Consider the following 139,551-nt stretch of genomic DNA (forward strand, 5'->3'; position numbering starts at 1 on the left):
GACGAGGCAAGTTGTGCGGTGAGTCGGGGTCTGGCTCAGTTGGGACCCGTCTGAGCCGAGAGGTTTGGCCGGGGAGGGCACGGAGTGGTAGCGAGTCCTCCCGCACCCCACTGGCCATGGGTCCTCCAGCAGCCCGCTGGCCATGGGTCACCTTGCACCCCACTGGCCATGGGTCCTCTTGCACCCCACTGACTCCACTGGCCATGGAGTCACCTCGCACCCCACTGGCCATGGGTTCTGCCACAGCCAACTTGCAGTCAGCCGGAAGAAACAGTCACCGTGGCTGTGACTGGGGCTGCTCCTCACCCCGCAGCCTCTCTCCTCTGGCTGCAGAAGGAGCGGAGGGCGTTGGGCCTCTGCCCACAGGTCTGCCCGTGGCTGAGCACCCTGCGTGGGTGAGGCCAGCTCAGAGCTGAGTGACTGGGACCAGGGTAAATGGGCCGCTCCCCAAGGGGAGCGTGCACCTCCGTGTGCTCTGGAGCCCAACCTGCAGCCTGCGCCCTGCTAGGCTGACTGCTTGGAGGGACCACTGCTTTCCCCTCCGCCCCCCCGAGTTATTTATTAGGGGCATTTTTGCATTTAATTTAAAAATGGGTTTAACTTTGCCTCAAATATTATTTTTCAACCTAATAGAAATGTAGTGTGTCTGCATCTTCTAATTGCTTTGAAGAACCTAATAAGAAGCTCCTTAAAGTGATGGAGGTCTAAAAGCTGGAGGGTTTTGATAAATTTAACATTAGCTTAACATTTCCACAGGGATTTGAAAATACCAGGCTTGCAAGGATATTTGCTTGAGCTAAGTAACGCAATTTGTCTTTCTTCAAAGAGCTGTTGCTCTGCCCTGCTGACGTGGGGAGGGCTGCAGCGTGCCGCAGCGGTGCTGGGGAAGGGGGCAGGGTAGCCACCCCATGATGCCCGGCTCAATAGGGCAAAGCTTTGGGAAACCACAGGCCACGTCTGCCAGCCTGGCTCTGGTGCGCTGGCCCTCAGGGACACCCTGCCGGGATCCGCACAGCACTGGCAGCGCAAGGGGGCACATGAGAGGTGCCGGATCCATTGGCGTGTGTGTCCTGTGTGAACACGCTGGTTTTTTAAATTTCTCATTATTTTAGATTTTTTTTTTAAAATATTTTTTTTAAATAAAAGCTGTTTTTACTCTTGAGCTCTCACAGGCCTGCAAAAACATACATGTGCTGAAACAGAGGTGAGGCAGTTCCCAGGCTCCAGGGGCAGAGGGGAGAGCTTCGGCCTCTCCTGTTCCTGCTCCTCTGGCCCCACATCCCCACCGCGTCCCATCGCTGCTGCCCACCCGTGACCTCCTGCAGCAGGGGCGAGCACCAGCCACTCCTCCGTCAGGACTGAGACTCTCCCTGCACTTCACAAGTGCAATTCAGCACAACTCTCTGGCTCTGCAGAGTGAGGATCAGATTTTTTGTCTGCCCTTGGCTCCGATTCTGATCGCAAGCAACGTCAGCCCAGGCAGAGCTGGTGCCTGACGGCTGCAGGCAGCTGATAACAGGGCCTTGCTGCGGGGCCAGCTCGTTTGCTGCCTGGCTCATTAAAATATGATGTATCAACAATTTCCTGGTCATAATTTCATCCAAAGCATCCAGCTGAGGACCAAGCCACCATCCTCCCGGGGCAGAGTGGGCTGCCAGCTACCAAACCACAGCCGCTCTGGGCAGGTTGTTTCCTTCCAGCCTTCAGCCCGTCACCTGTGAGAAGTGATGGCTCCTCCAGAGGGTAGATCACTGCCCAGAATCTGGGAAACACCTGGCTGAATTCCCTTTCTGTGACCCTGAGGAAGGCACAGCCTCTCCAGCTGATGTGGTGAAGCACCCCTCTGCTTCCCAGTGAGGGGCATCTGAGAGGCATCAATGCCTTTCAGGTGTGTTTGGACCCTACAGTAGTGGGGCGCTAGGATTACCGATAGTAGGTATTTACTGGAGTAATTAATGTCATTTGATTTAAATGAAGCTGCTGGGTTGTAGCTACAACACCAGGGTTTAATGAGTTGTGAAATAAAGTTCTCAAAAAGCAGGAAAGTCAGGGTTTAGGGCCAGTCTTTTGAGAAACAGCTCTTACTGTGATTTGAAGCTCCTTGAAGTACTATCTGGATATGCTCCTAGTTTGCTCCCGAGCGCTATGGGCCACCCGTGACCAAGTGCAGGCTGCAGCTCTGGGGGGCTGGGGAAGGGGAAGCCCCGTCATGGGCAGACGGTGGGTTTCGCTTTGAATCGACGGGAAAAAAACTTTCCCTCGGTGTCCCCGGACCTTTCGTTCTGCTGGGCTGGCGGGGTGCTCCCAAGGGTGAGCAAGGACCAGCGACACAACCAGGGTCCAAAGGGTGGGCTCTAGCCCCCCACCCTGCGCCGGTGCGGCCGCGCACCTCCGCTGCGAGGGGGCCGGGGGGAGCGCGGGGGGCTCGGGCGGGCGGGGGGCCCGGCGGGGTGACCGCTTCCCCGGTGACCGCTCCCTCGGGACTTGGCGATGCTCTGCTTAGAGCGGCGCCGAGCGTTCGAGGGGTGGGCAACGTGCCTCTCCCGGGAGACTCCGGTGGGCTCCAGCCGCAGGGGGGGACGCCCCCCTCGCGCAGCGGGGGGGCTGCAGAGCGCGGCTGGAGCCCCCCGCCCGGCCCGCTGCCCCCGGAGCTGCCCGGGGGGGGGGGGGTGGGGGTTGAGCGGGCATTGCGTAAGGCTTTACATAACCGGGCACGGGGGGGGTGACCCCCCCGCACCTGCCCGGCCCCGGTCCGTCCCCCCCTCGGGTCCCCCCCGCCGGTGCCGGAGGAGGCGGGAGCGCGCAGGAGCCGCCCCGGAGCCGCCCCAGCCCCCGCCGGGGGACGGTGTCCGCGCTGCTGCTGCCGCCGCCGCCGGGACGGGCCGGTGCTGACGGGGTCCCCCCCTGCCCCCGCGGCATCGCTCCCCGCCACCGGCCCCGGCATGGCCTCGGGCAAGGCGGCGGGGGAGCGGCGCTGGGAGCTGGTGCGCTGGTGAGTGCGGGGCCGGGCTGGGGGGGGGGGCACGGGGGAGCTCCGGGGGCTGAGGGATCGGGGGTGCCCGGTCCTGGGCTGCGGGGGTGCCGGCAGGCTTGGGGAGGGGGGACCTAAGTTTGCGAGGGGGTCCCGGCTTTGGGGTGGGGGGTGCTCCTCGCCCGGGGGGAGTCCCGGCTGCTGAGCCCGGTGAAGAGGGGAGCCCCGACCGCGGCGGGGTTTGGGGGGGGGGGGACACACACGACACGACACAGAGCCCCGGCATCTCCGGGGCACTGCGAGGGGCGCAGCGGGGTCCCAGGCACAGGGGGTCTGGGGGGGGGTCCTAGCGGGGCGGCTCCTCCAGCGGGGGGAGGAGGACGATTCCCTGGGCAGGGAGAGGGCGGGCGGGGGCTGCAGCGGCTGCGAGGGGCCTCTCTGGCATTTGGGGTCCGGTAGAGGTAGAAGGGGCGATCCCAAAGCGAAACCCTGCTTCTGGGAAATGTCCCCGCCCGGGAGAAGCAAGGGGAGCAGCGGCGTCCGGGTCCCAGGCATGGCTGGGTCTCGTAGCTGCCGGGAGGCCGGGGACACCCCCGGGGTGCTTTGGGAGCCTCTTGGCTGGTGCCGCGGGGTGAAGGGGTGCTGAGGCTGCTTTGGGCTTTGGTGTGGGGAGACCCGCTTCTTCCTGCTGGGGATGGGGCGATGGCAGTGACCGGAGCAGCTGGGACAGGCTGACATTGGGAACAAGCTTTCTCTGTGTTTGGGTTTTGTAATTATTTTTAATTGTGTAGTTTGTGACGTCCAAAGCGTGTGACTTTTGAGCAGGGCGCTGTAGCGATGCCAGGCTGTGACTGGGTGACTCTGGTTGCAGCGTGGTGCTGCTGATGTAAGGGCTGGGAGAGGGCCCAGGGCTTGTCGCGGCACCCTGGGCAGGGAGCAGAGCTGGGCTGGGTGCTGGGGGTCCCAGGTGCGGGTGGGATCCCTGCAAGCCTGGGTGAACAACCAGTGTGGAAACTGGCTGAGGATTACTCCCAGCTTGTGAAGCTTTTCTTTTCCCTTTCTTTCTTTCCCTCCAACCTCCTCAGCAGCCTGGGCCACTTCTGTTCTTGCGCGCTTAGAGCCAAACTGTCACAACAGCTGCTTGGCTTGGCCGTTCTGCTGTCCCTGCTGCCTTGCCCCCCTGCTCCCTCCTACCCCAAAGTCATTCTGGCTTGCCTGCCACTACTTTGTGCAATGTTTTCATCTGCAAGAGCTGCAGGGGAGTGCTGGGACTGCACGATGCTCGGCTGCTTTTACCAAGAAAATTAGCAGGTCACTCTGTACTGGTGACACTCAAGGAGCCTTTTGGGTTTTCTTTTGCTGAGAGCAGGAGGTCCCGACAGCTGTCGCTGCCCCCTGGCTCTGGCAGGACCCTGCAGCTCTGGGTGAGATCGGGCAGGCGGCAGAGCCCAGCAGCAGCGACCTGCTCCAGCCATGGCCCTGCTCGTCAGGGCTGCGGGGACCCCACGGCGCTGTGGCACGTCCCCTTGGCCCCATCCAGGCAGCGTGGCCGGATCCCTGCGGTTCGTGGTGGGAATGTATCTCCCAGAGCATCCGCATGCAGAGAGGACTACGAGCTCACCCCAGCCCTGGCTGGGGTTTCACGGATGCTGCAGCTGTGTGTGCGTGTGTCTCCAACAAATACTACAGGGGCTTTAAATAATTAATTGCTTGCTGATGAAATTTCATGTTCAGAGGAGGGTGTGTGAAGTGCAGCTGGCTGTTGGGGTGAGGCAGGCAGCAGAATTGTGTTCTCGAAGACGGGAACAACTGCGGTTACCGACATTTTGTTCAGTAGCAGAGAACCTGTACCTCTAATCAAATTAATAATGACCGATTCATCACTTGAATATTACTTAATAAGCCTCAGCATCTGGCCTGACATCTGAAATAATATTAGAAAGGCATTAGCCTGGCCTTGGAGCTGGTGATAGCGCTGGGGACAGGGCTGGTGCCAGGCTGGTGGGGAGCGGCGGGGTGGGAGGTGTGGGGCCAGGCTGGGCCCCGGGGTGACGATGCTGAGCCAGGGGTGCTGAACCTCTGCCCCCAGGGTTTTACAGTGAAACGTCCCGCACTGCTTTGGAAATGTTTGCTCTTTGCTTTTCTGTGCGTGGGGGTTATGGGTGCTCATGGGTCTGGCCTGGGGGGGTCCTGCATCCTCTGCAAGGCCATGCTGGGTGATGGGGACGACTGCTCTGGTGGCAGCAGCGGTGGGGAGCAAGGGTGGCTGGGGACCACCGTCCCCTCCCCGGGGGACACCCTCAAAGGGGTGCCCTGTCCCTCCGTGGCCATGGGAGTGCCCGCTGATGGGGACAGCGCAGGGATGCGGACGGATGGGGCTGTAACGACGTTTTGCTGCTTCCACCGAGGAGCACGTTAGCGGTGGCGTTGGACTCGCAGCTCCGCGCAGCGCTGCTGAGCCAGCCGCTCTCCGTGTCCTGCAGCTCCCTCTCCGCAATCCTGCGCTAATAAATATTTCAGTCTTTCTTGCTGTTATTTTTAGGTACGTGCGAGAAGGCCGGTTTCGGATCGAGGAGAGGACGCTGACGGCTTTCCAGTGGCTGTACTCGCCCCACCAGCACCGCATCGTCAGCCGGGCGGACCTGGGCTCACCCAGCAGGTAAGGGGGGGCCATGGGCTGTGGGGAGCAGTGGCACGTCCCCTGCCAGTCCTGCCGGTGGCCCGCTCTGTCACGAGCCCTCGGGGTTTTGTTGTGGGTCTCCTGAGCCTCAGCCTGTCTCCGGAGCCCTGTGAATATCTGAGCGCCTTGGGTTTCGCTTTGGAGAAAGGGTTCAGAGGCAGGGGTGCAGCCAGGAGCTGCAAACGTCGCATAAGCACCCCTCTGGTTTCAAGCAGTGGAAAGGACAAATCACTGTCTGCGTCCCCAAACTTTTATTTTTAAAACCCCCATGCTTTAGGTCAAGCACACAGTCTTTTGAGGACCTGCTTTATGCAGGTAGCACACTTGAGATTTACTTAAAAAATAAATTGGGAGGCGGGGGCTGCGTGTCTCCCAGCCGTACGTGATCTTTGGAAAATATTTGTTCTGATAACCCAATTTCATTCCTTCCCTACACAGCTCGTTGAGAGCATGTCTTGAAGCCACGTCCTGGGCATGTGCCGTGGCTCTCCCTGCTGATGCATACGCGTCGCTGTCAGTTCAGATCCCAGTCTTTGGTGATAAAATGCCATTAACATAAAAGCCTTGCGGGCCTCAAGACACACGTAGCGCGGTGTCTGTTTTCCTGCTGGTTAAGAGCACTGGGACACCCCGAGTCCCCGCGTGGCTGAAAGCTTTTCCCTCTGTGTTTCAGCAGCAGTTTTGCTCTGAGAGCCCTTAAAGCCCTGAAGTGTTTCTCTCCCCAGAACCTCGTGTACCAGAAGAGCAGCAGGAGGGAGGGGGTGCCCGAAACACAGGACTTGCTGTGGGGAGCGGGGGCTCTCGGAAGCTGCCTGCAGGGTGAGGGGGCTCTGGGGGAACGATGCTGCGGAGCCCCCGGGCTGGGTGGGGAAGGCCCTGCCCTGCTCGCAGGGAGCAGGAGGGGAGGCGACATCCAGGCCTAGAAGAGATCTTGAGGAGCAGGAGGGAGGTGCCTCGCTCCCCTTGGCAGGAGCCGTAGTGTGTGCCTGTGCCACGGCCGGCCGCTTCCCGAGACGGCGATGCCTCTGCCTGCAGCCAAAGAGGCTTTCCAAAACCTGGAATTACCATGCTGGTTATTGATTTTTAACCAGTTTTTGCAAATTGTTATCAGAGGCTGCATCAATCTCCCTCCTGATGCGCATGTATCAGGTAGCACATGGAACCAAAACGTGTGTAACGTCATTTATAATTAACGTTAAGTACCATTGGGGTTAATTCCGCTGGATTCATTTGATTTCCCAGCGGGCTGGGAAGTTACCTGGAGAAGTCTGGTAGAGCCTGTGGGATGTCAGTGGCTGGTTATCAATGGTGACTGCATCCCTCTTAGGGGGATAAAAGTCTTTGCCCAGATTGCAGATGGGGCTGTGGCCCAGGGCAGCCCGAGTGTGCCCTCCAGCTCAGCAAGTCCCAGGTTTGCCTAGCTCTGGCCACCAGCAGGCAGGAGATCAGCCCACTCGGGCAGTGCCTCAGCCAGGGAGCAGAGCTCGGGGAGCAAAGCTGCTGCGGGCTGTGCCGTGCCGTTTGCTTCAGCAGCTGCCCTACGGGATGGCAGCGAGAGGGAAGCCCCCTCGGGGAAGTGTCACCGTCTTTAAGCCCCTTGTTTGTTGCTAGCAGCAGTGAGATGTCCTACAGCCCCCTGGCCTGGCGCTGGTGGGTGAGGGACAGGGCATGGCGAGCGGGCAGCCGTGCCCGCCTCCCAGCACCAACGTTTGTCTCGACTGCAGCACGTTGCTGCGGAGGTTTCAGCTAGGGGACATCTTGGTGCCTTGGGTGGCACGCTGACACCAGGACGCTCTGTGGCATTTCAGGCTGTCATGCTATTTACCTGTCACATTAATTGGATCACTCTGGTTTGATCTTGCTGCTTTTCGTAATGGTAGTGACACAGCTGAGCAACAGGATGGCTGATATGCTGGAAGCATTAATGTAAAAGCTGTATTTTAACATTTTTATTATTTATAGACATCAATATACTCATTGGTCCACTTAAGTAGCATTTTATAGAAGGACTAGAGCATGGGTCCTGCATCCTACGGCTCTTCACACAGCTGGGCTGGTTTTGCCCTGGTCCCACACACAGAGTGTCGTGTCTGGAGGCAGCAGGCGCGCTGCTGCCGGCGGAGCTGCTTTGGCTGGGATGGGCCTCTCCTCCGGCATGGGAAGGCTTTTGGCAGCTGGGCCCAGCTGCCTGCTGCTGGGGAACAGCACAGTGGCCGTGGCTGTTCGCAACAGGGAGCAAACCTGGGTGCGAGAGACCATGATGGTTTTAGTCGTGTGGCTGTTGGTCGCCCAGCAGGAGCACTGGCCCGGCCAAGCCATGTGTGCTGCCGGCAGGGACCAGGCAGCGTGGAGGCATCCAGCTGGGGAGCAGAGTGGGGCGCAGAGGGCTGCCCAGCTCGGCCCTGGGAGCCTTTGGTAGCTGAAATCACCTACAGCGATGTTGAGTGCTGTTAAACAGGCTTCAGGGCTGCCAAGAAAGGGAATTGCATTGGTTTCACTGGTTCTCTTTAGGAAGCAGTGGGAGCAAGGTGGTGCAGGTTGTGATGACCGGGCTGAGCTCCGTGCTGGAGGCTCATCCCTTGGGCTCAGCCGGGTGATGGCAGTGTGGGGCTGGGGTAGATGCCCTGAGGGCTAGAAAAGATGAGCCCGTTGTTGGGAATGGAAGTTTTGCCTTTCCTTTCCGTGGATCCAGATTTTGGCCCTGGAAGCTCTTCTTCTGTCTGGTCCGGTCCGTGTCCATCTGTAATTCAGCTGCAGCTGATGAAGGGGCTCACATGTAAGGCTAACGCCTGCTTTCAAAGCTGAATCCAAAGGGAGTTGCTCCATTTTCTAGTTGTTTTTTCACAAAGCAGCCCTTTCACTCTAAAAGCCCCAGGCAGGTTTAATGGTCAAGATCCCCCCCTTTCGCTGGTGGACGTTGCTCCAGCGATGCTACCCGAGTCCCCCTGCTGAACAACCCTTGCTCAGGAGCCCCTCATCCCTTCCCCCCCCCCCCCCCCCCCCCCCCCAAAAGGGAACCCAGTCCTGGCTGCCAGCTTGCTGACGTGCTTCACCTGGGCAGCTTGTCCCTCTGCCGCCGCAGGGGTGAAGGGCAGGGCTGCGGGGGCGGCTCTGCCCCGGCAGCCCCCGGCTCGGCCCCCCGGGGGTGCTGCGGGGCCGGGCGGGCTCCGCGCCGCTCCGCTCCGCACCGCACCGCCCCGCGCCGGGGCTGAGCGCGGCGGCGGGTGGCGCAGAGACGGGCGCGGAGAGCGAGGTAAGGGGCTGCGGGGTCGGAGCTGCAGCCGCGGGCTGCAGCGGCGTCTGAGCGGCGTGCGGGGGCTGGCGTGCGGATGCCCAGGGCAAGCCTTCAGCGGGAAGGGGTTTGAGCCCGTGTTTGTCCGTGTTTCTGCCCCGGATGGGCTTGTCGGAACGCAAATGTGAGGCAGAGCCGGGGGATCTATTGTTGAAGCGCTTTCCAGTCCCCAGCTTCTCTGTTTGCCTTTAAATACGCGGTGTCGACTTCAGGCACGTCGCTTTGTGTGTCGGGGGCTTGGGGACAGGGAATGTGGGGTCTGCGCGCCGGCGCGGGTGTTAAATAATGAAAATTCAGAGGAGGCAACTTCAGAAGGTCTTTTCGGTGCTCCGCTCCGATGTCTTTGGGGGGTTCGTGGCGTTGGTGCGCGCTCTGTGTGGGTTATGGTCACCCCCTTTGCTGAGGACCCCTAGGGTGTTTTTTTTTGCGTTTGACAGAAACAAGGCACAGAAAGAGATTGTTCTGGGTGCCCTGTTTGCTGGGGTGACCCTCCTCCCCCCTCTCTTTGAGCGAGATTGCAGCGTCTCTCTGCCGGAGAAGCAGCATCATGTCTGCTCCCAAGGCAGAGCGGAGCGGTTCTCTCCATCCCGCTCGTCCCTGCGGGCAGAGCTCCAGTGTCACCCGGGTGCGAGGCCCACCGAGCTGGTAAGGGCTGCACGAGCGTGTCGCCTGCGTCCCTGGCGTGTGCGGGACGTGAGATGAATCCTGCTGGGTACTGCCTTATTTCCCCATCTTCTGCACACTCCAGGCTCCGCTCTGTTATTTAAGACTGCTTGTTGTTTTAATAGCACACAGGACATATTATCTGTCCAAACAGCATGATTTATTGAGGGTTGGAAACACGCCAAGGAGTCTAAATTCAGATTCAACAAGAAGCATGATGCCAGCCAGCCGGCTCGCTCTGCACACACCAGGTTTAAGAGATATTTTGTTCTCCCTCTGCTGCTGACTCCTCCCAAAGGGCAGCTTGCGATAACCTTAGCAGCAAAACTGCCTTTTTTCTTTGCTTATGTTTGTTTTATCATCCTTCCTTCCTCTTCAACCCTAGGTGTATCCATATGGTAGTGGGGTCCTGGGGGCTGCTCGGAGAGTCCCTCTGCTGCTGCTGCCTGTCATGTACCTGAAGTCAGATGCTCTGGTTGTCGTTAGCGGCTGCTGTGGAAACAGGAACAGGACTTCAGCAGCAACAGTAGGAAGAGACATTTTTTCCAGGAGCTAAAAACAGCTCATTCTCCCCAGACCTCTTTCCAATTTTGTGGGGGTAGATGAATCCCTGCTTGGAGTTAACATCTGCCTCCAAGTTGGATGCCAAACTAGAGCGAGCTGTTTCTTGACTCTGATTTGAATCTCACCCAGCTCTTTCAAAAACCACCCAAAATGGTGGAAAATACAGGTGATACTGGCAAGACGTAGCAGGCTTTGAAAAGCTTGAGTCCAAATCCTGCGTGTCTTGTTTGCGGTGTTTAGATGGAACCATGTACAAGTTTGGCCTTGACCCTGAGCCCTGACTGCTGCCTGAATCTAATCCCGCGCCAGCGCATCTGGGCTTCAGGCGGCTGCTGCTCAGCCATACGCTGCTGGAGGGCTGGGGAGCCGGCCAGCGTGCGGGCTGCGAGGAGAAGCCCCCGTGAGAGGAGGGTGCGAGGGCACGCACTGGTTCACTGAGCCCAGCTCCCTGCTGCTGCAGGCGCTGTGATGACTTCATAAACGTGCTGAGCATCCGTTAGGGTTTTTTTCCTTTACTTCTGTTATTAGGAAACCGTTCCAGAGAGTGTTTGTATTAAAGATTAGAAACCTCCTCATTTCCAGCCACAGTGTGTTCAGGTCTATCTCATACCCGTGCTTTCCTCCCAACCCCACCAGCCCTGGTTTTTAGTTTAAGCAGTTCTTTTTCTGTCTCGCCACAGTCTCTTCATAGCCTGCAGTCACACCCCCCAGCCCGCCGTGTTTGTCGTGTGAATTGGGCCAAATGCTCTCTGGTTCCTCTGGTGCAGCTGCGTGCCAGCGCCAGCCTGGCCCTGGGGCCGGTGTGTGGCAGGCTTCTGCCCTGGGGCTGTGGGTGACTGGACACGTAGGTGAAAACCGGCAGGAACAGGGTTTTGTCAGTTTTTACCCCAACGCATCCTCCCTCGGGCAACCCCTGCAGTGCCTGGGGGAACAGGCGATGAGGTCCTGCCCCTCGGAGCAGTGGCAGCTGGGGACCACGGGACTGTGGCGTGGAATGCACAGCGGATGCTCGGGTAGCCATGGTGATGGTGCCCAGGACCTGGCACCGGCCGTGGCCAACTGCCTGCCGTCCCCATCGCCGGCCAGCAGCACGGCTGCCCCGGGTGCGGGAGGGGGCACGCTGGGGCAGCGGTGCCCTGCCTGGGGCCAGGCTGTCTCCAGAGCATCCCGAGTAAGGGACGCTGCCTGTGCGTCGCAGCACGCACGGAGGAACCTTCGTGCCAGACCCTCGGGGCAGGCACAGCATGTGTGGGGACGCGGGTACCTGCTGCTCATCTGAGGCATCCTCTCTTGGGCTTAACTGGCATGGGAAGGGGCATGGTTGGAAGAGGAGAGGAAAACAGACACACAGAAAATCCGTGTGCTTGAGCAGACTCTTCCTAAAGCAAGACCCTCTCATCCCCTTGCTAGCAAGACAGAGCTCTAAAACAGGTGAACCTGAGAGAACAAGCAACTCTGTACGCTAAATTCATAGCGGGCTGAGGAGAGTTTAATGAGCCTGGAAGTCTGTGTGATTGCTTTCTGTGCATGGCGCTGTGGTCAGACAAGGTCTGTGTCCTTCTGCAGTAAAGAGCTGGGCCGTGCGATGCTGGGAGAAACCAGTTGCTGATGTGTGTCAGGCTGGGTACCCAGAGAGCGGATGCGTGTCCAAAATATGAATACAAGGGACATTCTCAGTGCTGCAGGGTGCTCAGCAAACCATTACCGCCAGGAGGCCTGAAGGTAGCAGCCGGGGACCCAGAGCGTTGTGCCTGACTCCCCCGACGCTGTGTGCAGAGCGAGCTTCGGAGCGATGGGGAGTCACTTGCTCTGCATGGCAGGGGAGCAGGGTTGACTCCTGAACGTACAGCCTGGACCAGGCTTTCCTCACCTCCCCTCTGTCCCGCCTGGAAGCCAGGAGATCAATACTGCAAAGAAAAGACAAATTAGCATTGGTGGACTTCAGACCCAGAGACAGTTAAACACGTTGATTTTTGCTCATGTTTTTGGCCTGAACCTGCTTGGGCTTTGCAGAGTTTGGCCTCGTCTTCCTCCACAGTGGTCCCACGGAAGCGTTTGCCTTCCTGCCAGGCGGAGCTTGTCTCAGGGCCCTGCTCCCACCCGCTGCTGATGTTCACGAGGATGTGTGTGACGGGGGCTCAGAAACAGCCCTTTCTGCGGTCCCTGACTGGGCTGATCAGAGTTTGCCTGTTTCTGCTGGTGCTGCAGGCACTGCGTGGTTCAGAAATTACTTTAACATGAGCAGTGGTGCTACCCCGGTCCTGCTGCCCAGCGGTGTTTGGGTGCCTTGGTTTGCGTGGTGTGGGGACACCTCCAGCGCCGCACGGGGAGGAATTGCCCTTCTCTCCCGCGACAGCTGGTGGGTTTCTCCTGCTGGGACGGTGGCTTCCCCATCTCTAAGGGTGTTGGGCAGGAGCCCCCCTGCGCTGGGCTCAGTCGGTGGCTGCTACCAGCAGCCAGCGTGTTCCCCCAGCTCTCTTGGTGACCCTGGAGCGGATCTGGGCTCTCAGTGAGGGGAAAGGCTGCGGTGCTGGCCGTGCCGTTGCCAGTGCCTTTGGCTCATGCCAGCTTTTCCCTTTCAGGGCATGCAAAGAGCCAGCTGGGGAGCGTGAGCGAGCCGCTGGCAGGGGCAGAGAGGAGCTGGGGTGCTGTGGGCTGGCTGCATGCAGCCCCGTGGGGCTGAGTCATCCGACCTTTCCATCTGCCCAACATCCCCAGTGCAGTCCTGGGCAGCAGCTCAGGAGCTCGTTACAAACCTGAAAGCTGCAGCTGAGCCGGTGCCACTTTCCCAGGGTCCCCTCCCCTGTGCTGCGATCCCCAAGCTGCAGCCGGGTGCTCCCTGGGCCGTTGGGAATGCTCGTGGGGCAGTGCCCGGCCGCGGGTCTGGGCTGGGCACGCGTACCCCTCTGTCACTGCCGTCTGGGAAGCGACATGTCGCAGGGCGAGCGGTGGCTTCCTCCAAGATCTGTAAAACCTCAGTGCCCGGCACGGAGGCCCAGCCTGCCTGTCTCCCCCAGCACGTTCAGCGCGCTTTTTCTCCCTGTTTTCTGTCCGTCAGGTTAGGAGCGCCTGGAGCAGGACTGCCTTTCTTGAGGAGGCTGCTAATAATTTACATGCTGAACTTACTTTCTTTTTCTGGCCAGCTGAGCGTGTTGCTGGGAATTAGCTCTTAATTTCTGTAGGGATGTTTTTGCAATTCTTGCTGCATTCTGCAGGCTGATCCTCCCAGTTGAAGCTCAGATGTATCGAGCCCTCCCTAATGAGTTTAACAAGCAGGCTGTAGATAAGCAGGCTGTGCGGCTCAGCTCCCCGGGCTGCCGTCCGTCCCTAAAGAACAAAGCGGCAGATTGAGCTGTTGGAAGGAGACGGTCACAGAGTCCTGTGCGATGAGCAGCCCCGAGACTGATGGAGGTAGGGCACGGTCTGTGGAAGCTCTCCTCGGCTTTACTGTCCTTTGGCTGAAGCTCACCCTGTGGGCGACAGCAGCGTTCCCCCTCCCCGGTGCAGTGCCTGGGACTTCAGAAGCCCCAGGCAGGCAGTTAGTGCTGCAGACCTGTTGGTGATTGGGCAGTAACAGCCACCTTGGAGAGCAAGCTGGGTTTTGTGGGAAGCTGCTGTTTAAGGCATTGAGTTTCTAACTCCATTTCACTTCAGCAGCACCATAAAGGGGAGAAAATACTGTTAAAAATATTCCATGCACTGAGTCAGAATTAATTCAGACTCTGTTTTCCTTTGCTTTGTACGTCGAGGCTGATGATATGCGCAGCGTGTTCTTCCTGCCAGGACAAAATCTAATATTTCTGGGTGCCCACAACCTCCCTTAGAATCATAATAGAAAGATGAATACCCTCAGCGCGCCGCATGCAATATTAAAGCACTAATGATGCAATCAGTCTCTCTTAGCCCCAGTAACAAAGGAAAGAATTATGCTGCCCTTCCTGGGCATAATTCTGCTCTGCGGTGTGGGCTCCGACTGCCGAGGAGACGGCCGGGTACCCGCGCCAGCCCCCTCCTCTGCCCGTCCCTCGGCGGGGCCAGCGCCGTCTGTGCCCAGGGCTCGCGCGGGCAGAGGGCCAGCCCCGTGCTGCCGCCCGCGCCGGAGCCCCTCACGAGCGGTTCCCCTTCCTACGGCTGCCCAAATCGCCAGGCTGCCGCAGGGGCCCGGAGCAGCCCCCGGGGAGCGGAGCAGTGGGTACCGGTGCTGCTGGGGGCTGAACGGGCTGTGCCGGGGGGCTGGCGGCCTGGCTAACCCGTCCCGCAGCTGGCGTGTCGGCAGGAGGCCAGGTTGGCAGCTTCAGCCGTCTGGGAGGAAGGCGCCTGTGGACTCTGCTTTCTTCTGCGCCGTCGGTTCATGCCTTTGCCGGTGCTGTGTTGCCCGGACCCTTGAACGCCCCTGTTTCGGTGGTCTCGCTGGCGGCCGCAGGTGCGGTGTCAGGGGCGGTTTGAGCCCTGTGGTCCCCTGTCCCTGGTGGGAGAGCTGAGCCAGGGCCGCGCAGAGTCAGCCCGTGTTCCCCTTCGTAACCAGACTCGCAGCCCAGCAGTTCGTGCTCATCAAGCTCCGACGCCCTGCGGTGGGCAGCACGCCGCCGTCGGCGCAGCCTCCCGCTCCCTCCCTTTCTTGCTCTTTCGGTGTGCCGGGGTGCGATGGAGCCGGCCGGAACGCGGGCACCTCTCCTCTGCGCTGCTCTGGGGGCTCCAGGACCGGGGTTGCGTTCCAGAGAGCTGCGAGTGCCTCGTGCTCCAGGGGAGTTTGGTTTTATTCATTACCTGTTAGCAGTGTGGCTGCTGCCCCAGCTCTGTGGCAGCCCCTCCCCGGTGGCGCTGGCGGAGCTGGGGTTGCTCACCGGGGTAGGTCAGGGCGACGGGCTCCTGGCTCTGGCAGAGGTCCCTGGGAAGTGTTAATTTTGTCTGGTGCAGATGGTACCAAGGAGGCATCCTCCCCCAGGCCTTTGTTTCTTAATTTTGCCTGATCAGTTATGATTTGGCTGTGCCTGCTCTGAAGGGAGGAGGTTTGTCAGGTTTTTTTTCTTTCGTTTTTGAGGCCAACTGTGTGAAATACCTCGGGGGGAAGAGGGGAAGCGAGAAAATGTCACTGCAGACGAACTATTTCTGGATGTGCTCCTGTGAGGGTGAGGTGATGCTGGGCAGGTGCTGATGTGATACCCTGGAGCAGAGAGAGGCTGGTGGCTTCTGAGGGGTTGGAGTTGAATCCTTGGTGTATTTTTAACCTTTGCCTGGTGCAAATGTTGTTTGTCACCTGTATCTGTCGCAGCCAACATGGCCCTGGGGGATGGGGAGTGAGGAGAGCTCTGCCTCAGCCCCTGCCGGCCGTGGGCATCCCTGGGTGCTGGTCCCACTGGTGTGGGGCGAGGTGGGCTTCGTGGGGGGCTGCCTCGTGCCTCTCCTGGGCAGCGGGAAGTGGAGACAACGTCCCTATGGCCACATCGAGGTCCTGCCCTCCCCTGGCTCCGAAATCCCCAGGGAGGTAGGCGAGTCGCTCTGCGTGCCAGCGAGGCGTAAGGAAGACCTGCCAGAGTGATTTTGATGTAGTGACCTGCCGCTAAAGGGGCGTCTGGCCCTGCCTTGCTGCGCGTCCCCCCGTCACCCTCTCGGCTTCCATGCTGCCTCTGACAACAGCGAGTCCACGTAAGGGCTGAAGCGGCAGAACGAGGTGCGGTAATCGGTGCTTGTGGCGCTGCAAGGGTGAATGTTTAAATGAAGAGCTGGCTGTTTTCCTGGGACTCTCCAAGTTGTTTCTGGTGTGATGCCAGTTATAGATTGATGTTTCCCACGGCTGCTGTCGCTACCGGCCACCGCACCTCTGTGTGCAGGGCTGCACTGGAGCTGCAGCAGCTGGGTGTTGTTCTGATGCGCTGCAGAGCTCGGCCATGCGGGGAAGCTCCCTGCTTTTATTTTCAGGCATGTAAATCATGAGCGGCTCAGTAGAGCTGGGCAGAAATCAACTGGTATGAGTGTAAGAAAGACGTGACCTGGGGGAAGATGAAGTGAGAGGATAATGTCACACTGCTATTGATGCAGAGCTTTAACACGGAGCATGCAGGCCAGAAACAAATGTGCTCCAAGCAAATGTCTGCTCCAAATAATTCATGGTACCTGAATTATGGCTTTCAAGACTGCAGCATGTTTGGGATTTTTTTTTTCTTAATAATGTCCTTAAGAGCTCTAAAATGCAAAGGATTTCTATCATTTCATCCCTTTAAAGAGAGATGGCTGTGGGCAGAAAAGTAGGAGTTGAGATAGCTGGATTTCAATCCAAGCTCTTTCCCTGGAGTTGAGTGATTTCTCTCTCCCAACTCCCTGTCCCCCACCTTCTTTCACACATCAGACAGAATCCAAATGTTTCTTAATTTAAAGCTTTTGGGTGCTTGGATGAGAGTTTAACTCCTGCAAGTGCCAAGCACTGGGCTGAGAGCTGCCTCGAGTCCCCCAGGAGCCGCGGGAGCCAGGCACTGCCCGGTGCCGAGGCAAAGGGATGTCTTCTGCGTGTGCCAGGCGTGGTTTTAAATCGCTGGAGTAGGAGGTGAGTGTTCGAGTGGCCGAACCAGCAGGACCTTGGCAGTCGGAGGCTTTATGCTGGTCTTTAAACTGCTGAGACTTTGGGAAGTGGACTTTGGGAAGTGGACTTTGGGTTCCTGTATCTCTTGTGCACGGTGGATGATGGGTGATCACACAGCTCGTCCCCTCCTGGCTCCAACGCGAGGTGAGGCTCCGGCATCGTGCTGGCAGCACCCATGCCGGGTCCCACTGCGGCCCCAGGGCAGCGAAGCCCCCGCGAGTGCTGAGGGGTGCTCGGGGTTCCCACCCTTCCTCCAATGCTGACCCATGGAGGGTGAGTCCCTGCTGCAGCCCAGGCCTGAGCGGGTGCAGACAGGCTCTGGTGGCTGGTTTGGGGAGGTGGAGGGCGTGAGGCCGGGGTGGCTGGCCTGGGGGCGCGATGCCCAGCCCCTGGGCACCAAGTGCAGCCTCCAGCACTGAGCTCTGCTTCCTACAGCACTGGGCTCACCTCCCTACGGACTCTGCTGTGCCCTGCGATGCCCGAGGGCTGGTGCAGGGGATGATAGCCTGTTTTCTTGGGATTTCGTGATTGATGGGGCCTCGTACCCAGCTAGGGGTCAGCATTTCCACTTAAATGGGATTTCTGAAGCCTGGCTGTTAAAGGACCGTAGGGGTTTGGTGCTGGTCAGACTGCAGACCCACACTTTGGGGTTATGGAGCTGCTGGGTAACTGGAAGGGGAGAGAACCTGTGTGCTGCAGCTGCCCAGGGGCCGGGTGGGAGTTGCCTCGCCAGGCTCCGGGGCAGCCAGGGATCTGTTTGTCACAAGAGATAAGGTGATGGGATTTTTGCTTATTGGGGTTTAATGCTTTTAGTGACATGTCCCATGAAACACGCTGCAGGGCCAGCCAGAGGGTGCTCCGCCAGGGAGCCAGCCTGGCGCAGTGAGCCCAGCCCTGCCATTTCGGGGACACCCTGAGAGGCAGACCTCGGCGTTGCCACCAGTGACCTTCTGCGCCGGGCCCGGTTGGGTGGCCAGGCTGGCAGGCGGGGTGGGGGCAGCCCCATGGCACGATGCTTGTGGGTGACGCCATGCCCGTGGCTCGGCCCCGACGCCCACGGTGCCCGCGCCGTTCTGCCCACGGCTCCTGCCATTAGGAGAAATACGATATTTGCGGCGTAAGGTTGTGAAAAGCCCGAGGCCACAAAAGAGAAAAAAAAAAAAAAAAAAAGGAAATGACTTTTCTTCTGGTGTTTGTATGTGTGCGTGGGTGCGTGCGCTCCTGCGCTGGGCGCAGCTGACCGGGAGGCGCTGGGCTCCCCCCGCCCCGGCACAGCACCGCGCACGCTGGCAGGAAGCACCCGCTGTGGCTGGCACGTGGGTGCTGCCGGCCCCATCGCCGCGTCCCCTCCATGGCCGGAGCACCCTGGCAGCACCGAGCTGCCACCATGTTCCAGAGAAAGCGCAGCGTCTCCTTCGGCGGCTACGGCTGGTGGGTGCCTTTCCTTTCTACCCCCCCGCCCCCTTTGCTACCGGGAGCTTTTCTTCCCTCTGTGTCTCCAAAGGAGGAAGCACCACGGCGCTGTGGCACGGTGCCCTCGTGGCAGAGCCCTCTGCCCCACGCCGACGGGGGTGCCTGGGTGTCAGGAAGGACCTTCTTCCCCCTGTGCCTGCGGGGAAGCCCGGCACAGCTTCAGCAGGCGGGTGCCGCTGCGCCCCAGCAAAGCCCCTCGTGAGCCCCGCGGGTGTCACACAGTGAGGGGGCTCCCGTGGGCTCGTCACCTGCGAGAGCGTCCTGCAGCTCTCCCCTCACTCCGTCCTCTCCTCCTCCGCCCAGGCAGCGATGCTCACAGCTGCCTTCGGCACCTTGCGGCGCGCACGGCGAGGTCCTTGGCAGGTTCCCAGCACCTCCCCGAGTCATCCCTGTTCTGTCCGCCTTTGGCAGAGCACCACGGCTGCCGCCTGCACCCCGGGTTCAGCGGGGCTGTTTGCTTCTCGTGTCCCTTCCCTCAGAGATGTGTGGATCTGTAGGGAAATAGTTTAAGAAAATGGCACTGTTCTCCCTCCAGTTTCCCTCTCTCCAAGGTGTTTTATGCCCATTCCAAGTCTGTGCTGTTTGATTGTGATCGGGCCGTGGGAACTGATGGCCGAATCGGCAATTTTGTGATGATTTTGGCTGTTTGGCACCGGGGCAGAGGGTTGCTCTGCCTTCCCCTCCCCGTGCCGCGGTGGCTGTAGGGGCTGGGCAGCCAGGAGCCCCGGGGGCTCTGGGAGCAGTGCTCCTGCTGGTGGGCTTGGAGCGGCTTGAAACCTGCCGGGGAAATGCTGAGTAACGGAGGGGGTTGTGGGAGGGCACGAACTTGTCGAGGGTTTTGGCGAAGTCTCCTGGGAACAGAAGCGCACGCCTTGCTGAAGCCAAGCGCTTTGTCTCAGCGGGATTTTTTTATTTTCTTTACATAAAAATGGGAAGGAAGCACTGCGATAAACTTCTGTACGCATAAGTTTTGTGAAATGCGGGCTCGCTTTGCGGCGGAGAGAAATCGCAGCTCTTGGCCAGCTTTGCCCCGCAGCCGCCGTTGGGAGCGGTGCCGCTGGGGCCCCGACCGCACCGGGCACATCCCGGGAGCTGCTGCTGCTGGCAGGTTTCTGCTGTGACGGAGTGGAGCCGTTACCCGCCTTTGCAGGGGCATTTGGGGCTGACTGGGCTTTGCTCAGTTGTTTTTCTTCTGCACTTCAGCAGTTGCAGGGAAGAGATAACCACGAGCCGGAGAGTTGCGCAGGAAAATGTGGTTTGGTGCCTCTTCGGGGGCTGTGCCGCCGTCACAGTCCGGGCTGGGGGGAGGTGGGGTACAGGCTTTCCTTTAAATATCAGCATCGATGTCTGCACAGTGAGAAAGAAAGATCAGGGGCTGTGGGGGAGCTCTGTTCTCTGTGCTCCAGTGGGGAAGCTCCCAAGTGGGGCTGGTGAACAGCTCCCCAGGGCTCGCTGGGGAAGACGCCCCTCGCAGCCGTGCGTTGCCCAGAGAGCACCGTGCACAGCTCGGAAAACGCTTCCACGGGTGTTTACGGGAAAGGAAGGGACCGGCCGCAGCCCCGTACCTGCATCTGCATCTTCTCACGGCTGCCCGTGCCCGCGGCCGGCACACCCTTCCTGCGGGGAGCGTGTGGGGTGGCCGGGCACACCCAGCCGCCCCGGTCTGCCGCAGCAGTCGCTATTTCCAGCCCTCCGCTGGGGTGTCAATCGGGTTTTCTTGTTGGTTTTTTTGTTGTTGTTGTTCTGTCCAGCGGCTGCATCTGCTGCCAGCGAGGTCCCGGTAGCAGCGTGGTTGTCCTGGGGAGGCAGACGTGCTGCCACCGCTCTTGGACGTGGCAATGCACTCCATGGTGTGTGCAGCCCCGGGAGCTGCCACCCCAGCCCTGCCCACCTCCTGCCTGCACCCCCTTCCCAGCTCGATGGGGCCCCGGTGACCGATGCGGGTGCCAGCCGTGTCCCCGCTCCTCCTGGGCCGTCGCCACCCAGCTGCTGTTGGCTGCTGCTTTCCCCTGGGCGCCGCTTTGGGTGGCAGCAGGGGCAGACACCCCCTTTGCTGGGGTTGCCGGGGCTTGGGGAGCCCCAGGGCCGTGCTGGGGTGCAGAGGGAGGAGGTTGGACCAGGGTGTGGGGTGTTTCACTTCACCCCACCTCGGGAGGGGAAGCAGGGCAGGGCCTGACGAAGCAGCTCTTGTAACTTAGTCATATCGCAACTGCGGTTTCCCTACCAGAGGGTTTCTTTCTTGTGTGTTTCTTTTTAGTTCGATGCCCTTTTTTTTTTTTTTTTTTTTTTTTTTTTTTTTTTTCTCTCCAAGAGGCCAAATAACAGCAACTGATTTTTCTTCCTGCAGCTCTGGATGAAGCCGCCCAGTGCAGCTCCCTGGTCCAGCACGGTCCTGCGGGAGCTGCCCCAGCCGCCCGCTGTCCCCACGGCTCATTTGCATCTGCTGCCGTTTGGCAGGAGCTGTTTACACCAGCGCACTTTAATGTTCAACTTGATTTAATGATCGACAAGCTCTGTGGACAGGCTTGTTAAGTATTAAGTGACAGCGGTGGGTGCCCTGGGTTTATTTTTAGGAGCAGCAGCGTGCTGGCCCTCCGGGAGCTGATGTTTGGGGAAATGCCCGGAACGGAGCTCCCGTGGCCTTGGGGTTTTGTGAGCGCGACATCGGCCGCAGCGAGAGAGGGACCCAGGGACGGGCCATGGTGCGTGCAGGCTGGGTGGGCAGGAGGCATCGGTGTTCTCCGGGGGTGTGCGGAGAGGCCTCGCCCTCGCCCACAGGGAGCGGGGACGCCCCACGCGGGGGTCCTGCCGTGTCTGCCCCGGTGCCGGCTCAGCCTGCGGCACGGCGTGCCGGGGATCCGGCCCCGCTGCGTCACCCGTGGGTGCAGCCTCTTTGTGATAGGGAAGCTCAGCCTGGCAGCGGAGCGAGGTAAAGCTGCGAGTAGAGGGGAAACTGCATTTCTTCAGCCTTGCCGTGTCCTCTGTGGTCACAGGGCAATACAAGTGGGGCTCTGGGGGTTTTTTGGTTGTTTGGTTTTGGTTTTTGTTTGGGGTTTTTTTGAGAAGTGGAATTAATTCCATGTGGCAGATAAAAGAGCATTTGCAGTAACTGCCAAAAGACATAATTTTGCATTTTTGAGACATTACTGTGATTTGCATTAATTAATATTAATATGGCTTTAACCACAATGATTCTGTGGAGACAGGAAGTTATTAACGGTGCCAAATAAATAAGAGAAGCAACTGGGGCTCCTGGCCCCGTGTGCACTGGCCGGGGCTGGGAGTGATGGGGCTGCTCTGTGCTCCCCCCGCCAGGGGGTCTCGGTGCAGGTGCTCAGGGTGGCTGCGGGCAGGTGAGGCGGTAAGGGGAGGGGTGGGAGTGAGCCCGAGCTCACGCAGCAAGGCAGCACCCAGCCAGGTATGAAAGTCCTGCGCATTGCCGTGTCCTCGTTCCTTCCCCGTTGGACTGGGCTTCTCGTAAGGCTGCAGGGTCGAGTTTGCGGGGTTTGATGTGATCTTCACAGATCTGCGGGCTTTGAATGTGTGTTTTGTGGGAGATGTGAACCGGTGCTTTGGAGGGAGCCGGGGCGTGGGTGATGTTCTCCTGTGCTGCCTGGTTCGCCTCTGGCATTTTGGGTGAAGCAGCAACAGTCCTCCACTGGTCACCACCAGGAAGTAACTGGGGAGAATTTGTTTTACTTGCCACCAGGTTAAATTTTGGTTGATTTTATTTTCTGGTCGAGTCTTTCTGTGGTGATTGTCGTGTCAGCCAGACCGATGGCACCACCGATGGAGATGCTGGGGCCGGGTTTGCCAGCAGCCCCGGGTACCTGAGCCGGCAGGAGGGACAGCCCGTGCCCGCAGTAACGCGCTCCTCTGCTTTCTCCCCAGGATCGACAAGACGATGCTCGCCAGCCTGAAGATCAAGTGAGTACTCGCACTCTTCTCTCGCGTAAAGTGATTTCCCTGTGAGGGGGGCGGTGCTGAGAGATGGCTTTGTGCGTGGAGGATGCTTTCTTGCTAGCTGGGCTGCCATCCCGGTTCCAGCTCCAGGCAGTGTCAGACCAGCCAGATTTCCCCATTCCTGCAGATAGTTTTGTGTGTGTCCCACGGCCTGTTTTCCTGTGAACTCCAAGGTGATTCATGTACCCGGTGTTTATAATACAGGTGGTGACACAATCGCTGTGTGATCAGTGGTTAAGGCACGCACGGTGCAATTCACAGGGCACCAGCTCTGCCTTGGGAGGGATGGGGGTGGGAATTGGCAGGGTGGGCTGCCACTGAGCTTCTGGCTGTAAATTCAGTGAAGTCTGGGGGTTCTTTATTTTGTTTTTGACTCTTGCAGTCTGGAAAGGGGGTGGGTGTTGGTGGGATAGTGGGTGCCTCTGCTCGTTACCCAGCTCTGCTCCCGTGCTGCCGGGGGGGCTCTGGGTGTTGCTCTGGAAGGGGCAAAGATGCTTTTGGGGCCCAGGAGGGTCCGAGAGTCAGTGGTGGGTCCACCTCGTGTTTGCCACGGACTTGCTGAGAGCTGATGGCGTGGGCTCTGTGGATCCTGGCAAGGTGGCTGCTCCGTAATGGAGTGAGGTGTGCGGGACCACGGCCTCTGCTGGAAAACATCAGCTGTGGCGGGGAGCAAGCGAGAAAGGGCTGGGAATGGCAGTACTGACGCTCAGTGCTCGCTGTTCCCCTGGCACTTGTGGCTGTCTGGGACCTGCCTTCCCTTCCCGCCAGGCCTTGTCCTCCCAGGACCGATCCCTCCTGCCGTGGCACATCCCTGGGTTCTGGATAAGTTCCTCGAGTCGGGGGTTTTCTATCGCAAGCAGACGCGTGGCTCCGGCGCTATCAGCGTAACCGTGTGCTAATATAGAAATACCCCGGCCAAGCCTCCCCTGAGCTCAGGGTAACGTGTATGGTAACGGCTCATGCGGTTTCCCTCTATAATCATTACTTGTGCAAATTATTCATTAATGGAAAAGTATACGGCAAGCCTTGGGGGAACCCGCTGCCTGAATGAGCCTGCAAATGCCCATTGTAAATAGCACAACAGAAACGCTGCTGCTAAGCTCATTGCTCGGGTTTTTGCTGAAGTAATGAGAAGTTTAAATCAATGTTTACCGCTTTTGGGAGTGGAGGGAAATCTCAGTAGACTTTCCTTTTCCCGTGGAGCTGAGAAGGATTTAACCGCTCCTTGCGTGCTGCTGTACGCTGTGCCCTGATTTTTTTTCCCGGGCCTGTGCAGCAATTCTGCTGCAGAAATAGCGTTTAACCTCCTTTCCCCACCATGCTGGGCAATTAGTGCTGCGCTTGGAGCGCTGTGCCGGTGCCACAGGGCACGCTGCCGCGCTCCTGCTTGGGCTGGGTGAGGGTCGGGGTTTCTCTCCCCATCCCTCCTGCCCTGGCCGGAGGAGGGGGTTTGCTCAGGGCGTTCGATGAGCATCCACTGGACTTGTTTTATCCCCTCTATTTGCAGCTAATGCTTTCCACAGCCTCATAGCGCTTCTGGTTTGCGGACAGATTGCTTCATTAAACGGTTCTGTAATTGGGGCCCAGCCAGAGCCATATTAGATATTTGTAAAAGCTTTTATAATTAAAAACCCCCCAAACCTACAAAAAAACCCTTTTGGTTTTTCTTTTATTATTGCTGCAGCCTTCTGGCTAAGATAGCAGGCGTAGGCAATTCTCTTTCACTGTGTAACTAGTTAACAAAAAGACAAGCTGCTTTCTGCAAGCCAAGGAGCACTTCACGGAGCCTTGTGTGCGCTGCAAACATCAATATTGACTTGCAGAAACCTGGCAGGGGAGGAATAGCGCGTGGTGGGGGATGTGGCCCCGAGCTTTCGGCTTCAAAGGGGGTCCCAGCACGGCCGGGGGGCTGCAGGAGCCCCTGCCTGAGCCGGCCCCTCGTGCCTGGGGTGAGGGCTGTTTGCTGGGGCAGCATCGAGCCCCTCCATCCTGGTGGAGGGGAGCGGTGGGCTGCACGTCCCAGCGGGCTCCTGGGGATGGGAGCGAAGGCCGGGTCCTGTGCAACGTCGGTGTTTGGTGGGACGGAGCGCGGCAGCGGGAGGGCCGGAGGGGGACGTGGGGCTGCGGGATGCTCCCCTGCTGCTGCTCTCGTCATTCCTCATAATAAACTCGCACACGCAGGTGGCACTAGAGCATCAAAGCGGTTTTCTCTCTGTCTGACTCTCCTTTTTCTTTTTTAATATGGGTTTCATTAGTTCCTATGGTAACCATGAGTATGTCTGAGGGACTCTGGAGAGAATGAGTAGACATTGCGGAGTGGGAGTGTCGAGGAGAGGTGATGGATGGAGAGCCCTGGCATCGCGGTCAGGGGCTCGGCTGGCCCCGTTCGGTGACGGGCACCGCAGGGAGGTACCGGGGCTGCGCTCGGACAGGGAAGGCGCTGCAGAGGACCAAGCATCCCCGGGCAGCTGCTGCTGAACAGTCACATTTTCTGCTCGACCTCCGAAATGCCCAGGAAGCTCTGGTGAGTTTGGGTCTGGCTCTGCCGCTGGGCGCGGTGCCTGTGCCGGGGAAGAAGAGCCTGAAAACGTTGGCTCTTGTCTTCCCGGTCCTGCCGCTTCGGGTTTAAACGTGCAGATGGCTAGGGGCTGTCACTGGCTCTCAAAAACTGCTGTTCTGGGCCAGAAGGGAGCTGAGTTTCTGGTTGCTGTAGGGAGCCGTGGGCTGCTCTGGAGAGCTGGGGCACGCTCCCACCTCCTGTGGCTGGGGGCTGCTCTTGGGAAGCCTTGGAGAGCACCCAAAGGTAGTGTACAGGGGATGGAGAGTCTGGGAGAGGGCATGGAAATACTCTGCTCAGTGGTTGGGGGACTGCATGTCCTCAGGGGTGGCAGCAGGAGCTGGTGCTGCAGGGCTCAGGTGCTGGGAGAGGGGCTGCTGACTATTTGGCATAGACTAATTCCATCACGATCCTTGTTTTCCTGTTAAGTTTGTTTTTTATTCCTTACCTGCTTCACGGGAAAGCGCTGGGGGCAGCCGAGCCCCCCAGGCTGGCAAAAGGGGCGTCATGTCCAGAAGCAGCCCTCCAAACCTTGGCTTGGTGCTGGTGTTCCCTTGTGTCACGTCAAGTCCCTGCAGAAAGCCAGCAGCGTCTCCGGGATGACGGGGTGCTCTTGTGGAGCCCTTCGTGCTCCTTGGGGCACGGCTTCCTGCAGACCTTGTAGAACAAGGTGGAGCTGGAGGTCAGGTCGTGCTGCCGGGGAAGGCAAGAGCTGAGCCAGATGGCAGCTAGAGCTGGCTCCGAGCGGGGAGGTCACCCTGGAGGAAACCATCAGCCTGTCAAAGGATCTGTGCCCATCAAAGCTCAGCCCCAGCCAGGCGAGCTCCCCTGGTGAGCTTGTTTGCGTCTCGCAGCCGCTGCGCTAACCCCAGGCAGCACAGCCAGTGCGGGGGTCCTGAGGGGCCAGGCAGGGACCCCTGAGCCCCCTCTGCCTCGGGAAATCCTTGTACTGGGGATGCCAGAGGTGGGAAGGTGCGATGGGGAGGAACCCGTGGGGACCTTCCTCCTCCGTCCAGCCGGACTTCTCAGGAATGGGCTGGATGGGAGATGTCCCGCACGGGAGGCAGCCAGGCCTTTGCCCGCCGGTGGCTCCTTAGCCCTCTGTGCTCCAGTTGTTTTCTCTTTGGTGTCACCAGTGGGATGTACTGAGAAACCACGGAGTGGAGGAAAAAAAAAAAATCAATACAAATAGTCCCTCCTTCAGGCAAAGAGTCACCTCTTGCTTTAGCCTTATAAAGCAAAAATAGCGATGAAATAATCACGTCTCTGTGGAACAGAGAAGCCTTGTACACCAATTACTGAGAGTCAGTGTGTGTGCAGCTAAAATTCACGTGAAAGAGCATGTGATGCTCATCTGATGATGGGAACAGTGGTGGAAGATAAAGGTGGGAAAAGACGAGATGAAAGATTTACTTGACCTTCGTAAAATGAGCTGTGTCCAGGCTTTAGGCTCTTTAATATTTGATGGGCCAGTGCTGAGTTAATGGGAAGATGTGGGAATGATTTAGCTTCTCGGCAGTCGCTGCACTTGACTGTTGCAGTAATCTTGGAGGTTTGCGCTTAGGTCTTGTGAGGACAAGGTCTGGAGAGCAGACTAAGTAAATTCCTTTGACTTTATTACCACCTTTTAAAACGGGTAATTCCATGCAAATGTATCTTTTGCAATTATACATCAGCTGTAGTAGCACATGCCTTACACTGCGAAGAAAACTATCAAAACTACTGCAGAGCAGCCGCCTGCAGCGGACAGGGAGGCGGGCAGGCTTCTGATTTCATCCGACCCGTAACGGCTCGTCCCCGGGGCTGCCGGGTGAATCCTCCCGCAGTGACCCGCGCCCAGCCAGCGTGCCGGGGGAGGCAGGTCTCGGCTCTGGTGCAGAAATGCAAGAGGAGAACCGAGCGTACAGGGCCGGGGTGTGAAGGGTGCCCTGGGGCTCAGAGCAAATGTTAAAACTGGTTAAAATCAGTGTTGGGGCTGGAGGGGCAAAACGAGGTGCGGCCGGTCCCGGCTCCCAGCTGAGTGCTGGGCAGAGTCTCTAAGTGGGATGCGTGGATGAGCGTTAATTGGGCACCCAGCTGAGGCGAAGGTTGCTTAATGTGCATCACTCTTCTCACCCTGGAGTGTTGCCTCTCCCTTTCAGATGTTGTGTTGTCAGTCACATTAATTTTTATTGATGTGCATGTGGCTCATCTAATCACAGCAGATTCTTCTGAGCTTTTCCTAAGTCATCTTTCTCGGTCCCCTGACTCTATGATCTCACCCTGACTTTTTTGGTAAAGTTTTGCTGGAAACTTAAACCGCCCGTGATGGGTCACGAACCAGCTGTCCCCTCGCAGGTGTCGGGTGGGTTACCGTAGCGTTTCCCCTGTGTTCATGCGGCGGCGAGGAGGCAGAGTGCGCCCTGAAATGGCACAGTCCCTTCCGAATGATGAGGTAAACCTGGTTTACCCGGTTTAACGTTTCCCCAGCGAAGCCGCTGCTTTGCCTCCTTTCCCGCGAGATTCCTGTTGCCTCGTGGGTGTGCGAGGTGGTGGCACCGTGGAGGCACACGGCTGGACACGCATCCTGGGCACAATGAGTCCTGGTGTCAGTGGCAGGTCTGGATCCCGGGTCCCTGCTGGGACACAGCCCCTCGTGAGTGCCAGGGAGGCCGCAGGCAAGTGGCCAGGGACAGTGACAGGTCCCTGTTGCTGCTGCGGGTGCTGGCTGCTGCCGTCCCCGCTCGCCGTCTGCTGCCTCAGAGCCACCTCCCGCACGGGTGGGCCAGCCCTCGCCAGCGCGGGGGGATTCGAGGGCTGTGCGGATGAATGTCAGCACTACCCTCCTGCCGAGCCGAGGTGACAGCTCTGCCTGGCAGAGGACTGGCTGTGGGGGGGACATGGCGAACACCTGCCCCCCCGGGCTCCCGGTGCCAGCAGCCGGTGGGTGGCTGGGGCTGCCCTGGGCTTTGGCTGCGCTGGATCCAGATTCGAGTCCTTCAGCGATGTTTTGGTGTTGTTCCAAGCTCTGCTCTGACCGGGTTCGGGCGGGGCTCCAGACCCAGGCGGTACGACTCGATCCTTCTCTTCTGGGAGGGGGTGATGGGCGCCGGCGGCGGCATTTCCAGGTCCTCGTTTATTGGCAGCGCAGGTGAAAACGAGTGGGAGAGGCAGCAGGTCGCTGCGGTGCGGGACCAGCCCAGGGCCTCCCAGAGGCTCCTTCCCAACCCAGCTGCAGACCGCGGGTGCTCGGCCGGGGCTCCTGCGTGTCCCCCCAGTCCCCGCGGGTGCTTCCCCAGCTGAAGCCTCTTCCCAGGCAAGCCAGCAGTCGGCACACGAGCGCTTGGCTTTTGCTGCTGCCTGTTCCTGATGAGAGCGGATAAAATTGCGGGGAGCCCACGCGTTGGGCGTTGGGGTCCTGCTGCAGCGTGGCCATGCGGGGGTGGCTCTCCTCCCCTTCGAGGGGGTTTCTGTCTCTTAAGGGACCAGGCTGCCACGAGTCCTGTCATCCAGTTAACGCTGTGACTCTCTCCACAGCGGTCACCCCTCCGGGCCCTCGTGGTGCGCGATGAGCGGGGACTACAGGGGATGGGGCACTGCTCGGTGCTCTCGAGGGGACAGGGGATGGGGCACTGCTTGGTGCCTTCGAGGGGACAGGGGATGGGCTCTGGCTTTGCCCCTGCTCCTCCCCGGGGGTTCCTGCCCAGCGCTGTGCCCTGGGGACCCTCGCAGCAGTGAGCTGTGCTGCCGGTCCCCGCATCCCAGCACGAGCTGCCTGCGCATCCCCCAGGCTGGAGATCTTCAGCACGAGGAAGCAAAGGTGGGAGTCAGTAATTTAGGAGGAGGAATGTAAAACTAGCAAAACGGGGGTGAAAGTAGGGCAGCGCGTCTGGGGGCTCGAGTGAATCATCAGCCAGCTCTCACTGCTGACGCTTTATTTGCGTTTTATGCAAAGAAATGAGTCTGTCAGCTGCATTTTCATTGTGAGTTGAGGGTCTGGTGACCCATGGACGGGGTCAGCACTGTGCCATAGAATCATTAAGGCTGGAAAAGACCTCTAAGATCATCCAGTCCAACCGTCAACCCGCCACCACCCTGCCCGCTGATCCATGTCCTGTTGTGCCACATCTGTACATTTTTTGAACACCTCCAGGGATGGTGACTCCACCGTCTCCCTGGGCAGCCTGTTCCAATGTTTGACCACTCTTCCACTGAAGAAATTTTTCCTAATATCCAATATAAACCTCCCCTGGTGCAACTTGAGGCCATTTCCTCTCCTCCCAGTGCCAGGCAGCACTGCCTGGGGTGGGCAGGCGGGCACAGGGCCGCTCACCGAGCCCTGGCTGCAGCTTGGCTGCAGTGATGGCACCTCGGTCACCTCAGAGACGGGCTGAGCGGGTCCCGCTGCCTCAGGAAGGGCCCATCCCAGTCTCAGCCACTTCTGTGAAATCTGGGCTTTGCCCTCGCAGCGGCACTGTCTGCCAGGCTGAGATAGGGACGGCCCCATCCCGCATGGGTGCTGCACCAGGGCTCAGCCCTGCCCTGCCTGGGGACAGCCTGAGGGTGCAGAGACAGCCCAAAATACCCTTTGCTGCTGGTGAGCCCCTGCTGCTGGAGCTGTGTGCGTGTTGGGGCGGTGAGTAGGTGCTGGGGATGGGCAGTGCTGCCCTCCTGCCTGCGGGTTGGGGTGGCTGCAGTAGGCGACGCTGGGCGTGAGACCTGATGTCCTTAAAACAGAAATGGATTTTGGGGCTTCTTTTGTTTTAGTGGTGTTTTTTTGGTATGTCTCTCTTGTGACTGAAGATAAGCCCAAGCAGGGCGAGTGCCAGGGCAGGTGGTGTTTGCCCCTTGCCCTGCGGTGCGCTCGAGGCTGAAGGGAAAGGGGTTCTCCCCACGGAGGGCTGGCGTAGCACCAGGGCTTGGAGGTTGTGGCTGTGCTGGGGTGATTTGCCAGGCCAGGGGCAGTGGCTGGTGGAGCTCAAACAGCACGGCATGCCATGGACACCACGTTCAAGTGCAGAACCCACCCTAAAAGTCACATCTGTTTTCTAGAGGGGAAAAAACAACCTGGGAGATGGGAGCCTTAATGATATCGATATCGTATTTTCTTTACGGACAGAAATGGCTTTCGATGGGTACAAGAGCTGCTCTTTTTGCTGAGGCACAGTATAATTTTAAGAAGAAAAATTGAGAAGGGTCTGAGGAGCTCTGGTGAGGTCTGGTTGAGCAGAGGCACAGCTCACTGGAGGCCAGTGCCCCTCTCATCCTCGTTGCCCCAGCAGTGAGGATGGGGCAGGGTCCCAGGACCCACCGTGGGGCTGGGGGCACGGACCCTCCATGTTGCAAAGAGGGGAGCGTTTGGAGCCCCAGGGCTGCCTCCACTGCTTGGTACCCACCGCTCCAGCCAGCACGGGCAGCCGTGCAGCACTGGCCCTGGGCAGCCGCTGGCACACGGGAACTGGTGGGAGAACGATGAGCTGGAGGGTGCTGGACCGAGGGTCCTTCGTGAGGAACATCACACGGCTGGTCGCTGTGTGTTGTGTCGCAAAAGACCCTCGTACGGGCGGCGCTGCCGTGGTCAGGCGGTGACGAACAAGGACACGCCGGAGACGGTGGCCAGAGGGCAGGCAGCCGGCGAGCGGGGTGCAGCCCAGCCGGGGGTGCTCACCCTGGGACGTGAGCGGCGGCAGGGGCGCAGTCAGCCCTGCCTTGGCCAGCCCCAGGGCTGGCTGGGGATTTACAAAATCTAGCCAGCCCCAACGTCTCCCCGCTATCTCCGGCGAGCAGGCGTGAGCGCTTCCCTCTTCGTGGAAGGGCGGTTATCGCTCCAGCCGTCCGCAGGTTCACCCAGCCCCACGCAGCATCCCTGCAGCACGTTTCAAAGCCTGCCTGGGACAGAGGAAGCTTTCCCAGGAGGAGAAAGGTGCTGTCAGCTTTGAGGACTTGGGGTGTTTCAGCCATTTAATGTGGTGAGCCTTATCTCTGTGAATTTCAGGGAGGTGGGTACTGGCACAGCTCCGCTGATGCTCCCATCCTGGGAGACTTCCCGTGGTATTTGGCTAGGCGCTTTCCTTTCAGCGGCTTGCTGTGGATATTTGGGTTTATTTGGGGGGTGTATTTCTGCAGAAACCCCGGCTGTAGAGCAGAGGCGGTGGGCTGGGATCCGGCGATGCAAACGCCGCTTTCTGGTGACGGTGGTGGTGGCGCAGCGGCGCGTTCTGCTCCTGTGTGCTGCCCAGTCCTATACGTTAAAATGTTGTTGTTGCTGTCAAAACAGCCCTCACATACTTAAAGCTAGATTATCCACAATTACATCTGCCCAGAGGACTTAGCAACCCCACGTGGGTCTATTTTTAGCTCCGTTTCAGAACTAATAAACTGTGCTGGTTTGTGTGTCTTTCCTCCTGCCATATTTATAGCCTGTCAAAAGAGGAGCTGTTTGCAGACAATTGAAAGGCGGCCGCTCGGAAGAATAAAAGCAAATATTGTTGTGACAGGGGGAGGGGAGCCTTAGTGGCTGGAGGGAGAGAGACACCATCTGCCTGCGGGTGCGGCTCCCAAATATCCGGGTGTGCAGGAGGACGGGGTTGTCTGCAGGAGCCGCGGGGCTCCCCCAGGGCAGGGTCCCCGGCTGCTGGTGGGTGCTGGAGGTTCGAAGGGGCTTTTGCCCTGCTCGGCGTGCCCGCTGGCCTCCCCGTGGCCGCGTGTCCGCTTGCCACCGGCGCGGGTGCGATTTGGGGAGTCCCAGCTCTGCTGAGCCGAGAAGCCCAGAGCAGGGCGGGGAGCCCCGGGCTGGGAGCGCAGGCACCGTGCCAAAGCCTCTGGTTTGTTCCTGAGGATAATTTTGTTAATTGCTGTACCGCTCCTGCGGGCTGGTGCTTTTCCTTGTAGTCGGCAGGGTCCCGGCCAGCCCTGCGGTGCGGCAGGGATGGGCGGCCGCTGGCGCTGCGCCTGGTGCCCGGGAAGGTTTGGTGCCGGCCGGGCCTGTGGTCCCTGCCTGGAAACAGCCCTCTCCATCGCTGGTGTTTTATTTCCAGCGGGGCTTGGGATGCTGTCTTTGTGCTCGGTTAGCAAGCACCAGTGTCAGTGTTGGACCCCTATGATATCCGAGGACCTCACGTCTTCCAAAGCCTGTTGTAAAAACCTGGCTCATCTCGGACTCCCAGCCAGAAGAGATGTGTAGAGGCTTGACAGGTGCTTGAATAGGTCAGAGCTACATTATGAAGTCTCCGTGAAGACTCAAAGGTCACTCCTTTCAGGCACCGTTGTGTCTTGTTCCTCTCAAATGTTACTGGTGTCATACCAGGGACTGCGACAGCTCCTTCCTCTGACAAGCAATTTGGTGTTAATCCTCTCCAATTTGGAGCGCAGAGCTCAGCGTTCACATGGGGATGATAACCAGCCATTCCGGCTGCACTGGGGGCTTGGAAACCAGGCAGGGTTTCCATCAAGTCCTCAATGGAGCTCTAAAAACCAAGCACAACTGTGTTAGACGAGCGATTCGCTCTTTGCTCGCATGTTAGGCTTGAGGACAGGGAGGTGTGCTGACAGGCAGGAGAGTGAGAACATGATGTAAGCAGTACAGGATCAGACTGGGGGTCTCTGTCTGCTCCCCGAGAGTGCCAGTGCTCAGGGAAAGACTGAGAAACAGGACCCGTAAGTCGTGTCCTTTCATCTGAGATGCCAATCCCCTCGTGGGCTCTCTGCAGCCCAGGCTGGTGGGAGAGGAGGGTTGTCCTTTCGCCTGTGTTAGTGTCGCTGCTGCTGGACGTGGTCAGGGTGGCTGCTGGCTGCACGTTCAGGAGAAGCTGCCGTGCCCAGGGCACTCCCGTGCTGCTGCGGGCGCGTCTCCTCCCAGAGAGGACAGGCAACCGTCCAGAGACCCTGCAGCGGTACGGGCAGCGCGCATGGAGCTGGTATGGAGCAGGTACCCCTCTGCCCAGCCTCCCTCGCGTGCAGACGTGGGTACCAGCTGCCAGCGAGAGCTCCTGCCCACGGGCACGGTACCCTCTGTTTCCCAAAGCCCCGTCGCACCTGATCCTGGCCTCTCGTTCCCGATCACTGGTGGGGTTGCACAGCACAAGGTGATTTAGCGGGAAAGATGGCGGGTTCCCAGCTAACAACCTCAATCATTTCCTATCTTTTTGATCTGGAGCAGGAGGCAAGGAAAATTGTAGAGCAATAGAAACCCATTTCTGAATGTGATTGACTTCAGCACATTCCCTATTGTGCGGATGTGTCACTGAGATAATACCTGTGTTTCAGCTCCACAAATTATATGTCTTCTAGTGCTCTCACATCAAACAATGTGTCTGAGGGAGACAGGTAATCGAGACGGCGGATCTCCTGGGGGAGCCACCGAGGGCTGGGGAGCTGCTGGTCTGACTCTGCCCTCCGTGGCACTGGGACGCGTTCCCGCACGAACTGATGACCACCCCTCACAGATCACCACCGATGAGCGCGGTGAAGCAGGGTGCTGATCTCCCCCTGAAGTTTCTGGAGGTAGAAAGCGTTTCTCCCTATGTGGCACCTGTCTGCTGGTGCTGTTCCTGCGGGGCAGGGGAGCTCATCGGAGCGTGGATTCATGCAGAGGCAGTTGCGATCCCTCCCCGTCACCAAAACACCCCAGCGTCGAGGGAAATCAAGTCCCGGAGACAGCACAAGAATTTTCCAGGGCTCCTGCCGACAGGAGCGGCAGTGCCAGGCTGGTCGTCCTTGCAGGCTGCCATCTCTCCATCACGTCTTTAGATGAACTCACTCCTCCTGATGCTTTCCCTGGTCCAGGGGGTGGACACTGTGGTGGTGAGGGGTTCGGGAGAAGGAGCGACTGCGGTGCCGCTGCCCCATGGAGGGGGATTAGAGAGGCCCAGGCGTGCGCTCCGCTTGGCTGGGGCTCCTCTTTTACATAATGCGATTAGTGCTTCTCTGGAGCAACCCCTCCCGAGCCAGCGGAATATTCAGCATTGCCACGAGGAGCTGCGTTTGCAGCCACCAGCTCTTCTGTTCGCGCTGCCCGGGTGAGGACCCGCTCCCAGCCCACGCCAGCCCTAGCTGCAGCTCCTGCACTGGAGCCCTGCACAGCACCGGCGTGCCCGGCAGTGCCCGGGGCTGCCACAGCCCCTGGGGCCAAGTTAACCAAAACTCCTGCCTGGGCTTTAGGCTGTGCAGCGTGGGACCGGTGGCACAGTGCTGCGTCCGACGCCGTCCCTGGATGCGTTGGGATGTTTAGACCCAGACCGGCTCTCGTAGGGATGGGGCTGAAGTGGTGGCTTTCCGTGGCAGCTGGGCTCAGGGACAGGGATCAGCATTGCCTGTTGCTGCAGGAGGGGCAGCCCTGTGCCTCTCCTGGTGTTCCCCTGCCCATGGCTGCTAAGAGCCCACGCAGAGTGGAGGGCAGCTCTTCCCGAAACACTGGGCTCCAGTGAGCAGTCCCTGGGAGCCCGAGCCCACCCTGCACCCCCCCTCTCTGCCTGGGGTCTCCCCGCTGCTCCTGCGTCCCTCACAGCATCCTCAGGAAAGGGGCATCGCTTGGTTGAGGTTAAAGTCTGGGCCTAATCCTGAGCTTCCCGGCTGGGTGCCAATGGGAGGTGTTTGGAATAATGGCCTCGGGAATGGTCTGTGTTCTGCACAGGGGGCTGGGGAAGAACCAAGGGCTAAGGAGGGTGCTGGTGGTGCTGGAAGTGCTGGGCGTGTGGCTGATGTTAGTTTGCTGTGCATCCTGAATCTGGCTTTATTAGTGATGTTAATGATAAATGATGGCATTTAGTTCCCTGATTTGCTAGTAAAATTCAAAGGCTCTGCTCATGCTGCAAAGACTTATTTCCTCTCCTGATTTGATCTAATTTAATTGAATGCTGAAATCTTGGAGCTCATCTCTTCAGAAAGCCTGCGTTCGCAGGGAAAAATACCCCAAATTATCAACAATACAATTTCCATATAATTGTGCTGCTATCATAGGCATGACTACCTGGTACTGTGTTTAACCATCAGAAATGATACAGTCACTCAAGGGAGCAAACCAGGCAGGGCCCAATGCTGCGCCTCAGCTCTGGGGCTCCCTGCCTGCCCACGGCAGCAGCGTGACGCCTGCCTGACTTCTCTCTGCCCCCAATTCACCGCCCGCCCTTCGGCAGCAAGCTTTGCCCTGTTGGCACCACGACATGCCGAGGAGCCAGGGCCAGCGCCGCTCTTCTTGCTGGTGGTGAAGGGTGGGCTCAGCACCAAAACGCGACTCTTGTTCTGAAGTCCTGGGATGTGTGCGGTGGAAGAGTGCTTTCTGAGAGCTTCTTATCAAAGCTGTGCCTCTCTGGAGGCTGCTGAAGAAGGAGTGGTTCCAAAAATAAAACCATGAGAACCTATAGATAGACACACGGACGCACGTAGGTAGATACCTGTAGATACGTAGGCAGAGAGGTATCCGTGTGTCATCCTGCCTAAAGCAGATCCAGCTGTCTAAGCCCCCTGGACGACCGGAGATGTGGCTCCTCCGGCGGCGCCGCCAGCTGCGTGGGACTGCTGAGCCCCTGGAAAGCTGGAAGCTGCCCCTTGGGTGATGCTGCATCCTGAGCAGGGCTGATGATGTGGGAGGGGCCGGGGGGGGGGGCAATTCTCGTTAGGCTTTGCTGCCCTGGTCACCAGGAGGGGGGACTGGTGCATCCCTGCCCTCGGTGGGAGCCGGGGTGCTGAGAGCTAAGGCTTGGCTTGGCCGGTTGGCGTCTCCGGCCGGTGCGTGGTGTGTACCTTGTGGCGTGTGCCTCGTGGCGCCCGTCCCACGGTCCAGCCCTGCCCGCTCGCTGCGGGCAGCGGGGCTGCCGGAGGAAATGAGTGAGGGGATGATTTGCAGCTCGTCTAATTAAAAGGCTGCGATTTCGGAGGCTGGTCAGGGAAGATGAGAAGGACGTGGCGCTGAACAAGTGCGGCTGCTCGCCGCTGTCCGGGGACGAGTCCCCGGCCCTGGTGCGGGCGGGTGCTGGGGGAGGGGAGGCTGAGGGGTGGGTGTCCGTGGGCACGGGGGGGTGGCACGTCACTGTCTGTTGCTGGTGGAGTGGGCATGGGCAGGACCCTGCGCTCGGCGGTGCAAATCCCAGCAGCTCTCGCGGCTGAGCAAACAGCCATTCGTTTGACCTCCCGCCAGCCCTGCTAAGTAGGTAAATATTTGCTGCCTCCTTCTCTCAGCTGCTCGGCAGAAGGGGAAGGAAGGGGCATCGTGCCGATCGCGCGGCAGGCAGGTCCTGTGGCCCAGCCGTACCGTCACCGGTGTTCTGGTACGGGTCACCTTTCTGGGGTACAAATAGCCTGTCACGCTGTGACATCCCCTTTCAGTCTTTTGTGCTCAAGGTTTAATTGCAGTGTGATAATACAAATTCGTTTTTTATCGCTGTGCTAACACAGCGATATCTCCGTTTGTACTCTGCGTGCTATTGCGCTCTACAGCAGCGTCAAGGGCTGCTGGGAACACCGTGTGCAGCAGCGGCCAGATGGGTTCCATGGCAAAACCCCTCTGCCTTCCCGCCTGCTCCATGCTGGCCCTCGGACCCCATCCCATGTACGGCCACGCCTGGTCCCTAGCTTTCCACCGGTTCTTACCGTCTCAGTCTGAGCGCTCTGACAAACGACAGCCCATTTCAAGTGTGTTTTAAAGTCTGATTAACAGCACAGCGCAGCAGCAGTGACATGGCGTTTGGCATCGTCCGTGCGCTCTGCAGGGACTGACCATTTCCTCCTGATGCTCTGGAGGCTGATGACCCTGAGCAGGGCTGGTCAGGGCGTGCAGGGAGGAGGTGCTGCCAACACCCGCCTTAGCTGCAGGCCAGGCGTCTGCTCCGGTCACCCAGACAAGGCTGCGTAACTTGCCAGGACTGGAACCTGTTTGCAAGCAGCAGCAGCAAACAGCTGGTTGCGTGGGGTGGTGTATGTGATGAGGGACTTGTCTTGCCCTTCCCTGCAGATTACGGAGAGTGAACGGGGGATCCAGAAGCGCTGAGCCTCTCGGTTCCCAGAAAGGAGCAATTTGCACCCCCACAGCTTCATCGAGTGGGGTTTCCCGCCTCTCGCTGCAGCTTACACTGCTTCTTAGCTCTCCTCCACGGGGCACAGGGGTCTGTGTGTGAGCCTGGGTGCCTGCCAGCGTAGAAACGTACTGTGCGCAGCCGAGGAGCTGGCTCTGCAGCCGCTGCGGCCAGCCTGCCGCCGGCCAAGGTTTCGTGGGGCTCTGCTGACTGATTCCTGTGCAGTTCTGGGGTGGGCAGCGATGGGCAGGGGGTGCTGCCGGTGTTCACAGCACCGGTTTCCACACCAGCGGGATGAGACAGGGAGGCTGCTGAGCACAGCATGTGCTGCAGAGAGCACCACTGCTGTCTGGGCTCTGCCCAAGATGCTTGGCTCCGGTGCTGGTGTCACTGCCCAGTTTCATGCTGGGCACCACAGTGGGAAAGTTGTTCACGTTTTGCTCTGGAGGTGCTCATAAACTGGAGCAATAAGGGCTGCAGCGTGCCCTTAGGGACCCCTGTGTTGGCCAGAGCAGAGCCTGGGTAAAGCCTGAGCCCAGCCTGTGGCGTGGGGAACCCCGCTGTGACCGGGGCTGGGGGGTGCAGCGCCGTGCGCAGGGTCAGAGCTTGCCCCGGCTGTGGCCGTGGGAGCCGTGGGCACTCCGGTGTCCCAGGCACGAGCCGTGGCTCTGGAGATGACGTCCTGGGAGTGAAATGGGGGCACCTGGGGCTCAGTTCCTGCCATGTCTGCATGGACCGGGGGTGGTGGTGGCACGGGCAAGGGGGGGCTGGCAGAGGGGGTATCCCTGGCTGCTCACCCTGGGGTACCACGATGCTGCTGGGGGAAGCCGTGCCCCCTGCCATGTGGGGTCTGCGGCCGAGGAGGATTCACCCCAAGACCCTCTGGTCTCGCAGGTGCTGATGAAGGCAGGGGGCAGCCCGGCACTGGGATGTCTGTAGGGAAGTGTGGATGCTGTGGTCCTTTGAGGGCTTGGCCCAGGACTTGCCTCTTTTTTTTTTTTTTTTTTTTCCTTTTTTTTTGACACTGATGCCTGCTCTGAGGTGCTGGGAGGTGCTTTCGGTGCTGCTGGCCGTTCGTCTTACCCTGTTGCTCTGCAGACGCTGCAAAAGGACGTCCCGGGGTGCAGCCAAGGCCCTGACCCACCTCTAGGGGTATGGTGGCTTGTGCAGAGGGTGCAGCCAAAAGGGGGCTGGGTCTGGGGCCTGCTGAGCCCCGGAGTATTTTTAGGTCGTCTTTTGTGATTGCTTTACATACTGAAGTCTCTTCTCTCCGAGCCTCTCTAACCACAGAATGGGCGCCCACATGCACCCGTGCTGCTCTCTGCCCATCCAGGCTCCTGGCTGCTTCCCATCCCTTGTGGGCGCCGTACCCGCCAGACCCTGCTGCCGCTCTCGTGAGGGGCCAGCTCGTTTTTAATGGGTGGCAATACCTGCCGGAGCCTTGGCTTCCTTCTGCAGCGAGAGGTCATTCACCTGTAATGAATTTTTGTTCTTTCATTGTGGCTTTGATTGCTTTCCCTGCTTATTTCCTGGGAAGCTGATAATTGCTCTGGGGAGATGAAACGTCGTGGGCCACGCTCAGCCACAAGGCAGGCAGACGGTCGATGCTTGTGTGCAGTCGTGACGGGGATGAGCTCTGGATGGGGGACAAGCCCATTGTGTTGGCTCCTGGTTGAGCCAGGCAGTTAAATCTCTTTTTTCACGTGAATCCAGTAATTCCGCACAGGAGCTGCAGTACCAGGGTGCAGGGAGCTGCCAGGGTCTGAGCGCTGCGGCACGGTGGGGAAGCCTTCCCGGCTGTGCCGGGGCAGGAGCCAGGGGAACTGGGTCTGCCCCGCACCTTGGCACACATCGATCCCTCTTCCGATCACTCCAAATTGACGAGGTGCTGAGGTTGCTGGTGGCGTGTCACACTCGTCTCGCACCGTTTCAAGAGGGATGAAACTTGCTGTGTTCTGTCTCTGCATCGCCTGCATGGAGGAGCCAGCTTCATGCTTTCTTGGTATTTTCTCTGTGTCTTCCGAACTGAAGCCACAAAATAAATCTCTAATCAGATTACTTAGGACTGGATGTAACATAATCTAAAGCTCTATTTCTTGTGATACTTCTCCTAAAACGCCATGCACTCTTATCCTCTTCCTGCAGCACCGTCTGAAATGCTGTAATCGCTTTCTCCCTAGTTTGCAAGCTCCCAAATCCTTTTCTTCCTATGCCAGGGAAATCGGAATGTGACCGCTCCTTTGCAGAGAACCACTTGCTATTTTTGTCTCTCAGTTATGCTGCTTCGGCTCCTTTTGTTCCCCTCGGGCTCCTGGTCCCTGGCGCTGGGCGCAGCTGCCCCCGTCCCAGCTCTCCCACCTGGGCGGTGTGGGTGCCCGCACCCAGCTGCGTCCCGCTCGGGTGGGGGGAAGCACCCGCGGGGGTCTCCGGGCAAGCGCCTGGGGTGGTGGGGAGGGGTCCCGAGGGCGGTGGGAAGGGTCTCTGGGCAGAGCTCTCAGTGCCCTGTCAGCCACGGCGGCTCAGCCGCGGCGCTGCGGGATGGGCTGGCCGTGCCTCCAGCCCGGCCGTGGCAGATGCCTGGCATAGCTCGTGTATTTCTGGCTCTGCCCCTCGTGAGCGAGGGAACCAGAAATATCTCTCGCACAGGGAGGTGCAGAGGGCGTCGGGGACGTATCCTGCGCCGTCTGACGAGGCAGCGCCGCGGCTCTGGGTGAAGAAGCCCTGAGTCACCGGAGCCGGGCTCGGCTGCACCCGCTGCTCAGGTGTGAGCGACGAGGCCGTGGGGGCCTTCGCGCGTGGGAGTGCACCGGGAAGGTCGATGGGCTGCTCACCGGTGGGCGATTCAAGCTCGCTGCAGCATTGACACAAAAGCCAACGTGATTCCAGAAATATGTGGCTTCTCAACAATATTAAGTGTCACTTATTCATGGCAGATTCAGTAATATCAGGGATGAAGGCTTGATCTTGTCACACTCTGGTATTTTCAGATCCTTCTTTCTTAGCAGAGTGTCCAGAAGAAAATGCCAGGCTTTGCATAAATGAGCTGGCAGCCCAGGTGATTTATTAATCACAGTGTGTAATTGTCCTAACCTGCTGTGAGCTCTCTCCAGCCCCTCGGGACCCAGCTTCCTAGCTAGCTGCAAAACTGCTTTCTCTGAAGCAAAAATGTCAGGGCATTTTTATTTCTTCATAAAGCAGGGGCAGCTGCTTAACTCGGAGGTTATTTAGTCACTGCAGAGGTAGTACTGACTCTTTAAAGGAAGGATGGAGGTTGAGGAGCCCAGAAACGTTGGGGGCAGGGAGGGAGGGAGCTCATGGTCTTTGGCCCAGGCTCCATCGCAGAGGGGACTGTGGCTCCCTCCAGCCAAGCTTGGGAAACCTCAGTGGCTGGAGACCTGGCAGCCCCTCTGGGGACCTCTCCCAGGGCCCACCCAGCCTCCTCGGTTTTCATGATTTCCAGTCTAAGCCTCTCAGGCTGCAGCTTTCTGTCTTACGAGACGTCCTGTGGCCCATCTGCACAGACACCAGCTGGAGGGCTTTCAGGGGTGCTGGCCATGGGCGTCCCTCTCTCAGACCTCCAGGAGGGCGATGCTCTGGTGGCATCACGTCAGGAACCGGCGGTTGGCCCGAGTCACTCTGCCCCTGCGGAGCTGGGGGACAAGGCGCGGGGCTGGGGAGATGCACTGCAGGGGTGTTTCTGTAGCCGACAAGGACGCGGGCAGGGATCGGTTTGGTGGGCTCCTCGCTCGGAGAGAGTCGGGGCTGAACTGGGGCCACGCACCGCGGCTGATGCACTGCAGGAGTCAGGGAGACCTGGCTCTGCTCCCGGGCCAGGGGGCGGCAGTGACCTGTGGTGCCGTGCCCATGGCTGGCTGTGAGGTGCAGCCCGCTGTGCCCGCAGCTCGCCGTGCCCGCAGCCCGCCGTGCCCGCAGCCCGCCGTGCCTGCCCCGCTCCTGCTCCTCCCACCGGCGAGCAGAGAGGATCTCTGTGTGCACAGTGTGCTGTCCTTCTGCAACGGGGACCCGCCAGGGACGAGAGGGGTGAGCAGCAGGCGCCGGGGAAGGCGGGCAGGGGCAGTTCAGATGCACCGGCCCTGGTGCCTCCTCTGCTTCCCTTGGCATCCCTGGTGCCCCGCTCCCGTCTGTCCTGGAGCCTTTTGTCAGATGGTGGAACATAAGAAATACAGGGCAGCTTCTTCTGTCGCAGCCACAAGCGATGTCCTCGGGCGCAGGAGGTCCCTGGCTCCCCTTCACCCATGTGTCCGGTGGCTGAGTGTCCAGGCCTCCAAGGAAAACCCACACCCTCCTGGGAAGATGTGCTGTCACCAGTGGGAGATTCTTTGTGCTGGGGTAGGGAGAGCAAAGGGGCTCCAGCGTTTCCCTTGCAGCCCTCTCTCTGTGTGAGGGAGGAGGTAGGTCCGTGGCATGGCATGGCTGCAGCCCAGGTACCAAGCTCCCATCCTGAGCCTTTGCCACCCCACCAGCCCTCCTCCAGCCCCTCGCCTTTGATTATCTTGCCCTCATCCTGTAAATTACAGATCAGCTGCAATGGAGTCCAGAGGAAATTGGTGACAGTGCTCCTTTGCCGTATTTGGGTGGAGAAGAAAATATGGCTGAGTGTGCCTGCTTAAAGCAATTCTTTATTTCCAAATATGAGAGAATTTAACATCTTTAAAAATCAATACAAAGCCACTTCAGCATAAAACAAGAGGAGATTAATACTTAACTTGTCTGGAAAAGGGGAAGAGAGATGGTGGGAAATGTCTCCAGAGAGAGAGACTCAATGAAATTCGAAGCTGCCTATTTAATGCAAGAGGTAAAAGGTTTAAAATTAAACCCCCCTCCCCCTCCATTAACTGGAAGCTAATGAGGTGCTGGAGAATTGGTATAATTTGGCATGGAAATGGGTTCTAATTTCTTTCCTCTTTTTTTTTTTTTTTTTTTCTTCCCCTATGCCTGAGAAATTTGTCAGACTGATGATTTCTGCTTGAAAGGAAACAGCCAGGTATTTTCTGCAAGAACAAAGAGATTTGTTGGTCCAACAAAAACTTCATTAAAAGGCCTTGCAGAGCAAGTTAAGCGCTTTTCCTTGCCAGTGGGGATGAAGGTAGCACCCAGGCTTAACAGGATTCTTTCCTCTTACCCGCTCGCGTTCTCTCACCCACCACACACCGTTTGGCATCATCTGGTGTCGTACGGAGGAGGCAGAAACGCGTTTCGGGGTGTTTTGAGAGTGGGTTGGGCTTATCCTTGTGGGGAACTGGGGACCTCGACGCTTGTCTGCTGGAGTTACTGTGCTGGAGGGACCTTCTGCTGCTTCAGCCTTGCCAGGCACCCGTCGAGATCTGTTGAAATATGAAAATACTAATCTTGGGTTTAAGTTTAGATCTTGACTCTTTGCAGAGCTACACGCGTGCTGTGTAGGTCAGTACGGGTGGTGTGGTGACCGCTGAACTGCCGTCAGGTTCTTCTGGGGCGAATTAGTGTGGCGTGTTGACAAAAATAACATTGCACTTATTTTTATCTGGCTTACAGTAGAGTGCATAAAGAGACTACAGTGATGATGGCGTTTTTGTTGAATTTAAAGAATACGTCTGATTAGCGATTGTGCTGAAACATTTAGATAGGAAGGGCCAGGGCTGAGGCTGTGTCGCTCACCTCCAGCCTGGCAGGCAGGGGGGCGGCAGGCAGGGGGGCAGCAGCCAGAGCGGCTGCTCCGTGCCAGATGTGGTCTGTGGCCTTTGCGGGCTGTTCGCTCCCGAGCAAACACATTTATTACGGACTTTGCCAGGAGAGCCCCACGCGCTGTTAATGATTGACTGCCCTGGCCAGGGGGTTTCTAGGCAGCTCCTGCTCCACAGCCCGGCGAGGCTGCTGGGCCGCTGCACCCTGTGTGGTGGCCTCCCTGGTGGGCGAGGTGGGCTGTTCTCCCCATCTTTCCCCAGGAGCTGCTGTGGGGGAGGTCCCGCTTGGGTGAGATGCTGGTGGTGGGGGGGCGGTGGTCAGCCCTGCAGCCTGTGCATGCCCCCCAGCAGGCTGCCGGTTTGCAGCGGGGTCACCCCAAAAGCCCTGACCTGTTGCTGCTCCGGGGGTCCTGCACCCTGCTGCCAGCAGGAGGTTGTGCTCTCCCTGCTCCAGGGCCAGGCTGGGTAAAGCACACCCCAGGGAACGCTGTCACGGGCTTGACCAGACCGTGCAGCGGGATTAGTGTGAGTGCTCTGAGCCTGGCCGCAAAACCGGTGGGTTTGGGGCAGGTGCCGATGGGTCACTCCTGTGCAGGGCTGGAGTTCCGCTGCATGTTCTCGTGCATGCTTCCAGCACGGCTTGTTTTCATGCCTCTAACCAGGAACATGCTCAAAATGCTGTAGCTAGTCCTGTGTCTAATTCCCGTGAAAATTAAACTCGCAGAGGAGGAAGGTGAGATGGGGGGTGGTGGGGGGGAAGCAGAGAGACCAGGGTGTTTCATCACCATGGCAACAAAGACTTCGAGGGAAAGGTGCTGAGGCTGAGAAGTAGATCATTTACAGTTTACTTAATAAAAAAAAGAAAAGAAAAAGAAAAAAAGAATTTCCTGGAACAAGCAGCGTGCCAGCTCTCCCGGGTAAGAGGGAAGCTGGAGGGCTGGTGCTGCGCGTGGCTCGCGGGCCTGGCTCTGCGCAGCTCTGCAGCGGGGAGGGATGCTCATCCCCGGCACCGGCACGGCACGGCAGCCGCCTGGCTTGGCCCAGCGCAGAGCGTCCCGCATGGGGAGGGTTTGGTCGCGTCTGAAAAAGGCAGGAAAAAAGCGATTGCAAGGCAGGAGCAGATCCTTCCCTCCGTTCTGGTTTTAAAGGGGCTGTAATATAACTTCACCCCTTTCGAGAACCTGGTGTGCGGGTGACGGTGTGGGCTGTTCTCATGAAAAGCTCGGCATCAGGGTGACGGTGTCCCCATGGCATCAGAGTGATGGTGTCCCTTTGGCATCAGGGTGACGGTGTCCCCTCGGCATCAGGGTAGTGATGTCCCCTTGGCATTGGGGTGACAGCATCCCCTTGGCATTGGGGTGATGGCGTCCCCTTCGCACCAGGGTAATGGTGTTCCCCCGGCATCGGGGTGATGGTGTCCCCACAGCATCAGAGTCCCCATGGTGTCACGGTGACAGTGTCCCCTTGGCATCGGGGTGACGGTGGCCCCTCGGCATCGGGATAGTGATGTCCTCTCAGCATCGGGGTGATGGTGTCCCCACAGCATCAGAGTCCCCATGGCATCGCGGTGATGGTTTTCCCTCGGCATCGCGGTGACAGTGTCCCCTTGGCATCGGGGTAGTGATGTCCTCTAAGCATCGGGGTGGCCGTGTCTCCTCGGCATCGGGGTGGCGGTGTCCCCTGGACGCCCGGGGCGCTGCCCCCCCCCCCCCCCCCCCCCCCCCCCGCAGGACACGAGCTCCCGGTCGCTGCCCGCGCTCGGAGCCCGGCTCGCCCCGGCCCGACGGCCGCTCTGCGGGGGGGCGCCAGCCTTGCGGGGGCAGCGGGGGGAGAGGAGAGCGGTCGCCATTCCGCAGCCGCTCCCCGCGGGGCTGCCGGCCCGGCCCGGCCCTGCCCGCGCCCATCCCCGGCTCCGCGGAGAGCCGCGCGCCGGCGGGGAGCGCGCAGGGCGGCGCGGGCGCGGAGGCGGGCGCGGACGCGCCGCCGCCCCCGCAGGTGCCGCGGAGAGGGGCCGGGGCCGGGGCCGGGAGCGGAGCGGCGGCGGGAGCGGCGATGTCCCGGCCGGGCGGCAGGCTGCACTCCCGGCGGGCGGGGATCCGGGCGGCCGTGGTGCTCATCGGGCTGCTGCACCGCTCCCGCCGGCAGAGCAAGGAGAAGAGGTGAGGGGCGGGCTGGCGCCCGGGGGGCGCTCCCGTTGGGGGCCGGGGCGCGCCCGTTGGGGGCCGGGGCGCGCCCGGGGCGCTCTCGGTGCGGGCGGCTGAGCGGAGCCCTGGGTGCCGCTGGGCGGCAGAGGGGCTCCGGGGCTCCGGGCGAGGCGGCGGGAGCGTCGGGGCGTCCGCGGGGGCCGTGACGGGGATGGACGTGGTGCGGACCGGGAGCGCTGCCCCGGAGCCGGGCGGTGGGGACGGGGGTGACCGCGACCCGCTCGTTGTACGCGTACAGACAGACGTATGGGCGTGTGTGTATATATATATGTGTGTGTGTGTGTGCGGTGGGTGCAGGGGCTGCCCTCCATCCTTTGAACCCCGCCACCCGTTTCTCCCGCGGCAGCCCGACCGAAAGGGACGGACCGGGCTCCTTCAGGGACCGCCGCGTTCGCAGAACTGCTGTAACTCGGCTCGACAGCTTTGTCTCTTCCCTGGGAACAGCTGACAAATGGTTTCATCTTCCCTTGGCTAAGCCGCGGATCGTACTTTATGTTCAACTTTGTGTTTTGAGGAAATAGCCGGTTTGCAATATTGTGTTAGCTGGCATCTGCTCCCACGGCTCCGCTCCCCCCGCCCCCCCCCCCCCCCCCCCCCCCGCTCGTTAAGGGGAGTCGCTGTTTGCTTCAAAGATTTATCCTGCTCTGATTTGTGCTGCGCGTCCTCGGTCAGGGAGTTCTCTCTCCTCCAGGACTGTGCTGCTCTGGCAACTTCGTTGTTAAAAATAGTCAGAAATGGGCATCCCACCCTCGGCGGTGCGCATACCTCTGATTCCGGGTGGAAGAGACGTGGGCACCGCTGGAGTTTGAGTTTTTTTGCTGTTGTTGGTGGTGGGTTTTGGGTGTTTTTTTTGTTGTTCAATTTGTGATTTTGTACCAAACCCATATGAATGAAGAATTAATTATTTGGAATCTTTATGTAAAGTACCCACCCCACACCCTAATCTGTGAGCCTGAAAAATCAGAGTAAGACGCTTGGGGATGAAGCTTTAGCTCTTCACCCACCCACAGTTTTGGGTCGCAGGGTCCATACCCTGGTTTTCAGTCCTGCTGCTGTAGGTGCTTTGCCTTGGACGACAGGCGCCCTTGAGAGCAGGATTTTAGTGATGCTTGTGTGGCTTAACAGTGGCCTTCCCATATGGTTCATGTGTTGCTGTTGTTTCGGGATGTTTTCTTGTCCTTTGCTGGGGCTTTAGGTAGATCATCAAAGCTGAACTGTTGGCAAAAAACAACCCTCGGGTCCTGATGGTCCTGACTGAACAGCAGAGCTGGACGCTCACCTGAGCTGAGCCCTGCCACGGCTGTGACCCCTGTCCTCCCCCACCCCGGCTGGGGTGTGGGGGCTGCGTTGGGGTGCCCCGGCAGGCTCGGCCATTCCCGTCCCCACTGTCGCCCCTTGGGTTTTGTCTCAGTTAGCCCAGGCCAGTCCCTGCCATAGCTCTGCCTGTGGGCCATGGGCTCCAGCTACGGGCCAGCAAGTTTCGGAGGGGTAGGTGTCTTAGGGATGGCCAGGGCCCCCGTGCCCCCCCCCCCCCCCCCCCCCCCCCGGCGCTCTGTGGTCTGGACCCTCTTCTCCCACTTCCACGTGCTGTGTGTAGGGAGTGTCTGAGTGCTGGGGTGGTCTGCGCCGCTGGCGGGGGCCCCGGTGTTCCTCTGATAATGTCCCTGCTGAAACTTGCTGGCCACCCCGCGTTTGCCTCAAAGCGTGGCAGGGAGGGCAAAGAGTGCTTTACCGGTCACACCGGGCAGGGCTCTTCCCAAAGAGTCGTCTTTCCCCTAGGTACCAGATTTCTATGAATGAGCTCAGCATGATACTTGAGGGCTGAGAAAAAATCTGGCTCTGAACTCTCACAGAAATCTGGCCAGTGATGTGTGAGTCTGGGTTGGTTTTTTTTTTAATGTTTTTTTCCCCACCATCACGTTGAGCACAAACCCTCTCAGTGTAGTTCTTGCTGCAGGGTTTACTGAGGACAACGAGAGTCATACAGACAACTCAAGGGGAGAACAAGACCCTGAGGAGGTTTTTTGCTGTCTGCTGTGAACTGAGGAGCCTTCATGGGAGCGATTGCAAGAATTCAAGCAGCGCTTTACGGCGGTTGCTTCGTCTTATGCAAGCTGCCAGGGCCATCAAAGTGACATAATCTGCAGGAAAAGGAAGGGACTGCTAGCGGCATCGTCAAAAGGGACTCTGTTCCTCCACCTGCTCCTATTTTCTTTTTTTCCTCCTACATTCAGTCTTTGTTCTGCGTTTGCAATTGAATTTTGCTTTACATGAGCCATATGCAAGCCTGGCAGGATCGGTGGCAGCTGCAGAGTCCCTGGTGGCCAATGTCCCTTTCTTGTTAGCAACCCAGCAAAGCGCAGCACAACAGATCGACTTCACCAGGCTCCCCTCGCAGAGCCGGGGTGACGCTTACCTTGCTCCCTCGCCCTGCGTGCTCGAGCCGGAGGGGAGCAGCAGTAACGTGCAGCAGCAGCTGGGGCCGGGGGGGCTGCTGCTGCGGTGGGCTTGGGCTCCTCCTGGTCCTTGTCCCACTCCTAGGATTTGGAACTGGGTATTTTTATCTAAATCAGTTTTCCTGAATGTCCCGCGTGCAGGTGAGGTGGTGCTATGGTGGCCGTCCTGTCGGGGGGTAAAGCCTGCGAACAGGTGCCTCGGTGTGGGCACACCCCTCCATTCACTTACCAGTCTCAGCTACGGTACGGGCGACTGGGAACAAGGGAAGTGTCTTTACTCGCTGCTGTTAGTTTGCTGTTTGGTTCAGCAAGGGCTGCTCGTGGGTAGTCTGTCTCCTGGAGCCATTGAGTGTCACCTTTGAACTGCTGAAGTCAGTTTGAATCCCCGTTTGTTTCAGTGGGACGCTCACCAGAGCAGTACCCCGCATGTTTTGGGCCTCTGCCCTCCCGCTCCAGCTCCCGCTGTTGGCACGGATGCCCAGGCAGGGACAGCATCCTTTCGCTGGCGGTTCTGCTGGCGGTTGGAGACGCTGCTTTCTGGGAGCTGTTCTCTGCAATTTGCAAATTATTGAATCAGCTCGGAAGCGGCTGCCCAAGGCTCGCTGGCTCGTGTTTGTCAGGAATCGGATCAGACGAGCCTTCTGCTCTTAAAGAGTCTGTGAGCGCCTTGGCTGGTTTACCCAAATTCTGCAGGAAATCACCGCTTTCTCTGTGCTCCTGCAAGTGAGATCAGACCACAGAATTTGTAAATGGTAAAAATCTCTTTCCACCTTTTGCATATTGAGCTGTCCCTAGCCAGACCAAGTGGGGTGTTCTTGGCCAGTTGGAAAGAACCCAGTGTCTGTAGAGGGGCAGGCAAAGCACGAGCCAGCTCCTCGCCAGCTCCCGGCACGGGACGGGCAGCGCATGGTGCAGCAGTGGCCCACGCAGCCGGCACAGGCAGCGCTGCCCGCACGAGCGCGGGACGCTCCGAACTGTTCTCAACAACATTTATTCTCTCCGCAGAGGAGTAATTAAAGCTAAAGTCATTGGCAGTTAAATGTCACCTTGCTCTGAGCAGGGCTTTGGTTCCCGCTTGTGCAGGCTGTGCAGTCGGGGAGGCCGTGTGTGCACACAGATGCAGGCTGGGAATTTGCAAATATGTGATTTATTGCAAGAAACCTAGACGAGAAAATGCTGCGCTTTTTCTTTGCCGACTCTCGGGTTTCAATGCAAGAAGGTAACGCTTCGGGGTAGGGCCAGCCTGAGCCCAGGACGTAACGAGGTAAATCAGTTTATCAGGGAGGCTGTTCTGCAGCAGGGGCTCTGCCCGGCGCCTGTTGAAGCCCCGGAGCCCCGGCAGCTTCGCAGCGCTGGGTTCACGGGATGAAACCCGGGGCTGGGGCGGCTGCGGAGCCCCAGGGCTGGCTGAAGTCGGTGGGAGCCCTGCAGCAGCGCGTGTCCTCTGCGGACGTCCTCCCCAGGATGAGTGATGATGCAGCGAGATCTTGCCTGCCTGGAGTCCCCGGGATTGGATGGAGAGCGGTTCAAAGTCAGAGTAAGGTGCTTCGTTCAGGCGCTCACTGCAGGTTTCCAAGTGTAAAATCTCAGCGAGGTGCCCTTGTCTCTGTTGCAAAAAACCCTCAAACCTGGTTTTGTTTGGGTTTTTTTTGTGATTTGTGAGCAGGCAGCCGAGGGCTCCTGGCCGCCTCTACCCCTGGGGTATCAGCAGGCGCTCACTGGTGTCCCGGGAGTGGGGCTGGAGGCTCGGTCCCCGCCGTGAGCTGCAGCAGCCGTGGGGACCTGCCTGTGGGGAGCAGGGACGGAGAGGGACCTCTGCGGAGGGAGGGCGAGCAGCCAGGGCTCTGCTCTCACCACCCGCCTCGGGACAGGGGCTTCACCCGGGCGGTGTGAGGGCAAAAAGCAGTACAGCGCAGTCCCCTGTGAAAACTTAAGACACTGGGTATTGAATATTAAATAAACTAAAAAGGGAGCAGCTGGCAAGGTGATGCCCATCAAGGACAAAAAAATGATGAGTCCAAAAATAGAGGCTGTTAATTTACAGGATAATCTTTGCTGTCCTTCTCAAGGATACAGCATCTCGGCAGGCTGAACTTGTTGCTGCAAGAGTTTTGCACCTCCTCAGGTCAGGTTTCATCCACAGAATTAAGCGTAGGCATAAAGGTAACCGGCAATGCTCCGTGTTTAATTTACACAGCGTAACAAAAGGTAGAGCTAACCACTCAGTGTGAAACACTTTGCCGTGTCAGATAATATGTTGACATCTCCCCTTCCCACGTGTCATTTATATGAACGTACTGTGTCAATTTAGAGCCTGTCTGGTAAATCAGATGAACAAACCGAGAAGGTGGGATGCATTAAAAGCTTTTCATTAGGCTTTAGGCTGAGAAAGTGGGAGGGAAGTGTGTGCTCAGAGACAGGGGTTTGGCTGGGAAAGCTCTGGGGGTCCTGGCAGCCCTGGCTCTGTACTGAAAAGGACATTTTAGTCAGAATTTCAGATTGTCGGTGGGGTTTACCGAGTTCAGGATCTGAATTTGTAGGCACTTTTGGGATGTGATCAGGGATGCTCTGAAGGCAAGAGAAAGACTTCTCCTGCCCTACCTGTATTGGGAACTCACTAGTGCCCGTGCACTCAAAATGGGGGGGAAAATTCCCATTTGCTCCCCCTTTGGGAGGAGCAAGGGGAGCAGCCCTGGCCGCGGGGGCTGGTGGCAGCTGGGTCCCCCCGAGCACGGCCCCATGGCTGCAGCCCCGGGACGGGGACGGGGACGAGGCCTATGCCGGGGTGGCAGGGCTGGTCTCAGGGTCTCCGGTCGGAAACCCCGCGCTTCGGCCTGCACCGCTGCGTTAGGGTATTTCCTTCGTTAGATTTGCTAAGTGTGTGGGCTTCCGATTCTTTCTTTTCCTTCTCTTTTGATTTGCCTAGTGAGAAAAATGAAGAAATAAACCGACAAAAACGATGCCGTGTTGCCTGCCGGAGAGGCCGGCGTCTGGCCGTGCAGCTCCCGGGGACGCTCTTGCCTGTCCCCTGCGCTGGTGCCCGGCCGTGCCCGGGGTGGGCTCGGGGGTGTCGGGGCTGGGCTCAGCGCGTGGCTGCTGCTGGGCCCCGGGTGCTGCTGCCGGGGAGCGAGAGCAGCGCCGTAACCTTTGGTTACGTTATCGATGGTGGAGCCGCGCGTCTCCCGTGGTGCCAGGGAGAGGCGAGTGGTTTATCGGCGCTGCGCCGTGCCGAGCCCAGGCTTCAGCTCGTCACGCTGTTCCCGCTGCGCTTCCCCACCCCGTCCTCTCCCTCGCTCCCATTTCCCCCCTTGCGTCGTGCCCGCGGTCAGGCCGCTCAGGCGGGAGTTGTGCTTTCGTCTCGCCCTGCGCCGTCCTGGCGTGGGACTCGGTGGCAGCGCCGCCGGCGTTTCGGGAGGGCTCCGTGGGCACCCGCTGGCTCTGGCGGCGTCTTCAGGGGAGATCCCCGGGGGCTGCTTCTCCCTGCCGTGCACAGATAAAGACGTGCTAATCTTCCTCATGATTCATTTATCATCCCGTGAGGGTAATCTGTTTGGGAATTAGGCTGATGGCCCTTGACCCCGTAGCTGACGGCAGACTGAATCATCGGAGTCGGTGGTTGCAGTTTAACGTAACATATTTCCAGTGCACGGAGGCTAATTACAAGCGGTGGCTGGTGAATGGGTTTGTTTTGCTCTCCCCGGAATTGCAGGAGCAGTTCCACTAGTTTGGCCCCAAAGAAGCAATCAGCATGTGACAGAGGAACACGTTGTTAAGTTGTGTGAGTGATTTTATAATACTTAGAATATGATGCTATGGCAACCTGCTACAAATCCCAGATCAAATAAAATTATTTGTGTGCATCCCTGTAACTTTAATCTTTGCAAAGTCTGATAGATTTTATGCCTTTGAGGCCACTGTGCAGATTAGTGCAATCAGGCAAAGCTCAGGGTTCAAAGCAAGGAGAGCAAAGGATGAGTGGTTTGCTCCAGATCAGGCTGTGCTTTAGTGTCCTAGAAAGTCAAAGAGCAAACAGTGAAAATCTGTCCTCCTCGGCATTTTCTCAGCAGTGGAGTCATGGTGAGTTTGTGGAGAGGAGAAAGGGAAGGAGCTTGATAAACAATACGGGTGGGCAGGACATGAATTCTGCTATTGCCCATACACCATCCTGTATCGTTGTAATTCATGTCTTGCATCGAAACGCTGGAACATAATAAGAGCTTAAATGAAATGTAATAATGTCAGGCAGATTTGACCTGCTCTGATTTAAAAATAAAGAAAGAAAAAAAAGACTTATATTGATTTAATGTAACGTAAAATGTCAGTCCTTGGTCCAGATTCACGTCTGGACACAAACCGCTGGGTGTTTCCCCCCGTGGCTCCCACCGTGGTTGCGGTGCTGGCACTGCTTTGCCTTCGCCCCTCGCAGCTGCGGGGCAGCTTTCTGCTCCGCTCCTCCTGCTCCATCGCATTGCAGCCCAGATGCCAAAAAGTCCAAAAAGTCCGAAAAGTCCAACTTCCTCCTGCCTGCGGCTGCCCACGCCTCGGGAGGAGCCTGGCAGGACCCTCCGAGTCCAGAAGAAGAAAGTCCTGGTGTCGGGGCCCCGCTGCCAGGCTCTGAGATGTGTGATCACAATTAATTACAAGTACCAGGGGATTTGGTCTGCCCTGAATTTCCCCCGACATCCAGCCGACGCTCCCCTGGCCACAGCCGAAGTCCATTAATTCTTTTTCCTTGCTCGTTGACTAATGAGGACTATTGATCTGCGTCCTGTTTGTCCCTTCCTTCCCTTGGTCACAGGCGCTGCAGCTCCCTGCTTCTCCCGTCTCCGTGTGTGCAGTGCGTTAACAGCACGGGCTGGCAGCTGGCCGCCCCCCAGCCAAATCTGATCGTGCCGGCCACGGGGACATGGGCTCCAAGGCACCGCTGGCTCCGGCTGCTCTCCACTGCTCCGCCATGAAGTCGGTCCTGCAGCGATGGGGAGAGAAGCCAAATTCCCAGTCTGGGCCGTGGTGCTGCAAAGAGCAGGCTGGGATCCTGCAGCGTGGGGCTGCGGCCGGGCGGGAGGCTGCGGTGCCTTCCTGCAGCGTGCAGAGGGCTTGCTCCTCAACGCTTGGCTGCGTGTGTACGTACACGCGTGTATGTGTGTGCTTCGAGAGACGGAGTCCAGTTTCATCAGGAGGAGGAGAAGTCCATTAGCAAGAGCAGCTGTGCGTGCAGGCAGGAGGAGCAGGAGCCAGCCCTGGTCGGGCTCCGGTTCAGTCTCTCTCATTAGTAGGGACGCAGATGAACAGCCCTTCCTTTGCTCACAGAGGCGATGGTGGGGTTTTGCGCTCACTGTTGCACCAATGGTCTCATAGAAAACTTGCCTGCAGTGCCCGCTGCATCCCCGCTGCATCCCCGCTGCATCACCACTGCATCCCCGCTGCATCCCCGTGGTGCACGGCCCTGCCGAGGAGGGGCTGCAGGCACCCGAGCCTCCCCCCTGACCAGCATGTGGTTGTCACCTGCTGTCGTGAGAGCTGGGACTCGGTGGAGGAGAGAAGTGTGGGCGGTGGGGCAGGAGCCGGGGTGGTGGGGCTGGTGGCGAGGCAGGAGGTCGGGTGTGCACCCTCTGGCAGGAGCTGCGTGTTTTTGAGAGGGCCCCGGCGGGCATCGGTGCCTGGCTGCCGTGCACGCCACGCCGTGCCATCCCGGGGCGGGCTGCCATGGGAACCAAACCTCGTTACTGCGAGATAAACAGTTGGACATTTTGGCCCGGTTTCTGCAGGACTAACCTGGCAGGGACGGGAGGAAACGAAATTAAATCTCAGATTTTCTGACTCCCAGAGTAGCATCTGGCAGTGCTGCTGCAAGTGACGGCTTGGTTGTCTGCCTGGGAGGCCGTTGGTGTGGAAGGGACAGCGTGTTTGGATCAGATAATCAGTGGAGGGCTGAGGTCGTGCCTTTGCGAGGTTTAGGGGGCTTTTGTGGGTGGCTTTCGTGGCAGGGCCGTGGCATGGAGGCTGCTCCCCGCGACCCTGGGGTCTCGCATCCTCTCGGCACCTCTCACTGCCTCCAAATTCAGCGCCTGTGCCAGGTGCCCTGTGAGCAAAGGGGCCCTCGGCTGGGCCCTGCCGAACCCGCGCTGGGGCGTCCCTGGGTTTTATGCCAGTGCGACCGAGCCAGAAGGCTCCACTGCCATCCACGGCGCCCGGGCTGCCGGGAGGCGATCGGTGGTGGATCCTGCCCAGGCAGGGAGGGTGCCAGATGGAGGCAAACCGTGGGGATGGGTTGTCATAGAAACCCAGCCCTGCTGTCCCCGGCACCACCAGCACCGCACTGCACCCCAGCCCCACCACCAGGCTCTGGCTGGCTCCTGGGTGGGGATGGAGCTCGGTGGGGCCGCGAGGGGTCCTGGCCCACCCTGGGCACAAGGCTCTTCAGATTACTTTTGTCGTCTTTTTATGCTGTCTGTTTGTTTTTTTCTCAATTTTTAGAGATTTTAGATTCAAGATACTGTTTCACAGGCAGCCCGCCCGCGCGCCCGCGGCTTTGCCGGAGAAGATAAGCCCTTATCTCCCGCCTCGCGCTCTCGCCCGGGGCACGGGGGAAGCTGACATGCCTGCATTTGGTTTTTCAGGAAACAGGAGCTGCTGAACAGCACGGATGTGACCGTCCCGGAGCGGCCACTGTCCCCCCCGCTCACCGCCCCGCCGACCATGAAGGTGAGTGTGCGGGCGACGCTGCGCCGGCCGGGCGATGCTGCGCCGGGCTGTGGGCGCGTGGTCCAGCCGAGGTGCCGGTTTTGGAAACTGAAGCTGGTGAGGAGCAGCACTTCCAACGCAGCGGCTGTACGGATTTGGGCTGTTCCCGAGGGAGCAGCAGTAGGTGGTTTCTGGAGTTCAGCCTGCAGCGTGTTCAGACACCATCACGGCAGCGGGGCGTGCGTGCCGGCGGGCCCCATCCTGCGCTGCCGCTCACGTTACGCAATCGCGAGCGGCGATGCCAAGCAGGGTGCAGAATCCCAGCGCTGTTATCCTCCTAATAACCCTCCCTGGGCGCCGCGGCGGGCGGCTGCTTGCCAGCACGAGGCAGACGGTGCGTCCCCGGCCGGCAGGCACTGCTGGCAGCATCCGACCCACCGCTCGCTCCTGCTGGGGCTGCTTGGTCACTGCCTTCTGCGGTGGCGGAGGCAGCGTGGCATGGGACACAATGCTTCCCCTCTGCTCTGCCCGTGTCAGGCTGCCTCTGCGGGGCTCTGCCCCTCCTGTGGTTTTCCCAAAGCCAACAGGAGAAGGTCACGAGCAACCCAGTCAAGCCGGAAAGCTGGTCCTGCTTGAGCCAGGGTTGACTGGGCACCTCCACAGCTCCCAGCTCGCAGTTATCTCACTCAAACAGTCCCAAGCACGCAACCCTGTGCTGAGCAGGGCGATGCAGAGAGCTGGGGCGGTGACCTGGGGCAAAGCTTCGGAGCAAATTTGGCAGGAAAAGTCAGTTTGAGACCTGGAAGTGAATGGGAGAATAGGATAAAATGCAACAGGGGTTCACCAAAAGTAGCTTCTGTCAGAGCAGCCTGAGACGTTTCTGCGATACCGGGGTTTCCAGACAAAGGCAACTGTAGCTCTTCTCCCCGGGTTGCTGCAGAGCGCTCAATGTGCTGCCACCCGGGAAATTACTCATTAAGCTGGAGAAGGTGAGGTGGATATGAGGATTACGAGGTGGCTGAGAACCTGGTTAAATGGTTGCTAAGAGCAAGCGGGCTTCAAAATAGAGTATTGAGTTGGACGAGTTTATTAGTGGAGCTTCTGACGATTTGGCTTGTTTAGTGTTTTGTGTATGACCTGGGTGCAGGAAGCAGGCAGGAGCTGACAGAGTTCATGGGTGACACGAGCTGTGGCACCTCGTCGGGCTGCAGAAGAGGAGAGGGGAAGTTCTGAGGGGGTTGGAAGTGTGATGGGAGGAACAGGGATGAGCCTCCGGGGACAGCCTGCTGGCAGCGGGGGCATTGTCCTGGAAGCAACGTGGGAAATGGGGGGAGAGGGGTGATCCCGCCTGTGGGCTGCAGCGGGGGACGGGCTGGGTGCTGGGTGCAGGAGGTGGCGGTGTGCCAGCAGCAGAGCGCGCTTCCCGGTCCTTGTGCCAGCAGCGTTCCTGGCTGGCCTTGGGCTGGCGCCCGGGGAGGGGAAGCCAAAGCCCCCGCGCTGTTTACCAGCCTCGGAGGACAAGAAGTCTCCCAGGGTGGTGCTGGGTGATGAGCAGCCCTCCCGGGGGCTGGGAGGGATTTCCCTTCGGGGGTGTCGCTGCATCCTGCAGTGGGATGCTCGGTGCCCACCCTGCCCGTGCACCGTGGGGAAGCGGCCAGCATCCACGTTTGTCATGGACAAGCTCTGTGGCTCCTCCGTGGCCCTGGCCTGCCCGCCCGGCCCCTGCGGGCACTGGTCTCCAGGAGCAAGGCTGGAGGCTGCCTGTTTTACTGCTGGTTCTTCGTTTTTATAATCACGTCATTAAAGCAATTAAAAGGCGATTACTGACTCGTTCTGCTTTACGGCAGGATTAAAGGGCTCCAGAATCTTTTGCAGATGGCACAGGTTGTCCTTTAGGAAAGGCGAGGCAGAGCTGGGAGCCCGTGGCACGTGCTCCCTCCCTCCATCCCTCAGTCCCCCCGGCGCTGGTGATGGCAGAGCCTCTGCCATCGTGGCTCTCCGCGCTGGCATCCTGGCTGAGGAAAAGCCTGCGTCTTGCCAGGCGTGGGGAGCTCCAGAGGTGCCGAGCAGCAATGCAGAGTCACGGAGTCACAGAATGTTGATACACCCGTGCGGTCTTCAGGCTGGGGGCTGTGCGTGGGCCACTGGGTTTGTTTGTGCGTTTGCTTGTTTGGAGCTTCCCCGTGCCCCTGCTGCCGCTCCGGGCTCGGCTGCCGTTGGCCCCGGAAAGGCAGGGGCTGGTACGTGTCTGCTGACATTTAAGAGACGGAACTGGAGGTGCCTGGGAGAGGAGATGTCAGGGATTAAGGAGCCATCAGCTTGATGCAGGGAAACCCGGGGTGACTTCGTGGTTGGGAGGCAGAGACCTGGTCCTTCTGGAGACATCGACTCGGTCCCCTGACCATCGCGGTCAGCATGGGGGATGCTGGGCTATCGCTCAGCACCAGTGTAGCTGAGCCTGCAACGAGGTGCTGCACAGCATGAGTGCATCGAGTCGATATCCTTGGTGCTCATCCTGCTCTGCCCTGCTCTTGGTAGGCTTTAAGGGAAGGGACGGAAATGCCTTGGTGCTGGTGCCTACTCTGCAGCTCCTGGGTCAGCAGGTTGGGTTCTCCTGAGCTGACTCTGAGATGGTTTATGGTTGGGATTCGTTCAGCTCCTTTGGAAGGGCTGTGGGTTTTTTGTGCATCCAGATTTCCAGCTGGAGAAGTTGGATTTTCTGCCTCCCGCCCAGCGCCTGGTTTCCACTGCAGCTCTCACAGGTGTGTGCCCTCCCAAGGGGCATAGCACATCTCGTCAAGGGGCCATGCATCCCGCCAAGGGCCCATGCATCCCGTTGTGCATCCTGACGCGGGGCCGTGCGTCCTGCTGAGTGCCTGCCTGTCCCCTCCAAACCCTCAGCCGCTTCCTGCCCAACCTGTTTCGGGCACTTTGCCTCCCAGGGGAGCCACCCTCTGAAATAACAAAGCAGCAGTCCTGCCGTGCCTCTGGCTTGGAGAAACATTAACGAAGGGAGGTGTCAGGGCTGGCGGGGGATGGCCGGGCTGGCGCTCGGCCGCTCTCGCCGGGTGCTCATGAGGAAGGCAGGTTGCGGCAGCAGCCGTGGCTGTGTGGGTGATGCGGGGCAGGGGTGATGCCAGGAAGATGATGGATTTCTTACGGGGCCTGCTGGTGAGTGCTGTGTGACCCGTGGTGGGGAGGGGTGCCGGGCAGAGCTTTGCCCCGCTGTGCTCCATCCTTGATGGCTGCCACCGGGTGCAGCGTTTTCTTTCTGGGTGTCGTATTCTTTGGAAACCTTCAAAGTGGGCACTTACTGGCCGCGCTGCAGCTTCTGCTCCGAGCGCTCCTTGTCAGCAGGTACCCGCTCGCTAAACTCGCCCCTGGGGTGCTGGGCTGGTTGAACAGACACTCTGTGCTCCAGCCTGCTCGGCTTCGGACCCGGTGTCTTGCCTGGTGCTGATGGAGAGGAGTCATGTACTTTTCTGGGCTGAAGCACTGGGATGTGACTGTCCATCCCCTCACACGCTGCCAGCGTAGCATGCTCGGTGGTGCAGGGTGGGGACATGTGAGCAGGAAAGAAAGAGCAACTATACCATTTCAGGTTGAGGATTTTGCATTTCTGAGGTTGTTAGGACAAGCTGCTGGGCAGGTTTGTCCTGCCCAAGGTGGCAGGGAAATGACTGTCCGCTCTGCTGTTGCCTTTGGTTGCATTTAAGAAGCAGATGCAGGTTTAGTTTGGAGCAGACAGTCTCGGCGACCCAAGCGGGGCAAGTGTCACCTCTCCTGTGCTGGGCCAGACCTGCGGCAGGTGACATTGCTTCCTGCTGGGCATCATAAGGGTGTAATTGTCTTCACTAGAATTACCAAAATATTTGTGGTCCAGAAAAGTTGGCTTTAAGTATGCATAAATCCCCAAAGGGTACAGACTGCTGTCTGCTTCACTAAATACATGGATGCATTTTCTGCGGGAACTGGCTTGAGCAGGTGGGTCCGGTGCTGCTGTGCGGTTTGGTGCTCTGGTCCTGGCTGCTGGCAGAGTGGGACCTGGGAACTATTTGAATTGGCTCAAAGAGCATTTGTCCATCGCAGAGACCTGAAGATAAGCCAGAATCTAAACCAACCTCAAAATAAGGAAAAGCCTTTTAAAGTGCTTCCAGCTTAGGGCACAGAGCTCTTCTGAGCCCGGGGTTCGTTTTTCCTCCCGTAGGTGCAGTAGATAAAAACAGGGCATAGTCTAAAGCTAGAAACACAGCCAGGACAGCTGCCAAGCCAGGGCTGTCCCTGCCCGTGTTGGCAGCGTCTTTCCCCGATCCCAGCTGGTGTCGCTGAGGGCAGTCACTGGGCTGCTTGTGCTGTCAAACTAACCTTTGCTCACCACGTTTATTAAAAGAAAATCTCTCTGAGATTTTCCTTCGGTCTTCGATTTTCATGTCTTCATCTCCTCCTCTGTTTTCTTCTCTCTTTTTTGTCTTTTGAGAAATTCAGTCTATTCTGAGAGCTCACTAAAAATACCCCCCCCATCCCTTTCTCCTTGATACCATGACCACTTCTGCCCCGTCTCACATCCCTCTTCTGCAAGCCGCTTCTGATAGCTGTCAGTGTCGGAGCTGCTGATCCAGCTTTCTGCTCTCCCTCTGGGACTGGCAGCATCTGCCGTGGCCCCGGCCTCTCTTCGGCCGTACGAGCCATGAGCCCATCGGCTGCGGCTGGGGCACGGTGAGTGGCCGGGAGCAGATACGGGTTAGAGGAGAGGTGGGGGAGGCAGGATGGGGCTGCTGGGTCATGTCTCCAGCAAAGCCACTTACTAGTTTACTGGGAGTGCCCCAATATTTACAGCCATAATTTGGCTAGGTAGTTTATTTGCGTGCGCTTGAGAGCAGGAAAAGCCGGACGAGGGATCAGGACCGTCCAGCTGAGGTCCAGCGGTTGCTGTGCCGAAGGGGTGACCCCGGTGAGGCGGGAGGCTGGTGCGTGCTGCCAGAGCACCGATTTCCCGCAGCTGCGTGTGCTGGTGGGGCCGTGCCCGTGCCGGTCAGACGGGTCAAACCTGCATGTGCTGCATCCGAACATGACGGCAGGACTGAGTGGGAAAGGTGGCCGGTGCCTGCCGAGCCCCAGAGCAGCTCAGCGGCGCGCTGGCCGCCCCCAGGACCGGGGCCCTTTGGGCAGCGCAGGTGGCTCAGGGCAGGAACGGGGTTCCTTGAGGTCCCCCCTTGCCTGGGGGAAGGTGCAGCTGAGCAGGACGGACGTGGCTTTAGCACCTCTCCTGGGGAGGGGGCGACGGCTCTTCCCGGTCGGGGTTTGTGGTCCCTGCGCCCCCCGCGCTGAGTGTGTCCGGAGGCGCGGGACCCTCCTGCGCCGCAGCAGCGTGGGATGCTCACCGGGCTGCAGAGCCCCGCGGCACCGGCACGGCTGGGGAGGGAGGCAGCAGCCCCGAGCTGGGGAGCAGGATGAGCTCCCCGGCTGCAGGGTCGGGCTGCTCTCCAGAGGAGCCACGCAGGGTTTTTAATCAGAGCCTGGGGCTCGATAATCTCTTTAGTTCGTTTGGCAAGTAGGCCAACCCTGCGCGGGCAGCCCAGCCCCGCCGGCAGCAGCTTTGCCGGCGTTGCCACAGCCGGTGAAAGGCAGAGCCCAGGGCCTGCGCCTTGCCAGGTAAGGGGCGTGGGGAGGGCTGCTGGGGGTGTCTTACCTGCCAGACTATTTATTTGCTTTTTCGGATCGATGGGTCTGGACCTGATTCATTTCAAAAGGAAAGTTTTTTGGTGCTGGTTTGTGTGCCCAGACCCCTTCCTGCTGGGGGCCCTGCAGAGCAGCAGGAGCACCGAAGGGGCCAGGGCACGTGCACCCCATCCCTCCGCCCCACATCCTCAGCAAACCCCACGTCTGTGGCCCTGCCGGGCAGCACTTGGCAGCCATCTGCGTTTTCCCCCCGCCTGATCCCCGAGATCCAGTGCCCGCTGCAGAAGCAAGCAGCACATCAAGGAGCTGTGGAACGTGGCCACAGCAGGTGCTCTCCATCCCATCCCTCCTGCCAGGCTGTCCCATGCCCTGGCGGGCAGGATGGCACCCATGGCTCCGCTGTCCCTTCAACATCTCTAGCCCGTGTCACCGCTGCAGAGAGCTGGGAAACACAGACGTGAGAGACCTGAGAAAACACCCAGGGAACAAACGGAACGCAAAGAGCTTGTCCAGCCGATGGTGCCAACACTGCTGTGATTAGAAAAAGAAATGACGAAAGAGCCGTTATCAAACGGTGCACGAGCGGGCTGGGAAATGGTCGGGGCTGTGTTACTGGCGACAGCGAGCGGCAGCGGTGGAGCCCGGGCTCCGGGTCAAGCTGGACGGGAGCTGCCGTGGCTGGCAGCCGCCCGCTCGTGAGCGGGGAGCGGGATGAGCGCCGCAGCGTCACTCGTCCTGTCTTCTGGGGCTTTTTTGGGAACCAAATGCAGAGCAGGAGGAGTTAGGGAGGTGGGGAGCTGCTGCCGCTCACTGCTCCCTGTGCTGCGGCGGGGGCACTTGGTGTGGGACGGCCGCCGGCCCTGGGAGCCCGGGGTGGCTGCGGGGCTCCGTCCCTACCCGACGGCGAGGCTGGGTGGGATGTCTCAGGGGCACAGGCCGTCGGTTATGGATAGTCTCTTCTTCCCATTCCTGTTGAGGGCCAGAGCCAGAGTGCCCGGTACGAGGTGGGAGGTCCAGTCTCCCTGCCTTCATGTGGCCTGAGCTGGCTTGCCTCGTGTCTGCTTTAATTGAACAGGAGATTTCCTTCTTGTCTTTTTCAGTCTGCAGAATTCTTCGAAATGCTGGAAAAAATGCAGGTGAGCAGCAGCATGCATGCCAGTAACGCGGGACGTTCCCCACCCGGCAGAGGCTGCAAGGGCAGAGGTCCCGCAGCACCTCCTGCACGTAACGTGCTGGGAGGCCTTGTATGACCGTAATGTGGTTCGAATTGTTGCTGAACTCCCCAGCGCTGCCTGAGCCCCGCTGAAAGGGGGCACGGCAGGCGCTTCCCGGCTCAAACCATGCAGAAGGGAGCTGCACAGAAACACCCCAGTGCACGGGGGCATAGCAGTGGTGTCAGCAGCATCTTCCTCCGAGGTTGTTCCGCATCACCCCGAGCAGTTTTGCAAAAGGAGGTTTAGGGACACACGCTCTGAGACAGGGTCCCCATTGCTCCCTGGTAAAGTCAGGACGCCACTGCCTGGCACTGTCTTTGCAAGCGGCAGGCTCTGGTGCAGGGCATGGCTGAGTCAAGCGCTGTGCCTTGGGTCAGGGCAAGGCATTCTCTTGTCCCATACCAAAACACGTCAGGATCTGCCCAAGGGGGAGGGTCAGGGGACCAGGGTGTCCCCTGGCATGTGCCTTGTCCCTGTGGGAGGGGCACGGGCAGGTGGTGCTTGGCTCCGGTGTTGGGACGTGTGGTGCTCCCCCAGCGTGGTGCTCCCCCATCGTGGTGCTCCCCCATCGTGGTGCTCCCCAGTGCGATGCTCCCCATCGTGGTGCTCCCCCAGCCGTGGTGCTCCCCAGGGTGGCACGGGCAAGCACCGGCAGGGTTTGCCGTCCCCGTGCTCCTGCCTGGGACAGGCACTGTGAGACAGCCGGGGCTGTCACCCTGCCACATGAAGGGCTGCAGTCCCCGCTCCGCAGGGAGGCAGCGCAGGGATTTCCTTTAGGAGCCCATCCCGGAGAAATGAAGAGGAAGCTGGAGTGGGATACGGGGCGTTTTGTGTTTGTGCAATAGTCTCTGCCTCACATTTAGACACTGTCAGTGTGGTGTCGCCATATCCCGGGTCTTATCCTGCCCCATCCCTGTCACCCATTTTCACTGTGTTACGACAGGGTCTGTCCTGGCATGCTGACAGCTCTGCCTGGCTCGTCCCGGGCAGAAACCCCCTCCTTTCATGCTGCTCGTGTCAAGGTGATTTCTGTGTAGCGAAATACCCTTGTGGTTTCGTCTGTGTTGTTGAAAACATCTTAATTATTCAGTATATTGGTTTTGTTCCAAACAGGCACCAAAACTTGAAGAACAGAGAACTGGAAGCCAAAAACATAAGGTTGGTTGAATTTTGTCTCTTGCGTGGATCTTTTAAAATGCTTTCCCACCCTTATCTCAGGGATTTAATGTCTATAGTCAAAGACAGACACTCAAAGGACTAAAAAGGCTTTAAATGTCTAAAAACAAGGCATTGATTGAATTGCAAAGATGGGAGAGTGGTGCCTGTAAATCCCTAATCCAGCTTTATGTCCAAACCTGTGTATTTCAGCAGTGAGCTGTGTAAAATGGTCGGGTTGTGCCGCAGAGCTGAGAAGCTTACGCTGATAATGGGGACCCCTTTGGTAAAGGGCTTACCCTGCTGCCGTGCTTTCCTGCAGGCCCCGAGTGGGGAGGGGTCCCCGGGCAGCGCAGCGGCACCCCTCCCGGGCCTCGTGCCCACTGCTGCGCACAGCGGCCTCACCCGACAGGAGCATCGCTCTCCGTTACTGCCCGGTGCTCAGTGCAGGGTGCTGGGACAGGAGGGACCAGGGCAGCTGGGAGCGCTCCCGGGGTCAGATGTGCAAGGCTGTGGTCTGAAGGGATGGCTGGTGGGGAACAGATGGTCATACGTGGTGTTTTGATTCCTTTTTGCAGGAAGACTACATCCCGTACCCCAGTATCGATGAGGTGGGTGCCCTGAACACCATCAGGTGAAAGCCCTTCCAAAACTGCCAATAACGGGGGAGTTGATGGAGATCCTGTTTCCGAGAGGAGCTGCATGAAGTGTTTTCCCACTCCCCACCTTTGCAGCTGCTGCTTTTCCTCAGTAGCACGTGCTCTCTTCTAGGAGAGAGAGAGCGGGTTTCAGAGAGGGGCTGGATTTGCCCCCCGTGGTGCCGGGGCTGGGGCCGCTGTGGGAGGGGGAAGTTGGGGGGGCAGCACACGGGGCAGTGAGCCCCTGCACCCCCCATCCACACCCCGGTCCTGCCCGACCCTCATGGGCACATCTCTGCAGATCCTCGAGAAGGGCAGCCCGTACCCGCTGATCATCCTGCCCCAGTTCGGGGGCTACTGGATCGAAGACCCTGAAAACCTCGGCACGCCCACCTCGTCCGACAGCAGCATCTGCGAGGAGGAGGAGGAGAACCTCAGCCCCAGCACCTATGGCTACAAGCTGGAGTGCAAAGGAGAGGCCAGAGCCTACAGAAAGCATTTCCTGGGGAAGGTGGGTGCCCCCGCTGCGAGGGGCAATTGGTTGGGTGAAAATGACACACACCCCCCCTCCGCCAAGGAAGGCTCTGGGTGGGGATGCTGGCTCTGAGCCTGCCCCGTCTGCTCGGGGCTCGGTCAGGCTCGGGGGCACCCGGCGTGGCAGCCGCCTGCCTGCCCTCTTGCTCGCAGTCTTGTAATCCTCTTTCTCCCTCTGCACAAAGCCGAGAGCAGAGTGCTAAAGTCCACGGGCAGAGGGATTAAAGCCCTGGTCCCAGCGAGGAGGGGGTGTGAGTGTGTGTCCCCGAGGGGCAGGAGGGTGTCGGGGTGGCAGGCGAGCCCCCTGCTCCCGGCCGGGGCACAGGGCAGCATCCTTGCCATCAGTGAGCTGCCTCCCCCACTGCTAACGCGCTGTTTTCTGTTTTCAGGATCATTTGAATTTTTATTGCACAGCCAGCAGCCTCGGAAATCTGATCCTTTCTATTAAGTGTGAGGAGGCAGATGGCACTGAATATTTAAGGATTATACTCAGGTACGGGAAAAAAAGCTTTGTTTAACAAAATATTTTCTCTTTGGGAGTCTCTTGTTTTGTTTTTACAGTAAATGCCACAGCCGGGCTGGCAGCACGCTGGCTGTCACACAGGGAGGGGCACGGGGTGGGATGGGAAGCAGCGGCATCATCCTTTTACTGTTCCTGCTTTGGGACTGCCTGACCCCCGATAATGAACACAAGACTTTGATCCGTTGCTAAACCTGCTGAAACTGTGTGTAAACCTCTCCGTGACATGGGATAATACCAGTCACATCTATCGCCATCCCTCTGTAAGCTGACAAGACCCAGCGCGTCTGAACCGTTGTGTCGTTTCCCTCCAAACTATGAATATTTTAAGAGCTGCAGAGATGAAAAGAAAAATCGAGCCCTTGCTTACTAACCAGGCCCAACAAATTCTGCAGAACATTGTTTCCCGACAGCCGGCGGAGCATCACTGCGTGCACGCTGCAGAGCTGGCGAGTCGGGGGCTACAGCCGGCCTCTCTTTGCCTTAGACACTCCCTGATGCCTGCTCATCTCTTTTCGTTTGCTAGGTCCAAAGTGAAGACGTTGCATGAAAGGATCCCCCTGGCAGGGTTCAGCAAGCTCCCTAGTATCCCCCAGATTGCAAAGGTAGAGTAACAGGCTGGGCCAGGATACCTGCAGCAAAGCCTGTGCTGCTGCGCCTCTGCCTTGGGCGGCGCTGGGCGGCGCTGGGCGGTGTTGGGTGGTGTTGATGGTGTTGGGTGGCGTTGGATGGCGTTGAGCAGCAGTGCTTGGGCTCTTCGGTCCAGGGGCACTTGGCAGGTGGTGGTATGCACTGGCCCTGCTGTTGGTTTCCCGCTGATCCCGGGCAGGTCACTGGTTGATATCTGGGAGAAGAGGCGAGGAAACGGCAGCACCTTTGACCCATGGAGAGACCTGGGACTTTCCTTGCTGCATCTTCAGTGGGGTACCAGCCAGGCTGGGGGCACCCCAAAGAGAGGATGTGAAGAGGGGAGCTCCTGCAATTAGAGGCTGGATTCTGCTCCTTTATAAGATGTTCACAGTCTTGCCTTGGAGTTTCGACAGGACAGGGGTGTCTGCTTGGCATTCCCAGGGACCTGGCACTGACTGCTCTCTCCCCTTGCCCACAGGCCTTCTGCGACGATGCCTCCGGGCTGAAGTTTAACCCAGTTCTGTACCCTAAGGTGAGGTCACTTACCCCAAGTCGGTCGCATATTCGGCAGAGAAGGTCAGGTAGGGTTAATTTTCCCCTTTTCTCTAAGATCCAACGGCTACTTTGATCGAGAGCGTGGATATCTGTACTGCATCTTTCTAGCTCTCTACGTTTGTACCCGGCTGCAAAGGGGTGTGAGCAGTGTGGCGGTGGCAGGCTGTGCCAGCGACTGGGCAGCAGGTTAGCTCACGGCCATCTGCTGGCACGTGTGTGTCACCGTCTTGTTCTGTCAGCTGGCCAGCAAGGATTGGTGGCGCTTTGGTATTATTCTGCCCTTGGATCATGGGGAAGGAGGGAAAGGCGATGGCCTGTGGCGTGTAAAACGAACCTGGATCTTGGTTTGATGGCTTAGGGTTTGCTTGAAACCCGGCGTGATGGGTTGAGCCTGTGCTTGAGAAGCCCTGGAGGAAGAGAGCAGAGGTGGGTGGGTCACTGCAGGAGATGGAGTGTTTTATCTGGGTGGCAGTCCCCGCTGGTGATGTGCCCGGACTGACTCGTTGCCCACTCTGGGATCACTTCTCCTCGTGTGTGCCCTTGTGCTGCCACAGAGACCCGCTCCCGGGAAGTCCATCATTTTCGGGTACCTTCTATCTGGAAGACCTTTTCTGTGGCAGGCACAGCAGTAAGTTTTAAGGCAGTTTCACCGCCCTTTGATGTAGCCAGGGTCAAACCAATTTTGTTCATCCATTGTCATTGCTGGTGTTACACTCAAACCTTTACTGGGAAGTTTGAGAACAGCCAATGCCCAGTCAAGGAAGATGAACATCTCTGACTCGGTCCCTGCAGTGGGGCTGGGACTGTGGAGCTGGGGCGCTGCAGGAATTGCCGTTATTTGCACCCAAAGGGCCCCAAACTTCCCCCAGAAAACCTGTGAGAGATTGGGGCTCCCCACACCCCCCCGCCACGCCTGGGTGCTGGGACCCCAGCTCATGCCCTCCCGAAGCCCACGGGCATCCAGGCAGACTGTTGGTGGTGGAGGCTGCAGGGACACTGATAAACAAAACTGGGGCCACTGTTGAAAACTTTTGGCCTAATTATGTGGAAATCTGGCTTCTGCCCCTCTTCTGGTCCCCTGGGCGCTGCCCGGCCATTGCCGTACCCCGCTGCAGCTCCGGTGGGCTCTCCCCGCCTGCCTGCCATGAGGAGCCATACTGCAGCCGGCGGCGATGGCGAGCGTGCCGAGCGGAGCTGTGAGCCCGGCCGGCAGCGCTTGCTCTTCTGGACGTCGCGTTTTGAACTACCAAATGAAATGATTTGTATTTTGGTTTACTGCAGGCATCCCAGATGATAGTGTCTTACGATGAGCATGAGGTCAACAACACGTTCAAGTTCGGTGTGATCTATCAGAAGTTCAGGCAGGTGAGTAATCCTGGCGCTGTTCTCGTAGAGCACGTCCCCGCTTGCCAGGGGTCTGCGTTTCACAAGTGCAAATTCAGCCCCGTGGTTAATTCTGTCACATGCAACACGTGTTACTGGTGTCCTCACTAATAACGTGTTTCTTACTGCTGGGATGTTTCCGCAACTCATTAAAAAATGATGTGACTGAAAAAATTCAGTATGGAAATCAGCCCACAAGCTGCTGTAGGGAAAAGCGGATGTGAAAATGGATTTTAGCAGGCACGGTATTTTAATCAGCTATATGTTTAGACAGTGAAACAGTTACATTTGTCTTGGAGGACTGTGGGCTATGAAGACACGCGTTTGCTGAAAATGCTGTCATTAGCCGAGGGACTCCGGATGGGGAGCGCGGAGGCAGCTGAGTCTTGTAATTCACCAAAGATTATTCTGACAGGCGCTTTAATTATCTTTACATATTGGGTTTTATTTTGGATTGAGTAACTCACACAAGACCATCATTAAGGTCTCTTTGTTTTGGAATGCAGCACGCGAGGGATGATTAACGGTTGGGTTTTCCAATGGAGAATTTATTTGTGTTTTGGTGTTTCCTGAACGTTGCCTGCAGGTCCGTGCTGTTGGTCAGAAGTCGCCCTCAGCAACGTTACCTTCGGGTGCCTCCGTGGCTGAGCGGGCTGTGAGCGGCCCACGGCCGGTGCCGGTGGTGCCAGCTGGGGAGCGGAGGCAGGGAGCAGCCTGCGGCTGTGCGCAGCGCCCCGGGACGAGGGGCTGGTCCCGTCCCTGGGGACCCTGCGGATGGGGCAGGAGTTGGGCAGGAGTCGGGCAGGCAGAGAGGGATGGCCTGAGCAGAAACCACCATCAGAGCTGGGGCAGGACGGGTTCCTTTCTCTGTCGCTGTGGCACTTCTGTGCTGATAGCGCGGTTTGGTTCTAAGATGCTCAGAGCAGGGTGACCTGCAGAAGGGCATTTTGGAGGGACCTTTCATGTTAGCGGTGTCCTTAGTCACCCGTAGCGCGACAGACGAGCAGTGCCCGGAGGTCCCCGAGGGCACAGGGCGGCCGCTGGGGACGATGGCTTTGGTCACGCTCGGCTCAGGCAGCGCGGGGACCTCTGCGGCTCTGTCAGCCCGACGCCGCGGTGGCAGGGCCATGGCCAGACCCTCCCCCTTTCCCCGGGAGCCGGTGTCGGCGGGCGCTGTGCAGCCTGGGTGGGCTGGCTGCTGGAAACAGGCAGGGCTGGGGCTCTCAAAAGGTGCACCCTGCATTTTGTAGACCCAAGAGGAGGAGCTGTTCGGCAATAATGAAGAGAGCACTGCCTTCAAGAACTTCTTAAGTTTTCTGGGAGACACCATAACACTCCAGGACTTCAAAGGGTAAGTTAAATTAAAAGAATGATTTTACAAATACATTTAACGAGACCATGTCATATGTAAAAATATCTACCGTGCAAGAACAGAAGTCATCTCGCTCATGAGCGGGAGGTACAGAGCAGAAGCAAATATAGCTTTGGCTTGTTTTTCAAAGCTGGGGGAGTTTTCTGAAAAAAAAAAAAAAAAAAAAAAAAAAAAAAAGGAACTGCCAAGAGAGAAAAACTTCCTTTCCTGCAGTTTTGAGGTTGTGAGAAAATCAGGCTATATTGAGCCACAGATGAGGGGAACTTTGTATGGAAACGCGCCCCGCCCAGAGTCGCGGGCTCAGCGGCGGCGTGCCTGCAGGGTGATCGCTGCAGCGGCCACGGTGCGGGCAGAGACCCCCTGCTGCTGGGGAGGGCCGGGGGCTGGCAGGCACGGGAGCCCACCGTGGCCGTGCTCGGCACCACCGGTCCCACGGCTGGTGCCTGCAGCTGTGGTCAGCCCCAGCCGACCGGCGCTGCTCTGCCGCACACCCTGAACCTCAGACCGGCGACGGCGATGCCTGGTTACAATACGTGACGCACGGTTTGTTCTTTCCCGTTTGCTCGCTACTAGATAAAGATAAATGAGCTGGTTTGTTCTATCACCCTGTCCCCCGACAGCCGCCGGCAGCCTGCTAAGCTTTCAATTAATATTTCTTCGTTTCTCCCCGCCTTTCCCTTCATCTCCAGTTTTCGAGGAGGTCTGGATGTCAGCCACGGGCAGACGGGAGCAGAGTCTGTGTACACGGTGTTCAGGGAGAGGGAGATAATGTTTCACGTCTCTACGAAGCTGCCTTATACCGAAGGAGACACACAACAAGTAAGAGAGATGAGCTTCTTTGCACAGAAGTGTCTGAGCCGGGATGTGCCGGCGCTGCCGAGGCCCAGCGCCGCGGCACTCGGCTGTGGCACGGGCAGCGGCTCCGTGGGCTCCCCGGCGTGCAGCAGCCTGCGCGCCCGGAGCTGGCGTTTGCTCCCAGGGGAGCAGAACCGCCTGGCCTTACTGACCAGACGTTTTCCCGTTCCGCTTAGCTCCAGAGGAAGAGGCACATTGGCAATGACATCGTGGCGATTATCTTCCAAGAAGAGAACACGCCATTTGTCCCAGACATGATCGCCTCCAACTTCTTGCACGCCTACATCGTGGTGCAGGTGGAGAACGCCGAGGCAGATAACACGGCGTACAAGGTGAGGGGAGTCGCGACTTGCACGTGCCCATTTTTGCTTCGGCACCTCCGGCTGAGGACTGGGGGTGGCCGCGCCGCGCCTGCCCTGCCCGTGTGCTCAGTGGTGCAGCCAGCGTTACCCTGAACTGGCATGTGTGTGTGTGTTAAACATACATACATATATATACACACACACAGGGGTATATTTATGTGTGCACTGTTAGATAGTGTGTGTGTATGCGTACATACGTGTATAAAATATGTGCATGTATCATAGCGTGCTCATTTGCTAAAGGCTTTTGATGCTACTCAGTATTTGAATAAGCCTCAGAACAGCTCGTTCCTGTCTAACACATCGCTGAAGTGTAGGTAGCATAAACCCTGTTACCTCTCTGTTTTCTAGAAGAGATCCAGAGCCACAAGTGAAAACAATGCACAGGATGTAAACGTAAAAAGCTGTGCGTGGTTAACCCTCTCATGAAAGCGGGAGTGATGACTGATGGGGGCTGGAGGGGAGCGGTCTCGCTGGCAGGCGAGGGCTCTGGGATGCCCTCAGGCACTGGGGCATCTCTGCAGAGCTGGGCTGGGGAGACCATCGCCCGCCCCACGCTGGCTGCCCTCCAGGAGAGGGTTGTCTGCACCGGGGCTGCCCTGCTGCCCCCAGGGGAATAACGCTTCTCCTGGCTCCGCAGGTGTCGGTCACGGCCCGGGAAGACGTCCCCTCCTTCGGCCCGCCCCTGCCGAGCCCACCAGTATTCCAGAAGGTAAGAGCTGGGACGGGAAGCATGTTCCAGCCAGACGTGTACGTCCGAGGTGTTTCCAAGCACCATCGCACAGCATAACGCATGCAAGGCAGCAGCTGCCGGGGCACCCGTGCCCACCAATGCTCCCACGTCTGGAGGGGGCTGCAAGGTGCTGTGAGCTCGGGTTTTGGGTCAGTACAGCTCCAGTACCAGAGGTACACAGAGTCTTATGACGGTGGGTGTTTTCCATCTTGGCTCTCTCCCCACCAGAGCCCCGAGTTCCGGGAGTTCCTGCTGACCAAGCTCATCAACGCCGAGAACGCTTGCTGCAAGTCTGACAAGTTTGCGAAGCTGGAGGTAACGCTGCCGCGGCCGGCGCAGGGAGACTCTCGCCATTCCTCCTCCAAGCCCCGTTTCCCCGGCCGAGCCGGGTTAGCGCTTGCAGGGACGAGTGACCGAAGCGTGCACGTGTCTCAGCTCACTGCATGGCTGTGGGGCCCCGTGGGGTGGGCGCTGCGCGTGGTGGGGGGACAAGCCGGCTGTCCCGTGGGTCAGCACCACTGCCCCCTCCCTTGGCACCCCTGGCTGAGCCCGTTCTCGCTCCCCCAGGACCGGACACGGGCCGCCTTGTTGGACAACCTTCACGACGAGCTCCATGGGCACACGCAGACCATGCTGGGGCTGGGGCCAGAGGAGGACAAGCTGGAGAACGGGGGTCACGGAGGCTTTCTGGAGTCTTTCAAGGTAAAACCCTGTCCCTTGCCAACTGCGGAGTTAAAATGCACCCGGGGCTGGCAAGGCACCTTTTAGTGGAAGATGCAGATGAGTGGTGTTGGGGCCGAGAGGTGTCCCCTTGGAGCAGAGCTGTGGGAGGGGGTAGGAGCTCGCTGCCACCAGCGCCCGCTCAGCCAGCGAGCACCCGAGCTGGTCCCAGCAGGAGCAGGTGCCGGCTGATGTGGTTGTGGTGTCGGCAGGTGCCACCATCGGGGTGACCTCTCCAGAGCCCCTGGACATCTCCTGTCCCACCAGTGTGCTCTGGCATTCGCTGTGTCTCCAGAGGGGTCTCGGTCGGGGGCCAGCACCCCGGCACGGGCTGTGCCTGCAGTTGGGCTCCGCTGCTGCAGGGCAAGTCCTGCTCGTGTCCCTGGGTGCTGGCTGCGCCGCCGGGGCTTGCTGCGGTGCACGGGCTGCGGGACAGGGATCGGGGGGAGGGTGCCCAGGGCAAGCGGGTGGGAGGTGGTTGTCATTGTGCTTTAAGCAGGAGGCACAACAAGAGGTGGTTGGGTGAGTGTAAGGGGACAGAAGGGAGAGTGGGTTGGAGGAGAAGAAAGAGATAAAGTGGTGTGGAGAAAACTCCAGGCAACTGTTGGAGGTAGCGACAGTGACCAGCTGGGCAGTGGGGACGTCCCTCGGAACGGAGGGGCAGCACTTGAGTCTCGGGGTTGAGCTTTTGCCAGATGTCTCTAGTGAGGCTGCCCTGCGACAGCGTGGGGAGGCGTCTGGGAAGGGCTGGCACGTGCAAATCCGGGCTGCACCCGTGGGTGGGTGTTCAACGGAGCCCCCGAGCCAGGGCACCACGTCCCTGCACGGATGACGCCTGTGGCCTGTGCAGCTCCCCCACGCCTCTCCCCACCCTGCTCCTGGTGCGTGGGCTCTGCTGGGCAGAGGCAGCTCGAGCTGCATCTGCAGCGGGGATGGGTGCTGGCGCGGGGTGGTCCTCACCATGCCGGGCTGGGGAGCTGCCCTGGCTGCAGCCGTACGGAGACAAGTTACCTGCGGTTACCTTATCGGCACAGTGTTCTCTGTAGTACAGAGCAACAGTGGTGGAAGAGGGGGGGTGTGTGTGTGTATATATATGTAGAAAGCACAGAGGAGCACTGGGGGATGAGTTGCCTCATGCTGCACCTGGTGGCTGCAGAGCAGGGGTGAGCAGCCCCTGGCCCCCGCTGTGGGGGTGGGTGGAGGCTCAGGTGCGTCCCGTTTAGGTATGAGACATGTAGAAATGGAGATGCTGTGCCGTCGTACCTCACAGCGTTCACTTCAGGGTCTGAGATGATGGTGTTAAATAACTTCTTTTTTGCGATTTTTGTGCGTGAGAGTGGACTTTGCTCTCTTGGCGTTGCAGGGTGTCCCGGGGCAGGCGGTGAGTTCCGTGGTCCGGGCTGCGCTGCGTTTGCCCGGCCACCTCGGGACCGCGCTGCTGGGCTGCGTCCTGGCCTACGTCCTCCACCGCGCGCTGTCAGAGTGAATGGGGGAGAGGAGAGATGGTAAAGGAGAGGGCTGGGAGCGGGCGAGACCTGATCCCCACGGTTTCTTTTTGCCTGGTGCCTCGCACCCGCCACCCAGCCCGCAGCCCCTTCCTCCCCGGCTGTGCGACGTGGGGACCGGCCGCGCAGAGGAAAGCGGAGCTCGTTTCTGCTGGGCTCTGTGCAGGTGGAGGGGTGCCTTCACCTCCCTGCCGTGGGGAGAGGAGTCGCTGGCCAGGCCCCCCCGGGAGAGGGTGTTGGGGAGACCTGTGTAGCTCCACAGCCCCGGCACCCTTGGGCAGAAACCTTCCTGCCTGCCGGGGCTGCTGGCAGCAAAGCAAGCAACTGGTTACTTTTATCTGCAACCACTGTCAAATTTTGTATGAATTGCTGACCCTAATAAATGAGGTCTGGTGGACTCTTGCTTGGTGTTCGTTACTGGATGGGCAGAGGGGACAGCACGGGGCTGTCAGGGCAGCCGTGGTCCCCGGCACGGGCTGGCTCTCGGTGTGAGCTCGGGGCTGCAGCTCCCACTTACCCCGGTGCAGGTCTGCCTGCAGCTCGGTAACGCCTGGAGCCAGCAGCAAACTGGTGCCTGTGCGCCGTGGGTGCAGTGCCGGGCACCTCCAGAAATCTGACCCTCGATGGCTTGTTTCCTCCAAAACCTCTTTACCTTGAGCTGGGGCTCAGGGGGCTGGAGGAGAGGTGGCCATGGCGCAGCGGATAGCCTGGCAGCCGTTCAAAGGGAGTAGCGGCGAAGAGAAACTTTCCTGTAACTGGCACACTGGCATCGCAGTCCAGTTTGGGCTCTGTTACTATGGTGACTACAGTAATTAGAATATGGGTATAGATTTATTTTTTTTAACTTGTGCATTTCACTGCTGCTTTTCATAGCGTGTGCCAGACTTTCAAAAGATCTCGTGGTCGTATTTGTAAGTGCTTGGGCAACAACAGAGAGAAGGCTTTAAAAATAGCTCAGGTCTTGTTTAAGCACCCAGACAAGCGTTCGGATCTGCAGAAGGTCTCTGCCTCCGGTATGCGCAGCTCTGCTTGCAGCAGTTGGAGTCAAAACAGGTTACAGCAGTGCTCTTCCCTGCTTTTGCTGCCGGCGTTCTCAGATCCTGGCTTTTGGTCCTTCCCCAGGGGATGCAGAGAGCTCTGCGGGGGCTATGAGTGCCGGCGTGTCCAGGCCCAACGCGGCACGTCTCCCGGCTCTGCTGCGGAGGTGGGTCGGACTCGGTGCCTCTTCTCCGTGCCCCGGCAAGGCACGGCTGGCCGTGGGCATCCCTTGGCGCATGGAGCTCTGGCGATGCTCCAGCGCTCTGGAGCAGCCAGAGGGAACAAGGGCAAGAGGCCTCACGCTGGGCAGCTCCCTTCCATGAAAACCAGCCCGTGCCAAAAGGGACATGGATGTTTCAGGGCAGCTGGGAACAGGCTGTGGTTTGCCGAGCGAGCGAGGTGCCTAAGGCTGCGTGGGAAACGCAGCCTTCTGCCTGGCTGGGAGGAGGCCGTGGGCGCCTTGGCCAAGGGGTGGGATTGCAGGAGGAGTTTGGCGCAGCGGCAGCCGCGGTCGTTGATGTGCTGCGTCCAGCAGCGGGGATGCAGCAGGAGAAGCCGCCCGGCTGCGGCGCTGGCGGAGGGCACGGCAGGCTGAGCGCGGGCGGGCTCCCGGCTGCAAGCTGTGCCTGGGCTCGGTGGTGCGGGTCAGGCAAGGGCAGTCCAGAGCCCGGGGGGTCGTGGCTGCAACAAGGGGGCTGCTTGTTGGGAGAAATGAAGTCGGAAGGGAGCAGGGAGAGCCTGTGGCTGCCATGGGGATGATGCTGCGCAGCTCGTCTCTGGGTCTCTTACAGAGATGGACGGGCCAGACCAGCAGCAGCGGCAGAGGTTCAGGCTAAACGTGGTTTTCAAGCGTAAGCACGCTGCAGAACAGAAGCGCTTTTGTGTGGCCATGAATCCTCCAACTCTGGGGGTGTTTCGGGGCAGGTTGGAGAGGCCGGTCAGCACACAGGAGAGGTGCAGGCAGGGCAGAGGCTTCATGCGGGACCCATCCTCTCCGAGTCCAGGCAGAACTGCGGGGGTCTGCATCCAAATGCTGGCTTGTGACTTGGCTGTCATCCCCATTCCTGCTGAGGGGCTTTAGGGGGTTGGCCAGGCGCTGGGCAGGAGGCAGGGCTCCGGGGCTCGTGTCTGCCGGTCCCATAGCTGCAGTCCTCAGCCCTTGCACCCGGCATCCGGGGGAATGGGGGCAAAACCGGACCTTGCCATGGCTGCGAGGCTCCCGGCGGGGCGGCCCGTCCTCGGGCTGTGCAGAGCAACGGCTGTCGTTGTTACTGGTGGGATTGTGGGAGGTGTGCGCTGGCTCTCGGGGGAGGACCAGGGGCAGGTCACACTCTGTGTGTCTGGGGGGGACCTGGGGTTGGCATCCCCGCGGGGCAGTGATGACCTGCTGTCCCCTGTCCCCCCCCCGGCCGCAGAGAGCCATCCGGGTGCGCAGCCACTCCATGGAGACGATGGTGGGCAGCCAGAAGAAGCACCACGGCGGCGGCATCCCGGGCAGCCTCAGCGGGGGCATCGCACACAACAGCGGCGAGGTGACCAAGACCACCTTCTCGGTGAGCGTGGCCGAGCGTCCCTCTGTCCCACTGTCCCTCTCTCCCTCCCCAGCCTGGCAGGGCGCTGCACTGGCGTCGTCTGGCAGTCCCCTGTGCAGGCAGTGAGCATAAGGGCGAGGAGAAGACTTGAGCAGAGCGTGATTTTAGGAGTGCTCTGTTCAAGTTGGGCTTGTTTTGTGGCAGAACCGAAGAGTAGCTTCCTGGGGTTTTTGGCCCTAAAGTACAAAGGACGTATAAAAGAAATCCTGGCGTTACATGTTGTCTAGATGTGCAGGCTGAGAATTGCAGGCAGCATAATTCCTCATAGGATGTTTAATCTCATGAGCTTCTAGGAAGGAGGTTTGCTTTCCAACCTGGACTGTTCTGTGCTTTCAGCCCCCTGTGCCAGCAGCTGCTGCCAAGAACCAGTCCAGGAGCCCCATCAAGCGCCGTTCGGGGCTGTTCCCTCGCCTGCACACGGGCTCCGAGAGCCAGGCGGAGAGCAGGACAAGGTGGTGAGTTTGACAGCGCCCTGGCCACTAAGGTTAAAAACTCCTGTGGCGTGTTAAACATCAGAGAAGCTGTTGGTGGGGGCTGGAGACCTTGCCTGGGGTGCAGCCTCCCCTTCCCACAGAAGGCAGCAACGAGAGCTGCTTTTGCCATCTTTGAGGAATTGTGCCTTGGGTCCCTTCCCTCTGTTTTAAATCGAAGCGGTGGTATCCCCAGGGGATCTGTTGCTCTTACAGTTTAGCATTCGGTGTTAGGGAGTATAATCTGACCATCCTTTTTATAACCCGTGCAACCTGTCTCTTTGTGCCCTCAGCGACAGCGTTTCTGGAGCCCAGAAGACACCAGATTTGGGTCATTCTTCTCAAGAGATGAAATCTGAAACCTCGTCCAACCCCAGCTCCCCTGAAATATGCCCCAACAAAGACAGGTGAGCTGGGAGGAACCCCTTCCTCCTCTGACTGGAGCTTAAGTCACCCTGTAGCTGACAGACCACCAGGAACTTTGTCAAACAAAACCATCTCCAGGTTTTACTATAAATATGTTTGATATTAAGGGAGGGAAAAAAAAATATCCTGGTGATTCATGAGCACAGCTCCTCTATGGTCTGAAAATAGCCATCTTTAAAAAGAAGTGGAAGAGCAAAGAGCACTGTTTGACAGAAGTTGTCCAAACCCTGACAGCATGGAAGCGGGGGAGGTCCGCGGTGCCCATCCCTCCCTGCCACCGGGCAGTCAGCCTGGCCCACGGGTTTCTGCTGGTGGGACCCACCATCTGCCTCACGCTGTGCCCTGGGCGATGGCTGGTCACAGCAGCTCCCCGCTGCGTTCCTCCCCGCGGCAGCTGCCGTGCTCCGGGGGTGCGCGGGAGGGTCCGTCCCCGCTGCCACAGCCCGAAGGACGCGGCTTTCCGAGTGACAGCCGTGCTCTCTGTTCCGTTTCGCCTCCCTTCCTAGGCCGTTTATTAAGCTGAAAGAGAACGGGAGGTCAAACATCTCCCGTTCCTCCTCGAGCACCAGCAGCTTCAGCAGCACGGCGGGGGAGAGCGAGACGCTGGAGGAGTACGACAGCGTGGTAGGCACCGAAACTGCCCCACGGCATGCTCGGGCTCGGGACCCCGCAGCTCCGCATGCCCCTCGGCTTCCTCCTGCTGCCGGACCCTTGGGTGGTCTCTGGGGGGGGGGACCCCCAGGTGCCTGCTCCCCGCTGGCATCGAGGGGCTTAATCCTGTGGCTGGTGCGGCGAGGAGGAGGGTCGGGGGGCCACGAGGTTGCTCCGTCAGGGCGAGCAGGCGAGCGGCGGGGCTCTGACGAGCAGGGATGGAGTGAGGCACGTCCCGGTCTCTCCCCGTGCAGGGCAGCCAGCCGTCTACGGCGTCACCGTTCAAGCAGGACGTGTTTGTCTACAGCGCTTCACCCGGCAGCGAGAGCCCGAGCGTGGGGGCTGCGGCCACCCCCGTGATCATGAGCAGGAGCCCCACAGGTGGGTCGCAGGGACATGGGAGAGCTGGGGGGGAGGCACCGGTTCTGCCTTTGCTCCTGCAGCCCCTGGAAGCCCACGGGGTCCCACAGCGGCAGGTCGGGATGGGGTCTGTGGCTCTGGGATGGAGAAGCCCCCTCCCCAGCCTTGCCTGGCCTGCAGGCGGCTGCCGAGGGTGATGGGGTGAAGAAATGGCCGCGCTTGCCCTGGCAGGACAGGCATCCCGCGGGATGTGGGGCGAGCCCTCGCTTATCCCGAAACCCCCATCCTGATGGGGCTGTGTGTTGTATTTCTGTATTTCCATGGGGAATTTGTGTCCTTTCTAAATTAGAGTCCAGAGGTGGCTTTTGCCATGGCTTTGTTTCCTCCCTTCTCCCCTGACAGGCATGTGCAGTAGTCGTGGAAACTCGCTGTCTCCAAGGACCGAGCCATGACTCACAAATTATTTAATAAACAAGCAGCTTCCCTTGGTCTTGGCTCCACTACCCCTGCTGCTAACTCACTCACCGTCTCCATCTGTTTCAGCTGGACAATTTGCAAAATGAGGTGCAATTCACCAGGGTAAAATTGGCAGAAACGGGCCCTTTGCTGGTGCACCCCGTGGTGATGGCACTGGTGGCAACGCGGTGGTGCTGGGGCTGGGGGATGTCCGCAGCGCTCGCCCCAAGCCCACGGATCACCAGGGCTTTAGTTTCCTGGTGCAGCCGGGCACCTGCCGGGAGGCACCACGATCCAAGTGCAAACACAATTACGGGATTGGGAGCTGCGTGCGGAGCAGCCAGGGAGGCCCAAAGCCACCCTGAACGGCTCCGTAGCTGGGAACAAGGCGGGGGAAACGCCGGGCTGCAGAGCACAGCCTGGCTGGCGTGTTGTATCTCGGCACACCACAGGTCCTCCTCCTTATTTCATTAGTGATTTTCCGAACTATTAAACCAGCCCTTTTTAATGTTTAAAGTGTTTATTTTGTGTTTTTCCTGCCAAGAACATGGAAATCCACCCATACATTATACGGATCAGTCAGTTCTTGTAGCCTTTTCAGTGGCATTTCCAGTAGAAAGACTGTGAAATGTAATTAAGCCTCAATTTGTCCCATCAAAAACATTTAATGTACAGATTTTGCCAAACATTCAGCCAAGATAGACTAAATATTGGTAGCACTCACGACAGCCTATTGAAGCGCCTGGCTGTCGTGCTGGTCGAGCGGCAGTCAGCACTACAGCTTCAGCAAACGTTTTTGTGCACTGATTACTATTTTTCTTCTTTGCTTTTCCCCTCCTCCCAGCAGATATAAAGAACAGAAACTCTCCAAGGTCAAACCTGAAGTTTCGCTTCGACAAGCTCAGCCACGGCAGCTCCAGCTCGGTAGGTGCCGGTGGCTCTCGCTGGGCGAGATGCTGCGTGGCCGCGTCCCGGCTGCAGGGCTGCGGCGCCGGCGGCACGGGGGCTCCGGGGTTGGGAGGGGCTGCGGAGCGGGAGGCAGAGCCCGCAGGGACAGGCAGGGAGGGTGGGGAAGGGGTTTCATGGCTTCTTGCCCCTTCCTTTGCCACCCAGCCCGTATTCTGTTCTTTCATTTAGAGCCACTAGCAGGAAGGAGAAGTCATGAACTTGTAAAAGGTGAGTGTTCGTAACACGGTGTTGTGCACAATGACTTGTCTCATCTGTGCTCAAGTGTGTATAGTTAGCATTGGCTGATGGCACTGTTTATTATTCTATCTTAAAGCATTCTAAACACTTTTGTAAGACGAGGGCAGCGCTGAGTGGGAGAAACAGAGGTTAGTGACAGGCAGGTCTGTGCCCATCGGTGCGGCTGCGGAGCTTTGTGTGTTCCTTTCTGGAGCACCTGTAGGTGCTCCCACCACGCTTCTGCCACCTCTCTCAGGGACAATGGGCCGCAGCCCAGGAAGTTTCGTTTTTTCCCAGTTAACCTTTGTGAAACGCTTGTGCCTGCCTCCGCAGGGAGGGTGAATGCTGTGCTTTGCTCTGTCGCTGGGGGTGGAAAAGCAGAGCAGGTCTCCTCACCCCTTCCAAGAACCAGATGCAAACAGACGATTTAGGAGGTGGATTTTATGGGCAGAGGTGAGGGGAGTGCAGTGTCATTCGCTGGGGCTCTCGGTGGCTGGGGAACTTGCCGTCTGGCGGCACAGCTTTTGCCCGTGCACAGGGCCACCAGCACGAATGGGTGCTTCCACGCAGGAGGCATTTGCAAACCACGAGGAATTTATTTACTGGTTTTCTCACAGGCTCCAGTTCCCGGAGTCCTTCAATATCACGAAATCGGTATTTTCATTAGGAAGTTCCTAGCTGGGCAGAACAGCCCATAAAACTTGAAATGATTGGAATGTCCATTTCTGAAGGCATGGGTCTCAAAAAGCCGTGATTTTCAGCCCAGCACCGAGTTTCCTCCCAGCCCGGGGGCAGAAAGGTGGCTTGGTCTCTGGGGATGGGCACTGCCGCAGCTTCGGCTCCCTCCCTGGGACTGGCGCTTCGTAGGTGTCACTGCAGGAGTGAGAATATTCTCCTTCCGCGGTCTCTGACGCTTTCCATCTTTTTCTTCTTTGCAGAGAATTTTTGTTTCAACAAAGGGAAAACTCTCCATCATCCCGTGGGAAAACGCACGCCCCGGCCGTGGGCAGCCAGGTGCCCTCACCCCCCGGCTGCACCTCGGTGCCAGGCAGAAGCTCTCACCTTGCCGCGATCTCTGCCCCGACAGGGACCCAGCCGCCTTCCCACCGGGTGAACCCCTCGCCAGCCCACGCCCTGCGCCTCCCCCTGCGCCGCGGGGGGACGTCTCTGACCGCCTGGCACACGCGTGTGGCCGGGGGCCACGTCCCCTCCGCGGTGCCGTGCCGTGTCGCCCCGCGGATGCCCGTCTGTGCTGTGGCTGATGGGTGCTGGATGGGCACCGTCCATCCCCGCTCCCGGCTCGCCTGCCGGCTCCTTTCGGGCAGAGGGGCAGCAGGATGGACCCCTGGTGCGATTCAGGTCCCTCCGTGCTTTATTTGCAGTTATCAGTGGGGAAACAGGAGTTTTATGTTTGGTTTCTGGAAGGGTAGGTGACCAGGGCAAACTGAGGTGTTTGCTTGGCCCCGGGGCAGCTCCCTCACCCCATCGTTTGCCGTCACTCTTCTCTGTTCGGAGACAACAGGGCAAAATTCTGCCCCCCCTGTGGCCATGCCCCAGGAGTGGGGGTGGCAGCAGCTCTCCAGCCAGCCCCCTGCTGCCTCCCCCTCCAGCTTGCTACATCACAAAAATTTTTAGGGCAGATGCAGCCTCTTACTCCGTACTTACTCAGTTTCTGGCGCAAGAGGAAGGTGTGCGAACCAGTGCTGGGGGAGCAGAGCCGGTGACCAGGCCAACTCATGCTCTTTCAGCAGCTTTGGAAGTGGTTTGTACAGCCTCCTTGCAGTTTCCCTGCCTGAAACTCTGAGCACAGGCCTGGAAAAGATGAACCAAAGCCAAAGCTGTAGTATATCTAAATACCACAACTGGTACTCAGAGTGAATTTACCCGGTGGGCTCTGCTTTACCTATGGGTTGGATCGCCAGGCAGGCAAAAGCATAAAACTCTAGTGATTTGGATGGCATTGGGCTGCTCCCCCCACCTTGCAGAATCTGTCCCACTGCTTTTGAATGTGCTTTTGTTTATTTTGAAAGACGAGGATTAGGGATTCTGCAAGGTGACTTCCCTGTAATGCCCTTTTCCAAAAAATTCCCCTCTCAACATGCCAAGAAATGCTTTTGCTCTTTTATGGAACTTTGTCTAAAGTTTACTGAAGTCTGTCCATGAATTTCATGTTGCTCACAGATTTCCCGCATCAGTTTTTTGAAAGATTCGCTGCAGGGCTGCAGGGATGTGCCCTCCCCCTTACTGCAATCCGTGACCTTTGCAAAACCCCCCCGTGAAATGAGGCTCTTGCTCTCAAGTGAAAGGAATTCTTTGAGTTCGTGATTCCTAATGAAAACAGAACTTTCAGTGCCAAAGTTAGCTTTACACAGCTGGAGCTCCGAGGGGCACAGGAGTATCTGACAGCCAGTTTTAGGAGGCTCACACAGAATTGCCCACTGAGGAGCGGCCCCGGGCAGCGGCAGCGGCTGCTCCCCAGGGATGCACCTCGCTCTGGGGGCAAGTGCTTGTGGAAGCAAACCGTCACCCCCCCTCCTCCCCGTCACCTCCCCCTGGACCAGAGCAAAGCCGAGCCCAGCCAAACCGAACCGGCTCTGCTGACCGAGGCTCTGCGTGGTGCTGTCGGACCACCTTAATACTCGGTGCCCATGGGTGCTCCCGCCTGTGCCTGTGTTTGTGCGTTTGAAAAGCAAAGGCTGGAGCCCCAATGGGAGAGGAATTGGAGGAAAGGAGGAAAACGTGTTGTGGCAAAGGCGGAGAACAGCTTCACAGGCACTAAGTGCGCTGTGTTGGACTAGTAAATACCAGTAACCACCAGTATGGACACTCCCTCCTGCTTTCAGTGAGTCACATTTAAATAGAGTTTAAATCTTGAGGTTTTCTTTGACAGAGGAAAAGCACAGTGTGCGTAGCCTGGTCCGTAGCTAGCTCTAGATGCCTCAGGTTCCACATGTTTTGCTGTACAGCACTTCTGTCTGATGATGCTGTGGCAGCACTTTCAAACCCACCCCCAGTTCTTCCCCATAGAAGCTTTTGGTCTGGTTTCCTTATGCCACGCAGCGAAATACTGACTGGTGCCACGACTTGCTTTGAGGGTCTGTCCTCGGTTTGGCTTTCTTTCCCTGAGAAGTTGCGTGATTCTGTAGACGTTGTCATGCGCGTGGGTGTTGATCTCCGTGAGATCTTTCAGCAGAAGATGCAGTGGCTACTGTCAGCTGGGTTTGTCATTTTTGGGTTGTTTTTGGTTTTTTTTTTTACTTGAAACTGTGACTTTCCTTTCTGACGTAGGTTGTTTTATAGAGCTATTCAAATAGGATTAACGGGCAGACAGGACAGCGTGAAGCTTCAGGGAGAGAGACGTGGTGCATTGGACTTGTCTTTCCCCGCACCAGCCTGCCGGAACGGCAGCGGGGCCGGGAGCTGAGGTCTGGCACGAGGTTTGCCAGCAGCTCCTGCGGGCTCTGGGACATTTCCAACAGCTCTCCTCAGGGCTGGTGGTAAAAACCTACTGCACCATCCGAAATAGCAACTGGGCTTCTAAAGCTCTTGTCCTAGCCAGGCTCTAGCGTGGTTGCTGCCTCCCAGCACGGCCGTGTGCGTGTGGCGTGCTCCTTTCAGCCCCGAGTTGTCCCAGGTTGTCCAGGGGCAGCGCTGGGGGCTGACCAGCCGCTGGGTTCAACCTTGGAGGCGTTTGCACTTCCAGCAGCGGGTGAAGGTGTTCGTGTATATATATTGCAAAATGTTTTGTGCTTATAAGTGACACACACACATATATATACATATATAAAAGTGATTTTTATATATATATATAAAAGAAAGGATCCTTAACTGACACTAAAGTTATTGGGCAGTGCATTTTCCTTTCTGATCCCCACCTTTCCGTGCACATCACTTCTACCAGACTCGGAAGTGACTTTGCACGGGGAGCAGAAGGGGCTCACAGACGTGGCTGGGGGAGGATCGCGGGAGCCCCCGGCTGCGTGCGGAGGTCTCTCCTGTCACGGGGGGGTTGCTCCCCTTCTCGCTGGGGTTTCGGTCCCCTGGCTGCGGCTTGGCTTGGACCAGTTCATGACCTTGGTGAGAGGGAGAGGCAGGTGAGGTCCGGGTCCACGCAGCAGAGCGGGGAGGGACCCCTGCTCCCCTCGGCCAGGCTCTCCTGCGGTGGCAGCCCTGGGGACAGGTTTGCAGCTGCAGAGGGCTGGCAGCGAGCTGCTGCCCGGTCTGGGCGTTCATTCAGGAAAGCACTTAGCGCGACTTGCATCCTCTTGGAATCCCACCGAGTCAAGCACAGCGTTACACTCAAGCACAACATGGAAGTGCTTTCTTTTCTGAGCGGAAAGGGGGGATCCTGAACACAAGCTCAGTTTCTTCCCAGAGTTTTGAGGGTCTTCAGGAATGGCAGGGGAAGGGGCCAGAATATGTTGCTGGCATGAATGGGCTTGTTCACCAGGGCTGTCTTCGGTTTGGCCGCAAGAGGTGCTCAGTGCTGATCGCTGCTTCTAAACCCAGGAGCTGCTCAGAGCTCAGCACCTCTGCGATCGCACCTTGCACTCGTTGCTTTGCTGATGTTCCACCTTCGGTTCCACTAGAGCTGGCAAAGCGTTTGTCACTCCCCAGTCCTAGAGCATGCTTTCGTTATGTTTTAATGAATGTAGCACTGCGTATATCCTGCGAAGGGAAATGCTGAATTTATATCATTAGAATGTGAAGAGAGTTTATAGAGTGAAAATAAATCTTGAAGAAAAGTATCTGACAAAGTTTATTTTTTATGTAGAGGCGGTGCTTTGTAGTTCCTGGTGGCCTATGTCTGTTGTAAATAATGTACATTTAATTTATTGCTATAGTAGCAGGTTGTATTTGTTATGTATAAAACTAAAGGTTCACAAATGTATATTTTGTTGCTTAACTGTGTCTTTGCAAAATTCACAATAAATAACATATTTTGTGTCCATATGTGTACTACGTTGTGTATGTCCATGAAGTGACTGAGCTCTCTGCGAACAGGCAGTGATCTTCACATCCCTGTGAAAACCGTGCGACGGCATAGATGGGGGCTGAGCTGTTGCTGCTGCGAGTCTGGGCGAGCTCACGTGAGGTCACAAGCTGAAGTAGGGGAGCGTCAGTGTGCAAGAAGGTGTAAATCGGGACATCGCTGACGTTCGAACGCTGGGACCAGATCAACAGAGGAGGACCTGCTTCTCTTACAAATGCACAGTAATTTTAATCAGGTGAACTGTTCCGTTTGAACTGGAATTAGTGCCCCGTGAAGCTCAATATAAACTGGTCCCTCGATATAAACCGGACCCTGTCAGCAGCCAGCCTGCACGCGGTAAAGAAAATAAACAGGCAGCAGTTCAGTTTGTCTAAACCAGCTGAGCTTACCTTGGGTCGACAGTCGCCGGCATTTTGACGTCCTCCGTGAGCTAACTATGAAATTGGATTTTCTCTCTCCAGCTCCTCAGGCTCCTTTCAAATCCCCCTAATTTCCCAGAGCTCTTCCTCCCAGGATGCTAAGAAAAAAGCTGTTACTGTTCGGAGGCGGCGAGTCTGGTACGTTTTCCCCACGGCTCAGGCTGAATGAAGCACAAAGCTATTAGCCAGCGTTAGTTTTTTAACATCTCGTGGTGAGGGGAAAAAACCCATTAACTTGTACCTGTGAGAATAAAATACTTGCCTTCGCCAGGAAAAAGATTCCACCACGAGGAGCGTTTTGTTCACCCTCTGTGGTGCAGCAGCCCGGCTTGGGTGCCCAATGCCCGCAGCCTGTGGGGCAGCCCCAGCTCAACACGATGGGGGATGCTCGGGCAGGACTGATTGCAGTGCCCAGTGGGGGCTGTGGGTGCCTGGGGAGGGCTGAGAGGGTCCCTGGTGGGTGCTGGCTGCAGCAGTGGGGAGCGGGGGGACGCGCTGGGGCTGCGGCTGCTCTTGCCCAGGCGAAAGCCAAGCGCAGCCTGCCTGGGAAAGGGCTTGGGCAGCGCTGGAGCTGCTGCCAGCGCTCAGGGGAGGGCACCCCCGCCTCCCCTCAGCTGAAGACCCAGGACTTTGCTCTGGGGTGCGCACTCCTGCCTACAGCAAAGCGTGAGCTACGGGGACGCGTTCGTTAGAGCCACCAGCTTCCACCAGGAATGGCAGATGAACAATAAAACACAGCCTAAAAAGTTCCATCTCTCTTAATGAATCTTTATTGGTGTAGAAATTATTCTTGGTTACCAAACCCAAATCTCCCCTTGTCCAGCTGATGATGAGCCAGCGCTGAATCCGAGTGTTGCCAGATCCCGTCTCCAGCTCAAATGAAGCGAGTCCAGCCCAAGATGAAGCCACCTCTTTCCTCTGGCCACGGTCGTGTTCTGGTTTCCTGAGAACAGCAAAACTGACTGAACCAGCAGCGAGCGCTCTGCAGAGGGCTGGCCACAGCCCGTGCTCCAGCCCCGCTGCGCGCACACACGGCTAGTGACTGATCCTCACCGGAGTTTGGCAGGCAAAGAAGTTGTGGGGTTTGTAGCGATGTGCTGGAGCTATTTCTCCTCTCAAACTTTTCATTCATACTTTTTTTAATTGTTGCAGTGAATAAAGATAAACACATTTATCTTTTTATGGCTTTTTCATTAGTGAAGAGCCAGACTTGCCTGCATCAAGAGGGAGAAGGAAAGACTCTGGGTGAGCCATCAGAGGTGGCCTAGATCAGCCACACCAACCACAGAGAAAGCAGCTCTTCACCGTTACAGCAGAGAGCCCAGAGTTACAGGAGAGCTCTGTGCACCCCCGCACTGTCCGCAATCAGGAGAGGAGTCGAGCCTTCCCCAACACAGCAACCTTCGACATTTTCCACATGTCAGCCAGGGATACGAGCTCTCTCCTCCCACTCAGCCTATTTCTGGCCAAGGACAACATGCTGTGCCTAGCACAAAGAGGGCCTTCGCTGGCTACCTCACATGCTCTTGGGATGTGCGCATGACAGCATTACGTGCTCAAGCCAGGGGCAATAATTATCAAAGGAAAAGAAGTTTCAGAGGAAGAAAAGACTGAACAGGAATGGGTGGCGTCAGGGTGTAGATTGGGTGCTCATCTCGCCCTGCAACACACAATACTGAATGCTGTCTCAGTTTCTCTGCCTCCTCTCCCCTGCTGTACATCATCGCATCTGAGAGCCCCCGTCCTACTGCCGTGATGACCAGACTCCAGGAAAAAACCCGTTGTCCCAATTGTCCTCCTCCTCTTTGCTCCAGAATGCCTTGCAGGAGCGTGACAGCTCTGACAAGGCACAGGAGCACCGACGTGCAGCCCTTGGAGGCTCCGTAGCGTGCTCCCCGCAGGCAGCAGGCTGCCCACCTCCTGCCGCCATCGCTTCTCGCTGGCACCATCCGACTCGTGCTGCCCCTGCAGTTCCCCAGCAGGCAGCAGCTTTTCATGCTGCTGGTTTCACCCCCCCTTTCCAGACTGGGCACCCAGGATTTTTTGTGTGCTCTTTAGAGGAGCTCTGCTCCTTACCTGGCTGGCACTGGAGGTCCCGCCTCTAGTAAGGTTTGGGCTGGAGGGTAAAGAGCAGTAGCTTAGTGAAGGGTGAAATGGAAAGCACCGAATGTGTTTCAGGTAGAAAATGGAAAACAAACCCCACACCTACCTTAGCAGTGCTCCTCACTAGGGCAGGGAAAAAGGGGGGGAAAAAAAAAAAAGAGTGTGTCACTAAAGGAGGGATGAAGCATGGCTTCCACCGCCCAGCACTGGTAACCCAGTTTGGTGACATGGGTCCTGGGGACAGCTGGCACAGCAGTGCCACCACCAGCACTGTCCCTCCCTCCCCACAGCCCAGACTGAGTAGCCTGGAGGTGTTTTAGCTTTGTGATGGTACCAAAGGGTGCCCGCGAGGCACGCGGCGAGGCCGAGGAGGAGCAGGAGCCAGGCGGTGGAGGAAGCTTCTGCCCATGAACAAAAGAAAGACCAACGGCATCGACACATGGCAGCTGCGGTGCCTGGCCCCAGCCACGCTGCCACCGCATACAGAGGACGGGGATGGGAGCAGCAGCTCGTACAGGCTGGCTGCAGGGGATCGAAGTGAGAATGACCGCAGCGAGCACGCGGTGACCCTGCTAACGCAGCCAGGCTGTGGGATGTTTTACTGGAGTCCACTCATCCCACGGAATTCAGGGCCAAATTTAGTTTACCCCAAATACCCTGGCACGAGGTTCCCACTGATACTTGGTCTGAAATGATGCCCTCATTCAGTCCTCTCTGCAAAGACTATCTCCTGTCTCGCCCAAGACAAAACCCCCCTCACATTTCAAACTTGTTTTGTTGAGAGAGTTCTCTGTGTTTTGCCAAGGGTATCTGGAAGATCCCTTGAAAGAGACCTGGCTCCTGCTTATGCAAAAGACTGTTAATTATGGGGCAGAACTGGTCAGGAGATCACTTCCCTGCTAAATGGACATTTTGATTAAAAAAAAAAAAAAAAAGAGTGGTCTGTCCCATTTATTTAATTTTGAATCGAGTCAATTTTGTTGGTTTTCATCAAGACGGCAGAAAGTCTGACAAAAAAAAAAAAAGAGTATTTTGTTGGTTTTCTTTGTTGTTGGTTTTGGGTTGGCTTTTTTTTTTTTTTTTTTTTTTTTTTGAGAACAGCAGTGGAAGGGAAGACAGAGAAAGGGGAAAGATCAGTGGGAAGTTCCCCCCTCCCCAGCAGTCCCACAGGGTGAAGGGTGCAGAGGACAACGTCCTGAGGTGAGCAGCGTACCTCTCACCTCCACAGTCACACTTCTGATGGGGGACTGCAGGCTCGGGTGGTCTACCCAGCACGTGTACGCGCAGCCGTCGTCCTTCAGGGATGCTGTGAGCAGAAAGTACCTGGAGGAGCTGTAGGTGCCGTTGCTGCTCTGCCGGTGGCTGCTCGAGAGAACGTTCTTCACGACTTCAGGGACCTTCCAGGACTCCTTCGCCTCCCGGAGCCACTGAGCCTGTACATCGTGTGGGTAGTAGTGTCTGATGTGGCAGACCAGCTTGTGCTGCTCTCCCTCCACCAGCGACAGGGAGTTGACATTGACGGTCACCGTGGGTTTTGCTGGTGAGTGAAGATGTACCACGCTGCTGAGTCTCTCAGCTCGTAAAGTCTGTCTCCACCGTCACACAAAGCCAAGCGCGGTTTTACGCGCGGTGTGTCCGAGCACTTCCCATCAGTCTCAAAACGACAAACCCCAAGCCCCTGCCATTACCTTCCACTTGCAGCTGGACCGTCTGTTCCGCAGTGAGCGAAGCCACCGACACCAAGCAGGAGCAGGTGCCTTCATCTCCCGTCTCCACGCTCCTCAGCACCAGAGACGCGTCTCCCTCGGGAATCTCCTGCAGGACCATCTCGGCCCGGCGCGCCGCGCGTTCCACCCGCTCGCCGGACCCGCCGTCGGCGAAGAGCAGCTTTCTGTGCGCCCCCTTCTGGCGCAGCACCCACCGCCCGGAGACCCCCGCCCGGCGCCCCCGGGAGAAGGCGCAGCGCCGCCGCGCGTCCCGGCCCGGGGCGCCCCGCAGGCGGGCGGGCGCGGTGCGCACCGCCAGCGCCGCTGCGGGAGACGGGCGCGGGGTGAGCGGCGGGGGGCGCCGGGCCGGCGGCCGCCCGTTGCCACCTAGTGACCCGCAGCCGTACTGCAGGGCCCGGAGGGGAACGGGGGATCCCCCTGCGGACCCTCCGAACCCGCCCGGGCGCGCCCCGGTGCGCCCCGCGCCCGGTGGTCCTGCGCTGTCGTCTGGGCTGGGTGGTGCCGCGAGGTCCCTTCCAACCTCTGACGGTCTGGGGTGGTGCTGTCATCCTCGGGGTCCCTCCCCACCCGGGGTTCTGTCAAATCTGTGAAATGCTGAGCCGGGGGAACCTTCCCGCTCCGTGGGACGGGACGAGCCTGGGCGCGGGGCTGCGTTCGTCAGGAGGGTCACGGCCCGGTGCTGCCCCAGAGGCGCCGTGGTAACCCCCGTTCCTGCCCCTGAGCCGCTGCTGCGCTGCACTGTTCCCAACCCACTCTACGGGACAGCGGAGCAGATGTAACGACCCCCCCGTTATCCCCACTGCAACAGGAGGTTTAACGAAGCCCGGCTCCCTCCCCCCCCCCCCCCCCCCCGCTGACCCTTGCTTTGGAAATCGTTGCAGACCCAAAAGCGGCGAGAGCCTGTATGCAGGGGGCCATGTGTGACCTGGGCGTGAGAAGTGCTAATGAGCATCCCAGCACCTTGGGTGGCAAATCAAAGCCAGCTGAGCCCCATTAACCTGGGGCGGCTCTAAAAGGCAGCTGGGCGGCAGCAGCAAGGTTAGGCTGCAAGAGGGTGCTGGGGAGGGCTGTCCCTCTCTTGCTTCTGCCACTTAGCATCTGCTTGGACGAAGCAAGGGCTCTACAGTCTCAGTGGAGTGCTCCTGACGCAGTAAGTAACCAGTTTCAATACTTTTTTTTTTTTTTTTCCTGAGAGTGAGGGAAGAGGCTGATGTGGGCCAGGGGGCGTGGGAGGATCTGGGAAGCTTGGTGTGCTGGCAAGGGGTTTGGGGTTTGCAGGTGCCAGCGATGGGCTCTGCAGCTCCCTGCAGCAATGCATGGTGCTGAGCGTGACCGTGGGCTGCCTGCTCCGGCGGCTGCCTGCTCCTGTGTCCCTGACCCTGCCAGGGTCCTGCTGGGGAGGGTGCCCAGGGAAGGAGCTGGAGCCTCCTTGCTGCAGCCACTGCATCACAGGCTGCTTTGCCTCAGAGCCTGCTCCCCGCTGTCTTCAAGCACTGCAGCTGCACGTCTCTTAGCAGGTAACACCAGGACTTGGGGCTGAGGGCACGGGGGTGGTTAAGCAACACAAGTTTGTGGTCTGGAGACGGGAACTAGAGCCTTGCTTGCTTGATCTGACCCTGACTTGCAACCCTTTTGCATGTGCCAGCTGGCCAGCTTCTTTTAGTTTCTTCACCCAAAACCCCTCACTACTTGTAAAGGGGCAACTGAAGCTGCAGAACATACTTTCCATGCAAACTCCCTGAGAGTGCTCTGTCTGCTGAAAAACTAAGATAAGGCTTAATGGGTATGGCTATGCTAAAGCTTTGGCGACTTAAGTGTTTGCTGTTGGGCCTTCTAGTGATGATGGCATGGAAGTATATAAATAGAAAAACACTTATGCTTTTGAGAAGCTGTTTTGAAGTTGTTAGCTTCTGCAACGCATGCATAATCCTTAACACAAGGGAGAACATATGCTTTTTAATAAAAGCATTTTGTCTTACACTGTGTTAAAAAGTTAGCTCAAGCTATCTGTAAGCCCGGGAGGCTTTTAAAAACACCGAGGTGCATAATCACAGAAGTCCAGGCACGAAGTACTGGGAAGTGACATGGAGGTGACAATGGCTGCAATGTGTAAAACCAGAGTATGAATTTGCAACACCCTGGTGCAGATGGGGAGGAAAAGGCAGGTTTCCTCCCTATAATCTGTCTGAAAAGCTCTCGGCTGTAGGGTACAGTGGGAATACAGCAGTGGTGGCTGTTCAGCAGCCAACTGTTGGGAGGGCAGCTGCATTTCCCTTCAGCGCATGGAGTCCCCAGGGGAGTGTTACCTGAAACGTGCGATGTAATGCCTGGGAGAAGCTGTCCGGGATTCAGGTTCTCTTTTTCATCCCGGTCTTGCATGAGGAAGGCTGTCAGCGCGTACTTTCCAGCTGTGTGTTTTATGGTGCATGTGAACCAGGATTCTGCACCGCTGGCTCTGAGCTCTTTCCCAGGCCAGACGACCTGGATGTCTGCTGCGAAGTAAGGGCTGATCCTACAGCCAAGCATGTTGATATCCTCGTTTTCATACCAAAGCACGTCTGCTGGGAGCTCTGCAAGAAGACAAAGCGTGCATGGACTTGTGCTGATCCCAGCCCATCTCAATGTGCAGCAAACTCAGCCCACGCCTACATGCGGGTCTTCGTGCAGTCCTGCCCAGCCTTGCTCTGACTGCAAGTGGTCTGTCCCATCCTGCCAGCCCCACGAAGAGCCAGCTCCTCCATGAATTGACTCTGTCCCTTCTGCCTCACTCCTGCAAGGTGCAGCATCCCACCAACTGACTGGCAGAGGGTCTGGGGACTTCACCTGGAAGGAGGGGATGCCTGGCTCCTGTTTCGTTCAGTGTGTAGTAAGGGACAAGCTGTATGTCACCCAAAATCAGACTCCCGTAAGGTGATGCTCTTTAGTCCGAGGACAAGTACTCCCAGGAATGTGAAATTTAGCCAGGCACTGAGTTTTGAAATACTGATTTTTTTAATTGGGTTTTTTTTTTATCTTTAGTATCCAAACCACAGTGAATCTAAGGGCAGAAATACTCCAAGAGGCAAATGCATCTTCTGAATCTTCTGGAGCATCACTGAGCTTTTAACACTGTGGATGCAACTAGTATCGCCTCAGGTCGGGCATGAGCAGAGATCACCCCCAGGCCCTGCGACAAGGAGCAGAGGGCACCTCCACGATTCCTCTGCATTTCAGCTGCCAGCAGCGGCGGCAGCCTGCGGGTGCCAGGTACGAGATCTGTTGCCCCTCTTGCATGATGCTGTCTGACTTCTCACCTTGCCAAGGAGCAAGCCTTGCTCGCTTGACTTCAGGCAACTCACCTCGTACAATAAATGAGGGGATATTGTCTGGAGGAAGGTACTCTGGCTCAGATGTTTGACCATCTTTTGATCCAGTTCTGCTCAGCAGGAGCCTGACATTCAGCCTGATGATCTCTGACTCTTTTGACAGGGGAATGGTCTTGCTTGTCTCAAACACACAGGGAAGTGACCTGCTTCTGAGACCTGGGTCTGCTGTGGTGATTCCGTTTGGGTTCCCCACGAGTCCTGAAAGACATGGCTGTGCATACACAAGCTATTCAGTTGATCTTGAAAGAGGAACAAAATGGACCTTACTAATAGCAGAAAAAAATGTGTAGCCAGTACCCTAGATGTGTCATGGATTCGTTTAGCTCGCAGCAGGCTGGTTGTGTCAGGGGACACTTTTTCTAACTTTAAATTTAGTATTCAAATATCTTCCTTTCATTATAATATAAAATTTTCATGACTATTTTCATGTCTTATTTTAAAATAAGGTTTGTTCCAAGAGTTGAAAGGGAAGAATAATGATGTGAAGAGCAAAGCAGGAAAAGCTGCTGAAAGAGCAAAGCGTTTTTATCTTGGTCGAGGTCTCCGGATGCCTGGGTGCTCTCCTGGGGAGCTGCACAGCCAGCAACGCTCTGCCTCTGAAACCGCCCTTCCCAGGAGCTCGGGGAGCACGAACTGTGGGGAAGCCCAGCCGCAGGCCTTGCTGCGCGGGCCGGTGGCAAGCATCAGAGGCTGGGGCTGGGTGCTGGGGTTAGGTAGGCGCTGGCTGCTTGCCCGAGCCGGGAGCGGTACTTTGCCCCACCGGGATGGCCGATAGCGAGGGCTCTGAAATACAGCAATGCTTCTGGTGTAGAGACTACCTTTTCTTCTTGGTACAGAACAGCAAAAGTACTTGGAACTGCAAAATGCTTCCTGATTGCAGAAAATACATTGTGAATTCCCTGACTCCCTTGGCTGCAAGGGTAGCATTTTGCTGTGGAGTTTAAGAACAGAGGCTCAATACAGCCTGAATGATGATGTTACAAGGCCTGTTAGGAAGAACATTGATTTTTGGGTGTTCCTTAACTACTGTGGGTTTCCTGGGGAGAGCTGCTTGAGGGAGAGGGAATAGCAATTTGTGCATATTGTCTTATTCTGCTCTGCAGCAGGAGCTACACATAACCACAGTCATTTTGGCTTAATGAGACTTTCTGAACCTGGCAGAAGCTGGCAAGGCAATGAGGGATGGGGAACCTGCTGCAGTAAGAAACCTCGCCATTGTGCTATGGAAGGGCTGTTGAATTACCCGGGGGGTATAGCAGAGAAGGCAAAGTTTTGCTGGACCAGTGAAACAAAAGGCTTGGAAGATGCACCTGCCTTATGTGTGTGAACTGAGTAAAGACCCTGCAGCAGGGTGTCCCCAGCTGCGCCCCCAGACACGTTTGCTGCGGCGGACACAGCTGCCCTGTGAACGCACCAGCTCTGCAACGTGCTGCTCCTCCATTCTGCTGAGCAAAGCAGAGCCTGGACTTGCCTGCACCATATCCAGTTTCTGAAACTGAGTCAGATCATTCGACCTAGTCCATAACCAGCTGTGAAACCCCGAGTTCCTTCTTAGTGAAAAGACTTTCGGGTCCGTTTTCTGGAAATGCCCAGGGGTTTTGTTAGCTCTGGGGCTGCTTGGAACAGTTTACAGGGTCTTGGTTTCTACCCGCTCCCTGCTGGAAACCCTTCAAGCCAGCAATGTGCAGCAAACCCACCGCTGCTGGAAGGCCTGGCTGGTGCCGGGGCAGGGGTGGGTGGTGCTGGGCAGGACGCCCACCGCCGCTCGCAGCAGCCCACGGGTGTGGGGCACAGCCCTGCTGCCCGTCCCGAAGCACTGCGGGGTACGTACCGAGGCAGAGGAGGCAGCCGGCTGTGAGGCTCGCTGTGGGGGTCACCGTGGGGCTGGCGGGGCTCCGGGGTCACCGTGGGGCTGGCCGGGCTCCGCACCAGCCGCTTTCGCTTTTGCTTCCCTGGGCTGCGCTGGCGAAAGCTCGGGGAGGTTTGGCTTGGTGGGAGGCCACGTCCTCGTCAGTGGCCTGGAAAAAAAAGGTGTAAAGCTTGTGTTTAGGGCAGGGTAAGCCACTAGAAACCCTCTTTAGGCGGGAGATTGTGATGATCAGGAATGCAAACTGCTGTGCGCCACTGAATATGAGACACTGCAAACCCACGGAGCCCTTTGTGCCGGGAACCTGTGTCCTCTCTTCCCTGGAAACACTCACACCTGGCTTAACCAAAAAGGGGAGTTTTCTGAACTTCCTTCCTTGCAGTTCTAGTGGCAAGGGCGTATACTGTAACAACAAAAGATTTTTTTTCATAAATCGAAAATTTTCATAAATTTTTATTGATCAATTAAAAAATTATATGTATTCACTTAGTGCCCATGGCATCAAGTACTCTGCTTTGTAATTAATCCAGACAGCCAGTGAAAGCAGGCAGGGCTGCTTCAACTGTACGAGGTACCTTGTGGACCCTGTAAGTACAGACGATGTGTTTAATGACAGAGTACAAGCGGCATTCGTCTTCCGCGAGGTGTCTGAACACCTCGTGTGCATTCAGCTCAGGTTATAAGAGGACTGTCGAGCTCTGCTGCCATCTCCTAACCGAGCTGGGGCGGGTGGGAGGAATGCAGAGCCCCTGCCGTGTCCCTGCTTCCCAGTTGGGGCTGGTGCACCCACAGCAGCTGTGCCACCGCATGCTCCCCGGAGGGCAGCTGGCACTGTGCAGCAGATAACCTTTATCTGGTAAAACACGAGACAGTTATTATGTGGCACAAAGTTCTTGACAGTCCCTCATGTACAGAGCAGTATCAACCTTGGGAGGTTTGAAAAGTTAGGCTTTAAAATTAAACAGTGTGGGATGATGTTGACAGTTAAACAAGCAGTTTAGACATGTTTTAAAGGTACAGAAATCTTTTCTAGGCCTAGCAGATGAGCAAGCTGGGAATTAATGGCTGAATATTCCAACCAGAATTTGGGATGCTACCCAAAGAATATGGACTCTAAAACTTGGTGAGAGGGGAAACTCAAGTTCTCCAGACAACTGGAAAACAACTCAAAACAGACTTGTTGGCCAGAATTGCTTTGCTTCACTCTTACAGTTTAAACAAGCTGGAGTGTTGTAGAAACAACTGCCTAAACCCAGGATTTGGGGGATAGTAATTGAGCTAAATTGTTCACTTCTGTAGCTGAGATGGACCAAATCCTTAAATAATGTGCTTGAGAGTGCTCAGCTGCTGAGATCCTTACTCATCAGGTGAAATACAAACTCAGATATTCAGATCCTTTTCCCGAGAGGTCACTGAGCTCAGTCTGATCTCTAGTTTGGGGTTATGAGTTCTGGACAGGAAGCTCTTCTACTTCTAGCTGAAGAACCCTCTTCAGTAGAGCCCTAGAATATTTAAGACACTTGCCATAATGTATTCCAGCAGTAGCTGCAATTATGGTGTGCTGTGTACACAATTTTACAGCTCAGGCTTATTCCATATAATTTCGAACTTGAGATGCTCGAATCAGGATCCTAATTTTCTAGGCTCTGTCTATAGACAGATACACATGGTGAGTGGCACTTTGAAATTCTGCTGCTTTTCCTTTTCTTACGAACTACAGAGCATCCAATCAAACATGAATCCAGGCATAAGAGGAAAATATAAATAATCATTACAGCATTTATCTCCTAGAGGTTTATTACTAGCTTACTGACTGAATTAAGATATTTTCTTTGGACATGCGACTGTCTATAAGCTTGAGTAATTTCCTTACCCGGAAGTGATCTTTCTTTCTCTGTGCTTTACAAGGCATTAGCCGTTTGTCTGGTGTTTTTAATTAATTCAGTTCCAGCTTTCCACAGAACTAAGAACTACCCAGCTTGCTTCTGTGAATGAATCGCGTGCGTGCACAAAGCCAGAGCTGAGAACACGGTGGCTTTTACCTGGCTGCTTCCCTGCTTGGAGGAATGGAATCATGGAAAGATGATTGAGGGCTTTTCCTGGCCCAGCATCTTCCCTTCCTCTGGCAGGCTCGTTATCTCATGGACCTCTAGTTCTGATCGCAGAGGAGAATCATTTGATCATTCGGTGACAGGAGCATCTGCAGACATGAAGCAGGCTCTGTGTGTACCTAAGACTTCACATGGGGTACTTGAGGGGACCACAAACGCAGCAGCTGGGAGTTGGCCCATCAGGCTTCCAGCTGCCTATTGCAAGCCCATAACCCAATCTATGTCACCGTGCTGATGTTCTGCCTCTCCTGGTTTGGAAAGCACTGACCCAAACAGGTGAAATTTGGGAGCCGCAGTTAGCGGCAGAACCAGCTGCCCTGCTGCGCTCTGCGGTGGGGAGGGAGCAGAGGTCAGGCGTTTGCTTGTGGCTCCAGCCCTTTCTCCCTCCCTGCTGTGCTGCCTTCCTGTTAATTGGACAAAACTTGGTCGGAGAAGCCCGCAGCGAGTGCCCTGGCACCCTCTGTCTGCAGCAGCTCTGCCCTGCCAGGGTGCCTAGCACCGTCCCTGGGCACTTGCTGGTGATGCTCCCAGCCCTGCGGCCACCCATGTGAGAGCTATGTCACTCCAGCCCCAATTAAAAGTGGTTAGATGTTTTAAGGCTGTTCTGTATCATCTTCAGAGCTTATCAGATCTGGCAGAGCAGAGCGGTACATCTATTAGGGAAGCTGATAAGACCTTGTCTGTCTTTTTAATGAAAGTCCTTACATACCAGATAATCATGCTGAATAGTGCTCGTAGGAAACCTCCTAAATGTAATTTATCAAGTAATTTTCTAGCCACTGTTGGAAGGCAGAATGAAATCGCAGAAGGGTTTGGATTGGAAGGGAACTCTAAGGATCATCTACTCCAGCCCTCCTGCCACAGGCAGGGACACCTCCCACTAGAGCAGGTTGCCCAAAGCCCCATCCAGCCTGGCCCTGAGCACTGCCAGGGAGGAGCATCCATCTCTGCTCGGTCACTGGTCCAGATCCAGCTCTGATGGGTGCCTTTGTGGGGCTTAAGAAGCCATCGAGGCAGCTGCTAATAAAAAGCAGACTTGGTCTTTAAATTTGGAACTAGGGACAAGAAAATCCAGTGTAGGGATTTTTTTTTTTGTGCCTGTGAACTCTTGATACAGCAAATGTTTGCAGCAGTGATTTGTACATGCTATTGGGTAAAGTTGGGTGTTGGAGGATGAGGTGTGCGTCCCCAAAGCACAGGCAGTACACCACAACTGTAAGGCAGTGGGATGGAACTGAAAATCGCCTCAAACCTTTCCCTGGGGAAAGACTTGGGATCACACAGAGAAGAAAAACAGTTATTGTTGTTCACACACTTTAATTATGGTCCTGTGAATTTATTTACCAAGAGATTCTGATATGTATAGCCAGATTTATACTTCAGTTCTATTCTTTTTCATAATAATGGATGTTTATTTCTCTCATCCATTGCGTGTCATCCCAGAAGCTGTATGAATTCATGGAAAACACAAGGTGAAGTTGATGTACTTTCTTTGTAAAATTAGAAGATTTTGTCACATGTGGGTGTCTTAAGCACACAACTCAATATGCTGTTGAGCCACTGAAAATGTAAATCTTTCAGTATTTAATTTCAGTAGTGACTGTGTTCCCACGTGGGTGGGGAAGAATTTTCCAGTTTCGTTCCTTGGAGCTCCTCAGCGCTTTCCTCCTCTGTACAGAAGGTGGCACTGGAAACACAGGAATGAGAGCACAATCCTCTGCTTTTACAGGACAGGCTTGCCTTTGAGTAACATCTCCTCAGAGGGTTGTTCTCACCTTCAAACCAATGAGCTTTCCCTCTTTCCCGGTTATGGAGGGTCCCGTTCAGCCTCTCGCAGAGGATTAGTTCGCGAAGTGACTTGTCCTGACCTGGGGGGAGTTCTCGAGGTGTAGAGTATGTGCTCTGGGTCCCACCCTGAAGAGCAGCGCAGCGGGCTGGTTCTGTGACATGCAGGGGGTTCCCAGCCTGTGCCCCCAGAGCTTTTGAACAACACACAAAGGCTGATGTAAGTTATCACAGAACGGATTAAAAATATGCCTGAGCTCCACAGGTGAATTGGCACCTAATGGAAACTGCCATGGCCCCGAAAGTTCGGGATAGCAAGACACATGCAGAAGTGGCTGCAGTTCATCAGTACCTGCTGATGTCTTTGCATAAAATGTAAGTAGTAATTTGGTGTGTGTCTTGCCATGCATCAGTTGTCTCATTTAAGCAGTGCTTTTCGTATGCCTTGTACTTCTGAGGTACGAGACGGGGCGCCCTCTGCGGAGAGCTCCTACAGGGTTAGAAATGGCAGTGCAACGAGTGGTTCAAGCAACGCAAGGGAAAGAGTTAAATAATCGTTTTCTTGTTACTATATTGCTGGAAAACAAGAGTGCACTGGCAAATAGCTGTAGGATTTTTCAGCTTTAACAACTGAAGTGAGGTTTCCACTTGTAACGCTGCATCGTTGCAGGTACTAAGCAGGGCAGGTTTCAGATGAGTTGTTACGGGGTTTGGTGCCATATGCAGAAAAAGCAGTCATTATGCCATTTACTTTATTAGTTTAACGAGTTTGCCTCTATTCCTAGAAACGGTGTTGCCGTTTTTGCTGTCTCTGCTGCTTCAGAAAGCCATTAGGATGGGGATTCACGGAGAGGTGCGACAGCAGGCAGCAGCGCGGCTTTGGGCACCTGTGGAAATGTCACAGTACTTTCTGCTGGTGTCATCGGCCTCAGGACGAACACCCTTGACTTTAAAACGTGATCAGGTCTTGACTGCTTATGGCACGGCCAGCCCTCAGCAGGTAGCATCTTACCCAGATTTCTGGGGAAGATCCAGTTGCTGCCGGTTGGTTTAAAAACATCCTTTCGACTGTTTTGTCCAGCTGAATAATTGAAAACGTTTTTCTGCAGCTGCTTCATTTCCTGCACGAGTTCTGACCAAACCCGCCGGTTTTCTAGGAAACCTCCGGCTGCTTCCCTGCTGTCGCCATGGAGATGATGCTCTCCGTGCGTATTCCTCCTCTGCTCTTGCAGAAGGGAAAAGTGCAGGAGTAATTCCTGCTCCCCTGCCCGCAGCTGGAGACAAGCCATGGTGTTTGCAAAAGCACTTCCACGACTTGATCCATATTATCGAAAGTGCCTTAAATGGCGCTGCTGTAGTTCATCCCCCAGCATGCCCTATCTTAAAACAATGTGTTTAGACCTACTTTTAAGAGCTTTAGAGTTTACTTTGGAAGGCGTGGGAAGCTGTTTGTTCAGATGACTTCTCTCTAATCTCGATTTGCTTCTTGAGTGCTTGAGGATAGGAGACAGCAGAGAAGCTGAGCTATAAAGAGATGAGGAAAGGAAATCAGGAACACTTGCCAAACTTGTGCTCTTTGTCTCGGATTTTTTGGTGCTTGGCAGTGCTTTGCCTGTGTCTGTACTGATTATTGCTGTGTGACCTGGGGTGGCCACTTGGAAATAGCAAGGGTTGTCTGATCGAGTCCGTAGTCCGTTGGTGCAAGCAGCCTTTCACTTCAGGTTGCCTGAAGGAAACCCAACAACAACCCAGAAAGAAAAATAGGTGTTTTGCTGCAGTGGTTGTGGAGGATGGGTTCTGTAGGGTGCAGCTCACGCCGTCTGCATGGGAAAGTGCCTCTGCTGGGCAAAAAGCAACTGAGAGAAGATCTGTCACCGTGACCAGTGGGACTGTCAGTCCAGGTCCCCAGTGCAGGTGCGTGTGATGCCTTGGGTGATGGGCTATGGATCCTTAAAGGCCTGGAGCAGTTGTTCCGAGAGGCTGATCTGCTTGGAATCAGAGCAGAGGTTTTTATTCCTGCATTAAACTGAATTTAAGTGTTTTGGGGGGAGTGGAGGACACGTGCAGAAGGACCGGCTTGAGCGAAGAGCTCCCGGTGGCAAAGAATTTGCCTGGCCCGTTCAGCACTGTCCTTTGCATCGACCGTTGACAAGTGCCACCTTCTTTCCAACTCTCCGAGCTAACAAGGAGGGAGCTGCTGTTTGCTGAGCCGGGTGGCCGCGCTGGAGTGAACAGTGTGCCGAGGGCGCTGGTGGCGCTGGCTGCGTGGCCAGGAGCGCTCCGCTCCTTTCTGCGCCGTCCGTCAGGGTGGAGGTTCGTTTCACGGCTGCCCGTCCGGTTGACGTGCAGGACCTGAATCCAGCCTCCTGAAAGCCAGGATGAAAGGCGCTTTCAAGCTGATCTGAACTATGTGGACAATAAGAGTGAGGCAAAGGGGGTAGGGACGGCGTGCTTCATCAGAAACAGGGTCCCTATGATGCGCAGGCACAAGCAGGATCAGGCCGTCCGCACAGGAGCCACAGAGCGGCAGCATCGCCTCGGCGGAGCAGGGCTTTGTGGCCGCCTGCCATTGCTCTGGCCTCAGAAATACAACCCAAGCGCACCGCAGAGTGTAGATTCTGAAGGTAACAAAAATAAATCATTTTACTTGTAGGAGCTTAGAGCTCATATGCTTAACTAAAATGGGGAAATCTTTCTTCCCTTGCAATGTTGCAGGTGCTGCAAGAGACCTCAAAAATCACAGACTGTAAGGGCATCTTCTCCGAGACGGAGCAGCTGCCCTTAGGAAAAGCTCAGCACCAAGGGCGAGCCGCGGGCTGAAACAGGCAGCTCTGTTTTCATAGCGTTACTGAAGTTTCCTTTACAACTTCTCCAAATGCTACAGTTTCAGAGAGATTTTTTTTTTTTTTTTTTGGTCCTCATTAGAAGAAACAAGTTGGGCTTGCTTGAAATTCTCCCAGCGTTACCTCGCTTTCTGTGCCATGTGTAGGCATGCTGCTCAGCCTCAGCGGGGGCGCAGGGGTCCCCACTGCCCGCGGGGGTCACCCCTCGCTGCATGGCTGTGAGCGGGAGGACCCTGTGCCACCACCCAGCTTCGGCCAGGGCAGACCCGGAGCCTAGTTTAAGCCAGGAGGTCTAAGGAGGCCGCTCTGGTTGTGCCCTGGGGACGTTCACTCCCGGCAGAAGCGGGACTGCGTGGGCTACTGGGGCAGCGCCGTCCTACACCGCGGTATGGCTCTGGTGTGGGGGTGTAGGTTTTTTAAAACAGTCTTTTGGAGCCTTTTCCCCTTGCGTTTGCCTTCATTGTCTGTCAACTAACTGAGCAGAAGCCTTTGCAGCTTCATGAATTCTTCCCCCCCCCAGTTTGGAAGAAGATTGGTGGCAGATTCATACGAACTTCGTTTTTTCTGAAGAGTTTGATTTAGAGGTTAATCCCATAAGCAGCTCAGGAAAAAGGAAGGGTGACAGGGGGAAAGCAGTCGCATCATAAGAAGGGATTTAGGGAACATATTTCTTGCAAAAACTAGGTATTTTTTGTAGTTAAGATCCTCACAGCTTCATAATTTTCAGCTTAAGAGCCATGCTTTGCTGGTAGTGAAAGCGTCCTGCCTGCATCCAGGTGCCTTGTGCACATCTGCAGTGTGTGTTGAAAACAAAATGGGCCTTTTGGGGGAGTTTTCTTCTGCCACTTCAGCAACAAGTGAGATCGTTATTATTAGTGAGAGCTGAGATTTTGGAGAAGAAGATAACGCTGTGGTGCAGCTGAGGAGCTGGGCTGCCTGCTGCTGGCGCTGGCAGTTGTACCTGCGGCCCTGCTGAGGATGCTTTGGTCCCCCCGGGGCGCAGCAGAGGGGACTGTCGGTCTGTCTGCCAGCAGCACTCGCCATCCCCTCTGGCTCCCTGCTGCTGCTGGAGGCTGCCTGCTCTTTTTAAAGGCCTTGACAAGTGCGCTGCCTGCGTTAGGTGTCCAAGCTCGAATATGACCTGGGTTGTTAATCATCCAGGTTTCCTGATTTCTGCTTTCAGGGTGACTACCTGTGGTGATGTTGAGAAGACCAGAGGAACCACAGGCAGACTGCCCCGTGCTAGGTGGAGCTGGCCGTTGCAATTGCCACTGAGATGGGATCCAATAATGAGAAGCGCAGGTTTGGCTGAGGCTCAGGAGCTGACTAAACATCTGGCAGCTCCCACCATCTTACAGCCAGTGCCATGGTCTTCAGTTTCCACGATGTTTCTGGCTGTATTTCCTGCGCCAAATAGGAGAGGAAAGTTCAGACAGGAAAACTAATACAGCTGTCTTTCTGTGCCTGCATGGTGCTGGGACCTGTGAGACAAACTGTGTAGCTCTGTAAAGCGCTGGGCAGCGTGATAAACTCTGCACCTATGTTACGCTCTGCCCATTAATCCATCTCCCTGTTGATTCCTCCCCATCTTACACTCCACCCCCCAGTTTCCATCAGCCTCTTCCTGGAAAGGACCCCCGCACCTCCTGAGTTGCTACAGAAATTTCTTCCTTTAACCTCCTGATGCCATTTCCCCTCTGTTACCTGAAGCCAGAAGTCGACTGTGATTTGGAGTACGGAAGTGGCCGCTTTGGGACACTCCAGTCATGCCTCTGTCTGTTTTCTTGAACTGGGGTAGCACTGCTTTTCTTCTTTGCTCTACAGCACTTTCTGGAAATTAGGTGGAGAAGTAGAGATCGGGCTGTGTTTGGCATGATCTGTTCTTCCTCTGTTTGCTTTGCTTGAGGTCTTCCTGGTGGATTTTTTATTAAACAAATTAATTGTGTTGGGAATAAACCACAATCGTTCATAATTACTGTGCAAAGACTCAATTGTGTACCAGTGACACCAGTGGGCATTTTGTAACGGACATCAATAAACACAGTATTGTGTCTAGAGAGAGTGCCCTTCTGGAGGTGGTTCTGTTTCTGAAGAAATGACCATGTTTACTGACAAGCAGAATTAATCTGTTGGGCTTTGTTTGCATGGATTTTGCAGGAGTAAAATCCAGCTTGTTTTCCATTTCTGCACCATGAGAAATGTATTGATTTTTCTTCACTTCTGATTGTTCGCATTACTGGATTGCTTTTAAATCATTGACAGAGAGATCATTCATTTTCCTGCCCCATCATATTTTACACGGCCTTTCTCATTTTATTTGTCTGTGTGTGTGGGTGTTTCTGCAGTTATACACGATACTGATTGCAAGTTGCGAAGTGCAGCCCATGTGGGAGTGGAGAAGCTGTTCCTCTGGGGTTTTTGCTCCCTTCCTACCTTCTCACCAGCAGCTTCAGCATCTGCGTTTCAGGTTCCTGACTTGGAAGTTGTAGGTGAGGTTCAAAAAAAACCCTCTGAGCCAAAGATCAGAAAATGCCAAAGAAATAAAATGACCACGGATAAACCTGTAGAGCTGTGAGAGGTGTTCATTGGTGACAAACACTGAGCGTGGTCATTCATGTTTTGTTGTCGCAGGAGTGTTGAATAAGGGATGATGTGCTCTCCAGGGGAGTCGACCCAACAGACACAATAAATGAGGAAGCCTCTGGGCATCTTTTCCGTGCGGAATTCAGTGCAGGCTTTGCAATGCCATCCTAGCCCAAACATACACCAACATCTCCTTAAGGTATGTGCCCCGAGATGCAGTATCTTGCTCAAAAGCAGACTTGTTGGTGGCACAGAAGCAAGCCATTTAAGGGTTGCAGGAAGGGAGCAGATACCTAGTCTTATTTTGGTTTGAAGATTAGCAGCAGAAAGAACCCCAGCTGACCATCAGCAAAAGATGTATGTAGCTTAAGTGGCGGTGGTAGTTTGAAGGTACTTGCACATTGCACAGGTACGTTATTTCACTTCTGCAATTCACCCCTAGGGAGTGGGAAAGCGTAATTTTTTATGTTTGCAGATAGAGATATTAAAACCCAGGCCTCCTAAAATATGCAAGTTTTCCTGCATGGAATTTATGTCTGCCTCAGCAGGAACTGCACATATTGCACAAAGCTTTTGCCCAGAAAGGTTAAAAACATCTTGTCTGTTCAGCAAGACCATGACTGAGCTAGAAATAGTTCAGATGCCTGGGGCAGGAGACGACAGGGGAATAGCTAAACCACTGAGTTAATTCAAAACAGAATAAAACCTTTTCTTCTGTTATATTGTCTTATACTTTTCTTTGGTTTTTCTGGCCACTTATTTTATCTACCTTTTGTTTTGAGTGTAGAACAGCAAACAGTGGAAAAGGATATTTATTTCTCATGGCTCTTTACGCTGGAAAAATAATGGGGTCTTTTAGTGGTCATATTAGGTGTTATTAATATCGATTAAAGTATCATTACTACTATCAATCAGCACTGTATGTAATGATAAGAAGATACGGTGGGTGAACAGTGCCTTTCTCATTGCTGCTCCGTGCGAGGAAATCCTGCGTGACGGCGAGCATCAGGTCTTGGTGACAGCTCTGTGCTGCCGCCGCTGCCCTGCCTGCAGCCTTGGGAGGGCTGGGTTCACCTCGCAGGGAGGGCTGCGGCAGTTACATGCTCAATACCTGCGGATTTGCAGCACGGATGACCTGGAAAACCAACATCAGCATTTCATCGGGCTGGTTTATGCCTTAGGTGTAGCTCTAGGCTAAAAGATATTTTTTAATGGGATTTAAATGTGAATTCCTTAGCTTCCAGGGCATTTACAATGGGCTTGAAAGGCAGAACAAAACTCACCAGAGAGCTTGTTACAGATTTGGAATGAGGAGCGTGCTAATGAAGGCTCACAAAACTGCAGTGGCAGTGTCTGCTACTTGGGCGTTTGGAGACATTTATGAATTAAAATGTTTTTTTCTGGGGGCTAGTAATATGTCTTCCCCAGAGAAAGAGACAGTAGTTTGGAGATTATGTTCCTCTGCTCTGTCTTTATCAGGTCTTCTCCTGTCAATCTAAATGAAGTATCTAGACCTGTCTCACAACACATCTTCTCTAGAGGAATATGGATTGAATTTATGGATGGTCCCACACGCTCCGCGTGCTTGTTGCTTTGTTTCTGTCAGGTGTCCCGGCTGTGCCCCCTCCCAGCTCCTCGTGCCCCCCCAGTCAGCTCGCTGGTGGGGTGGGGCGAGGAGCAACCGGCCCCCGACGCTGGGTCAGCGCTGCTCAGCCGTAGCTGAAACGTCCCTGTGTTACCAGCGCTGTTTGCAGCACAGATCCCAAACGTGCCCCATGCTAGCTGCTCTGGGGAAAATTGACTCTATCCCAGCCCAAACCAGCACCCTTGGGCATTTGCCAGTGGACAGATTCAATTTAGTTCAACAACACCATACTAAAAAGCACTTCAGGAAAATTAATGGCTAATGCAGCATTCCTGAAGAAGGGAGAGGGTGTGACCGTACCATGTTTCATCCTGTCAATACTTGCCTGCTGCCTTCCTTTAGGGAATGGGGATTGCCATGGAAATGCAGCGACCCTACCAGCACCCGATGCACCGTGGAGGTGCCCTCCTCCCCCAGGTACACCCAGAGGGGCCCTCTTTAATTTCACCTGCACTTGGATTTGTCTGAGCCTGAATATTCCCGCAATAGTCAGGCCGGCATCATGACAGCAGTAACGGCCCTGCACTGGAGCTGATCACCAAGGGCTGAGATAAACCTGTGAAAGCTCTTTAGCCCCGGTCCGGAGGTCTGGTCTAGAAATTCAGCTGCATTTTGGTCGCAGGGTGTTGGATCTGAGGGAACTTGCTCTACTGGAGGAGGACAGCGGGGCAGTGGTGAAGTAACGTCTTCAGAGGCCACGTCTTGTCTTGCAAGTGCAATGATGGTTTTAGCCACCAGCAGCTCGAGGTACAGGCTCTGCACGAAGGAGCAGCGTTGCCTGACGTCAAGGGGATGCCATGGGTGTGGGGATGATCTGGCTGTACAGAAAGCAGCTGAGGAGCTGGGGTAGCTATTACCCATGGAGGAACACGACAAGGTGTTAAAGGTTTTGGGAGGTGGAGGCTGAGACCTCCGCCCAGCAGAGAAGACAAGTGTGCCTTCAGCCCAGAGAGGGGCTGTGGGCTTCGTTCAGAGCTGGTGAGTGCTCAGCCCTGAGGAACTGCCTTCCCTGTGGCCAGTCCTGTCTCTCTGTGCACATTTCTGTTAAAAATGATGTGCAAATGGGTGAAGAGAGGCATTGTCTCTCGCTGCAGGATTGCTCCCGCCCCGCCCCAAGCTGTAAGTGCACAAAGGGAGGCGAGAAGAACCCGTACCCCGAGGTTTCCTCCTGCCAGAGGCGGCAGCCCTGTCCTCAGCTCTGCCACCGAGAGGCTGGATCTGATGCTGAGCACATCATCTTGTCTCTTCGCATCCTTGCCCCCTGAGCTATGTCACCTCTTTACGCTGAAAGCCCTTTGGGAGCGAGAGCTGTCTCTCCCTGTTTGCTTACACAGCACCTAAAGCAAGGGGGTCCTGAGTTCAGTGAGGCCTCCAGGCAACAGGACAACAGTGCTAATAATGAGAATTAATAATTCATTTATCACTTTATTCTCAGTGAATAATCTCCAATAATAATCTACAATTTGCTGCTTCAGTGAATACTCCGGTAGTAAACAGAGCTGGTAGAATAAAGTCACGGGAGTGAAACCCCCGTGCAAATGGAGTGAAAAAATGCTCGAGACCAATTAATTAAAAAAATGCCAAGGAATGTTTCTGCATAATCATTTGCAGTGTTTGCCCAGTTCTAGTAATGGCCTGGACAAAGTAAACGCATGGGAAGGCAGATAAAAGAAAGGAGTCGCTCAATCTCTTGCACAGTTTTTGTTGGAGAGCCCAACATCCAGCTGTATGATCCCAACAGGCAGCCCGTGTCCTGTGGTCACAGGCACACACACTGGACGACCTACGGTGTGTTTGTTCCTTCTTTAACCTCATTACAGGGTGAAGAAAGTGCAGTAAGAGAAAACCACTTGCCACTGAAGCAATTAGGTGAGAATTAAATATTCACGAGGTCCAAATGACTGGGGCATCCAGACTGCAGATCAAAATCGAGCCTACTCTGGGAAAGCAGAGAAAATCACCTTTTCACATGGCATTGCAGTGAACACAACTAAGGGTGAGCTTGCATACAACTACCCGTAATAACTAAATGACATTTGCTTTCCCCATTTGCTCCCGCCTTTCCTTTTTTTCCCTGTGATTACTAGATTGCTGCTGATTCATACCTGGAAGATCTGGCCCTTATTTTCGTTTGTGTTTCTTGCAAAGCTGTTTGTGAAAAAGGCGGATACCGGCAGCAAGGGACTGTGTCGGGCTGCAGTGTTGTTATTGGAAACCGTTGAAACCCTGTCTCTGTTACCAAATGGAAATCTCTTTCAGAAACAGATTCCACTTGAATTATGTTGTTTTATTTGTAGCACGGTGTTTACAGTGCCTGATGCATAGTGATGATGCGTAAGTTAGATTTCTCAATGCTGAGAAAATTAACACTTCAGAAGAATTTATCTCCCCCCTTATTGATGTTCTGTCGGTAGCAGCACGCTAATATTCTCTCCAGAGAAACTAATGGCACTGACAAAAATCACTGAACTTCTGTTCTCATCTAGATATCTAGATAAAAGATGGCACTTCTGTATGCAAGAAGCACTATTTGGTGATAGCAAACTGTTATCTGTTTTCCCCTTTTGAGTTACAGGATATTTGTTAGGTTTTTACTTTTTCTGGCCAACTTTCTGAAGCGTGATTTGGCAGATGTTGTTTGCTCATGCTTTGCTCTTACTTCTTTTTCCACAGAAGTATTGAAGTATTTAACTTTTGTTTAGGCCACCGATTCCCACTACTTTCAACTAGAAATAACACAGCTGTATACCCAGGAGGGTCTGAGGCTCCGTGCTGATCTTCCCACCACTTTGGTTACTGCACAGCGCCGGCAGACAGCATCGCTCCTCAGCACTGAGAACGTTAAAACCATGAACCTCTGATCTTGAATGCAATTTGCAAATCCTCCCAAGCAAATACTTTTGGAGAGACAAAACACAGTCAAAAGCAGGTTGCAGCCTTTATCCAAAAATGGGTTTGGACTTGAGGTGAGACTTAATTTTATGTTAAATGTGATCATAAAGGCTTAGCTTTTCAAGGCATGTGAAGAGCAAATAACCTCATTCTTGTCGGATGCTTTAAGCTTCTTTGAACATGACATGCACAAACCATGATTTTTAGGAACATGCAGGCTGTGACCTGGAGTTTATAATCACAGGCTTGGGTGTGTTTGCATCTGTCTTCTTCCATTGCACCGTGAGCTAAAAGTCACATTTCTGGGTAAAGTCTTTCTGGAGTTTGTTTTCTCGTTGCCTTTTCCCTATTGGCAATGTGCCTGTTCTTCCTGTGAAAACCAGAAGCTCCTTGTGAACACGGTTGTGAAATGGTTTGCAGTCTCTGAGGGGGCAGCATAGATTATTTTCTCCACATAGCGCAGATGAACCAGACTTTTCCCAAACAGACTCTGTGCTAAGTGGGAAAGCGGACGGTTCTCGCTGCAGATGAACCCTGCTGGTGGCTAAACCTGGGGATTGCCTAGCAAGGTCCATGGCCAAAGAAACCATGTCTGTCTTCCTCAGCTGTCTTACTGGAGGGTGGAGGGGCAATTTTTGGATAAGAAGAGTCATTTGATTTCTGCCCATAGTGGTGGACTTCTCAAGCATGTTAATGAGCAGAAATGATGGAGACAGTCTTTTCAAAACAGGCCATTATTAACCGAAATGTCAACAGTGATAAACTTCACAGGGGTCATCTGGCAGCTGCTGGTCTAGACTAATGGTTTACCATCGACAGCCCTGAGCGGGAGCTGATCAAGAGGCTGATCCTTTGAGGAATGTGATTTCCATCCCTCCCTCCCGAAGCAGCTTCTGGACGGGCTGTTCCACTGGGGCGTCAGCCGGGTGTTCGTTTCTGCAGTGGCTTGGTCATGGCAGCCGCTGCGTTGTGTGAATGCCCTTCAGCCGTGCGATGGTTTCATCGGTAACCAGGTCTATAAAATGAATCCCTCCGAAGGAACATTCAGCCTTACGTACTCCTAAGGTTGTGAATAAAGCCCCGTTGGTGGGATGAGCTGCTAGAACTTTCCTGTGCACAAAAAGCATGTGCATTTCTAGATAGAAAAATGAGCGTAGAACATTTTAAAGCTATAAGGAATGCAAATGTTTAATGTTTTGGACAGCTGATTTCAAAGTAAAAATCCAGGCAGGGATTTACTCATTTTCTCATTAAGCCACCTGAAACAAATCACAATGGCTGCTCAAGATGCTTTCATTGAAGGACACGGACATTTGCCAGTACTAATCCAAACAGTGCCGGCTTGGGAATACTGCAGCTCGCAGACTTGGCCGGGCAACAGGGCAGCCAGCCAGAGCCAGCGCACTGGCTGGATCAGCCCTGCCTGGGAGCTGGCGGAGGGACGGCGAGCGGAGCTGGGGCAGCAGAGCAGCCCCCGACCTGCGGATCAAACCTTCCTCTGCACCGCCCCCAGCACCAGCCTGGCCGCCGGGCCTGCGTTACGGCAGGAGCGGTGGCGGGTGCTGGCTGGTTCCCGGGCGCTGAGGAACCTTGCTCTCCCTTGTGCTGGCGCCAGTTGATGCGCTGAGATTCACAACGCCTGATCCAAACCTCCGCAGTCCTAGCGACTCCACAAGCCTGCAGACCCCAGTGCTACCCCCTGCTAAGTAAACACTAAATCTCCATCTTGTAGGCGTGTTATGAGACTTAATTAATGCTGCTGAAGTACTTTGAAACCCTTCTATGACAAGCAGGCTAAAATATTGCTAGTCCCTGGGGAGCTTTCCACTTCAGCGAGGAATTTGGGGTTTTTATTTAGTAAGTGGTGCTGTGAGGACTGTCCTGACAGTGATTATTTCTGAGGCAAAGCAGCAACACATTCACAAGGTGCTGCTGAATTTTAAACAGACTCCAGTTTCACGTTGAAATACGGCAATGGAGCAAACGATCGCTGTTGCACCACAGCAGCAAGCGTGACCTGAGACTGCCTCCAGAAATTGCTCCACAACTTAGTGCGGAAAAGGCACACGGAGATCACAGTGCAAGGTGAACAGGTTCAAGAGGTCCTGCCTTTTTTAACTCAGGCACAAACGCATGGAGCCAGGTAATTCACCTTTTCTGTAGGAATGTGTCTTACCTTGCTCTGCACCTTTAAGTTGGGCAGCGATCTCTTCTTATACCTTGTGGGCAGGTCTGGGGCAGTTCAGCAATGCTAATAAACAGGGTTGTGATAATGCAGATTATGTAAATGTACTGGTTTCCTACCATTTCTTGTGCTACCCATGGGAGCAAGTATTTTCTGGTGCGTGAGCAGGCTGCAGAACTGAACCCTCTTCCTTTTTAAAAAATGCTTTACAAGAACAGAAATGTCTTCAGAGGTTCACTCGTCTGTTACCCTAACCAGTGACTGTGCACACAGCACATGCCGGGCAGAAGCCAAATAACCCTCCAGGAATTCTTCCTATTAAAATAATTGCTAGGGCAGAGGAATACTGCAAACAGCTGTGGCTCATCCCACGAACATATTCTCCCTCCTTTTGGAGCCTCAGCTTCCAACTTATGCCAGAGCCTGTCAGCTGCAGGAATAGCGGAACATATTTCCTTTGCTGAAATGAAACTATTACTGTTGAATAAATATGTTGTGCATAGACCTGAACTATCCAGTGAGTACTGCATATGCAAAAAGGGAAAAAGTGACAGTGTTTCACACCAAAATGGGCTGAAGCGACAGTTCATCTGCCGAACGTGATGGCAGTGGAGCTGCCTTGTGTTAGCAGCCTAGCAACACTGAGTTTAATGAAAAAAATCCCCTGAAATCAGTTCGGCTCTGAATTGCATCATCTTGCCATTACAGTGCACTCGCCCTGACTGCGAAGCGGGCTGTAAAACGTCGCGGGGGACGTGACAGTGGAGAGGTTCCCCTGCCAAGCGAGCGTCCTCCGCCTTTGACAGCCGGTCCTTCTCCTCCACAGCAGCGCGCGCATCCCCACCCGAGGGGTGCTGGTGGGTCGGGGTACCCAGTCCCCCGACGCCTCCCCTCTGTGCCGCTCTTCTGCAGAGCTGGGAGCTCCGGCGCAGAGCGGCGGCCGAGAGCCTCTTCTGAGGACCCTGGCGCTGACTGCGGTGGAGGATGCCTGGGCAGATCTATTTGTTCTTAATACGCCTTTCTCCCAGAAATGGCCCCAAAACGAAAGCCTTGCTGATTAGCCCAGGATGTGTCACTCTGGTGCCTAGTCCACCCACCTCTGTTGATAAGCTCCCAATTTGTCTGAGGGCCGAGGCTTCCCGACTGGCCCATCGGGCCACCAGCAAGGGTCCTCCTCTCTTCTCCCTCTTTATTCTGGCCAAGCTCGGTGTCCGTCAGGCTGTGGCTTGCAGCTGCTTTGTCAGCTTGGCTTGAAATCGGCCGTTGCAGTGACAGACGGCACCGAGCGGGATGCACGGCTCTCCTGGTTGGTGGAGGCTTCATTATTGCAAGGAAAAGCTATTCCCTGGGTTTTGTTTTACAGCGTTGTGAAAAATAAAACATGAGGCCCCTGGGGGCTGAGAAGTCTGACTGACTAAGCAGACAGCTAATACTCGCGTTGAAAGAAGGATGAAGTTGCAGAGCTGGCAGCGGGGCTGGTCTGCAGCGCGGAGTGCACTCCGATGCTCACCTGGTGTGGGCGGTGGTGGGATCCAGACTTGCTCTGAGCAGATAGCAGCACCATCTCGCCTTGCTCCGACTTCGCCCTTCTTTAATTTCTGAGATGGCGATGCTTTGAGGAAGGATCTTTATGAATCCCAGCCCACCTCTTTAGCAGGGCACTCAATTCACTCCTGTAACGTGCTCCACCACTGGTGCAGGTCGCTCACCTTACAAATGGGAAAGGGCTGTGATGGTCCTAACGCCCAGCGCTGGATGATCACCAGAGCAGGGCTGAGCAGAAGGATTTGATGAGTCGCCCTGGAGAGATCCAGGCACCCACATCCCCCAGGCTGCAGGAAACACTTCTGAGCCAGTTCCTCTTACCCCCTAAATCAATGTCAGTGAAGCTGGAGTAAGTGTTTCTAAGAGCAGTTGAGGGCCAGTAACAGATTGCGTGGAGGCTGTTTTGGCATCCCCCCCCCGGTGCCGCGGGGCTGGTTGGCACGCAGAGCTGTAACAGCTTCAACCGATGCACAGGGTCAGTGACAACCCGAGCCCGGGGAGCCGAGCGTCCACCACAGCCTCCCAGGAGAGCAGGGGAGGCACAGGCCGACGTCCTCGCTGCCCGCAATGCACGGTGCGTGCGCTGGAACGCCGGCTGGTGCAGCCCCCGGCAGCGCTGCGGGACTCGGGACGACTGCTTTGGCTGGAGTCAGCGTTCAGAGACGCTCCAGTCTGGGTGCTCGGTCTGCTTTCCAGCCTGGCCATGGAGTTAGTCTGACAAGACTTACTTTTCGCTATTAGCAGTTACCTTTTTCACTGTTTCTTTATTGTTTTGACAATGGGCTTTGTCAAGATGTAATCTAATCTTGAATAGTTTACAGACGGACATCATTTCAACCTCAGCCCTGTGGGAATGCACATGATTCTCTAACAGGTTTTGGCTGCCTGGCTGATTTAAAGCACAGTCTGAAGAAAAGCCCCATTTGGGAAGGGCTGGAGCTCCTGGGTGTGCTCACACTGTGCCTCTCCCCACAGCACAGCCCTGACATCCGTCTGCATGACTGGTGGCAAAGGGCCGAGCTGGGGAGGGCGACAGACCCTGGGACCGGAGGAGCTCGGGGTCCCTGGAATGGGACCACCGGGCACTGCTGGGCTGTGGTTACAGCAAGCTGGGAGCCCCTGAACCCACCAACGCACCCGGGGCAGCTGCCTGGCGCTGGGCAGGGCGAGGCGCGGAGGGAGGCGAGAAGGAGCAGAGCAAACCCTGGTCTGTGGCTGCGAAGGGACACTAGGGAATAAATGCCGAGGTCAGTGTGAACTGTGTTTGCCCTGGTTTTATGGGCTTGGTATTCGGCTGAGAGAGTCAAACCCTCTGACAGGCCCATCTGTTTCTGTAAGTCACGTCTGTCTGGAGGAGACGAGCAATGGACACTGCCACCGATGAACCTGACGTATCGGGGAGCTGCCACCAGCCCCCGCTGTCACAGCTGTGTTTCCTCCCGCTCAGCGTGCGGGAAGGGGAAGGCTTTGCAGGGAGCGGCTCTCGCCCGGCACGCCGGCTCCGCGAGCCGCCTGTCACTGCTGAAACAGACTGCGCCATATTTGCAAAATATTGTTAATCAAGAGACACAGTTCAAGGCATTTGACTGGCACATCCAGTTAAGTGGTAGCAAACACATGTTGTAAAACTACTGTGCTGAGGCCACCTTCCTAATGAATGCAAAGTGGGAGCAATCAATCAGAGCCTCCAGAGCCGTCAGCACTCAGCTCCCTGCATCTGCAAATGCAAATTGAATGAACAATAATGAGCGTTATCTAATTAGTCCACACAGCTGCAACGTTACAGCCCCATATAGGACATACCTTGTTAAATTTCATGGTATGTATAATAGAGTGTCTAAGTTAAGATGATTGAGATTCACCATGTGCACGCCTAGTACAATACAGATAGGTAGATTCTTGGTAATAAATGCATTATCCTCAGCAGATGGCCTCTGGATTAACTAATGCAAGGATCTCTTTAACAGTAAGCTAGTTAAAGTGCAAATTAGCCAGTGCAGCACAGTTGTGTGGTGTGCGAATGCTTTGCCCCAGGATCATCGGTAGGCCGGGAGCAGAGACCTCGCTGTTGTGGGGCTGGTCCTCGGCGGGTTTCCCAACACAGCCGCTTCTCCAGGAGCTGTGTTACTGCTTTGGAGGGTCTCGGGGGAGGGCGGGGAAGAGCTCTGGTGCAGGGAGCTGCCTTCCACGGCCGGTTTCTTTGGAGCTGGCAGTGTTAAGCTGGGGGCCTTGGTCCTCTGCAAGCCATGGAGCTCTGTCCTCTGCAAACAAGCCTCCTCAGAAGCAAACATGCCTCCCTCGCCCCAGATTGCAGGTGGGAGTTCTGCTTGCACTCGGGCTCACGCTGTCCCTAAACACACTCCTCAGCAATAGCATCTGTCTCCTGGCGTGACCATGCAGAAGATTTTCTTTTGCATCATCCAACAATCTTGGTGTTTTGAAGCACTTGGCACGAAGCAATGCTGGAAAGCAAATGATAAATGATTTAGGATCGGCAGCTGAAAGCTCATTCTCTCGAGCAGCCCTCGATTCTCTGGAGCGGTGTTTGAACTGGATGCACATGCTGATCAGCAGCAGGGTGTAGGAGTTTTTGAGTCACTTGTGACTCAGTCCCGATTGTGTTCGTCGTGACTTGTTTACTTGAAATGGTTGGAGCATCCCTCACCTTTAGGCTCCTAGTGAGAACCCCATGGAAGAAGGCACGTTCCAGCAGGCAGGTCAGCCTCCCTCCGCTGACTGCACTGAAACCTGAATATTCTGCCCAGGCTCCGCGGCTGGATGTTCAGAAGACCTGCCCCAGGATAGTCCCACCTAACATCATCCAACAGCACGCAGAGGTGCCCAGGCTAATTCTCCCTGACCCAGCACGCTCGCTGCGGGGCTGCTCCGGCTGAAAACTGACGCTGTGTATTTGCCTGGCTTTGACTTTACCTGCATGGAGACTGGAAACCCCAGTTTCACAGTATTTCTCAACAGTGAGAGGGCAAACACATGGGGCCAAATTTATCCCCAGAATAGTTTTATTCAAATCCTTGTCAGGAATTTGGCCAAAGAAGTGTTTCAGGCGATTCTTGCGTCTTTGTCACCTTCATGTTCAACAATATCTGCTCTTCCCGCAAAATCTGTGGTGACACTGCAGGCGATGGTGTTTAAATATTGATGCTTTAGCAGCTTATGTTTTTAATACATTTTAAATTATGCACATTTTTATTGCACTCATATGTTTATCGTCAAATGAGTCTCTTCCAGCTGCGCAGTGGGGTGTTTAGTAGCTCCATATTGATTTCTGCCTCAACCTTTGAGTTTGTGCCACTGGATGCATCTTAGTGCCCTGGCAAGGTAAACAAAGCCACAGGCCTTTATTTGAGCGCCGCTGGTTAGTAGCCATAAGTGTGTAATGAACAACTCGGTATCCTTGGAATTAGATCTTCTTAACAATCATTAGTTTCATCCCTTGCCGTTTTAATAAACCTCTTGGTAGCAGGCCAGAGCCAATTACACTCGTGCTTGGAAAATTATAAAACAAGGAGAAAAACCGTGTGTTGCCACAAATGAGTGAAAATTTTAGCTGGCCTAAGACTGCGACACGTGTGGGACTCATCTGTTGTCTGAGGCTGAGAATTTGGTGTTGGAGAACAACATTAAGGGAACCTGTGTGTGTATTTTGCACATCTGTGGATTCTTCCACCCGAAGCTAAGGGGACACCGGTGTGCGTGGCCGGCTGCGGCAGGATGGCTGCTATGAGCGACTGAAGGACTCAGGACCTTTGAGAGGGATGGCGAGCTGTGGGCACTTGTCACCCAAGGGCTGGCTTTTCATTTCTCCCTCTCCCCTGCAGCCCTGGACGGCTCACGGAGCACCCCCGAGGAGCGGCTCTCTGCTGCCGGTCGGGCTGAGCCCGAGGCTGCTCGGAGCCCAGCACGGCGCCCGGGGAGGAGCTGGGCAGGTCTGGGTGCTCCTCCTGTCCCCGCTGTGTTCAGAGGGCAGTGCCCTGGCTGCTGTGCAGGGTCTTCCCTCTACGTGAAGCGTTTACTCTCTAAAAACGCGGAAGGTGGTGTCACCCCTGGTCTAAAGGATAAAGCCTCCAGTGGAGCTGGGTTTTCCTTTAGACTTGGTGGATGGGCTCTGTACCGTTCAGCGGGGCTTTTGCAAAGTGCAGTGAGAAAAGAAGATGTGTTTGCACCAAGTAGGACTATCGTGTGGGCTCTTCCCACAAGAAAATCATTAATAAAAGTTCCATTCATTCTTCTCCAGGCGGTTCTTATGCCACCATGCACAAGATATATTTTTCAAGTGAGGTGATAAGTTTCTAGGACGCAATATCGTTTTTACAGTAGAGCCGCTGGCGTTAGTGAGAGGAGAATGGTAACATAAACCGTAAAAATAACAGATGGAAGGCAGATATAATAAAATGGAAGCACAGGCAAATTATAAAACCATTCAAACTGTTCATGCAGATAAAACAAGGAAACAAAAACCCATCTGAAATCACAAGGACCAGGTGTCCGCTGGGGAAAAAATGTTTGATTTTGTTGTTTGTTAGTGTTGTTTGCAGTGGAGGCATTCAAGTTCAAAAGACCTGAAGGAGAAGCAGTGATGTGTGTCGCAGGGGGAACATTTGCCGTGGCACCATCATTTGTTGGTGAGGCTCATTTTCGTTGCGGAGGCTTAAAGATGGTGGGTTTTTTCTCAACCCACACTGCAAATGTTAACGTTCATCACGTGCCAGTGCAGTTACTTTATTGCAATAATAAAATATCATCTAAATAATTTAAGAAACACGGAGGGAAGAAGAGCCCTCAAAAACCTAAAGGGCAGCAGAATATGAAAGTGGAGCCACAAACTGATGCTGGGATCTTCTGGAACGTTCCTGGGGGTTTGCTGGGACAGCTGCCAGGGACACGGCTGAGGCGGCGCGGTGGTAAGGAGCAGACCCTGGTGAGAGCAGGGGTCTCCCTGGGGAGATGGGGGCTCCTGGGGGCTTCTGCAAACACACTGCGACGGGCTGCAGTTCAGGAGTGGCTTTAAAAAGAGCCGTAGCATGAACACCTCTGTTCTTTACGGGAGGTGATGGCCTCAGGGTTTGCTCTGAGGCTGGGACAGAGCTGGGGTCTGTCTGGGACTAAATGCCCAGGTCATGGGACACATTTTACTGGTAACTGTGAATTCTCCCATTTGAACTGGGACACACCGAGCACCTCGTTGTGGTCCAGACCCCCAAGGGAGTTACAGGCCATTGCATCCAGGAGCGGTTCATCCTCGTTGTTCACTGGTGCCGTCAGACATGCAGCAAGGTCCCGGCTTGCCCTTGGAAGATCCCGGCTTGCCCTTGGAAGATCCCGTGGCGTCTCCGACATGCTGCTGCCGCTGCTCCCCTCCAGCACCGGGTGCTGGCCCTCAGCGCCTCGGGCTTGCAGGCGCAGTGGAGCAGCTCAGAGAAGTGCGGTGCCTGCCTGCGGGCAGGACGGCTTGGCGCGGGACCCGTGGGGTGGGCAGCTTGTGGGTGGTGTTTCCAGAGGGGTGGGGTGGTGCAGAGCCCTTGCGAGGCCGTGGATGGCGACGTGGAGGTTGGGGCTGTGCTCCCGTCACAGGGCTGACAGCCGCGGCCGACCCTCCTGCTGCTGGGCCAGCGTGTGGAACCGACCCCGCTGCCCTTCGTGCGCCGCTCACAGTGCTCACCGTGCCGCTGCGGTTTTGGGGGTGACAATAACTGATCCACAAGCCTCTGGGGTTGAACAACCCCCCAGGCAGACCCTGGCTCCAAGGGCTTCGCTGGCAGGTGAGCTCATGGCCCTGGGTTCATCGTGAATGCCACCACAGGGATGAAGGATGCTGGAGGCTGTGAGCACCACGGAGCGCCTGGTAAGATGATTTTAAAGGACCCACACAAAAGTCTAGGTACATTGGAGCATCCAAAATCATCTAGTCAGTACCCTGCCTCCAGCAGAAACTGGACAAATACCAAGTGATCCGTGCCTACAAATAAGCGTCCCAGATTCTAGTAATTAGCAGATTAGAGACTTCCTGAGCCAGAATTTGCATTGGGACCAAGGGGCTTAATAGCCACAGATAGGTTTCTCTTCTGAATTGTTAATTCAGAATCCCTTTTTGAACCCATTTATCCTTCTGGCCGTCATGCATCTCACAGTTTAATTACACAGTGCCTGATGGTTTAACTGGGTGCCCCTTTCATGTCGTACTGAGCATAAGGAACAGACATTCATAGTCTCACCTTCTTCACACCATTTATCCAACATCTCACTGCGGGTTTCTGCAACGGCTGACACTTATTAACACCTCCCTTTCTGAAGACACTGGACTGGGAGTCTGTTTTCTTTTTCTTAATGATTTTATCAGTGCATAAAGAAGGGAGGGATGAGATCTGAGTATGTTCTGAGATTTCTAGCCAGAAGGTAAACAAAGACCCTCAAGTGAATTTCTGTTTTGAAGTCTTAGGATTTTTAAGGGAATCTCACGTTTATGGCAGAGAGAAGGAACCGGTTCACCGAAATGTTGTGTATTTAGTAGAAGGCAATGCAGAGCTAGTGCAGGTAGAGCAGCCGGTGGGCTCTGCGGAGCTTTCCCCGTGCGAAGGCGTACGGAGGGAGATCGTTCTGGTTTCCTCGTGTTTCAGCAGCCCGGGGTGCTGCTACAGGAGAGCTCTCCGGCTGACAGAAGGGCGTTATGAACTGTAAGGTGTATCCCATGTCACCTGTATTCGTGGAGGGTGTGCAACAGCTCATGGGAAGGCCTCAGTAGCTGGAGCTCAGGGAAGAGGGGTGCTGTGTTCCAAGGCCTGAAGCCACTCACTGTTTGCTGCAAGAGGCTCCTCTGCTCAGCTCCAGCCCTTGACAGGCACCGAACCCATTTCCAGGAGTGAACCCGGCGGTTATCCCTAATTGCATCCCCCTATGCAGGTCTGCCCTTAGTAGCTGTGCACCCTGATCCTCAGCAGCGTGCAGGGCAGGGTGGCACCACGGGTGAAACCCGACGGCTGGCAGTGACGGCACGTTGGAAACGGTACAACGGAGGAGACAGGGGGGAGGAACTGCAGGGCAGGGACAATCCCCGTCCTACCCAGCCCCTGCAGAGGGGTGACAAGTACTTTGAAACTGAATTGAGATACGCTGTGCTGCGGGGGCGAGAAGGGGGAAGACGCAAATAGCACACAGTTTGGCACCTTGGTTTACTTTTAGGTACCCTTGAGCTGTATAATTGACTTTTTTTTCCCAAAAGATTGGCGTTATTACTCTAAATTTCATAATTCTTCCCGATGTAGAGCTCACTTCAGAATCATAGCATTTGGAATATTGCTCTGAAACATGTGGATCATTACAGTGGTGCTGGGTGTTATAGCTAGCCATTATGTTCTACTCTGCAATGGGTGCAATTAGAGATGCAGCTTCAAAGTAAAATGTGGGAAAACATGACTACTGGGAGGGTGCGGGTGAAAGGGAGGAGAGAAAAAAATATTGCCTAGAAGCTGATTCTGCATAGATAAGAAGAAAAAGGTTCATGGCTAGTTCATCGGGAGGAGACCTGGAGTGTATGAGGTGGGTCTGTCCGTCCGGGGTGTTTTTACTACCCCGTTTGCTGCAGGGTCTAGGGCTGGTGTTGGAGCCGCTGCCAGAGCACGGGGGGAAACGGCGACGAGTGGGCACTGCCGCCTCTCTGAAGAGCACACAGAGCCACGGGCTTGTGAGGGGGCCGAGACACGATGTCCCTTTCCCAGCCCTTTTCTTTCTCCTGCAAGGCCAGCGGTGATCTGACCGGCCTGTGCAGACAGGCAGTATTATCTCGCGGGGCAGTCGGAAGAGAAAATAACTGTCACGTCTGGGCTCAAAGGACAAAACTGGGAGTGGCTTAACTTAGAGCTGTACCTTGAAGAAGCATGAGAGCTGTATTCCTGCAAGTGCCCAGGACTGCTCGATGCCTCCCTCACAGATCCTCCAGCTTCTCATCCTGGCACAGCTTTGGGTGCTGGAGCTGGTGGGGTGGTGCCCTCGGGATGCCCCACGCCCTTGGGATGCTGTGTGCCCTTGGGATGCCCTGCGCCCTTGGGATGCCACATGCCCTCAGGATGCAGCGTGCCCTCGGGGCCCCTGGGCACCTTGGCTGCCTGGCTTGGCAGCCAGCAGGCTCGTGTGACCGCGTGGGCACCAGCCCAGCAACAGCGGCAGGATAATTTCAGGGCTGCAACCACACAACCTCTAACACCTTTTCCCAGTGGCTGCTCCAAGCAGCTTACGAGTGTTGCCCAAACAGATGTGGTGCCAGGTCCCAGAGCGGCTGCTCCACGGCTCTGGTGGGAGAGACACCACTGAGCTGGGCCCTGCACTCCTGTTGAGGAAGGGAAGGGGCTGAGCTTTCCGTTTGGTAGATTTTGAGGGTTTGGGATCTGCTTGGGGGTCACATGCAGATGACAGTGATGTTTCCTCATCCTCTTATTGCTTTACTTGTGGTTGGAAATCTTTTTAATTTTGTTTGCTTGTTTCCCAGAGGAAGGGCAAAGGACTAACCCTTTCAAGCCGCTCATGATCTCTTATTGATTTTATGCAATGATATTCGTATTGATAACGGCACCAAGTCAGAAATAGGCTTTTCCCACCAGTGTTTATGATGATGCTGGCAATTTTATGAGTCCTTGTCTTCCACAGCAACCAAGTGATTAAAGTTTCCAGTGACCTTGTTGTATCTACAGTTTTCTGCGTTTCACTCTGGAAGACCTAAGCAGGAGAAGCCATTGGCCTCTTCGCAATGTCAAGGGGTTGGATTTGTTTGTTGGTTGCTTGGTTGTTTTTTTTTGCTGGGATTACAAGGATAATACTTTATCAGAAATCCATAGTTTTCTGTGGTTCTTAAAGCATTCCAGTGCATTTTACATTTAAATAGAAATGAGGCCTCCTTGAAACAAATTTATTCCGGTTGGCTTTGCACATTGATGATTAAAGAACGTGGTTCAATTTTTTTGTCTCATTCTGAGCAATGTCTCATTAGATTTGCTTTTTATTGCTTTTCATATCCATCATGATTTGTGTCAGCAGAATGGTTATATAGATGGACAGCTTATTATCAGCTTTAAGTGAAGAAACAGAACACAAGAATGGTTGCTAAAAAAAGGGAAAGGTAATTAACGCTGGGTGCCAGAATATAAATGAAGCTTGACATTTTCACTTTGCAAATCCAAATGAACCCCCGTCTTAACGCTCTAGAGGGCAGGAGGGAACCTGCCTCCCCCCGGTGCTGCCTGTCCTGGCGCAGGCAGCGATGCCTGGGCTGGCTTCGGCTGCTGGCGTGGTGGGGTCCGGTAACGGTGCTGGAGCTGCTGCACAGCTCCTGACCCCAGCTCTGGCTAGCCCAGGTGAAAGCTTTCGGTCACTTGGGAATCCAAACAACTGCTTTTTCAGTGCACTTTGCTGTCCCTGCCTTAATTTTCCCAACCTAATGCGATATGTCTGCAAAGAAATTAGGCTCAGTTATTCGATGTATAATGTGGGAGTGGGAGGGAGGGTCAGGGAGGACAAATTAAAATGAATTGGGAATCTCTAAGTGAAGAGAAAAGAGGGCTGGAGGGAGCCATGATAACTCTTTACAAATACTTAGAGGGACGTAATAAAGAGGACAGGGACCAATTACTCTCATTAGTGCGAACTGAGCCAGCAGTAATGCCTTATGCTGCAGAAGGAAAACCCAGACTATGACAGAAAAGTTCAGAGAATAACACCACGTTGGACCATTGTGAGGCTGAAAATGCCCTTACACCTTTGAAAAGCAACCCGGTAGAAGCACTTCATTGTGTGGTAACTGAGCAATTAACTTGTGTCACCACTGTATGCTGTTCCTTTTGACATAATACGGAGCTTTTAAGAAAAAATTAAACCTGCCAAGCATCATTACATGGTAAGTACCAAGCAAGCAACTATTCAGATTTCAGTGGCCTTGACTGAAGAACCTGGTAGAGTTCAGACAACTGAAAAACTCCAGCATCTGGCCAGACTCCAGGTAATTTACCAGTACATTAGAGGTAATTTTTTGCTAGTTTCTTGTATACCTGGTGATTCCTGTTCAACTATGGAAATTTTTCCCGTTCTCGTATACATCCTCATTAACTGAGGTGACACATCAGGTACCAGCCTAAAGTTTGTGGCTCCTGCTCCTTCTGATCATATACTTTTCTCCTTGAAGTGGAAGTGAAAACGAAAAAACTTTGGAGAAATCTAAGTGGGAATCATAGAGAGTGTATTAGCATTTGATGAGCTGGGCACAAGAATCACTCAGGAAATTAAAAGAAGGATGATATTTTGAGGTGATAAAACATTAAAATATGAAACTTGCATTTGAGCCAGATCCAGCCTCAATTTTTCCTTTTAAAGCTGTAGCTTACGAAAAGCTTGAGCTCATGCCAGTAACGAGTGAAGTCTTTGGGCTGCTGTGACAGGGAGAAGGGAGAATGAATTAAATGGTGTTAGAGCTGGGCTTCTTGGAGAAGTCCTGATGAAATGAAATGGGAAATGCAGAAATAGGTCGAAGGGCAGAGAAGGTGGCCGTGCACTTGGACCACAAGGCAGGAGAGCCTACTTACATGGTGAGTGAGCAAAGGGAATATGGTGGTAGCTATCCCTGCTGGTGAGGGTCACCGAGCAAGGAGGAGGCAGCGGAATGGCCATCGCCTCTTTGGTAATGGATTTGGCTTGGTCAGCTCCCACTGACACAACCGTGACGAACAGAGACAACCCTTCAGAAGAGCCAAGTCCTTAATGGTGCAGCTTCGGCTTCAGTGGTTCCCCTGCTGCCCCACCAGCTGGAGAGACGTGGCGACCTCGAGATACCCTGCGTGGCTTCAGCCTGGTCAGTGTCTGGCTTCAGCTGGATGGTCTCACCCATGGGGCAGAGGGTGCTGGAGGGGCGGTGGGAGCCGAGGGGGAGCAGACCCTGCCCGGGCTGCCTGTGGCACTGGTTCTGCCTGGGCTCGTACCCGCACATCCCCGAGCGGTGCGGTGGGGAACGAGCACCCTTTTCCTTCTCTTATATGAAGTGTTGGTTGTTCATCGGTGAAATTATGAACCTGCCGCTTTGTTGGTGCTTTGTTTGGGTTTTCTTAAGTTATTTTTAAGGTAGACGTATGTCACTCTACTATGGCCTGTTGGAAATACACGTAAAGAGCTTAACAAAGCATGCTGTAAAGGCGGGCATAAATAAAATATCCCAAATGCAAAGTAATACGAAAACCTCAGGTGGTTATTTTGTGCTGATTTTTCTGGTCTCTGCGCGTGTGTATGGTTCAGTGGTAAGAAACAGCACGTGCCCTCGTTACACACAAACTGCACGCTGCAGGCAGCTCTCCCCACAAGCCCTCGACAAGTCTCCCCCTTGCAGGCACGCACTGTACAGTCCCGCGCACAGAGCAAGACGGGGCAGAGCGGTGCTCGCGGTTGTGCCGAGGCCCTGCCGGTGCCGGCGCCCGCCGAAGGATGCGCAGGGGCTGGCCAGGCTCACGCCGCCCTCCCTCCTGGTTCGTTTGCTTTAATTCCTTCAGCTCCGCAGCAAAACGATTCCCTGGGCTGGCGACTATTGTATTGCTGGATTTTTATCATTCTCTTTCGCGGCCGTTATTGAACGTACAGATTTCATTACATCCATTCAGTGGAAAGAGACGGTAAAAGCAAAGGCGAGAGGCAGGGAAACACCATTTAAGAAATAAATGCAAAGTTATGATGCTTCTGTCTGCCTGCGAAAGAGATTTTTATGCAGTTTTTGGCATTTACAAATCCTTTGTGAAAAGGTCACCCTGTACTTGGAATCTTATTAATACAGAAGAACGGCCCAGAAAATGTCATGTCTTTTTACCATGGTATTTACACAGAAAGGAGTGACTCAGCATACGAAGCTTCTCAAGCAGGATGGCATTAACAAGGCCCGAGACCGCCGTCGTGCTGCAGGATAAGTGGTTTTTGGCAGCCCGCCGCCCCCGCCGGCCGAGGGGGGCTCCCAGCGCCGCGAGGTGACCGGCCCCTCACACACCCCTCAGCGCCCCAAGGTGCAGAGCACGTGCACAGCTGGCTAAAACCACACACAAACCTATGGAGCCGCGTATAAATGTTCCAGGAAGGTACACACTCTGTATACAGTCAGGGGTACAGTCAGATGTCATAGCTGGCTGCAGCTTCTGTACGGGGTGTACGTACAGCGACCGACCCGCGCGCACACGCACTCGCTCAGTGCATGTGTACGTGCACACTACACACATACACGCGCTCCGCAGATGTGTGTGTGTGTGTGTGTGTGTGTGTGAGCATGGGCGTGCATGTGCACATTCTTGCTGGCTCTCACACAGCGTGTGCGCGCGCGCACACACACACACACACAAAATAAACACACACTATATATACTACAAATACATAAATACACACACTTGCTTCTCTCTTTCTGTATTTATACATACATATATGTGTGTATACTGTATATTACATACTATATATTATACATAGTATATAAACATATACTATTCATAATTCTAGGCTATCTATTATCTATACATACGCAGACTCTATATATTAGATATGCACACACTATACTTAAACACAAATCTAGTATAAATACATAAACACACACACACAAAATATATGTACATTTACACTCTCTTTCTCCCCATTATATGGTACACACACTGTGCTTTACATAGTACATATAGTCTATATACTCTTTATGGTATACATTTTGTATAGAAACACATTCTTGCACCCCCCAATCTTTCTCTCCATACACCACCCACCCACCCACACACGCACACACAGAGCATCTCTCCCCCTTTGTCTATATAAACTCTATTATACAGTATATATACTGTAAGTACATACTATATTATACTTGTAACGTATACTATTTATGTGTTAGATACTATAATGTACACTCTATACTGTGTGTATACGCGCAGTATGTAATACGTATACACACATACACCCCTACAATGCACACCATACAGTACACATGCTGTACACCCGTACACAGAAACTACACGGACTCTTTCTCTCCACCCACCATATATATTAAAAATAACTATACATCATACATCTATAATTGTATACTACTTTTGTATATTCATACGCAGTAGAGCTACAGCAACATAGGCTGGTCGGGGCTGGAAGGGACCTCTGGAGATCGTCCAGTCCAACCCCCCCCCGCCCCCCTGGCTAAAGCAGGTTCCCCTACAGCAGGAACACGTCCAGGCGGGTTTTGAATATCTCCAGAGAAGGTGAACACACACACACACACACACACACACACACAGAGACACACACACAGAGACACACAGACACTCACACACACGCACGCCCACACCCCCACACCCCCCCCATTCACATGTGCTCCTGTGCTCTCCTCACACTGTAGACACTACACAGTATAGATACTATACAGTATGCCTGTATATACACACATTGCAATATACATGACTATATGTATAGTATACATATATATGCATACTTTATATAGGACACCTAAACATACACACTGTGTACATCATACTATACATTACGCTATACAACACATTGTGCCTGTATGACTTAGTGTATATGTGTATACTGTGCAGTGTATACATACATACATATATATATATATATATGTATATAGTATAGATGATACTATCTAGTATACACAGGTATCCTACCTGGTACGTACTATGTAATAGTGTGTGTAGAGCGGGCACACATGTGAATGGTGTGTATAAACACTCTCTGTACATACATGTATACACACAGGCTTCACATGCTCTCTCCACATCTACACTATCTGTGTGTATAGATGCATGCATATATGTGCATACAGTACATGTGTGTGCACATGCATATTTTATACACACACACACACACACACACACACACATACTATAGCCTATAGAGTATATACACGCTACAGAATACATACCTACCATGTGTATGCGTATCACGCAGTATACATGCACTACATGATACATTTGCATACACATATGTGTATGTATACGCTACTATGTATAGATACAGTTTATACACGCTCTATGATATGAGTATGTATTGCATGGCACACAGTTATATATACACTAGACTACGGGCTCATATACCGCACACACAGGTGTCTCCCTGCCCCTTGCCAGCTGCAGCACCCGGGGTCAGCCCAAGCAGCGTGGGCAGCGTGGCAGGTGGCCAGTGACACCCGTGCAGCAGCGCCGGTGGCCGTGGCCGTGGGGCTGTGCCCGCTGTGGCAGTGGCCGGGACACGGCCGTGGCCGTGGGGCTGCGCCTGGCGGGGTGGTGGGTGCCACTGCTGGGGGAGCTCAGCAGGTCCGCGCCGCCAGCCTCAGCAACGGGCCTGGTGCCGTACGAGCGACTGGGCAGGGGAGCGGCGCAGGGCACGTGGCCCACGTGCCACAGAGGCCGCGGCAGCCCCGTGCCCGTCCCGGCGCTGCCGCCATTGCCCGCTCAGCCGCTGTGCGCCCGCGGCCAGGCCGGTGCCGAGGCCCTGGCAGGGGCATGTTCTGCAAAGCGGCCCCCAAGCACCGGCGCTGCCTCCCGCACCAGCTCCTCCCGAGAGCCGCACTGCAGCCCCGTAATGATGATTAACCGGCTGTCGGACACTCCGCTGGGCAGCCCGACCGCGGCACGGACATTTCCCACCGACTGCGGGAGCTGCTGCAGGGGCGCACGGGGCGGGTCGGCCGCGGAGCCACCGCTGTACGGCCACGGCCTCCCCAGCGAGCCCTGGACAGCCTGTGCAGACCCCTGCGACGGGGCTGTCACACCCCTTGCACCTCAAGAAAGGGAAGGCCAAGCACAGAACTCGCTTCTGTCCCCTAAAGCCTCATTTTCCGCACTTAGACTTGCAGCGTACCGTGCACCTCGCTGCGCTGCCCCCAATCCACCCCCGTGCGGCGGTGAGGAACCCAGCTGCGGACCCCAACACCGGGAAGGGACGGCTCCAGAGCAGGCACCGGCCATGCCTGTCCTGCCACGGCCCAGCCAGAGCAGTCAGCCCCTCGCCTCGTGTGCTGGTCCCTCTCCCTTCACCCGCTGGTTTCAAGCACCAGTATGACTGGAATGACGGATAGAGCACACTTGTCGGCTAGCAAGAAAATGACTCTTTATTGAGAAAAAATCCCACCACATTCAGCAAACATTTAATTAGGGCAGCATCAGCAGAAGAGCTCCTACACACACGACCCGCAGCCGTACATCCAGCCAGCTCCTCCGGCCGGGGCTGGAGCAGGGGCAGGGGGCTCAGCCCCACAGCTCTGGGGTGACCCCACACCACAGCCCCAGCAGGGCTGTCCCCCGCGCCGCTGCGCTCAGTGAGGGCTTTGTGCAGGTTCCTGCACCCCAAGGTAGCCCTGGCACAAAGCTGGGCTTCGGCGGTAAAATTGCCTTCTAAATTTTTTATTTCATTCCAAACTTTTCTTTTGTTCAAACAGGATGAGCAGCTGCGGGCAGCCCCCTGTGCCGGGACTGGAGGAGCGGGCTGTTCCTTACCAACACCGCTGATTCGGGACCGGGGCCCCCCAGCTCCGCCTGGCCATGCCCAGCCCACGGGCCCCTTGCCGACAGGCAGCCCTGAGCGGGGGCTTCCTTGGAGCCTGAACACACGAAAAAATGGGGACTGTAAACAGCCTTGTTTTGGCCATTATCCATTACAGTCTGTATAGAAGAAAATTACTTTTCTTAATCATAATCACCACATAATAATCCTCGCATGAGACAGACCAAAAAACAGGCCTCTATTTAGAATTTCTATTATTAATTCCTCTCGTTTCCACAGCAAGAAAGAGGAAAAAAATAACAGGGTTTTTTTTTTTTTCCCTTCCTTCTCTGCTTTTCATTACAAACAGCTTATCTGAGGGCCGATTGCAAAGCCTCCTCGGGAACTGCCGGCAGCCTGGCACAGTGGATCCTGCGTGGATCACCGGCCGCACGCAGAGCCCATCGGCTGATGCCGGATTGCCCCGGCCCGGCCGTGCCAAACCACGCCGTGTGTGCCGGAGGGGATCGGCCCAAGTAGGGTGTGCCGTGTCTTTTGACTGCACGTGGCCTGGGGCGAGTCCTGGGGTTAATTCTGCAGGAAAAGGTGTCCTTCCAGCTTCCGCTCTGTGATGAGAGCCCTGACACAAGCCCAGGCCCCCTGAGAGCCTCCTCCCCCCCCCCCCCCCCCCCCGCCCCTCTCCCCTTCCCACACCCTGGATCCCTGTTTTTGCCCGGCTGCCGGAGGAAGCGTGGCCTGGCCAGTGTCGGGAACGTGCTGGTGGGTGCCTGTGCCTTCCCCGGGCCCTTCTCCCACCGAGGGCTCCAGCTCCGGCTGAGTTCGACAGAAGCCCAGAGCCGGTTGTGCTTCTGCAAGCGGCACCGAGGGGAGAAGGGTGGGGGGTGGACGGCCGCCCCGGCGCAGACCGAAAACCCCAGCGCTGGCAGCACCAGCACCACGGCTGCTTTATTTCAATCCCCCCCGTTATTAAGGAAATCTCATGATTATTTTTTGAAGCCTGACTCATGTTTTTTTAAACACTTGGGACCGTCAGTGCCAAGGAGCAAATATTATGGGAAAGGGATTGATTCCTCAGTGATTTATCTTCTTTTATTTTAAACGGTTGCCCTGGATGCCCTTTTACCTGAGCAGAAGCGTAGGGCTCCTTTAGAAACAGTATCTTGCTAATTGTACCAGAGCCATTTTGCTGCATAAAGCATCTTATTTCATAACGATGTGAGTGCTGCAGTGTAATGAATGCCTGCCTGGGGAAATTAAAGTAATCAATTGCTAAGGCCAACACATTTTAGAACAAGTACAGGAAAAAAGTGTAGATAAGGGCTTTTAAGCCACGGGGTGGAAAATATACACATAATTCTTTGACCAGCTTTAAAATACGAACAAACATAATTTCTCCATCAGCTATGGAAATAAAAAAACTGGCTATGTGAAGTGGGGATGTCCACCCTCTGCTGGAAACCGTCTAGTGCAAGAAACCACAAAAGCCATTTCTACCAGAAATCCTGGCCCTGCTAAACCTCGGCGACCCTCCGCAGAGCTGCCGGGGCCGTGCCTGCCCAGCGCCAGCCACCCCCCTGCCCAGCTCCAGACTCTCCTTAGATATTAAGCAAACGCTCCCGCAGGAGGGAATGCTGCCACTGGCTCCTCTGTGAGGTTTAATTAATGTTTGCAAAACACTCAGAAGATGCCGACGTACTCCAGAAGCGCTAAGCACTACATTGCAGCCGGGGGTCCTTCGGTGGAGCTCAGAGCACTCCGAGCTCTCCGGGCAAGGGGAGCCAGGGCAGCGCGCGGTGCCGCGGCCCCGCAGCCCCGGTGGCCCCTCGCCGGGGCCGAGCCGCAGCCCCACATCGGCGTGAGGCTGGCCGAGCCCCCGCCCGCGCAGGGGCCGACGTACGGGCTCCGGCACCGCGGCTCTGTCAAGGGGCACTCACGGCTTTTTCCTTGCGAAACGGTTTTCATTGTAATCGCGCTGGACAACTTGAGCACAGCAGACATTCTAACGAAGGCATGGGACATCCATAAAAGACCACGCCACAGATAAAACAGGGAATACATCACATTTATTACCTGTTACATCAAATTGAATTGCACCGATGATCTGATGCTGAAAGCCACTCGGAAACGAGCGGGGAACTGTGGCTGTACGGGATTTCTAAACCCAAGTCACAGCAGCATCCCTGACCCACCGCTCTCCACCTGTTGTTGGGGAATTTAGGTGGTACCCGCACAAACAGCTGTTTAATTTGCATCGAGGGGTACCACCTAAATTCCCCAACGCCTTCCCGGTCCCTGGCTCTCTTCCTGAGCTGACGCACTTCCCCACTACTTCGAGGCAAGGACAGGGCGGTCTACAGCACCTTGAAAAGCACAAATTGCTCAGGGTCTTCAGTCTTTCCCTTGTCAAACTCAGTCCCAGCCCAAACCTTCATCTTAGCCTAATCCACAACAAGTGGCCATCCTCGTACCCAAGACCAACAGCTCCCGCCTCCACCAGCCACGCGAGTACAAAAACTGTTTCAGATCTGGCAGCAAATGAAGTTTTTCAGCCCTCCTGTTCCCAAACTGGTTTCCAGTCCCTGTGTGTGAACTCAGCTCAGCCCGACCCACAGTCGGCTCCCACCCGCCCCCCCGCTGCCTCCCTCCCCACACAACACCCCCCGGGCGGGGATGCTCCGACCCGCAGTACTGCTCACCCCTCCAGCCCCCGCAGTGTTACGTGCCCCTCGCGTTCCCTGTTCTTCTTCACAAGTCATGTCGTCACTGACTCGTGGTGACAGGTACCACAACCCCAGCGCCAGGCTGCGGCAGTGATGTATTACTGCAGGACCTGCGCAGCTCTACAAAAAGAGCCATTTCTGCTTTTTTGGCTCGTGCTGACAATTACAGAGTCGACCATTCTTCTTACGAGCTTTAGTCCAAGCGGCTTTTTCATTCCCGGCAGCTCTGGAAGGTAACGAAACGCAGGTGGGCTTCCAGGCCTGGAGGGAGAGGTCCTTTTCTTCGCCCGGCACGGCCTCAGCTGCGGACCTCTGGAGACGGGGGAAATCCTGCAGCTGGCACCCCTTTCCCGGCCGCAGGGTGCAGCCACTCCCGAGCGCTGCGGGGAGCAGTCTGCACTCTGCGTGCTGGGTGACGGTGAGCGAGGACAGGAGGGCTCTGGCTGCTGCACTCAGAAGACTTTGTCACGTCCCTCAAGCTGCAGGTTTGGCTCATCGTACGGGGACACAGTTTGTATGAAAGAGGTTTCTGAAAAGGAAAGGACAGCTTGCTTTACAAACAAACCCAGCACCAAAACCCAATTAAGACTATATTATATTATTAGATTATGGCATCCGGCTGCCCAAGTCCTGACACTGCACATGTTCTTTCCAATGCGTTAAACTTGGTTTTGAGCTTGTTTAAATTGATTTAGAATTCATTACAGGATGCCCTTTTGGGCGAAGTTTAGCTGGCTTAACACATAATCTTTTTCTTCTCGGTCTTGGTAGCTCTTGGTGCTCTGCTTGTAACCAAACCCACAAGGGTTACCTCCAGCAGCACCTCCTGAACACAGCCCCGCACCAGCCAGCACGCCCACCCTGCTTCTCTGGTTGCAAAACATCAACGGAAACTGTTACATACAACTTCTTTTAACTTTTTGACAGAAACTCTTCATGCATTCAAATCCAACTGACACCTTGGCTCTGCATTTCTTTTCCCTGAACAACATAATTGGAAACTTCTGCTGTCAAGAAGCTGATCCTCTCTGCAGCAGCAGGACGGGTTGTCCCTGGGGTGAGACCTGGTGCCATCAGATCCCTCGTGCTCCAGGCCAGGGGCTTGTCCCCTCCTTCACCCCCCAGCAGACGAGTGACGGGTTTCTGGCTATTTGGTGTTGCAAAACACGTTTCAAAGCCACGTTCCAGCCCACCGGGCTAATGACCAAACCCGCCTGCTTGGGCCCCCCCTGCCTGTCACTCCACATGCTGGACTCGCAGTGGCCTCAGTGTGGTTTAAACTTGAACACACCAGACCTAAAAGCTCCTCCCCTGAACAACGTGTACCGGGGTTCTTTCCAGAGGGAAAAAGACCATCAACAATTTCATGCAACTCCACAAGCACTGGCTGACCTGCAGCCCATTCTATACAATTCTGCTTCCTCATTAGAAAAGCCAAACCAGCCACTGATTACATCCCGCTGGCTTTAATGAGCTCTGGGAACTCTTGTTCTCGCCCACAGCAGCTGCAGCTGCCCCTTACAAGGGCCTGACCCCTCACACCGGCCGCATGGCCCTTGGGTCACCGCTCAGCCCCGGCCCCGCCAATCGGAGCTGATGAACAGGCATTTCTGTGCGGTTTTGTGGCAGCGTTTTGGGTTTCCAGCACCGTGCCACGACTGAGAGAAGCTTAAGGCGAAGAACTGATGGGGGGGGGGGTCGCAGCCAAAACGCAGGCAGCTGGAGAGCAGGAGTACTCCCGCTTCTGCAGCCAGGGAGCTAAACCAAAGAGGCATTAAAGGATTTGTGCAAGGTCACCCACGGGGAGCCTGAACAAACACCAGCACCGTGCCCAGAGACGGCTGAGCGGGGGGTTCGGCTGCCCCCATCTCAGCTGGGAATTGCTGCCCAGCCCCATGCTCCTCGAGGCTGCGAGGAGAAGGCAGATTGCACAGCAAGAAATACTATATAAATGCTTTTCCTCTGGAAAATTACTAAGGAAAAGTTCGTTCCTCGTCTGCAACTTAACTTTGTATTTCAATCTTTAATCTGCAGCTTTTAGTTATGTTTGCGGCCAGCCCAAAAAATGGAAATGGCTGAACTTTTCAGACATGAAGATAATATATTCACAAAGCTGAGATTAGAGGTTTAGGGATTCATTCTCAATTCTCCTTGATTTGATATGGGGAAGTAACTTGAAAGAAAAAAAAAGACCTTTTCAAACTCCTTTGCTTGTTACAGACATCCAGGGAGCTTCACATCCTTGTCTTTTCCCGAGGACTCGTAGGTATTTATAGTTACTTCAGATTTAGTCTCATCGCAAGCATGTACCCCGAGCTGATTCCTGCTCATCAAGTTTTCTAAAAATGAGGGGTTTTCTTTCCCCTGTCACTGAGGGATGAAGACAGTTTGAAGCCGTTCCATCTCACGAGGTTCCTGGTGCTGAATCAAGAAACAGTTCCCTGACAGGCTTTCCCGTGGGGTACGTATAGGTGCATCGGGGGTGTCAGACAGACAGGGACTGACCCTGGTCCCAGTCCGAGTGCATGGAGATCCCACTGCCTCCTCTCAATACTTGTGTTAATTTTTTATCTCCACGTGCATACACATGTATGAGCAGCTGTGACTGTCCCACAGGAGCTGCAGCTGATGCAAATTCAACAAACTTTAAGAGGGGGATTATTTTGCCTCAGACGTCTCAACTCAGTAAGAGAAAATAAAAAATAAACAAACCCAGCAAATCGACCCGGGAAGGAGAAAGCCCAACAGTTTTGCCACCTCACCTCCACTCGGCACTCAACATCCGCAGCCGTTCACTGCCCTTGGGGTGAACAGGTAGCAAGGAACCAGGGGGGGAACCCCCCCCCATAACATCCACAAACAGAACTTAAAAGAATAAAAGGGGACAGCATCAACTGTCACAGAGACTCAGAACAGTCCCGAGCTGGATGTTTGCACCAGTAGCCAGTCTGAGGAAGAGCTATTTAACGACATCTCCCACGCTGCAATAGTCCCTTAGGAAAAGCATCCAAGACCCGGGCACGTGGACAACGACCTTGTTCATCACCAGCCTGCCTGGTCTTCCCAGCTTAGTCAGTGCCAGGCTGAAGCCCGGCTCACACCACTGCTCCATCCCCTCCGACGGACCTCACCTCACCCCTCCGACGGACCGCACCCCTCGGCGTTTTTCTGCCCACCCCTGCACGCCTGGTCCCCGCAGCAGGCTGTGCCAGGCGGTGGTGGCGTGGGCTGGTGGGTTCCTAACAAGCACACGTGCCCCTCCTCGGAAGAGCCCTGCCCGGGAGCTCCCCCGCCGTGGAGGAGCCTCCTCGGGCCGGCGGAGCCGTCGCCTGCTGCCCCTCGCGCCCCCCCTGCCGCCGCGGGCAGGAGCACGGGTCTGTGTCAAGAGCATCGGTCACGTCCTGCAAGGGAGTTTTCTTTCCGTTCGCCTCGCTGGTGACTCGTTTTAACTTTAATATGCTTTGGCAGGACCGAGGTATTTATTTTAGCAAAGCAGTGAAAACAGTTCTGAGCGTGTTAGCAACCCGTGCAATTCCTGTCAAGTCGCTGCTTTTTTAATGCAGTGGCTTGGGTTGACCTGACTTAGCTCTCAGCATACACAATCAATCAAGATCAAACTTTACACCATATACAATTTCCTCATTTTTAATAACTTGCACAGTGGAATTTTTTACCAGTTCTGACATGTCACAGGCTCGCGCTGAACGGCGCTGGCTTGTTCAGCCTTCTCTAATCCAGTACAACGCTTTCATTTTACTCTTCTCTTCATAGAAGTCAACTGGACACGCCAGAGCTTGGAGAGGGTTTGATAACACATGGCAATGGCGAGTGGCTTTCAAGATACAACACCTCGGACTGCAAAAAACTCCAATGGCCACTGTTTCTTTCATTTTTTATTTCCTGTGGGATTTAAGACTCCCGTTGTCCTGTCCCACCTTGTGACCTGAACATCGACTTCCTGTTAGGATATAGATCCGAACGGTCATTAAAAAAATACACGTTCCTGCTTAGTTACTCATGCATCGCTCTTCACTTATAAGCAGACCAAATTCTGCAAAGTCACTGGCAGAATGACCTTGGCAGTCACCTCCACGATCAGCACCACGCCAATAAAAGCTTTTATGAGAATGCAACTGTATTGCAGGCTAAAATACCACCAGCCCAGGTTTTCAGAGCTGCATTTGATTCTTTAACCAGGTACATTTTCCTTCCACTAGAGCTTTACTACATACTACATTACTTCTCAAATCTGTTTTTAATTGAAGTTGGTTTTGTAATGCAGCTACATGTGCGTTACTTGATAAATGTGAATCGCAGTAAATGCCCTTAAGCCAACTCTTTAAAGTAGGGAGCAAGTTTTATAAATGTGCTTCATAAATAGCAGTATTTTCTACTTCCAGAGAACAACAAGAACAAATCACCAGCTTCTTTCAGAGATAGATTAGTTCCCCGTAGACAATACATTGATCCTAACAGATTTCCATCTATTTTCAGGACTTTCAAAGAACAGCTATTACCATTCAATTATCATGCTTCATTAAACAACTTAAAACCTATACATTGCATGCATTTAGCCAAAAAAATGTTCAGCAACCTTGTTTATGACGCATAATGTGGTGTTTGTTCAGAGGAACGTGGCAGAGCAGGCGTGCGGCCGCCCAGCACCACCACAGCCCTGTGCTGCTGGGAACCTCCGGGGGAAACAGCCGCAGTCCCTGTCCCTGGGCAGCCAGCGCCCGTCCTGGCCCGGCTCTCGGGCAGCGGCGTGTCTGGCGCAGGGAGAGCCGGCGGTGTCGGCAGGTGACACCACGCTGTCCCCGTGCCACTGCCCAGCTGCGGCCGAGCGGGGGGAAAACACCAGCGGCTGCCCGGTGCCTCCTGGTGCCCAACGGGAGCCGAGAACCACCTGCAGAATGCGGCGTTTGCCCGGTGCTTCCCCAGGGAGCCAGAAACGTCCCTCCCCTGCCGGCGAGCAGGCAGCCTCTGGCACTGCAGCCGCCCGCGATGAGCCGGACGCCGGCAGATCTCAGGGTGACACTGAATTTTACCAGGAAACACGAGGCCCTGTGTAAAAGTTAACTGCCCCTGTGTGCTGTAAAGCCGGGGACTGATCTTCGGTCGTGTCAGCAGCACAGCTCAGCGACGGCTCTGCGCTGGCTCTCAGTCAGACAAGAAGACGACGGTAACGTTTAAGGTCCCCCGTTCTCCCCCTCTCCCCCCAGCCCATCTCTGGCAGATCTCACCTCTACCCACCCGCTCCTCGGGGAGAAGGCGTCGCTGCTTGGTGAGGACCTGCTGCCGCCACCTGCGATGCTCAAGTTTTACCTGAAATGACAAGGAAAAATTGAGAGAGAGACAAGCAGCAAACCCATGACTTCTGAATCCGACCCCAGAGCCCCAGCTGAAGGGCACCCCCCACCTCTGTTTGGGGGTTATTAGTTTTTGTATTTGGATAGTCCTTCATGAGCGATGGGCAATGACAGCTCATGGGTACGTGGCTGCGTACACACACACACACATATACGCACCCTTATATCTGAACATTATGCCAAAGAAATTATGTTTCACATCATTTCTAGTGTCATCTTTGATTAATTTGCATCTCTTTTCTCATTATGGCTCATCCCTCATTTCAAAGGTGTCCTTCAACCAGGACAGTGGGAGAGGGCCGAGGAGTGAAAAACAGCAAGCGATAATCTAAAGGTGGAGCCCAGGAAAGCCTTTCAGACAGTCACACCTCTGCCTTAACACTCCCATCCCCACATTGCTTCTTCCCACGTACGAGTTCTCCTTTAGCAAATTAGCCTTCCTCAGAACTGATTCATTGCATCCCAACGGCCATAGATTCCCTGTTACATCTTATTAATCAAAGAATAAAGAAGCGAATGCATATGTCTGAGAATAACAATGGGGCTATTTGACAGCTAAACGGAGCCGCAATACGCAGAAACACAAACATCCACGTGCAATTCATCTGCTTTCTCCCGCCTCCCTCCCTGCAGTGCGATGTGTCTGGGTGACTCCACGTCTGAAAGGTGAAGCGAGTCCTTTGTCTTTCACAGTTGAGGCACCAGAATCAAAGTGGCAATAAAACGGCTGCAGGGGAAGGTCCCCAGCGCGGCTGTCCCCCGGCTCTCCCCGTGCAGAGAGCGCCCGCTCTGCCGGATTACCGGAGGACACCCTCTGCCATCGCAGTGCAAATCACAGCCACAACCCGCTACAACATCGCTACTAAAATAGTCCCAAAACATCATAACCAGACCTCATCTGGGGAGACACTTCATCTTACGGTTTGATGACAAGGTCAGCAGCGCTTAAACACGTCCTTCAGCTCGAGGCCGCCCCTTCTACACACCCTGCTTTAAGACCTGCATAACGCCGCCCTCCGCGCCCCACTCGAAGTGCCGCTGTGAGACCCGCGGGGCTCGTGTCCCGCCTCGAGACCCCGCTTCGTAACACGGCCCGTACGTCGGCAGGCGAGGCCGGCTTCCCGCTGCGCCGCGGGGAGCTCGTGGGCCATCTTTGTCCCTGCGCCGAACCCAAGCAGATTTCGTTTCTGTAGGACATCCTGTAACGGGTCATCATCTGGAAACCCCCAGACGGACACAGCCGACCCGGGCGTCCACCCCTGCAGTCTGCAGGCCAGCTGGCGGCTCTCCTGACACCTTAGAGGTGTCTTTCCAAACAAGGTCCGTCACATACGCTACGCCACACCCGTTATGTACCTGGCTAATCAACGTACATAAAGCTGCTCGTCTTCCTGCAAGACAAGCCTCAACTGCACCATCTGAAAAACCCGGCACCACCACCAGTTATCAACAAGGGCATCTCACCTTGGGTAGGGAATGGTTTTCCACACCAAACAGATGTCTGCTGCAGAGAAATCACACCTAGCAAGAAGCAGTCCAAGATACAGGATAGACAAGAAAGACAAAGAGAGGCAATACTTGCTCTGAAATGCTAGAGAGCCTCTGCTTGGAGCCCTGGGACCCCCCTGCTCGGAGCCCTGGGACCCCCCTGTGCAGAGCCCTGGGACCCCCCCCCCCCCAGAGCCCTCGGCAGGCACCGTCCCCGATGCACCAGGAAAAGCGCCGTACAGCCAGTGCTTCTTAATTCTTCTGGCGTATGCAGCAAGTAAGAATAATGATATATAAAATTATATGACTCAGGCTAGTTAATTACCAAGGGGAAAAAACAGAACAATGCACAACATTTCCCAAGCTCGCCGAAAGCCTTTTAAACCAGGCTGCCTTTCAACAGCCGTTATCAGCTTCTAATTAAACCCAACTCCGAGCGCTTTTGCTGAAATGGAGCCAGTAACAGAAATCTAATAGGACGTCTTTTGTCGAAACCATGCGAGTAAACACTTTGGATCCCGTTACAAAGGCGGCCTTTTGCCGACTGCCAGAAGCCTCGCTTCCTGACTAAGATGTGCATTCACAGCGAACTGAATGTGGAACCGGCTTGTGCCACGTTTCTTTATCTCCCCATGTATGCTTTTGCATATTTTGAAATACACCTACACCAACAGGAGACCCTCCAAGAGGACCAGCTGAAAAGAGCATCCTTCTCTTTTGCTCAAATCTGTTCTGTGTCTTTTTGGTCAAAAAGGCATTTTGCAATTAAAATTTTCACCAGAAAGGGAACATTCTTTCCAGCTTTGCAGATGGTGAGAAGAAAAAAAATGTTATCTCTCGGTGGCATAGGTGGTTGCTCAGAAAATGAGCGCTTGCCTTTAAGCATGTAGGAAGCCCGAGTGTGCGATTGTACAACATGAAAACAGCGTGTTCTTTGCCTAATACAAAATTAAACATTATGAAATTTGCTGGGTGATATATTTTGTCCCATGAGAGATTAGCTTCAGAAATCCAGAGACAGAAAAACACTCATCTTTCATTATCGTGCCAGCTTTTAAACGGCTGGGAAATACTGCTGCTTCCCTCAAATGAGCAGACGAGATGAAAACAATGTTCTACCTCTGCCTCCCCCCAACAACATTTTTCCCTTTTCCCACAGAAATTTCCATTTCAATTAAATTTCCTCTTTATGAACATCCTCTTCTTTTTAAATTTTTCTGGCACCTCTTTTCTTGCTATGAAACTTTCTTCCCCTACACATCTATTTTCCCTTTTCTTCAACTGCCACGAGCAGCAGCATGTACCCATGTGCACGTGCTGGGGGAAGGAGGGATGAGGAAAGGAGAAAAGGTAAGAAAAGAATAAACAGAGAGAAAAGGTGGGAAAACCCATCTGATAGAGAACAATTGCTGGAAAGACCAGCTAAGCTGGCTGACAATTCACTTTCATGAGAACTGAAATTTTCCCCCCTATCTGGGAACCGAGGTGGAGCCATGGCCCTTTCTCCTCCCTGACGGTGCCCCACGTGTACCGCGGAGTTAATCCCTTGCTGCTCACTCAAGCCACTGCTCTGCCTTAAGAACTTCTTTACAGAGAACAAAACAAGCAGAAACAAGTGATTTCTGGTTTCTAAGCCACTCTCAAGCCGCTTTTACTGGCAGCTTTCGCAGGCCGTATAGGGAAAGGGGGGAAGCCGGCTGCTGTCGGCATGCGGGGTCTGCGAGCTCCGAGGATCAGGAGCGTTACGTGGCAGGAGGCTGCTGCAAAGGAAGACTCTGATTTATGTATTTCGCTGATATATTTCAATGCTTGCATTTGCATTTACAATCCAATGAAAAATTTATGACTGTAAACTTATCTTGTATGTCATAATTAAACACAAACAATCATTTCCAAATAACTGTTTACCATATTGCATATTCAATTGTGCAATTAATCTCAATGACTCTTTCTCCTTGTAAATAAATACAGGCGGTAACATATTCTGCCATTACGCACTCGTAACTGCATCCAGCGGAAGATGAAGAGTCAATCTGACATTTCAAGAGAGCAGTTACCTGCTTAATAAATAGATTGGAAACCCTGTCATTTTCAAACGGATGCCTTGTTCTGCTAACTATTTGTTCTGAGGAAAGCCTCCGAGAGAGATTTATAGGACAGGCGCTGTTTAAACATTAATCTTAATGCAGAGCACAAGGGAAGTGGGCTGCTCTAGAGCTTTGCCAAGGGAGCCGAGACCCGAGCGGGGACACGTGCGAGTGGCCCCCAGGCCTGCGGCCAGCGGTGGCTCCACACCAGTCCGCACGGCGGCGAGCGGCAGGGCAGCCGGGGCTCCGGGAGAGGCCGGTGGCCACAGGGGCACCGACAGGGACCCCCTCGCCCATGACCAGCTCTAACGACGAGTGGGCAAGGGGACATGCTGGGAAAGCTCCAGCGAGAACCGGCAGCAGAGAGAGGCCTTGGCATAACCAGGATTAACTCCTGCAGACGGACCCGTCTCTGGGCGTACCTGCCCTCGCCAGCCCAGGTGGGCTGCTGCTGGCAGAGCCTGGGGTTGCCCAGGAGGAAAGGCCTCGCCGCCAGTGCAAACCAGGCGTGTTGCTGGTGCAAACTGGGCGTGCTGCCGGGAGCTGCTTGCCGAGAAGCTGGTCCACGCTGAGCCCGTGGCACTGTAAGCAGCATAGCATTAGGATTCAGCAGCAGCTGGTTTCCTTTCAGGCATAAAAAATGAAATAGCGATCTGCTGATGGGTGCTGATTGGTAGATGGCTTCCCATGAAACAGCATTTGTCCTGAGAACAAGGTGAATAAAAGACTTAATGGAGTTCAGCGATGCAATACGAGTAACGGTGTCCCTTTACATTACCAACAACACACACCTCGCTCTCCCCGGATCCCTGTTCTCTTGAATACTCCACTAGGAAGCTCTTTGTAAATAGGATGTCTCACTTAATGTCCTCTCCCAAACACCCTATTAATCACCCTTTAAGAATGCATGGTCTCAGGGAACAAGGACTGTGCCGGGCGCAAGGAAGACATCGCTCCTCATTTTAGCTCTCCGTTGACTTTCTGCACGCCCTGCCGTTTCCCCACGGCTGAAGCTACGACCACAGCACCCCTCTGCTGCGGATGTCCGTGGAGGTGCCACCCGGGATGGCAGTTATGATGCGTGCAGAGAGCCGGTGTCACCGCCGGCCCCAAAGCACCACCGCCCCGGGGCACGGGCTCTGCACAGCTTTGCCCCGGGGGGCTGCAGGCAGGGGGCCAGAGCGGCTGCAAAGAGCAGGAGGGGACAGAGGGCACCGCGTCACAGGTCCCTGAGCTCTGCAGCCTCTGTGAGCGGGTGCGAAGGAGGCCGAAGGGCACTCGATAGCTCCAGAGACTGCTAATTGGCTATGAAGGATTTCTCCTCTCAATTGCGGGTTTATATCGTCCCCAGGTTGGTGCTAGTGACTGGAAGCTATTTCCACCCAGAGACCGATGGGAAGTGAAGTTGAATGATTGTCCCAGGCTGGGTCCTGGCAGACTGGTTCCTGCGAGCTCCCGTTACTGCTTGTGCAGAGAAGGAAACGGCTGGAAGTGCAGCTGCAGCAGAATTACCCACGTCTGCCACGGCCTGCCAGCAGGGTCAAACGGGAGGGTGTGTGCAACATTATTGTGCATCGTGTCTTGCAACGGCTGGAAGATTTCAGCTTTCTGGGCAGTCCACTCACAGCTTTCACAAGCACCGAATTCCCTAAAGAAATCAAATTTTTTAGAAGCATTTAATTTTGCATATGTTCATTTTTGTGCTAGCACAATCAGTCCCATATTCACAGTTGTTTATTTTTGGGGTGTTTACCCAATCTTTGCTGTAAACATGTTTTCACAAGTCCAAAGCAAAGCACGAAAATCACCAAAAACATTTGTATTGTGAAGATTTGCAGTTCTACAGTAAATGCAGGGCCTGCAGTCCTGAGGACCGTGCTGCCCCGCAGGAGCCGCCGCTCGGGCAAAAGCCACAGCTCCGCACCGGCGAAGTCCCAAGCACGGCGCGGGCGTCAGCAGAAAGGGGTGCGAGGGGGGCACGGCCGGGGGGCTGCCCCGCCATCCGCACTGGCGGTTCAGGGGGAGGCTCCGGCCGAAGGGCCGGCTGCGGCAGGGCACCGCAGCAGGGAGCAGCTCTCCTCACGGCTCAGCAACGCCCTAAAGAAACGAGCTCTGGCCGCCAGCAGCGACGTGCGCCCACCACCCGCCCCGAACGCAGGGTGGGACAGCGGCACTTGCTGTGGCCTCGCACCCAAGTGTCCTGCTGGGGCAGGAACAGCAGCGCGCAAAGGCCGGAGGCTGGACGGCTGCCCGAATTCGGCAGCACCCACCCCCCAGGTGTTTTAAGGGACCCCAGAGCAGTTTGCCTTGGCTTCCAGCCGGGATCCGTGTCATGGCCGGGCGGGAGGTTATGCGCGAGACGGAAAGCTGCAGGGAAGCAAAGGGCTCCCGGAGAGCACGGTAACCCTCCCTCTGGGTTGCACGGATTTAAAGTGCTCCCACTGGGGACTCAAAATTGTGTCAAACAAACGCAACTTCACAATTGTCTCTTTCCCTGTCTTGCAGTCCCTAACAAAGTTGTTTTCATTATCT

General features: G+C 55.6%; 2 protein-coding genes across 2 annotated transcripts; one reads left to right on the top strand and one right to left on the bottom strand.

The window, feature by feature from the left end:
- Positions 1–2,942: 2,942 nt before the first annotated feature.
- Positions 2,943–77,749, top strand: RAP1GAP2 (RAP1 GTPase activating protein 2). The gene is made up of 26 exons (XM_086475203.1): positions 2,943–2,992; positions 5,514–5,630; positions 22,112–22,147; positions 44,418–44,570; positions 53,692–53,776; positions 60,535–60,570; positions 61,762–61,806; positions 62,382–62,414; positions 62,743–62,952; positions 63,365–63,468; positions 64,022–64,100; positions 64,604–64,657; positions 65,962–66,045; positions 67,314–67,414; positions 68,125–68,254; positions 68,467–68,622; positions 69,293–69,364; positions 69,614–69,700; positions 69,953–70,087; positions 74,064–74,201; positions 74,577–74,695; positions 75,004–75,117; positions 75,643–75,760; positions 76,042–76,168; positions 77,448–77,527; positions 77,741–77,749. The coding sequence occupies exons 1-26, from the start codon at positions 2,943–2,945 to the stop codon at positions 77,747–77,749; spliced, it is 2,472 nt and encodes an 823-aa protein (XP_086331329.1).
- A 779-nt stretch (positions 77,750–78,528) lies between these two features.
- Positions 78,529–94,174, bottom strand: LOC147414201 (uncharacterized). The gene is made up of 12 exons (XM_086475125.1): positions 94,136–94,174; positions 92,093–92,259; positions 90,369–90,538; positions 89,337–89,600; positions 86,992–87,333; positions 86,517–86,840; positions 85,277–85,316; positions 83,999–84,143; positions 82,879–82,954; positions 81,687–81,861; positions 78,851–79,102; positions 78,529–78,661 (listed from the first exon to the last, which is right to left on the bottom strand). The coding sequence occupies exons 1-12, from the start codon at positions 94,172–94,174 to the stop codon at positions 78,529–78,531; spliced, it is 2,127 nt and encodes a 708-aa protein (XP_086331251.1).
- Positions 94,175–139,551: the final 45,377 nt, after the last annotated feature.

This window comes from Leptosomus discolor, chromosome 18, assembly GCF_034619465.1.
Source record: "Leptosomus discolor isolate bLepDis1 chromosome 18, bLepDis1.hap2, whole genome shotgun sequence".
Taxonomy (NCBI): domain Eukaryota; kingdom Metazoa; phylum Chordata; class Aves; order Leptosomiformes; family Leptosomidae; genus Leptosomus; species Leptosomus discolor.

Bases quoted from the DNA above. Each gene is read 5' to 3' on its own strand.
- RAP1GAP2 (XM_086475203.1), top strand. From the start codon at position 2,943: ATGGCCTCGGGCAAGGCGGCGGGGGAGCGGCGCTGGGAGCTGGTGCGC. The intron at 5,631-22,111 runs GTAAGGGGGGGC...CTTTCTCCCCAG, and splicing joins GACCTGGGCTCACCCAGCAG to GATCGACAAGACGATGCTCG. The intron at 64,658-65,961 runs GTGAGGTCACTT...GGTTTACTGCAG, and splicing joins ACCCAGTTCTGTACCCTAAG to GCATCCCAGATGATAGTGTC.
- LOC147414201 (XM_086475125.1), bottom strand. From the start codon at position 94,174: ATGCCTTGTAAAGCACAGAGAAAGAAAGATCACTTCCGG. The intron at 86,841-86,991 runs GTAATGGCAGGG...TTCACTCACCAG, and splicing joins GGTCCAGCTGCAAGTGGAAG to CAAAACCCACGGTGACCGTC. The intron at 85,317-86,516 runs GTACGCTGCTCA...TTTACCCTCCAG, and splicing joins TGTGACTGTGGAGGTGAGAG to CCCAAACCTTACTAGAGGCG.